Raw genomic sequence first — 111,979 nt, 5'->3', positions numbered from 1 at the left:
AAGCTTTAAGAAAATATATACATAAATCCTTAGTTTATGTATATATTTTGCAATTAATCTACATTTATATTTGATTGTTAAGTCTACATTGATAAAGCCCTATATTAATTATGTTTATCTTTTGAAATATAAAATAAATGTATAAATTGGATTTATCCTTCTAAGAAAAAATTGATGAAAAAAAAGAAAAGAAAAAGAAAGTGAAGATAAGAATTATTAAATGCATAATTATTATTTAGGTATGACAGAACGTCAACATTTATGACCATTGTTCTGATTAAGAAAACGGTGAATCTATGGTTTGAGGAACGTTGGTTGGGGCTACACCTGGAACGCGCACATGTCGGTGATTATTTTTTATTTCGGACCCACCAAAATACAATCTCATACTGTTCGCGCTTTGACATGCATGCATGTTTGACATGTTTGACGCTGATGTCTGTCCCATAATTTTTCGCTTAATTACTTTTTTATTATTTACTTTGTTCAATTAGTCTAACTTTTTTTATGTTAAAATTAATATAATTAATTTATAAATTATCATTATTACCATCATAAATTTTCCATATTTATTCATTAAAAAAAATTCTGTTGAATAAATTGTGATTTTAATTTGAATCCAATTAACAAATAACATGTTACAGGACAAAGGCATGCATGCAGAATCTCTCACTTCAAAGCTGTCATCCAATAAAGCAAATCAAATTTGGTTCCGTATGGTCCTGTTCGGAAACAGACCCACATGCTACCAAAAGTCTTTCTTCCACTTTCTATAAAGAAAAAACCAATGAATTTGTGTTTTACAATATTTAACTAAATATGTAACTGTATTCAGAATCCGCATAAGTTTCCTTTTTAGTTCTTAGATTAAAGAGAAGGTTGAGCAGTTGGAACAAAGAGAAAAAAATAAAGAAAAAAATAGTAGAAATTAAAATTATTTGGATTAAGAAAAAAATAATAGAAATTATTCGAAAGATTATAAAATAACTTCGTCGATATGGTATATTTCTCATTTATTTATGTATTTTATTATAAAAAAACGTAACTATTAAAATAATAATTAACTTTGTAAAATATGCAATTATTACCTTTTACAATGTAGAGTACTTCGCAAATCTTCATATTACTGCATAAATGTCTAAATCGTCAAATTCTTATCGGTTTGTGATTTTTTACGTTTTAAATACTAGATTTCTACATCTAATGCTCAGAAAGAAACAGGGTTTTTTTTTTAAATCGGAGAATAAAGGTGAAAAGAAAAAGAAGATGCGGAATACAATAGAAAGAAAGATATTGGCGATGACAAAAATTTCAATTTATGAGTAAAATTTGTGACATATATTAAATAGATATTTTTAATAAATATTAGTATATAATGAGTAGAAGTACTAAATCATTTATTTGTTGGTGAAAACTATATATAAATATTATAATATTTGACTTGCAGATAAACGTTATCAATCAGTATTATTAGTAAATTTTATTTTGATATCTTTATACATTCAAGTTATCAAAATAATCATAAAAGTATTGATAAAACTGATAAAACAATTATTTTTATTTAAAAAATAATTATTTAAAGGATAAAAATAGAAAATAAATTGTAGATTAAAATGAAAATTTCACTATTTTAAATTTCATTAAATTTTAAATTTGATTAATTGGTTTTTAAATTCTTTTATGTATTTTTTTTTAAAGTTTTATATAATTATATATTTAAATTTTGAGATATTTGTTTTATTAATTTAAAATTTTAGTAAACTTTAATATTTAATTTTTTTTAATAATTTGATTAGACAGAATTTAAATATGTTAAAGTTTTATATAATTTTTATTTTTTATGTTTGAGATATGTTTTATAGTTTGATTAATAAATAAAATTTTATTTTCTTTTTACTTTTTTAAGGTTTTCTCTCTAAACCTTTTATGTAAATATTTCCTATTTCAATTTTTTTGAAATAATTTGGTTATTAAGTTTTATACATATTATTTATTTATTATATACATAGGAATATTTTTTAAAAATGTAGTATTTTTATATATAAGAAAAATTATTACAATATAAATTTTGTTTATATAAAATAAAATAAATAAATTCATAATAAAAAATTGAAAAATTTGAAGTTGTATGTCTTAATTACGACTTTAAATTTTTAAATTTTTTATATTTTAAATTATTTATTTTATTTGAGATAAGAAAAGAAGTTTGTCAAATCATTATACAATTTTAATATTACGATTATCAGAAATTGTCAACAATATTTACTATTGAAGTAAAATTGAACTCAAATTAAAGTTACTAATTATATGTACGACTTTATTTAAAATTGAAGTTATCAATTATATATAAAATTTTACTCAAGGTGAAATCATTAAATATATATACAATTTTATTTAAGGTTAAATTCGTCAATCATATATATGACTTTACTTAATAATGATCATTAACTAAGTTTAATTTCGTTAAAATCGTCAAATCTAAATATAACTTCAATATTACTAAAATAGCATGCATGCATTTTATGATTTCCTAATGTTATCACGATGTAACTTAACCCTTCCAGTAATTAATTAAAAATGTAGATATGTGAATTAAAAAAAAAATTAACCTACGAAAAATTAGCCAAGTTTGTTGGGTGTTGCTTCCTGCCCCTAACCACATTTCTTCATCCATCCCATAAAAAAAAAAGGGTTGCTCCCTCCACCACCCCAAGTGCTCCTACATGTTTCCACTAATTTTCTTTTATTCCAAAAATACTTTACACCTCTTCACTATTTTCTTTTATTCCAAAAATACCCTACACCTCTCTACTGTATTTAACCATCTTTTTATTTCTCTCTCCACATTAATGAAACATTCACATGGTTTAGATTTAAATTTGTGATATATTACAAAATTTTATTTACACTTTTTCTTAAATAAGTTTGATTCAATCTTATTTTCACTATTCAATATATTTTTTTTCTTCAAATTACTTAATAAATGGTAAAATTTTGTTCTAAATTTCTAGAAAAATGTTTATATATATGTGTGTTTTTTTTTTACATTTAATATCTATAATTTTTAACATTATATTATATTTTAACTTACCGACATGTTTGACTCAAATAACTTGAATAAAGTATTTAATTTATTAGATAAATAATATAAAAATATTATTAAATACTTAAAATATAAAATAAAAGTTATTTGTTAAAGATTTAGAATTTATTTAGTTCTTTCGTCATTATAAAGTTAGTATATAATAAAAATAATAATAATATATTATTTACTATTAATATTATTATGTTTATTATTTTGTATTTGCATCTAACTTTTAAGTTTATAAAATGGAAGTGGTAGAAGCACTAATATTGAAGTTTTCTCTAAATTTTATATTTTGCAATATATTACAAGTTTAAATCTAAACCATATGAATGCTCCATTAGTGTGGAGAGAGGGAAAGATTGTTGAATATAGTGAGGAGGCGTAGGGTATTTTTGGAATAAAAGAAAATAGTAGAGAGATATAAAGTATTTTTGAAATAAAAGAAAATAATGAGAAGGTGCAAAAGCACTAGGGGTGGTGGAGGGAGCAACACCCCAAAAAAAAGCTACCGAATTTTTTTTCCTTAATGAGGAGGGTGATTACTGTAAAAAAGAATTAGGAAAATAAATTCAGGAAATGTTGGGGTGCAGAAAGAAAAAGATGGGGGTGTAAGAAGCAATTCCCAACAGGTTTCGTTGAAAAGAGGAGTTAAAACTACTGAAGTTAGATTTTAGAATTCACCCAAGAAGTTTTGAAATCAAGAAGCTGTGATTCTTGAAAGTTAATACATTTATTTTTTAAAAAAAATTAGATGAAATAACACAATTTCATTGAATTTTTTATATTAATTACAAAATGTTTTAAAAAAATTGAAGATTTGAAAACTAAAAAAATTATAAACGAATCATATCTTTATTTTATCTAAGTGATTTCTTTTCGCGTTTTGCTCATCCAAATGATATGAGATAAGTTTTACCGGAAATAAGACTTAAAATCTTCAAATTAGGTTTTGGAATAATGCAGAAAGCTTTTGAGATAGAAAAGATAGAAGATTTGCAAGTTTAAAACAAGGGTGTAAATAATGGTCATAATAAAATATTAATATATTAATATTTCATAATAAAATATCTTTTAGATTATTTTCCTCGCCTATTAATTAAATTCAACACCACATTTCCACAGGATAAGAATTTTAAAATAATTAAAAAATATAATATTTTATTAATGTGTAAGTAGTTTTATAATTAAAGTTATATGAATAACACTCGATATTTTAATTACTTAAGGATAAAAACGTTAAAAACAATATTCAAGATTACCCTCGGTTTTTCTTTTTATTTCTATTGGTTCTTTTTGTCTTCTTCCAGAATTCTTCCAGCCTTATTCAGAAAGGGCCTCAGACGGGGAACCATCTGATAACGAATGAAGTGGAACCAAAAGGCCATTTGCCAAGTTAAATTGATAAATTTAATACTTAAAAACTATCTACCAGAGCCTGAGTCGTCACCTCCAAATTGTAAGTTTGCTAGCCACCAATCATCAAAATCATATTTTCCTTAAATGCAGGGGCATCTTGAAGCTTCCAAATCCACCCAGTTATCTTGCCACCAACAACACGTACCTGAAGAAATTAATATGAATTCATAAGTACATCAGATCAAATACATAGAAATTGCACAAATAGAACGAAAAATTCGGAAGGAGGAAAAGAAAACCCTCACATTCAAGCTAGAAAGTGTCTCCACTTGTCCTGTATAAACTTCAAATATAGTTTATGCATTATTCCAGTAGTCTTTTTTCTAAATCATGTCCCCCCTGCCCTAAGTATGGCAATATCATTCGGTGGATATGAATTCCTGTTCGTTGAATTTCTTATTATTTTCTTTTTGTAATTTATGGGGTAGTTGGTGATGGTGGTTGGGAAAACAAACTAAATAAAATCATGGTTAAAATTAAAAGAGCAAATAAAACTATAGTTACCATTTCCCAGATTGAACATTTTTCTCTAGCTGTAACGATATATCTGACATGTCATGCTCGTCATTGCCATGCTGAGGGTCAAGTAAATATACCATGTTTACTATTGAAGATTCCCTGCCTGCTTTCCTTCAAGTCTTCTATTTGTCTCCAATACCCCTGAGGTTTGCCATCCGGACAATGCCTTGAGATATATGACAGGTTCAGAGCTGAAGGTAAATATAATGATATACACAAAAACAACACCAAATGCTCATAACTCAGATTGGACATACATACATACATACATATGAATGAAACTATCCAATTAAAAGGGCACTCACCAGACCAGCAAACGGAAAAGATGGATAAGATATCGATTTGACCATTTGGCTATATCAATCCTCTTGTTCCCATCATATTAGGGTAAGTCTGCCACTGGCACGAGTGGATTGCCACATATCACCTGAAACATGGATAAGCAGAAGCTAAATCCCTGCGCTATGACATTTGCTCAATCACCATCAAATAAAAGTCACATATTAAAAATGCCTTAGTATGTAAAATTAAGTAAATGTTATGCAATATCACTATGTAGTATTGTGTTAAACATTTTTTTGGATGAAAGAAATGTTATTAAAGAATAAAGGGAGAAAGCACACCCGAAGAAGGATATCTTATCCTCCAAAACTGAAAAATCACAATACCTGTAGTCTAGAGAGACAGAAGATAGCAAAAATGCAATAAAGCTCATAAAATTATAACCCCCTTGGAACCGGCTATGAACAGAATACTGCGGAATCCATAAACACAATGTATCTTATAGCTGATTGAATAGCAGAGGTCTACACTTTTAAATGTTTACATTCTGCCTTTGTATCTCATAATCATGAGAATCTGCTCCAGAGTAGGACACGCCAATCGCAAGCCATAAATTCCAAACAAATTGTTCGAACAAAAGTAATCAATTTACATTGTAAGACATAATTTTCAACCTTTTCTGAACTAGTTTTTGAAATTGGAAGAAAAATGTGAAAATAAACATAACATAAAACAGGAGTCCAAAGTTGAAATCATTCCATCAGGTATCACAGAGAACCAAACATAATCATGTAAATAATAAAAATTGATCTGGCAAAATAGTAATATTACTGTTATATTTATCAATGCACCAATCGATCTTTAACACTAAGAAAAATATACAAGATGGACAATGTAGAAATGGTTCTAACATCTAGAGAACGTGATGGTGGACATAATTAAAACCACTAATGTGGAACCAAGAATGCTTGGATTTAACAGAAAAGCACACATTAATTGCTCTAATCAACCAACAGTGAAATCACGCCTATCAAAGGGAACCTAAAGAAGTATTTATAACCCCAGGATGGTCAAAATCCTCAAACCCTAATCTAACACTATTTCACTAAAATCAATAATTTGACAAAAATAAGATATTATCCAAAAAGTATCTCAGAATAAATCATATATTCATTCGGCATCAATAACTCCAAATGGAAATACTTGCCTATGGAGCACATGCTTAAAACATCCATCTTCTAATAATACTATTATCAAATAATTGTTTAAAAAATCAAATTAGATCAAATAAAAAAAGGAAAAATAAAATTAAAAAATAAAATTTAAAGAAAAAAAAAATTATCTTAAATGACTAACCTCTAAAATGCATGACTCCTTTTTTAACTACGAAGCCAAGTTCTTGCATGCTGCTTTAGTTGTTGCTAGTCCTTCACGCATCTAGATATCAAGCATATGAAACTTCATCTTACAAATAGCTAGCGTTTTAGAATCAAACTAAACAATGACAGGCTTAACCATATACGCCCTAGCATCAACTAAGAATCAAAAAAGTTTGAGAAGTTTCCTCATCATTTTTTATTGATAACTACTGTATGTGGATGCAACCTGTGAACCAATGTGTCATAAGTAATTTCTTCTTCCAAATGTAGTCCCGTGTTAGACATATGATCACTCTGTAAAGTAACTTCTAGCTCCCTTTCCTTGCAATATCCCTTTTGCAGTGCATTGTAAGTGATGGTATCTGGAGCTATTCCATTTCTTATCATCTGATTTAAAAGTTTTGTCGCCTCTTTCACATTTCCTAATTTACAATATCCATCAATCATAATAGTGTAAGTAATTTTATTAGGTTGTATACCGTTTGAAGACATTTCCATTAATATATTCCCCACTTTGTCCATCTGACCTAACTTACAGTAACCACCAACTAGAGCAGTATAACAAAATATATTTGGAAGCAAGCCTTCATTTCTCATTTCTTCAAAAGTTTCCTTTGCTTCATCCATACAGCCAATACAGCACATTCCATGTATTAGAGAAGAATATGTGGCACAGGTAGGAGGCATGCCCCCACTTTTCATAGCATCACACAGTTCAAAAGCTTCCTTCAGCTTCCCAGCTCTACAGTAGGCTGCAATAAGTATGTTATATACAACAGAACTTAGCTCTACTTTCTCATAAACTAACTTCTTAAACAATTTCACAGCATCTTCAATCCGATCAGCCTTACAATATCCTTCCAATAAAAGTGCATGTGTATATACATTGGGAACTAGGCCATATTCTTTGGCTTCATGCAAAAGCCTATGAACATCATCTATCTTACCCATATCAGCCAACCCTTTCATTAGGAAATTGTAGGTATATGTATCTGGTTGGAATTCTTGCTGAACCATCTTTTCCTTGAGTTGGAAAGCTAGATCAATTTTACCCCATTTACAACAACCAAAAATAAGTGAGTTGTATGAGATCCTATCCAGGACGAAACCTTTCTCAATCATTTGTTTGAGTATTTCGAAAACTTTCTCCATGCCCTCTCGTTCACCAAGTCCATGGAGAAGCGCATTTGAGGTCACCGTATTGGCAGCAAGCCCTTTACTTGCCAGCATAAACCAAAGCTCAATAGCCTCCAAATGTTTTTCACATTTACAAAGTCCGCAGACCAAGAGGGTTAGCAAGCTATCACTAGCCTTGATGTTCCTCAACAACAATTCTCTAACAATTTTTAATGCTGAATCCAACCTAGATTTTTCCAATAATTGATGAATCACATACGAACACGCATCCATGTTAACAGACAAACCACTAGACAATAGGTACCCCAATACCTGCTCAGCCTGCTCCATTTGATTGCTCCGGCAAAAACCCTGTAAAAGAGTATTAAAAGTAACAGAATTAGGCTTCATGCCCTTCAATACCATCTCATCCCTAATCCTCAATGCCTCAATCATATTCCCCTTCCTGCAGTACCCATCAATCAGTGAGTTAAACACAAACTCATTGGGAGTAAAACCCATGCTATACATTTCCACCAACACTTCACTCGCCTCCTCAAACTTCTCAAACTTCATCAAACCATTGATGAGCGCACCATAGGTCACCACACTCGGATTCACCTTGCTCCTAACCATCCTATCCTTAAACCGAAACGCCTCGTCTAACCTCCCGCTTTTGGACAACCCATCAATCACATTGTTGTAAGTAACCACATTCGGCGAAACACCAAGCTCCTCCATCTTGCGGAACAAATCCACAGCGTCCCCAACCCTCCCTCCCTTGCAAAACGCGTTAATTGCCGTGGTGAACGTGAAAACATCAGGCACAACGCCCTGACAAGTGACATAAAAAACCTCATAACTCTTGTGAAGTTCATTGGCCTTCACCAATGAGCTCAACAAAAAATTGCAAGTTTTCAAACACGGGAAAATGCTCTTCTTCGAGAACATGATAAAAATATCAAAAGCGCAACGGAAGCCGAAACTCTTGTACTGAGAGCAGAGAATGTGGAGCAACAAATCCAATTCGCCGTGTCGTTTACCCGAAACCTGATTCACCTCCAGCATCGAGGAAGCTATTTCGCGGAGCCTGTTTTCGTGGTCGTGAAACGACGTCGGAACGTGGCCGTCGATCAAACGAGTGAGCAAAAACCTGGCGCGCGGCAAAAAACCGGAAGCGAGAAGCGAGCGAAGGAGGAGGCAATAGGAGCGAAAGGTGAAGTGGAACTTAAAATGGCTAGCGGCAAAACGGAAGAAGTCGAGTGTCGTTTTGGGGTTAACGGAGTGGTGAATGGGGAAGAATAAGCGATCGAATTCGTGGGGGGACAAATTGGGCAAAATGGATTTACATTTGGAAGAATCTAGAACCCTGTTGGTTAGAATAGAAGGTAGAAGGGTGAGAGGGGCGTGGTTAGAGGTTTGCGGAGGAGTGGGGTGAGGTGGCGGAGGAGTGGGGTGAGGTGGTGGCGGGGGGGTTGGTGGAGGAGGAAGGTGGCGGGGTTGGTGGCGGAGGGCGGTGGAGGTAACCCAGGTGAGGGGGCGCGTGAATATTGGGGGAGATTTAGGAGAGGAGAACCTGGTGAAGTCCATTGCTGAGTGCATGGATTTGAGGGAAGGAAATGGAAATGGATTTTAGCGCATTTGAGGTGTGGAAGCCATTGGTTTGGTGGGTGTGAAAGTGGCACGATTGAAAGAGAGAGAAGGGTTACGTTGATGGGTTGGTTCCCTCAGGTTTGGAATTGTTATTGAACTGTTCCGTGGTCAAGGAAGAAGACGCAGCAAATTCGGCTGGCCTCTGAAGCGAGGCAACACCGTGAGTGTGAGACGAAGGGGGGGTTCAAAAACGGGCCGTCTGATTCACGATAAACCAAAACCCGGCCCAATATTAGGGTTGTCTGCTTCCAACTTTTTTCTTTTTTCTTTTTTTATTATCTATTTTAGGGGTTTGGCATTCTTGCCCACTATGTCTATTTCTTTAACTCTTTTTTAAAACAAATGGTGAAGATAAATTTTACCCTATTCTAATCTCCTAAACCCCGTATGAGAAAGGAATTAAATTTGGCGAGCAAAAGTTGTATGTAGAATTGTGAACTCAGTCCAACTATGATAGGGAGGGTTGCAATTTACATTGGGGAAAGTCTTATTGTTCAAATACTTAAGAGATTATGTAATGATAGATAGGTTTGAACTTATCTTAAGAAAATTTTATCATACAATATTAATTAGGATTTTTATAATAGGAAAATAAATAAATGAAAATATATTCATGTTATATAAATATATAATTTTTTATTAAATTATATAAAAATAAATAAATATGTAATCTATAACAAATTTGCTAAACAATCTCGCAAATTCTAATACTAATTAGTAGAATCAAATAAGAAAAATGACAATAAAACATAAAAAATTAAGAATCTGAATCTTAATTTTGATATAAGCTAAAAAAGTATTAGAAAAAAAAATAGACTTATATGGTTAGGAAAAGAAAAACACAGTTAAGTATTTTAGTTTAATATTAATTTTGGTCTCTAGTTTAGTTAGATATGTTTAAAGTGATCCTCCTATTTTCTAGAAGTTTATACTTGTTCCTAGTTGGTCCTTTTTGCTTATGGAATTTTTAATAAGTTGCACGGTTATTGATTGCATGGCTAGCTCAGGTCAATTACCCTTTACCTTAATAAGAGTTTTAAAAACTCCTGGCTTCCATTTTCGGGACTCCCCTTTTTCTCTAACAAACCAGCAGCGTGGGTTCCTTGTCGCGCAAGGAGACACCCTCCTCCTTCCTCTTCTCTGTTTCTGGGTTGACATCATAGGAAACATTTCTTCTTTCCTTCTTCTTGTTCTAGTTCTGTTTGTATTAGGGTTTCAAATTTGGGTTTTATTTTTGGGATTTTTATTTCGCGACGTTGAGTTTCCTTTCTTGGATTGAGTTTCTGTTTTATTTTCTCTATAGTAGGGTAGTGCAATGGTTGAGGTTCTTCGTGATCTTGTGATTTGGAGATTTTAGGGTTGTCGTTTGGGGTTAAGGGTTGTGATTTGTAAATTTCTTGTGTCTTGTTTCTCCTCTTCATATTGTTAATGCAATTTGGGAGTTAGGATTTTCTAATTGGGGTTTTGTTTTCTGATTTCACGTTTTAGGATTATCTGCAATTGTATTATGATCTTGCACTTTTGAGGTTTTTGGAATCTGTCATCTTGCGTTTTGGGGTTCTTTAGGTTTTGTTTCTGAAATAAAGTTTTGATGGTAGATTGCTTCTAACCTAATTATAATTTCTTTTAACCTTAACTTTAATTTTTTTCATGTCAATAACTTTAACTTTTAACATTTAGAAGTCAACTGACCTAAGTTTGTCAAGCAATAAATAAGTGGAAAACTCATTCACTTTTGACTAGTGTGGACATTACACTGTTAGCGTTTTTAACGTCGTAAGAAAAAAGAACCAACTTGAACCGTTTTTACAAAAAATATGGGACCACTATGAACTTCTAAAAAATAGGAGAACCACTTTAAACACACATGACAAAACTAGGGACCAAAATTAGTATTAAGCCTAAGTATTTTAGTAAAAGGATCGTATGTCTTAACGGTAACAAATTCATATGAACCACAGAAAAAAGTTCACAATTTTAAAAGCACCCGTGAGAAAAATAAATCACACCAAAATAATCACAAAAGTTTAATGAATCAAAATATTCGTACTTTATTTTTAAGTAAAAGTTCTTCTGTAAAAATAGAATAAAAAATATTTATTTAAGAAATATTTATACAAATAGAAAAAAGTATTAGCGTTGCTCTAATACTTGATATATGAAAAATATCTAAATGTAAACTAAATTCATATGGATCAAATCAAGTTGAATTCGGTTAAGCTAAGTTAGGTTAAGTCTAGGTTAGGCTAAGACAAACAAGATCAAGTTAGGTCAAGTATGATTGAGTCCATGTCATGTTAGGTTGAGCACAGATTAAGTTTAGTCTAATTCAAACCAAGTCAAGTTGAGTTAGTACAGACCCATCTTAAATTAGACTAAGTTAAGTTGGATTCATATTGAACCAAGTTTGTTACACCTGAGAGAAATTATTGGCCAAGCCCAAGTCTAGTAGAGTCAAGGCTAAGTCAATATGAGTAGGGTCGAGTTAGGGCCAAGTCAAGTTGGATCAGGTAAGGACAATGTCAAGCTAGTTGAGTTGGGCTTAGCTCAAGCCAAGTCGGTTTCAATCCAAGTTAGACCAAATTTAAGTGAAGCCAAATTAGAACGAGTCTTTGACATGCTAAGTTGAACTGGACCCATGTTAAACCGAGTTAAGTCAAATCCAAGTCCAAATAAAGCCAAATCAAGTAATTATAAGACAAGTTCGAACCTAAGCCAAGTCGAGTCGAACTAGACCAAGGTCAAACAAGTTAGGTCAGGACAAGTTGAGTCAGACTACACTAAGGATCTCAAGCACAATGTTGATTCCTCAATCACTAATGAATGAATCCCTCCTTTAAGTGTAGGAATTTTAACTCAAGTAAAGCAATTAAATCTATTTCTAACATTTAAATGCATTAGATGACTTGGTTGGAGTTTAGATTCAAGATTAGTTTTTCAATTCAAGCCAAATCAGTTGTATAAGATGAGTAATCGATTAATCCAGATATCAAAACATATACCAAATCGTTAGCACATGAATAACATAAATGTTATATATAAATCAATAGCAATACAAAAAATTAGAGTATATTACATCCAACCTCAATACAAGAGGGTTTAACTACTCATGCTAATGATTCCTCTTACAAGCATATAGAGTGGTTGTCCCTCTCTCATACTCTCTTAAGATGATATGAATACAAAAAGAAATCCTAAGAAAAAGATCTAAAAGAGTTCACTAACATAGAATAACACTCTATTTTTTTTATATAGAAATTAAGATTGTAGCTCAACTTCATTCTTTAGTGATCAACAATAGAGGTTTTCTCATGTGTATGGTTTTCTTGTGCCTCAAGCTTCTACTTTGGTGAGCCGGCCTTAAGGTTTCCTCCTAGGAAGGTTTCCTATGGGCTTGACTCTTCCTTATAGAGATCAAGCTCTCCATATCCAGTCTCTTTATGTTTCCTTAATCAGAGGGTTTTTTCCTTGACTCAACGCCTTACTTTGATGTTTCAACTATGCAGACCATATTTAAAATTTTTCTTAACTTCCTTATTACAAAAAGTGCTACATTTTAATAAAAAAAACATATGAATTTCGTACTAAACTAATTCTCCATACAACATTCAACATTTTAAGCTAAAAGGGTTGATTTGCTCATAGATTTATCAAATTTTATACAATTTTAGTGTAAAAAAAAAGTATCAAATTAAGTAATTTAGTCATTTATCAACAAAAAAAAATTATGTCAAGTTAGTTGGAAAGTTGGGTCTAAGTTAGGAAAGGTTCAATTGGATTGGATCCAAGTTATGTAAGGTTGGGTTGAACTAAGTCCAAATTAGTCTTAGTCAAATTGGGATCAACTAAGACAAGTTGGGTTAGACTCAACATTGTGATTCAGTTTTAAATAATAAAAATTAATTAAAGATAATTTTACAGTTAATATAAAATATTTAGAGATTAATTTGTAATTTAAAATATTTTATAAACTCATGTAATTTTGAAATGTATTTAAGAATTAAGTGAAGTCATATTTTAATATTAGTTAGCCAAATCCACTTCAACCTTAACCTAATTCACTTACTTTATGTGGGTTGAGACATTTTTAACTCCTCATTTGGTGAGTAAATAAAAATAAGTTTATTTTAAAAGTGAGTTAAGGTTAATTTAGGGATGACTATAAGGCAAGATGGGATGGGTGCAACTTTGACTATACCTGTCTCCATCTTAAAATTAAAAGTCTATACTCATACTCTTTCCCATCTTCAAAGAGAATGAAATTTATATCTCATCTTTAAGCTGGTCAAGTAACAAGTATACCTTTATCCACTCTTGCATTATTCTCAATATTAATTTAATAATTTTTTAATATAAAAATAAAATTCACAATAAAAAACATAATATTATTAAAGATTCAATCAAAATTTTAAAAAAATAGTTTTAATTATTGAAATATAACAACAAGTGATAGTTAGACATTTTCATGTTACAAAAGATAAATATCAAACACAAAAAAAGAGAAAAAAATTCACATTTATTTCCTGGAAATATCTAATTCTATAAAATTAAGGTTTGTGTTTTCTAAAATATAATACACTACTTGAATGAAAACACATAAAAAAAATATATACTTGATGTTGTAATGAAAAAAAAAAGTATTTTGGAATATGAGGAGTAAAAATATTTGAAACAAAATATGGTTCTTTAAATAAAACAAAACAAAAGAATCAAATAGATTAATGATAATAAATTTTTAAGGTTACCTATTAAACTAAATATGTTTTAGTAATTTAAAATGAAGATGATGGTAAATTGTATACATACAAACTCATCCCTTTCCTCATATCCAAATTAAAAAAATTAATATTATTCATATATCAAATTAATATGAAGATTTTTCATTAAAACCAGAATGAGTTCAAACAATAGATAAAGTGTAAATTTATTTATCCTCCATAACCACCAATTATGAATAAATTGACAACCTCTAATAACTCTAATTATAAATGTTATCAATGTCTATTATATAAATATATAGTTCTATTCCGAAATTGCACAAAACCATTAGTTTCTTTGTTCTATCTATATAACTAAAATATCTTATAAAATAATTATTACCAAAAGGAATAAATATGTTAGTAACTCCGACATGAAAAAACATTATTTTAATATATTTTCAATATGTTATATGTTATCACTACTATATTATTAACTTTTAAAAATTTGTAATATTTCAATCATAAGAAGCTTTATTTTAATTTATATTAATTTTATATTTTATATTATGGTCATCATTTTATTATTTTTCAACTAACTTAAGTACATTATTTGTAAGTGATGAGTAATTTTCTGTTCAGTTTTTATTTATATATCATTAGTGTAGAATTAATTCTTCGTTAACATTAATAACTAAATTAATAATATTCAAAACTTTAATCTCATCAACAACTCAATAGAAAACGTTTCATTTCCAAAAGAATATTTGTTGTCCATGGAGCTTTGATAAAGATTTTCCTAAAGTCCATTGCTCATGGTTTTGTGAGGAAGCCAAACCTTTTTAATTCTTCAACTAATGAGATGAACAAATAATTAATCTATAAATTTGAACATCATGGTTTTATAGATTAATTAATCTATAAATTTGACATCATAATACCTCTTACATGTAATCTCTTAAATTGACTGAACAGTTTGAAAATACACAGAACTTAATAAACAGACAATCTTGACTCTATAACCGAAACACAAGCGAAAACCGTTTCGGAAGTCTCCCCTGACTTGCAGACAAAGTGTACCACGGTCATGCACAATAGATCCGGTGCCGAAACAGGGGAGAAGATGTCGCAAAGAAGAGATCGCAGTTTGCTTTTTATTTTTTCAGTAAGATTTAAAGCTTTAGTAATACTTTAATAATACTTTTTTAATAACAGTAACAAGGTTCCTATTCAATATTTATTCAGAATATTAATTCTTACATTTAAATTAAACTCTATCTTTAAAATTAATAACTGTTTTTGAGAGGTGGCAGTTTGCATTACATCAGGCTCTGGTTTTCATTCTCGCGAATAAATTCAATTTCTCATATGCATTGTATGAAGCCTATATATTCCGAATTTTAGTTCAAAGCTTCTGTCATGTCCCTGATAAAAAAAAAGCATCATTTTCTCAGCTTCTGGTGATATCAGAAGCACATGGGTTTGGTTTGCCGTTTGCTGCTATGCTAGCTAAGACGAGTATTATGAGTTTAATACACAAGCGATTTGTATTAAACAAAGAAAAAAAAAACTCGTCACACCAACTTTCATAATTTATTTCAATCTAATTTTCCTATTAGACTATAATAAGTATTAATTATTTGTCAAACTATTGTAAATTTGGTTAAGAAATAAATAAATCATGTTCCTCGTTCCAAGTCGTAACAACCTGTTTACCATCGTATGTCGTATTGTATTTTCTTCTTGTCTATAATGAAATTTGTAGATAATTAAATATAGTCCGTCATTAATATATAATATACATACTATATACTATCTAATTAGAAATGACGTAGTGTGTATTCAGCCTATCACATTGTGATGGCTAAAATAAAAAATGGAAACAAATTTGAGGCTAGAGGACACTTATACAATGTGCATTCAGTCTATCAATTGAATGGAAAAAGAGATAAATGTTGAAAGTTGAATTGAAATCCTAATGATGTAAAAATGGGTTAGAATCCATAGATTAACTTGACCTTATTCGAACTGAGTTGGCTCACCAACCCACCTAGTTTAATTTAATTATTTATTATTTTATGTTTTAATATTATTAGTTAACCTTTTATTTATTGTATTGTAAATGAAAATAAAGAAAAAAATGTTTCAAGAGAGTAAAATATTATAAATTTATCTCTAATCTTATAAATGGATAAGTGACACAAAAATTATAAATATTATAAATTTATTTATTAGTTTTTTTGGTTTGTTTTTGGATTACATTTGAGTTGTTAATTTTTTCTATTTTGAATTGTCTTTGGAGTTTAACATCATTTTAGAGTGAAATTATTTAAATTTGAATTACATAAAAATTGTAATTGTTTTGGATTTAAAAAAAAACTTGTAATTAAATGACCTAATGAGCCAACTCCTTTAACCCACTTGGGTTGGGTTAGATTCAAATTTTTTTGACTTACTAATAAATGAGTCGGATCGGATTGAGCCGGATGATCCATTTTGACAGCACTAAAAACTCCATAACAAAGAGTGAAGACATAATTGGCACAAAAATACGATAACATTATCATCCTAAAGTGGTTGGTGTCCAAGATAATGTTAGAATTCCAAATGTAAATCTAAGTCTCACATTGGATATAAATAAAAAAGTAGAACACCATATAAGATTGAATATCCCCATTAATCCATTTGTCTTAATATTTTGGGTAGAGAGTGATATCAATCTTGAACCTAGTACTTGTACTTGCAGACCCAGAATGGTAAGATCATTACTTCACATGTGGCCGAGATTTTGGTTTACTAGCTTTCATTTATTATTCACTTAAATTTTCATAATAAGTATTTTTTGGGTGTACATTTGCAATGTATTTTTATCATGGTGTGGTTCCATGTTTTAATTGTCCCTTTTCTTTTTCTTTTTTATAAAATCTTAGTTTCATGACAATAATGTCTAACATAAACTGTTAATGAAATTTTTCAATACTCCATATAAAAATATTATTATAAAGGATTCAATAAAATAAATCAATTATTCATTGTACCATCTCCATGATACATATATAAATATAAATACTCAAACTTTATTTCTGGAAGATAAATATTGAGTGACTTAAAAGATCTCCTATCTATCATGTCTCTCTTATGCCTCCCATAAATCATACTTATAGTTTTAAAAATGAGGATCCAAAATCTCGTCATAAGCATGATGAGAATAAATTCCTATATATGCAACGTCTAGTCCTTTTCATACCAAACTTCAAACTATAGAAATTTCTTTCAACTTTTACAATTAGATATGATTCTCTATTTTAAGTTTGATACTAATATATACTTATCATTTGTTCTAACTTTCTTACAAAATGCAAAAAATATAGCTTAATATAACTTGAAACATTTAGCTAGTCCAACAAAACTCGAATATCGTCCTTGATTCACATAAAAAGTTCAAACCCGTTCAAAAAACTTTATCGTCAAATAGAAGATATCACTGTCTCTATTCTAATAAAAATACATTTTTGTCCAGGAAACTACACATGCAAACAAACATATAGCTTAAGGATGCAAACTACCTTTCTTGTAAACAAGGAATATGCAAATAAAAACTTATTCTAAGCAAAATTTTATTTAAATAAATATATTCCCTTTCACCTTTATTACGGTGGTTTTAAATCTTAAAAACAACAAATAGTTTACTAAAAAATCTATAAATAAGATATGAAAAAAAAACATTCGAAAGAGATAATAATTTTTATAAAATAAAATTTGAATAATTAATTTTTCTTATTTATAAACGGTTTAGCTTAAATAATAAAATATTTAAACTTCTTATGCTTTTAATCATTTGTATTATTGTAGAAATTAATTATATTCTCGTATTCATATAATTTAGCATTTATATAACTAAGTTTACATACCATTTTATTAAATTAATATCGTTATCTCGAATTTTGTTATTTCCCATCATTATCTACTTGAAACATAAATTGTCACTAAAAATATTAATATTAATATGCATGTATTTGAATAATATTTTTGTTGTGAGAGTGTGTTTAAAATAGTAAAACTCAACTATTTTAATAACAAAACTTTTATAAACGAATTATATTATTTTAAAATCATATAATTCTTTTAAATACTTTCCTTCTAAAACTTTTTTTTTAACTGTCAGTTCATCTATTTAAAAATCAGAAACCAATACGGTAATCTTTGAAGTGAGTTTTCCACTTTCATTTGATTAGTTTCTCTAATAGAGTAAGTTAGTTTTCTATCTTTTTTCTTAGTTTTTTTCTTCTACATGTGACCTTGTTGGCTCGTATGTAGTGTTTGAATTCTCCTTGCTAGTCTTTATTGATCAATGGTTATAATGATGTGTCATGATCGTGTTTGTATTATTCATAAGGACATATAGAACTTTTTGTGCATTTGAAAGTGTTTTAGAATTTTTGAGTAGTCATTATGTCTTTCAAGTAAGGGAAGCTAATTGCATTATTTTTAAGTTACATATATATCTTTAAATTTTTTATTTGCATGATTGAGTTGTATGATAAGGTTTAATCTGCTGAATTTGGTTGTTTTGAATGTTTGTCTTGGTTGAGTTATGTTGATTGAAGAACTTAGGGTCTGATAATTGAGTAAGTTGATATGTGTTTTGACATTAAAAACTATTTTTAACTAAGGTACTAAGAAGGGGATACCAATTTGGTCATTTGAACATTTCATTTTCCCCATATCATAGAAATTAATCTACTGATATTTGATACAACGTTGAGCGGTGGCAAAATGACGATGAGCACCAATTCATTGTGTAGGTCTAGGAGTATTTTAGCTTAAGACTATTGAGTCCTATAATTGTATTGTTGAGCACAAAAAAAATGCAAATGTTTTGGTGCTGAGCGGTAACAGGACATTGCTATGTGTTAGAAAGTATCGTTGAGCGCCCACTTTTGTGAGAAGAATGACATTGAGCGTTAGTTGTTGAACACCACCTTTTGTGAAAGGCTTAACGTTGAGCAACACCTCTAAGCACCAATGTGTATACTGAAATTTTCTTTTGTTTTGGCTTGTTTGAGATAGATTCATCAGGGATTTTTATGCGTGTTTAAGAGTATTAAGGTGTTTTATTGAGCGATAATATTGTTAGGAATATGTGTGGTAAATGTTGTATCTGGTTTTTAAAGTAAAATATGAATGGATGGTTTGTAGGGCATTTCCAGGGAGGGAATACCGTTGAATGTGTATCACAAGGATGTGTCTTGAGGTAAGGGTTTTTCCATTTTGTGTAGTCGTCTTGAACTCTACTAATCATTCATACTCAGGTAGAGGTGAATGATTAGATGGTGAGAGTAGTATGAGGTCCTGTCACAAGGATTACCCTAGGGTTTTTATGATCGTGACAAGGATTAACCTTGTGCGTATCGACTTAGTAGAGTAATATTTAGTCACCACAAGTGCATGACTTCAATAGTTTGACTCAAGGGCACATATTTGAATAAATTGAGTATAGTAAGAGTTTTTAAATGTGATATACTTGTTTTATTGAATGAATGATGTGAGATAATTACTCTATGTCTATTTTATGAATACTCCATTTGCATATTAGCTTATGTTTTTTTTTGTGTTGTTTTGTCTGTATATTCTTTTGTTTGCAATAATCACCTTAATGGTGTGAGCAAATGATATAGTAGTTGGAAGTGCATGATGATGGAATGTTAAAAGAACTTTGCCTTTTTCTATTTTGATCAATATGCAATTTTTTTTTATAAAATGAATGTTTTTCTATTTTAGAAAATCTATAATTCAATTAAGCTTTTAATTTGTTTACATTTGTTTCTTACAATTTAATTAATGAAATAATTTTTGCAATAACATGAATCAAAGTAGAGTTTGTAGTCTTTACATTTAGATGCAAAATTGAAATTTATCCCTGTATCAAACTTTGATAGAAAATTGTTTTCTAAACTTTAAAACTAAATCAATATAGTCTTTTTAATCAATGACATTTTTTATATATTAAACATGTTTATATTTGACACATTTAAATTTAAAAAGTGAATCTCAAAATGTCGTTGGTCATGTAAAAAATTTAAAATCGTTAAAATAATTGTATCTGTTCATATTTAAAGTTTGAGATATGAAAGTTTAAAATATAAACGAATTATAATTTCGCAATAGAGTAAAATCATATTTAATTTATAAAAATGCTATATATAATAAAATTGAATAAAAAATTAAAAAATTATTAAATTAGGGAATAAAATATCTCTATTTTAAAATGGGACCAGATTGTTATAAAATGATATTTGTATAGAGATATAATAATAAAAAAATTAATTTTCTCAGTGAAAAACTACTTTAAGTTTACATACGTAATATAGTAAAACTAATTTGCATAATGTATATTTATTCTCTTTAAGTAGAATTTTCTACCGAACAAAAAAAAATTAAGTAGCTGTTCCCACCTACTTATAAATATTATTACACACGATCCAAGTAGAAATTAACTTAATTTGACCAAAAAAAATTCTGTTTCCACAAATTAATTTTTTAATCTTTCAGGTTTATTTGTTTTTTTTATCAAGACATCTTAAAATATTTCCGTTTGATGAAATTCATCCTTGAGTCGTTCATTAACATTAATTACAGCTGACTCAGTACTTTATAATAGTTTGTTAGGTGTGATCATGATCAAAATTAATATTGCAAAATTGACAATCAATTTAAATTATAGATATTAATTTATTTATTTATTATCATATTATTTTAATCAATTTTAAAGGCTAGAGATTAAGTGAGGAAGCAAAATTGAATTGAATTGAATTTAAATTATGTTGTTTTTAATAATTAATAATACAAAGACAAGTCAAATGGCATAAAACGATGAAAGTGGGTGACACGAGATGGGAAAAGAGACGAACAGCCCCTTGTCCTGGGTGGGGGATATTTAAAATTTCTCCTCTGGCAATTGCAATCTCACTTTTCCTCGTATATGTATATAAGGAGCACATCACGCATTTAACATGAGACCACGCAAGGATAGTGAGAGGCGCAGATTCGCTTCGGAATCGCGAAACTCAGCAGCAGGCTCCGAATCGCCGCGTCGAAGGCCGCGACTGTTCGCTCTGATGGCGGGCCAATCACGGAAATGGATGATCCTAGTTGCAACGATTTGGATTCAGGCCTTCACCGGCACCAATTTCGATTTCTCGCAGTACTCCTCGTCGCTCAAATCCGCGCTCAACATCTCGCAGGTGCAATTGAACTACCTCGCCACCGCCAACGACATGGGGAAGGTTTTCGGCTGGTCATCTGGCATCGCGCTCATGCACCTTCCCCTATCGGTCGTCTTGTTCATCGCTGCTACCATGGGATTCTTCGGCTACGGCCTCCAGTGGCTCCTCCTCACCGGAGTCGTCGATTTGCCTTATTTTATGGTAACTTTATTCTCTCACTTTTGCCTTTTTTTTATTCTTTCAGTGAGGTCCAATTTATTTATTTATTTATGGAGTGAGCAGTCATTACCTTAATTATTATTTATTTCTGACTTCTCACAATAGTATTCATGGTTAGCTGGCTAATGGCTAGGTTACGTAACTAATATACCCTGGCAGTGTTGGTTTTGTTTTGAAGCCACCGAGGACAGAAAAACAAAATATAAGATTAATACCCTTTTAACCATATTTCTTTTACGCATTCTGTGTTAGTTAAGAGTTATATCCTGTTGATGTATATCAGAAGTCATTCTCTTTAGTATGTTTTCATAAAAATCAGTAATAAATTTGTCTACATACATATTAATGACGTAACGTTGATATTTAAATAATTATTAATATGATTTTATAGTATTTAAGTATAATAACCCTTTAGTACCATTCAATTATAATTTTATTGCTTAAGCTTTTTTTTGGTTGTATTCTACTATTAAGTTTTTAATTTTCGCTTGTTTTATTGTTTACATTTTTTTTGTTTTTATGTGTCGGCGTTGGTAACAAAATGACATGACCAAAGATGCGTGATATAAATATTTATAATGAATATATGTATATAATTATAGATAAGTACGTTATCCATGATATGCATATGAATTATGAATATTCGTTCTCTATGTTTAATGATTTTGTTTGGATGTTTCTTTTTTAAATTAAGTCACTAAAGTGAAGTTGATGAATAAAACATCAATAAAAATGTTCAAAGTTTGATTTTATAAATTTGTATTCATATTTATGAAATTAAACTTTATTTTCTTTAAATTTATACTTTGTAGGGCCGATTTAGATTTATTTTTTAGAAAAATTAATTTCATTTGTATTAATATTTTAAAATGCCCTTTTATGTGGAATGTATTTTAAAATGAATTTTTATTTTCATTTTTAAAAAAGTTAAAATTTATTTAAAGTTTAATCCTTTTTATAAATATTCATTATATATACTGCTACAAAATAATTTATAAATATTTTTCAAGAGAATAGTCGATCCGAAATAATATGATATTTTTTATACGAACGAACACTGAATAACTATCATCCGTATCATTGTCCCACTATTTTAAATAAAATTATCGTAAAAATGAATTATTTTATAGATACATACACTTTCCTACACAATAAACATATTGATATAATATGTGAAAATTGATAAATACAATGATCGATAAGATGTATGGGAAAATATTTTCACGGATAAAATTCTCAAAAAATGATAACTAAAATGACAGAATTTGTAATAAGTCTAATGTTTATTATAAAATTATAATTAGATAATTTGTGATATAAGTAAAAAAAATATTTTTTCCTCTTTTTATAAATGACATAGCTAGATTTAATTTTAAAAGTAATTAATGGAAACTTAATACTTTTAGCTTACATATGGTTTTATTACATGATAGAGTAAAACTCTATTAACTTCTAAATTTCTAATATCTAAATATAAGTTTTGTTTTCAAAATGGTTTAATAAATATCATCATTACGTGTTTACTTTTACTCGTTTTGAAGACGATATTATTGTAATTAACAAGATATATTTTGATTTTCTTCTTATTTTAATGTAATTCATAGGTTAAAATATAGTTACTTGATATACTCTTTATATAAACACTGTCAGAGAATCAAATTGCCTTGTTTCTCGGAACAGATCTTCTCTGTTGCACTAAACACTATTTTTTTTATCAGCATCCACTAAACACTATTGACACTTCTTTCTTGAAAATTAGTATATTTTATTTCTTTTTTCAATGATTGAGGGATTATGTTAATGGTATTTTGATTCTGGTGAAATGACACCCTCAAAATTACGAAATTTTCTTTTTTTCTTTTTCAACGATTGAGTGATTATGTTATTGGTATTTTGATTCTGGTTAAATGATACCCTCTGAAAGGTTTATTAGATGAATTGAAATATAAAAGAGTAAATATTATCAAAATTTTGATCTGAAGCTAGCAAGTTATTGTTGAATGGAATGTTGTATCTTGGGCAGATATATCTGAAACTGATATCAGGTTTTATTGTTTGAAGGGATTATATTATAATAGTTACCATATTAATATCATACAGTTTGCGGTTTTCGTTGCTTGTAGTCCTATCTCAATTATATTCATAGTTCTATGAGCATAATAAAATAGTTCTTTTAAACAACAGAGCAGCCATGTTCTATCGTTCAAATTCTGCACAATTTTTATATCAGTAATGTATGTGTAATTTTCCTTAGTAATTAAAGGTTTCTGCTTCACCACTTACATTTGAAAAAAATACCTAGTTAAAACATCTAACTGATTGATGTGATGAATGTTCTTGATTATGGACATACCTGTAGTCCTAAAAGATCTCTACAAGTTTACTGCTTTCGATAGCTGCAATGATTTGGCGCAACATACGAGGCGCATAAGTACGATTGTGATTGTATTTCTGCAATCAACCAGAAAAAACCCGATTGGTGACGAATATATTTGGATCTACATTTCTTATTTCTGATAGTTCAATTAAGGTCCAATCCAATGTTTTCAAATTTTTAAATGGATTGATGGATATATGTCTTCAAAATGCTCTTTCTGTTGATTGCAAAATGTATTGGCGAAATGAGAACCAGACCCCTTTCATGGCAAGCATTTGACAGAATATAAAAGAAAAAAAATTGCATGAGATTTTATGATTGAATTCACGTTTGCTTATTCACCATTCTGAGATCTAAGCTTGAACATGTTGCATGTGGCGAGGTGATAATTCAATTGTAGCATGGCTCTTTGCCTATTAATCATTAATCTCACATGGCATTCCTTATAAAACTATAAATAGTCGATTAGTTAACTGATTTAAAGCTGGAAGTATCTGAGTCTCATACTATATAAAAAATACTTCCATAATTTCTCTGCACGATGTGCTGTATTCCAAATAATAAGATGCCGTAGTTTAAAAGAACACATGTAAACGGTGCGATTCAGTAATTTTGTGATTACATATGGTAACTAAACCGAGGCTGATAAGCTCTTAAACATCACTGCATTGTAATATGCAGAAAATTTACTCATTGATAGTTGATTACCCTTTAATTTTTATTGGCAGGTCTTTCTTTTGTGCCTTTTAGGTGGCTGTAGCATCTGTTGGTTCAACACAGTATGTTTTGTTCTTTGCATTAGGAATTTCCCAGTTAACCGAGCTCTTGCCCTATCGCTCACTGTGAGTTTCAATGGCGTCAGTGCAGCACTATATACCCTTGCTGCCAATTCTATTGACCCTTCCTCCAGTGCACTCTATCTGCTTTTGAATGCTCTTGTTCCCCTTCTTATTTGTATAGCAGCACTTGTTCCTATTCTTCGCCAACCGACTTTAGACCCTCTCCCTCCTGATGCAGTAAACCGGGACTCAGTTATATTTCTAATATTGAACATCCTAGCCCTTTTAACTGGTCTTTATCTTCTCCTGTTTGGCTCTTCCACTTCTGGTGTGGCTTCTGCTCGGTTATGTTTTGGTGGAGCTATTCTCCTCCTCATCTTCCCATTTTGTATTCCAGGCATAGTATATGCTCGGGCATGGTTTCGGAATACCATCCATTCCAGCTTTCGGATGGAAAGCTCCAGCTTCATTCTTGTTCATGATGATGATCTTGAGATGCATAAAGAACTCCATAGCCGTCACAGTAGTCTTGTTAGCAATGGAGACACTTACAACCTGCTAAGTGACAATGGATACATGTATGGCAGTCAGAACGCAAAAGAGAGTGATGTATGTTGCGAGAGGGTAATTGGCCAGGATCAATTAGCAATGCTAGGAGAAGAGCACCCAGCTGCAGTAATTGTTCGAAGATTGGATTTTTGGCTATACTATATTACATACTTCTGTGGAGGTACACTTGGTCTAGTCTATAGCAATAATCTTGGACAGATTGCTCAATCTCTGGGCCAGAGCTCAAATACTTCTACGCTTGTCACGCTCTATGCATCTTTTTCCTTTTTTGGACGCTTGCTTTCAGCTGGACCAGACTATATTCGGAAGTAAGTATTCTCTTCAATCTGCTAATATACTATACTTCTGGAGCTTTCTATAGCAAAAAATAACTTCTTTTGTCTTTATCTTGAATTGAAAGTGAATCTTAGAAATAAAATGGTAGCAAATATGATGATTGTGTCTTCTGCATTGCAGTAAGCTCTACTTTGCAAGGACTGGTTGGCTTTCACTTGCACTTATACCAACCCCAGTTGCGTTCTTCCTCCTTGCTGCATCAGACAGTCTTCTGGTACTGCAGACAGGCACCGCACTGATTGGATTGAGCTCTGGTTTTATATTCGCAGCTGCCGTGTCAGTTACGTCTGAGCTGTTTGGACCTAATAGTGTGGGTGTCAACCACAACATCCTCATAACAAATATACCTATTGGCTCTCTTCTCTATGGCTTTCTCGCTGCACTAGTTTATGATGCTAATGCACACACAATACCAGGAAACTTGATAATGTCTGACAAAGTAGTGTGCATGGGAAGGGAGTGCTACTTCTGGACATTTGTCTGGTGGGGATGCATATCTGTCCTTGGACTAGCATCAAGCATCCTATTATTCTTAAGAACCAAGCATGCATATGAACATTTTGAGAAACACCGTATATCAACACAATCAGTTGTGTCTTAATTTTTGTTATTGATGGGCCATGAGATCTTGGTGTGGTTCACTTGTACAGTAGCGGAAACTTCATTGTATTAGGATGATTTTGCATTTAGAGGTTGAGATTAGAGAAGCAAAGCTATAGCTATTCTTGAGGAACAAGTGTATGTATTGTCTCCGAAGAGAGTTGTAGATTTAGAACGAAGAGAATAAAGATTTTGTTTAACTCTTTCACAGTACACCAAAATGAGAAGACGGGGAGAAGTAGTCTGTGAGGAACTATGCATCAATGAAACAGGATGACATTTGGCGCAGCCAGAATTTTTGCCTGTTTTGCAGCCATGATTTAGCTCACAGTAAGCAAATAACTCCTCTGCTTTGAACAAAGTTTTATGCTCAGCCTGACAGTTAGCTGTCGAAGCAGGAGCTATGCTTTAGCCGAGTTTGATGCATTTTAGATCCAAAGAGGCTGCTCCCATACACTTTTTGATCACTTTGAAATTGAGCTCTTTCAACAAATTAGACAAGACATTTTAAAAACTATAGTTATTTAATACTTTAAACTCTTATTTCCAATGAATATGTGGCTCAAGTGCCCAAGTTTCTTTAAAGCGTTTGTTTTCTTTTTCTTCAGTTTTTCCATTTCCAGAGAAAAAACAGACATCAGAGAGTTCAATTTTGTATTTGGGAATCACAAGAAGCAAGCTTCATCTGAATGTATGACCTTGAGCGAGACTCTTTTCCTTTTTCCCAGGATATGTTATGAATTCTGACTTTATATCACTCGCTAAGGTGGAGGCAGATTTTGACTTTTAAATTCTGATTACTTGTCAAGCTATACTTCCTGACAGATATTTTGTGATCCCACTCGTGATCTTTATCATGTTCTAAGTCATTGGTGTGTTCTGTGTTGAGATAAAAGAGACGAAGTGTCTGTTTATTTTTAATTATCGATGAATTATCTTCCGTATATCCACATATAACAAGACTCAATGTGCCGGTCGATCAGTAGATATTTTGTTACGAAAACCATAATGTACGAAAGTAATTCAAGATTTTATAATAATTTGAATATAATTTTATCATACTGAATAGAAGAAAAATAATGTAAGAAAGGAAGTTGTAAAAAGAGTGTCTTGCCTAACCTAAGCTTCAAGGATAGGAACAGAAGGTGTGATTTTTTATACACAAGAATAACCTCTCATATGCTAATGCCATCTTTCTTGCTGTAAACATTTTGGCAGCATATTCTCGGCATGCCTTGCCCCTCTTTGCTAGCCTCTGCGGTCCTTCCTTTACCACTGCTTCCAGTGCCTCCAACAGGGACTCCACATTAGGGGAAAACATGTAGCCATATTCATCATCAACCACAATAGTCCCTTTAATGCTTGGAAATCTTGATGCCAAAAGAGGTTTCCCACTCATCATTGCCTCCATCAATGTAAGGTCAAGCCCTTGTGGTCTGAGTGTGGGATTGACAAAAATGTCAATTGCATTGTAGAACGCTCTTAACATGGAAGGACTCATCGATCCCAGAACAAGAACCTGGCTTCCGAAATCCCTGTACCTGTTTTCCCATGGTCCAGAACCAGCTACAATCAAGTACACGTCAGAGTACTTGGTTATAAGCCTCGAGTAAGCTTCATGAAGCAGAGGATGGCCTTTGTCCTTCACTAATCTTCCAGCAACACCAAGTACCAAACTTGCATTCCTTGGAATGCCAATTTTTCTTCTGAATTCCCTTCCCAATTCTACATCTTCTCTAAAGTCATCCTCATCAACACCATTTAGAATCACGTGAACTCTTCTGTTAGGAATTTGGTACACATCCCTGAGCATCTCACCACAGCTATCACTAATAGCAACATGATGCGCATAATTCCTGAAGAACCTTATCTCCTTCAGCACCTTTGGCACAACACCCTGTATGCTGTTGTTGAAAAAAGGGGACATAGGCTCATCTGGCTGGCGAGCCAAGTCCTGGAAAATACTCGATTGCAAGCTCTCAAGGGCTATGCCATGCCAAGACACAGCAAGGTTTGACATGTTGCGAGCTAGCCAATGTGGGAGTGCCACGCTTTCCGAGTGCACAACATCAAACGGTTCTCTCCCGTTTTCTTCCACAAATTGCTCCCATGCCTTGTTATAGCGCCACCTCCCAGGCTCACCTTCATGGAAATGAATGTAAGGGGAAGAAGGTGCACCTTTTTCAGAGGATGAGATTGAAGTGCTTTCATCTTGGGGTGGAGACGTAAAGACATGAACTTGATGGCCAAGGCGTGCTAAAGCAGTGTGAAGGGTGTGAGCATGGCGTTCCATGCCACCAGGGGTTGTGCCAATAGGCCACTTCCTGGAGAAGACAGCAATTTTGAGAGCAAAGGGTGGTGTGTTGCGCTCAGAAAATGAGAGACGGTTCCATGCAAATTCAGCCAACTGAAGATCACCCGACCAAGTTTTAGTTTGGGAGGAAGAAAGTGTAGTGCATATGGAGGTGGTGGTTGGGGTATGGAGGAGGAAAAGAACTGGTATAGTGAAGAGGACAACGAAGAAAAGAGTGGTGCAAAAGTAAAAGTTTGAAGGTGAATTGGGTTTTCTGGACTTGGTGGTGAGGGCCATTTCCTCAGGGTGTTCTGAGGATATGGGCATAGAAATGGTATAGTTAGTTTGTTTGGAATTATTTGAATTTTGATGTGTGTGGTGAATGTGAAGGGAAAGGGAGGAGGAGGAGTATGATGGGGGCCATTGGGGAGGTAGACACGCACTGAAGCAAGTGGGTGGAGTTTGAGTTTTCTAAGAGTGCGTTCCTCACGCCTTTCTTTGAGGCTTTGAAGTGGATTCATGTGATCTCTATTTCGTAAGTATTTGAAAAGTATGAAACTGTATTTAAAAAGCACGCACAATTAGGCATTCTCCAACATCTCCACATAGACTTCACATTAAGAATCATTTATATCCTGAATTCCTTCTTAAGTTTTCTTCTTCTTTTTGTTTATGGAGACAGAAACTCAATTCCCCCTATTTTTTTTCTTAAATCACTTTTATTTTTAAGAACTTCCCTCCGTTACATAACTTTCTTAATATAGTCAAATATTTGTAAATTAATGTTATTTATATAATTATTTCACTTTTTTTTTACTTTATTCCTTGTACGCAAAGTCTAAATGAAGATCATAATTTCATGTGTCCATTTCCTTTGTTACTTCAGAAATATGGAGAGTAATGATATATAAATTCTTTGAAAATTTGAAAATTATGTTGATCTTCCAATTAGGCAATGACCCTCCAGAATTGACCATAATATTTATTGTAAATGCTACTCTGCCATGATGGACAAACCAACACGTAAACCATTTATTCATTTTTAAGAGAAGATGATGGACATTACCTAACATACATGAACATTAACAAACATTTTTTTTAACTTCTGTATGCAAATTACCAAAATGGGTAATTTAAAAAAATTCAACTTTTGAGCAAATCCTGCCCTATAAACATAACTTCAATGTTAAATTTTATAGATATCGGGAGTTTGAAAGTCGATTTTTATTTTAAATTTTCAAACTATGAAATTATGTGTAATATGTACAATGCGTAAACCTATTCCTATGGAAGTTGTGAGAGAAGAGTATAATTTTTTTTTTCAAATCACAACTCGTATACACAATATGCAAGATTTTAGTGTAAAATCCGTTTACTTGAAGTCATATGGAGAGAAGATAATTTTTTATTATTTCTTTTTTAAATTAGATGTCGTGTATGACTTGCACGACTTCCATGTTTGAACTGAATTATTATAGACGAGTTTTAATTTGTAATTTTGCAATTTTGAAGTTGTTCTTTTAGCCGACAACTTCCAAATCCATGCTTATTGAATGATAACTCATGAAGACAACTTCTGTTATTACTGAATTAGACGTTGTTTTTCACATGTTTTATGCACTATCCACTTATGGAGGAAAATAATTATTATTTATCAATTTGTTAGTAAGGTATATCTTGCATAGAAATGTATTTATTATCTTTCTATTAGTGCCTCTCTGGCTACTCTTGATAATCTCCTAACTAGATTAATGTGAGGCTAAGCCTTTCAATATAATATTTATTTTTCTTGTAATGGTACCTATTTATGAGATCTTCTAAGTCATTATATATATATATATATATATATATATATATATATATATATATATTCTTTCTTTTATTTCAACAAAACTTCCCATATCTTATTATATACCTTGAGTTAGCATGGTCAAACAAGCATTGCAAAATAAATTTTCAAATTGAAAATCATGACCTAAAGTCACGACTTCAATACTGCAAAATCACAAATTCGGAGTGTATAGTGATCATGAGTTTAGTTTAAAATAATTTACATAAAAGTCTTGCGACCTAAACAAGACTTCTATATTAAAAAATAAATTGAAAATCATTCTCTATCCACACAATTTCGATTAAACAAATTTTAAGCAAAAATTGTGTTTCATTCACGACTTTTAATTTAAAAAACATTGAAAGTTGTTCTCCCCTTTCAAGACTTTAGTAAATAACTACTTACCATGAAGTCGGGCATTTGGTACACGACTTTTGACTTCAGAAATTTGAATTTGAAGTTGTCAGGCCTCGAAAAACGTGCGTCCACGTGGCGTCCACGTGGCAGCAGGAGAGCACGCCACCTCAGCAGTACACATGGCCGACAACAGTGCCCGACACCCACTGACGAACGCCAGCTGTCGCACGCCCAACTGAGTCAGAGCACAGTGGGAACGTGCGTCCGGCGTAGTGGAGAACAGTGTGTCAGCCAGACTTAACGTGCGTCCGCGGTGGTGGAAGACGCGTGGCAACAGGGCAGTGGTCGACCGTCCGGCGTGGGCTGTCAGAGGTGTAGTGGAGTGCGCAGGCAGAATGCAGACGTGCGCTGGCGGGATGGAGTGCGCTGGTGGAGTGCGAACGTGCGCTGGCAAGTGGGAATTCTGAACTTATTCCCCACTTCCCCTGCATGTCCCTCTCTTCTGCATTTCTGAGAAACCTAAGTTCTCTCCTCCTTCTCTCTACACTCTCTGCCCTTCTCTCTCTAAGGAACCACCACTGCACCTCCTCCGATCAGTATCTCCGGCGCAGCTGAAGGACGCTCGGCGTAGGACTCCAGAAGGACGTTCGGTTCGTGAAAACTGAACCGGTAAGTCCTTTCCTTCCTCTCTGACGTTCGTTTTCATACATGCAAGTTGTACGTTCGTCTTTTTCTCAGAATGGGTAGTTCTGATTTTTAGTTTTTGGCGTTCGTTCGTATAGTGAATTAACGAGCGTCGGCGAGTAGAGTCTCAGTGGAGAGCGTCTGTGTGCGTCTGTGAACGTTCGTTCATTTCCGGGTAAGGGAAGCTTATTTAATTTAACTGGTTTGATGTATGCTATGTGAACGTTCGTTATTTTACTGCATGAAAGTAATGCATGATGTATGAATGATGGTATGAACGTTCGTTATTTTGATTTTATGAAGCTGTTATGCTTGATTTATGTTGAACGTTCGTTTTTATGGAATGAGAATGATATATGATTGAGTTACATATTATGCATGAGCTGTTGGATAAAATGAAATATATGAAATTTGAGAGTTTGGGTTGATATGACCGAATGAGATGATATGATTTTATGAGAAATGAACCTTCCATGAGACGTTGTATATTCGTTCTGGACGGTCATTGACCGTTTGGTTTTCCTTAGAAATATGGTTGGAATGTTGATTCTGTCATTTGACTAAATCTGTGGTTGAGGACGAACGTCCTCACTGTTTGAGCGATCAGTTTAGCACTGTTGAATCCTGTACGTTTGATAAACTTCTTTCTTTTTGTACTTGTATATATATATATATATATATATATATATATATATATATATATATATATATATATATATATGTAGCAGTGCATATTCCCGTTCGTATTACTCCTCCAAACTTCTCTTAGTTTATTTTCAAGATTTATCAATCTGAGTTACTGAACGTTCGGTCTTACACCTGACGTTCGTCCAGAATAGCGTTCGGTCTTACACCGGACGATCGTACTGGGAAGCGTTTGGTCTTACACTGAACGTACGTTCAAAGGGACGTTCGGTCTTATATCGAGCGTCCGTTATAAATGAGGCTCGGCCTTACAATGGGCGTCCGCCCGAAATAGTGCTCGGTCTCCAACTGAGCGTTCGTTCTAATAGTGCCCGGTCTCACACTGAACGTTCGTCCTAATGGTGCTCGGTTTTGAGCTGAGCGTTCGTCCTAATAGTGCTCGGTTTTGAGCTGAGCGTTCGTCCTAATAGTGCTCGGTCTCCAACTGAGCGTTCGTCCTAATAGTGCTCGGTATTATTTTGAGCGCTCGTTCTCTTTTCCCACCAAATAGCGTTCGTCCAATGAACAGTACCATACGTGGCCATTTCCTGAACGTAACTGTTTCTCTGCCGTTCGTACTTTAATACGAACGAGCGTTCTTTTGATCTCGCTGACAGCGTTCGTCCTCGGTCTTATTGGGGACAGAACGTTCGTTTTGTTGGTTTCTCTACGAATGATGAAAATGATTATGTATTAATGAATAGTACATGATGAACAGTAAACGATGAATGATAAATGATGAATAGTAAATGATGAAGAGATGAATGGAAAGTTGTGACTTTTAAAAGAGCGTTCCAAGGAGGAACGACTCAGAACTTGATTATCAAGATTTGTAATGTATGAATGTGGTAAGCTTAGCCGGTCGTTCATCCTGATGTTCCGTGAGTACTCGTCCTCACGTAGAGGGGGTAGATCATGTGTGGGGACGGCAGGAGGTCCTAGTCCTGGTGATTATTTGGACAGATAGGACTAACCTCGGGTGGCAGCTGATGAGAGTTCCAGTTACTACATCACCCAGGTGCACGAACACCGAAGCTACACAGAGTTCATACAGTCCGGACAGTCAGTCGTGTTGAGTTTTATTTAGTGAGTACGTTAAAGTGGGTTGTTATGTAATGAATGTGTATGTTGAGATATGCATGTATGTTGAATTGTTTACCTGAAATTGTATGTTGATGCATGAGTTAAATTATGTAAGCTTACCCTTTCGTTTTCCTTGTGTTGTCCATTGTTCTTGTACGTCCGTCTTGTCATTGCAATGATCATCCGTGTGGATGTGAGCAGAGGGAGACGAGCGTTTGGAAGAGTTGCTGGAAGAAGAGAATCTGGTGGAAGTGGAAGTGAAGACCGAGCAGTGAGACCGCTCGGCCAGTAGTGTAATTTGTTGAACTAAGTGGTCGTTCGACCACCTCTTGTTTTCGTTTAAGTTTAATTCGGCCGTTCGGTAATTGTTTCTGTGAATCGTTCGGTCAGCTTTCTTGTACGTTCGGTTTTATTCAATTGTAACTCTTGTATGGACGTGCGGTTCTGTGCGCTCGTCCTTAAATTTGGATTTGTACTCAAGGACGTTCGTCCTTGCACGTTCGTTCGTTTGAAAGTTTTAAAATTTTCAAATTTCTAGTGGAAAACTGTTTGAAATATTATTAAATGTGATTTTCTAAATTTATAGTTTTGGCTGTATTTTTCGGATGTCACAGAAGTTCACAACTTCAGTAAAATACAATGTTAAAATCATGTTAGTTGAACATAACTTATCTTATACTTTGTAATTCTTTTAAATATGCCCATTTTAGTAATTTGCATAAAAAAGTATACTATTTAAGTAAAAAACAACCACTAACAAACAATATGTTTCTTTTTTTTTCTTATTTCTTTACACATACACATATTAGTTATAGTTTGGTTTATCAATATTACATATAAATTATTTTAAAATAGGATTTAAAGAAAGTGAAAGTTTAATCATCTTTCTTAGGAAACCAAACAATAGTATAAAAAGAAGGAAGATGAAGAATGGTTTGAAGCTGACGATGAGCATGTAGATTTTGACTTGAATCTCTTTGTGGCGTGTTTGATTGACTTGCAGCCGTACGTGATCTGAAAGCAAAAGTTTAGCCTATTCCCAAACATGTTATTGCAGTAAAACTAATCTATACTTTTACTACGTAATATCGAGTGTCACAATAATTGTCGTTAATATGTTTGTTTTTTCAATTGTGAAACTTTCTAGAGTGTTACTCTCTTCACCACCACACTTCCTACACCTTCCTATTTCTTTTTTGTCCTTGTAAAATATTTAATTCGTGGTGGTTAAAACGTATTTACCTTCATCAACATCCACCCACTCTATTAATGCACCCTCACACCCAAGCATTCCCACAGAAATCAGATTTCTCTTGCTTCTTCTCCCCTTTAACTATGCTATTGTGGTGGTCGAAGTGGTCCAGTGGTGGTCGAAGTGGTCCAGTGGTGGTGCCAAACAGAAGGTTCTCAAGTGTGAATACAAATTCATCCTTAAACGGATATGTGGTATCCGTAGAACACTTAAACAGATCTCAGAATCCGTCGACGGATATCAACATCTGTTAAAGGGTAAACGGATGTCAATATCCATGAACGGATTTCGAAATCCATTTAAGTGTTTTACGAATACCCATATTTGTTGTCGCCTTTCGTGTTTCTCTTCTTGTTCATTTAACATAGAACAGAGACATATAACAACACCCATCACACGCACAACACCCAACATACAGACAACACATGTTCACAAATAACCTTGACAAAAATGGGAAATTGGGGAAAAAGGAAGATGAGAAATTGGGGAAAGAGGAAGATGAGAATAAGAGAGAAAGAGAGAAAGTAAGAGTGTAGGGGTGTGAGGGTGGTGTGCGGCTGAGTGAATAAGAGAGTAAAGAATTAGGATTTTAAGAAAAAGTTGAAAAAGGTAAAGGGTGTTGGGGTGGGGGTGTGGTGTGCGGCTGATTGAATAAGAAAATAAAAATTAGGGTTTTAAGAAAAAGTTAAAAAATGTAAAGGGTGTGAAGGTGGAGGTGTGGTGTGTGACTGAATGAATAATAAGAGAATAAAAAATTAGAATTTTAAAAAAGAGTTACAAAAGATAAAGGGTAAAAGTAAAAGTGGCGTTTTTAGAATTAAAAATAAATTGAGAAGATATACGAAGGAGTGTGTGATGGTGGAGGAAGTAATTCTCAACTTTCTAAATCGTTCAACACAACCAAATATTAAAGACTGTTACTCCCTCCACCACCACATAATGCTCCCTGTACCTCTCCAACTTTTCTTATTTCCAAAACTAACCTTATGTAAATATTTATTTTTTATTTTTACCTATTTTAATTTAAAATCCAGTTCCCATTCTCATTCCTTTTTTAGTGCCACAGTACCCCCACACCCCCACATCCTCACATAACCTTCATTTTTCCCTTTCACTGTATTCTTCTTCCTCTCTTAGCTCTCTTGCTTATTTCAGTTAGTATTGCCACTTCATAATTCCTTTATCGCTCGATTTAACCTCAAAATTCTGTAGGTGAAAAGTATGAGAAAGAGGTCAAAAGAAACGCTGCAGAAAATGGTTTGAAGTGCTGAAGAGTACCATATTTTATTTGAGCACTAGATACAGCATGGGAAGGAAATTACAAAGTAAAAGGCAGCAAAATTTCAACATATTTGAAGTCAATAAAGAGAATCCTTCTGATTGGCCTGCTGCTGCAATAATTCTTCTATAGCTCTTCTGATCTCTGCTTCCTTCTCCAACCTTTCTTGCTGAAACATATTGCGATACAGAAAGAGGATCAAGAAAGTAAAAAGAAAACATTAGAGTTGCACAAGTCCCCGAACTTTGGCACAAAAAATATAATGCGTTTTTCATTACAATGCAAAATACAAACTCGGTACTGCATATAGGAGAAAATAATGTATATGCGAGATGAAATCCTAAAATAAAATCAAAACTTAGTTAGGTGTGAAATTATAATTGTAATAATGATTTATTTGATGATATCTAGGGTTTTCTTTGGCTGAAGAGTAAAATTGGAGGAGGGAATTGAGAGAAAGACGAAGAAAATGAACTTGATGGAGCGCGATCCAGACATGGACTTTGTCCATGGACTGCCAGAACACGAAAGCACCCAACGTATTGCGAAATACGATGCCACTCTAACCATATTTCTTCTTCTCTGTTACGATTTAGTTACAGCTTTTCGAGATATTCACGTCCGTAATTTTTATGCTTCAACTGATATAGATATCCAACGGATGTTGATATCCATTCAATGACATCCATTTAAGAATATAACAGATACTAACATCTATTTTGGTGTATAAATTATAAAATTAAAAATTTTAATCACAAAACATTAAATATTATAGAAAGACAAAAAAGGAACAGAGAGGTACATGAAGCATTCTGTGGTGGTGAAGGGAGTAACACCCAATATTAAATGTTGCATGCAATTGCTTCTCCATCCCTATTAATTTTCTAAAATAATCATTTTATCCATGTAAACATGTCTTTCAAATTATTCATTCTGGTACAGCCTTTTTGTGACGTCCCAAAATATATAGAAAAGACATACATATAATAAAGACGTCATCATGCATAATATAGGAAAACAGTCAAGAGTAATTAGGATTACAGTCATCCTTAGAATAGTGTGAAATTGAAAACTAGAGTATTAGAGTTTCTCCCGAAAATTACAGAGAATTTAAAACTTTAAATGCACTAAAGTTCTTCAAAATAATATGAGTTCATGGAAATAAAAGCTAGCAAATCTAAGCTGCAGCACTGCCGTCTCCATCAAGAGCTGTTTCTAAAGTATCCTCCTCGCCATCTGCTCCCACCCAAGTGGATGATCATCGCAAAAGGAAACACATACAACATGCACAAATACAAGCAAGCAAGGGTGAGCTAGATATAAAAAGCATGTTATTCAACCTCACACGACATGCAAAAGTCACTCAAACATGGTAAAATGACGTCACAAGACTTGTTACTTTAGAAACCGACTCGTCCGGACTAGAATGACTGCCGAGCTATGGCGGATTATGCACTCGTGGTGGCCTCTACTTCTTTGCAAAGTCATTGCCAATGGGTTTCACCCTACCACACTCACGAGGTTAGACCGTTATCACTCACCTTGGGCCATACTAGAAGCACCCAAGACTAGGACCTCCTGCTACTCCTCACCACATGAATCAATCCTCTCTACTTGAGAATGAAAGACCATTGGAGCGTCAGGAAAACCTCCAAGACTGAGCTACCATGCAATTCATTCTAAACATTACTAGGGCACCACCATGAATTTTCTCCTGAAAGATCATGGAATTACGTCCAACACTATAGGGCACCACCATGTGACCTCCCTTTGAGATCCATGGAATTACGTTCATCAACCATACTAGTACAAGCACATATTTTTAACCACCAAACATGTTTCACATACTGATAAGCTGTCGTTGAAGCTATCAAATTAATACTACTTTTCAAGGCAACTTCAGTATTGCCAAGTAGTATTCAAGAAAGTAGACAAGGTTGAAGTAACCCTGAGTCGTCTCCCAACGAACACAGAATTGCTTTTGAGTATCTGTGACTCTTACGAATGCTATGCAATGCTTATGAATAAAAGTAATGGTTGAAGAGTGTTTAAAGAATAAGAAACTTAAAAACAGTTACGATGAAATAGGCTAATTTCACTGCTTTTCCAAGATAGATTCATCATCGGTTATTCACGGATAATTGTTCAATTGATTATTGTTTAAGTTTCAAATTAATTAAAGTACATTCTTAATTAATTTGAGGGCGATCATGCATTTAACCAAAGTAAATTCTCAATCAAATGCAAAATCTTTCTAGATTATTCACAATAAATTCAACCAAAGTACATTCTCAATCAAATTCTATTGTGTTTAATCATGTCTATTCTTAAATATCCTAACCAAATTAAAAGCTAATCAATCAAAGTAAATTCTCAATTGATTATAGTTGAAATTATTACTAATCAATCAAAGTACATTCTCAATTGATAGTAAAAACCATTTAATCATATGAAAGTTCCTAAATTAAATCAAAGTAGATTCTCAATTTAAACCTAGAAACCCTAAAACTCATATAATCAATATGCATGTAGATTCAAACATATTATGATGCAAAAATCTTTGCTTTTAACAAGATAGAGAGATGAAAGACATAGAGAAAGAACAACTTAAATTAATAATCAAAATAAACAATTGCATTAACTAAACGTAACCTCAGAATCCATCATGGAATTACAGCAGAATAGCCTTAGATGCTTAGCTCTCCATGAATGGAGTTGAATACAAGATGAAAGAAAAGTGAGAGGAGTATGAGAGAATGAATTGAAGTGAAGTCCCCTGGGTCTCTTTAAATAGGCTTGATTGGGCTTGGACTCTGAATATTCAGTTGATAGAATCTTTTATCTTATATCTTTCAAATAATTAAAAGATTTAAATAATTATAACATTATTTGGAAGATATTTTCTGTTGATATTCCCAAATTAAATTAATTCAACAACTGAATATTATTTTTTATCTTTTCCGACTTTCCAAAATTGCACAAATACCCTGAAATTGTCTCTATCTGCACTTTAACCCCTTCTGAATTTCCCAAAATTGCAGGAAAACCCCTCAGTTGACCACTCTTTGACCAGATTCAAACATCATTGACCATTTTTGACTCAAGACTACGCGCCAATGAATGACCGCCACGTGTCAATCTCCTTCTCCACCCAAAATTAGGGTTTCAGATATTTGGGGAAAAGGGCTTCCCCCTCCGCCTTTGCCTGCGCCGCGAATGGGTTTTCGCTGTTTGGATTTTCTGAGTGCAGGTGGTGGCCGTTTTGGATGTGCGCAAGGTGACCTCGGAGAGATCGCGTTTCTAAGTGGCGCGATGGGGAAGGAAGGTTGTGGGTGACGCGGTGGAGGAGTTGCGCGTGGTGCGCGCGAAGAATGACGCGCTGTAATGGCCGTTCTTGCGGCAGCTTTGGGTGGCGACTTGCGGTTTTGATGATGGTGTGCCAGCGGATGAAAAAGATGAACGGTGGTGATTGTTGATGGTGGCTGTCCGGCGAGAAAGGAGGACGATTTGGTGGTGGCGGCATGGAGAAGATGAAGATGGTCGAGATGCGAAACCGTGGTGGTGATGGCGAGACCGAGGCGGTGCTGTGGAGATGGTGAAAAGGTGGCGCGATTGCGGAGCGACAAGGTGTTGGCACGAATGGAGGAGGGCGGCTGTGCGTGACGGAGGTCTTGTGGCGATGATGCTTGTTGATGGCGTCCATGGCGGAATCGCGATTTGGTTTCGGGAAGGGAGAAGATGAACGGAGGTCGCGGCGTGGTGGTGATGGCGGCACGTTAGTGGCGTTGGGCTTGCGGCGGCGGCACGGCAGTGGCTGTCCAGTGACGGAGCGGCGCGGCGGTGGTAGCGGCTAGGGTTCTGTTGGAGAAGGTGGAAGATGATGCTCATGGGTTAGGGCTGAGGTGGCGAAATGTGGTTGGCTAGATCTGTGTGAGAAGGATTTGGACACGTGGCAAGATCTGGTGGAGTCTAACTTAGGAGGGGTGTGTATAGGAAACTTAGGGAGGTGTAGTAGAAATGACTTAGTGTTTGGGCTTGGTCTTTGGCCTGTTTCAGAAATAGGAGTGTATGTAGGAATTTTAGGGGGTGCAAGGGTAAAAGTTGCCTGCTTGGCCCATATGTACATTATTTTCCAAATAAAATCTGATTTTGGGCCTTGAATTGCCATTTGGACCAATAGAACTTATAATTTCAGCTGCACAAATAAACGTAAGAACATCCAAAAATATTTTATGCGCTAAAACTCACTTTTTACGTCTCTTTAATTCCCAAACCCAACAATTTCAATCATCACAAATTCACTTATCCTATCAAAAATTTGAATTTTAAAGCATAAATGTGGGCATAAATATGCACTCATCACATACTCACATACTTTTAATGTAATCACATTATCACATCATACTATGCATTGCAATCATCCCACATACTTAATTCAACCCAAAAAAAGAGTAAAAGAGGCTGGAACCGAACACTATGAACTTTGGCCGAGCACTTAGGACTTTGGCCGAACGGTATGACTTTGGCCGAGCATTGAGAGCTTTGGCCGAACGCTATTTAGACCACGTACCACTAAGACCGAGCAGTATCAAGACCGAGCACCATTAAGACCGAACGCTACCAAATCAACACATGACCGAACGATACCAAATCAACACCTGACCGAGCGGTACCAAATCAACACCTGACCGAATGGTACCAAATCAACACCTGACCGAACGATACCAAATCAACACCTGACCGAACGGTACCAAATCAACACCTGACCGAACGGTACCAAATCAACACCTGACCGAACGGTAACAACTCAACACCTGACCAAACGGTACCAAATCAACACCTGACCAAACGATACCAAATCAACACCTGACCGAACGGTACCAAATCAACACCTGACCGAACGGTAACAAATCAACACCTAACCGAACGGTACCAAATCAACACCTAACCAAACGGTACCAAATCAACACCTGACCGAACGGTAACAACTCAACACCTGACCGAATGGTACCAAATCAACACCTGACCGAACGGTACCAAATCAACACATGACCGAACGGTACCAAATCAACACCTGACCGAACGGTACCAAATCTAAAGTGATTAGGAACTAAATCCTACTCTAAAACATCAAATTTCTCAACTTAAGAACCCAAATTCAATTCTACCACTTTGCACAAGTTTTTGACCAATTTAGTAGCTCAAACAAGTCACAATACAGTGCCTAAGACTGCCCCATCAGTCCAATTTCGCATTAGGCCCCAATTGCATAAAAACCACTACCTCACTTCCTCTCAAGTGACCCAAAACACTACCAAATCCTTTTAACTTTCACCATACAGCTGCTACCTCAGATTTTTCTCATCTAACATCCTCCATTGCAGTCACACAACACGTTTAAATCAGCTCATAGCCCGAAAATCATCAGCACATAGTTCATCATTCAAGAGGCACTAAATTTCAACATGCATCAACTAATTTCTAACGAAATCAATGGCACAACACAGAGTTCATTGCACACACACATATATATATATATATATATATATATATATATATATATATATATATATATATATATATATATATATATATATATATATATATATATATATATATATATATATATATATATACATACATATATTAAGCTACCAAACAACAAAAATCTAACTTTCCTTACCTCTATTTCAAACTTCTCTTGCTCCGAATTTGTTTCTCCGAAAACCCTCAAGAGCCTCTACTCTTCTTGTAACTAAAAATTTATTCCTAACTCTTTCTTCTCTATTTCTCAAGGTTTCTCACTTGATTCTTCCTCTCTTTGTGCAAAATAGCCTCCCCTCTCATGGCTATTTATAGTCCAAAAGTTTTTACTATTCAACAATTTTTTAATATTATTTATTATTTTAATATTATTTATTATTTTAATATCTTAATCACCACTTACATAATGGATTCTTCAATAATGCCTTAAAACATGGAGTGTTTTATCCACTATCAATATTTTAATTTTTTTTTACAAAAAGGTAGAAAAGAGTTTGAACCCATGTTCTTGAAATCACCACAATTTTCTACCAATTAAGCTACCAAAATTTCTTATTTAGGTTTTCACATTTTATTTTTACATAAACTTATCATATTTTCCATTCACAAAGAAATTTATTACTACTAGTAATGAAATTGTTACTATTAAGATAAATATTTTTCATAAATCTTACACTTTTCATAATAGAATTTTCGGATTGAATTTTTTCAGACTAATATTTCCGAAACAAAATTTTCTGGAATAAAATTTGAGGAATAAAATTTTTAAATCAAACAATCAAGAAAAGTTGTCAATAAAGAGCACCAACCACTTGGACTTTTAATGGCCTTTTACAAATTAAAATAAAACCAAACAGAAAAACACAAGGCTAATACAAGCCTATTACAAATCAAATTGAATCAAAAACAATTACAAAACAATCAATCCTATGCTACGGTCATGGTCATCCTTTCTGCAGAAAGATCGACGTTCCCACTTCTTGTGTAAGAATTCTCGTGCTCAATTTGTTGTACTGGATAGCCAATCCTACAATACAGATTACAAAGTGTGGATCAGTGTATATGCCCTTAGTTAAATAGACTGCACAAGGTGATACATATGGCGTGGCTTTGGTCATTCTAGCTTCTAGCCAATCCTACAATATAGATTACAAAGTGTGGATCGGTGTATATGCCCTTAGTTAAACAGACTGCAAAAGGTGATATATATGACATCAAGCACTTCCCTTTCTCGGTCATGTACAATTGGTGCAGGTGAAAGATCCTAGTTGCTCTCAATTAATTGCTTCAAACTGATACTGCACAGATAAATCCATCCACAATGAGCAGGACATCACTATCAATTTCAAGCTAAGATAAAGAAACATAAATGTGATTTAAAAATAAACTTACCTGAAGAACATAAATGTTTATTCCACTTCTCATTCCTGTTTTATTCTTTCTAACACAATGGTTCTTCTCAATAACCCAATCCTAAGATCAAGAATTGATAACTAAGTCATAAAATTCAAGGCTCACTACTAACTCAAATTTAGACACGTAATAAAATTCAACCCACTTTTGTTTCCTTTTTATTCATTGCTTCTCACCGCACCTGCAGCCAAATCCAATAGAATTTCTAAATTGCAAGAAGTTTAGACACGTAATATAATGAAATAGAAGTGCAAGAAAATAAATTAGAAGTCTAAACTACAATAACCTAAAGTAATAAACTCAAGATTTGCAAGAAAATGCATAAAGTAAAATAAATAAATTAGGAAAGGGGGCGAGGAGAAGAGAAAAATAAATTAGAAGTGTGAAAGAAGAGATAAATTGTAAGGCAAAGATAAAAATAAAGGGTGTTTATGGATTTGAATGTAAATTATGGTTTGTTAATTATTCTACGCACCTTGGGTTTTTCTTTTACTCGCTTACCATTTCTCTTTGTTTAGTCTTCAATGAGAGAGAACAGTAGAACCATCAAGATGTAAAATTTATACAACCAAGAGGGTAAAGAGAAAAAGAAACAGTTAATAAATTCTTGAAAAAAATAATAACCAGAAAAAGATATAGTCAAAGTTTCTTTGAATTTATTTTCAGGGAATTAACAAAAACCAATCTTTAAAATATAGCTCTTAACTTCAGTCTCAAGAAATCTGAAAACGAATAATTATATAAACAATTCATTAAATAAAATATAGTTGTACCTTATCAATTGTGAAACCATAACTTGCATCTCTCCACCGATTTCCAGTCACTTGCTGGTTGATCTATTCTTACAGCAATAATAATAGTCACCGAACTTCTATTTAAAATCTCTATTTACATTCTTCAACTAAAAGATCTCTATCACATTCGAAGGAATCTCTATTAAATTAGTTCCGTAAACTTACTGGGCCAAAGGGATTTAGCCCTATGCACAATCCTAATATTACCCTAAAATATCTTGAATTTTCTATGGAATTTGAGCATATAAAACTCCCTCATGTTTGTTTGTGCAACTGAGATGTTCTGTTACAGTAATTTGGAACTGGAAAATACCTGGAAGTCCCATGTCCCTCCTTTAATCATGAACAACTACTGTCATCATACGCAAGTTACTTTCAGTGGAACTACCAAGAAAGAAGGAGCAACACAAACAACAATTCCTGCCCTGATAATTCCATCATAAAGTGGTATACGCAAAAGTCAACTAAGTTCTCTTAAGAAGACATTTCACTATTGCTTCATCAATAAGCTCAAGAGTATTTTCACATTTCCTTTCTTCATAGTTTGCATCAACAAAAATATCATATATCTCTTTTTCTGCATCAAAGCCTTGAGTTCTCATCTCAAATAGCTTCTTAGCCTCCACAAATTTCTTTTTCTTACAGAAAGCCTTTACAAGAGCATTATAGGAAGCAGCAGTTAGACTAAATTTCTTTCATATTTCTACCTTTACAACGCCCTTTAATCAAAATATTGTAGGAATTATTGTCAGGTATCACTCCTTGAGCATACATCCTCTTATAAATCTTTGTTGTAGCACACATGTTATTTCTAATACAGTACTGCTCCAAGAGAAAATTGAATGTTGTGGCATTTGGCCTTATACCTTTTTCCAAAATCCATTTAATTTACCTTTCACCATCTTCAACCATCCCTGACATGCAAAACCCATTCATTAGCACACTGATGAGAGTTGTATACACCACTTTATCAGGAAAAATCCTCTGGTTTATCATCTCCCTCAGGACTTGTGAAGCCTCAACTATTCTACAAGTCTTACATAGAAGGGAAATTACGCTATTGTATGTGTATTGATTTGGCTTACACACCTTCCCCTACAACTCTTCCAGAAGCTTCAAGACATTTTCTATCTATTCAACCTAACAGTATCCATTAATTATAACACTATAACTTACAACATCAGGAAAGCTCCCCCTGAACTCCATTTGTAAGAGCATATTATGCACTTCTTTTAACCTACCCAAATGACAAAGTGAATGGAGAATAATATAATATGACATGGTGTTCCAACAAACACCCACTTCTGGATACTCTCTGAACACCTTAATTGCCACCTTTTTCCCATCAAAACTGTTAGATAGCCTAGCTAGAAACAAATCACAAGAATCTACAGAAACAAGAACACATAATTTACTAATTTATCAAAACAGTTTCCGAGCCTATAGAAGCCACCCTGCTTCAACAAGAACTTGGAAGAACACATCAAACACAAAGGGATGTGCACCCCAGTCCTTGTAACCATAAATCAACCTCTCAGTAAATTGAGCAAACGAGTTACTAACATCCAAATCAGGATTTTCCCAGAACTCAAAATATTCAGCCTATGAGCCAATCTCAAGTACTTAGAAGCCATAACAATCTGAACAACGGACTTCCAAACAAGGGTCCCATCGCAGGCACATCTAGTTAAAGAAATCCAACACCAGTTTATAATCATCCTTCTTGTTCAAAAGAATGCACAACCAACTCATATTTACAAAATAAATAATATGAAGTCAAATCATAATCCGGAATCCTTCCACTTTGGCCCAACAAACCATCAAAAGATACACAAAGAATTCAGCAACTGTCCGAATAACAAGGGGCAACACAAAATTTTCTATTGTGAACAAAGAAAGTCAAAGTGCACTTTATTTATGATGGAACAACTAAAAAATATACTCCCATGGAATTTGCACAGAGAATCAAGAAAATTTCGAGAATTCCAGGAGGGACAACTCAAAATAAAACGTTATTGAACTTGCACTGGGAACCAAAAAAATCAAAGTGTTATTTGACCGTTCCATTTAGGGTGTATGCCCACCTCAAGTTATAGGGTTTTGAAAATTGAAGTCACACCATCAGATTAGTTTAATAGTATCCATAAGATAATATATTTATAGGTTGTCAAATCAATATAAGGCTCAAAAACATATTTGTAAACAATAACTCACATAAGCATCCAAAATTTCCTTAAGAGATACCAAAATTGGTGACCAAGCACAATCCCTGAAAGCCTATTATAATAAAATACGACAAATTTTCAAACAGATGTAAAATTACAAAAAAAAAAAAAAATAGGCATATCACTGAAAAGAATTATAGCAAAACGAGTCAATGTTACCTGGCTTAAAGATGGTACAACAATGTTACCAAGGGAACTGCAAATACAAGGAGGATGGAATAACAATGAAGCGACATCATCAATAAGGCCGCAGCAGAATAGTAAACAAGTAAATTTTCAACAGACTAGTGGTGTAAACAGTTAAAAATAAACCAAAATAAACAGTTAAAAAGTCAATTTGTTAAAATGATTAATCCTGAATTTCTAGCAAATGTAATAAACATTTATCATATCTCAGGCACTAAATTGACACTAGCAAACATAATATAAAGATCATACTTTTAAAGAGAAAGATAAAGGTGTATTAAAAACTAACTTGCATGAAGAACAAAATTGTTTATTCCATTTTTTTTTCCTTTTTGATTCTTCTCACCACAATAATTCTTCTCAGTAATCCATTTCTAAGATCAAGAATTCATAATTAATTCATATAATTGGAGCACACTATTTTCACAGATTTAAAATTGGAGGATTATTCTCATCTTAGTTTTATAATATGCATAAAACAATATATTTGTAGGTTATCAAATCAATACAAGGCTCAAAATATATTTCTAAGCAATAACTCACATAAGCATCCGTAATTTGTATTGTGAATAAATGAAATCTTAAGAGATACCAAAATTGGTGACCTGTCTCAATCCCTAAATGCCTATTGTAATAAAATACGACAAATTTTCAAACTGATGTAAAATTACAAAAAATAGGCACGTCACTGAAAACAATAGTGCCAAAAGCAGTCAATGTTACCTGGCTTAAAGATGATACAACAATGACAAGAAGGCTACACCAAGTGAACTTCAAATACAAGGAGGATGGAACAGCAATGGGGCAACATCATCAAGAAGGTCGTAGCAAAACAATAAAGAACTAAAATTTCAACAGACTATGGTTGTAAATCGTTCAAAAGCCAAGTAATTAGAATGAATAATCTTCAATTTCTAGCACAGGCATTAAATTGACTCGCGCAATATAATATAAAGATCAAAAAGTTAGAGAGAAACATATATGTTTTTAAACTAACTTTCATGAAGAACACACTTGTTTGTTCCACTTCTCTTTCCTTTTCTATTCTTCTCACCCTTTACTGGCTATTTATCCGAGTAACATCTATCCTTAGACAGGTAAACAACCAACAACAAACTTTGTAGCTCCGGGTTGGTGGTTACAAACAGTACAATCCCGTTCAAAACTCATCCCTCGAACAGTGTTAACCCTATAAAACAATCAGCTTAAAGTAATCCCTCAAACATTCTTAACATGGCCAAACAGAATCATCAAATATTTAAATTGACAAATACTTGCCTTTGCCTTGACATTTGTCATCTGAGAATTACAACTACTACGAAAATATTTCTCTAAGCACGTACCCTTATGCTCTTCATACAAGGAGAATACTGATAGAAAAATAATCTCACTATAGAAATAAGGTAGAAAAAGTTACCAGCAGACCATATGGATATACAAATTTATCTATGCTCCCATGATACCAAATTCTAAGAAACCAGGTAGAACACAAATGCTAGAAAACAAACACAAATAACCGAGCATTGTTATTCAAATGCTTTTACAACTAAAATTTTCTAGGAGTTTATTTTCTCCTAGCACTAAATTATAATTTGTTTTAATGGATACAAGGAAGTCATAAAACTAATACAGAGATATGAAAGTGCAATAAAAAATGAATCTTTATAATGTTTTTCAGCCCTCCAACCAGTATCAGTGTGATAATCAGATAAGTCACTGAAACTAATGATATAAATTACAACTCGATATATGCTCTTTAGTGGTTTGTCACATTTGGCCTCACTATTTTTTCTTGATAACAATCTTCCCTCATCTCTTCTCCCTCTTTCACTATTTATACGATTCTGTCATGCAAACTGAGGGCTACTAATCCGTTTATATAAGTAACTATTCTGTTACAATTTTCTTAATACCCTTCCAACCCCCTCCCTCCTTTAATAGATTCAAGCAAACTAACATATTTTTTTCGCACCATGTAATCTTTTCAGATTTCAATAGATATTAATGACTTATTTACATCAGCAGTAATGCTTTTTCATGAAAACAAGTCTTAGCACTTCATGATTATTAACTATTACTTTGAAGGAATTACAGATTTGAGCAGATGAGTACCTCAACTCTGAAGTAAATCATCAATTTTTCATCATTCATCACAACCCCCTACAACAGGTCTTAAAAGATGGGAAAGCTACAACAACAATATACAAAGCTGTGCAAGAATTACATTTATTTAATATATCTATTTACCTTCTATTAAAAAATCTCTATCACATTCAAAGAAATCTCTATTGCATTGGTTCCGTAAACTAATTGAGGCAAAGGGATTTAGGCCTATGCACAATCACAATATTACCCTCGAAAATCTTGATGTTTCCTATGGAATTTGATGATGTAAAACTCCCTCGTGTTTGTGTGCGCTACTGTGATGTTCTGTTTCAATATTTTGGAATGGGAAAATACCTGGAACTCCTGTGTTACTCCTCTAATCATGAGAGTAACTGGTTTCATCATATGCAAGCTACTTTCAGTGGAACAACCAAGAAAGAAGGAGCAATACAAACAACAATTATTGCCCTGATAATTCCATCATCATAAAGTGGCATGTGCAAAAGAAAACTAAGTTCTCTTAACAAGACATTTCTCTATTGCTTCATCACAAAGCTCAAGAGTATTTTCCCAGTTCCCATCTTCATAGTTTACATAAAAAATTATATCATATATCTCTTTTTATGCAACAAAACCTTGAGTTCTCATCTCATCAAATAGCTTCTTAGCCTGCACAATACTTTTTCCTCTTACAGAAACCCTTTATAAGACCATTGATTAGTAATGGTGTCAGGATAAAACCATGCCAGATCCATTTCTTCCATAATTTTTATTTCTTGCTCTATATTTCCTACCTTACAAAGACCATTGATTAGTGCATTATATGTGAAACATTTGGTTGAAGGCCCTTCTCAGACATTTCAAGAAGCTCACTTGTTATATCTACCTCACCATGTTTACACAGGCCATCAACCAATGTTGTACAAGTTATAACATTAGGAGTCAAACCCTTCTCAACCATCTGGTTGTGAACAGAGAATGCATCTTTCATTTCTCCGACCTTGCAATACCCATCTATAAGGGTAGTATAAGCAACTTCATCTGGTTCCAACCCTTTTCTAAATATTTCACTAAATAGTTAGCATGCTCCCACAACCTTTCCAGCTTCACAAAGCCCATTAATCATGGAAGTATAAGTCACGAAATCAAGAACTATTTTCTTATGTCTCATTTCATCAAATAGATTGCATTCAGCTGAAACATTCCCAGACTTGTCGAACCCACTTATGAGAGTTGTAAACACAACTTTATCAGGAAAAATCCTGACTTATCATCTCCCTCAGAACTGTCTCCGCTTCAACTACTCTACCTGTCTTACAAAGAAGGGAAATTATGCTTGTGTATGTGTATTGATTTGGCTTACACCCCTTTCCCTTCAACTTTTCCAGGAGCTTCAAGACCTTTCCTATCTGTTCAACCTGACAGTATCCATTGATTATAACACTATAACTTACAACATCAGGAAAGCTCCCCACAAACTCCATTCGTAAGAGCAGATTATGCATTTCTTTTAACCTACCCAATTGACAAAGTGAATGGAAAATAATATTATATGACATGGTGTTCCAACAAACATCCACTTTTGGATACTCTCTCAACATATTAACTGCCATCTTTTTCCCATCAAAACTGTTAAATAGCCTAGCTAGAAACCAATTACAAGAATCTACAGAAACAACAACGTCGTTCTTTACCAATTTATCAAACAGAATTTATGAGCCTCTAGAAGCCACCCTGCTTCATCAAGAACTTGGAACAACACATCAAACACAAAGTGATGTGCACCCCAGACTTTGACCTCTTAGTAAATTGAGTAAACGAGTTACTAACATCCAAACTAGGCTTTTCCCATAACTCAAAAACCAGTCTGTGAGTCGCTCTAATGTCCTTAGAAAACACCAGTCTGAACAACAATGCAAAGGGCTTCCAAAGAAGGCTTCGTCCTCATGCACATCCAGTTGAAGAAAGCCAACACCAGTTTATAACCATCATTGATGTTCATAAGAATGCACGCCAACTCATATTTATAAAATAAATATATATGAAGTCAAATTATAATCCGCAATCCTTCCAATTTGGCCCAACAAACAATCAAAAGATATACAAATAATTCATCAAATGTCTGAGAATAGGGGCAACTCAAAATTTCTTATTGTGAACAAAGAAAGTCAAACTACACTTTGACAACTCTATTTATGATGGGACAACTAAAAATATATCCATATTGAATTTGCAAAGTGAATCAAGAAAATTAAAGCGCAATTTGAGAATTTCGTGTGGGAAAATTCAAAATATCCCCTTATGGAAATTGCACTGTGAACAAAAAAAATCAATGTGTTATCCAATAGTTCCCTTTAGGGTGAATGGCCACCTCAAGTTATAGGGCTTTCAAAATTGCAACCACACCATCAACTTATACGAAGCTTATATGTAAGTTGTTGCTTATAATACAAGATGAATGCTTTATTTTGTGCATGACTATTTCTTAACGCAGTGAGAGATTACAAGTGGAATATTGGTTATGTAACATGGGTATGCATCCACATTAAGAATTAGGTAACCAAATTTGAAATATTTAATCATAGTCAAGATAGTGGATGAGTATATCTGAATTAACACTTTGAATCGTTTTATGAGATGAAAATTTTTAATATAAAGCACACATTTAATCCATCAATTCCACAAGAAATGAGTCTCACAAACCATCATACTATGCTCAAAAGCAATCTTTGTTATCCATAAATTCAATATAAAGCCCACATTCTCATCCATCAATTCCACACAAAATGAGCCTCACAAACTGTCATATTGTGCTCTTAAGCAATATTTGTTATTCATAAATTCAATATAAAACCCACATTATTTTTCATATTTCCACACGAAATGAGCTTCACAACCTGTCATACTATGCTCAAAAGCAATTTTTGTTATCCATAAATTCAATATAAAGCCCACAGTTTAATCCACCAATTTCAAACAAAATGAATCTCACAAACCGTCATATTATGCTCAAAAGTAATTTTTTTAGCCATAAATTCAATATACTGGCCATATTGTAATTCATTTATTCCACAAGAAATTAGTTTCACAAATCGTCATAATATGCTAAAAAGCAATCTTTGTTAACCATAAATTCAATATGAAGCTCACATTTTAATCCATCAATTCGACACGAAATGAGCCTAAAAAACCGTTATACTATGGTCAAAGACTATCTTTGTTATCCATAAATTCAATATAAAACTCACATTTTAATCCATCAATTCTACACAAAATGACCCTCACAAAACGTCATGTTATGCTCAAAAGCTCTTTTTGTTATCCATAAATTCAATATAAAGCTCACATTCTAATCCATCAATTCCACTTGAAATAATATCTCAAACCCTCACATAATGCTTATAAGCAATTTTTGTTATTTATAAATTCAATATAAAACTCACACACTAAACCATTAATTTCACACGAAATTAGGCTCACAAATTGTTATATTATCCTCATAAAGAATTTTTATTATCCATAAATTCAATATAAATCTCACATTGTAATTCATCAATTCCACACAAAATGAGCCTCACAAACTGTCATATTATGCCCAAAAGCAATTTTTGTTATCCATAAATTCAATATAAAGTCAATACTGTAAACCATCAATTATACACGGCCTAAAAAATCGTCATATTATGCTCAAAAATAATTTTTCTTATCCACATATTCAATATGAAGCCCACATTATAATCATCAACTCCAGAAAAAATGAGTCTCATAAATCGTTGTAATATGCTTAAAAAGCAATCTTTATTATCTATTAAGTCAATATAAAGCCCACATTCTAATGCATCAATTCTACACAAAATGAACCTCACAAACCGTCACACTATGCTCAAAAGCAATCTTTGATATCTATAAATTCAATATAAAACCCACATTTTAATCTATCAATTACACACGAAATGAGCCTCACAAACCGTCATACTATGCCCAAGAGCAATCTTTGTTATCCATAAATTCAATATAAAACCCACATTGTCATCCATCAATTCCACACGAAATGATCCTCACAAACCGTCATATTATGATCAAAACCAATTTTTCTTATCCATAATTTCAATATGAAGCTCACATTGTAATTCATCAATTTCACAAGAAATGAGCCTCATAATCCGTCCTCAAAAGCAATCTTTGTTACCCATAAATTCAATATAAAGCCCACATTCTAATCCATAAATCCCACACGAAATGAGTCTTACAAACCGTCATATTTTTGTTATCCATAAATTCACTATAAAGCCCACATCATAATCCACTAATTCCACACAAAATGAGCCTCATAAATGTTATATTATGATCAAAAGCAATTTTTCTTATCAATAAATTCAGTATGAAGCCCACATTGTAATCCATCAATACCACAAGAAACGAGTCTCAAAAACTATCATACTATGCTCAAAGAACTATGTTATCCATAAATTCAATATGAAGTCTACATTTTAATCCATTAATTCCACACGAAATGAGTCTCACAAAGCATAAGATTACGCTCATAAGCAATCTTTATTATCCATTAAATCAATATAAAGCCCACATTGTAATCCACATATTCCACACAAAATGAACCTCACAAATCGCCACATAATGCTCAAAATCAATATTTGTTATATGCAAATTCAATATAAAGTCCACATTGTATTCCATCAATTTCACATGAAATGAACCTCACAAATCGTCATACTTTGCTCAAATGCAATCTTTGTTATCCAAAAATTTAATATAAAGCCAACATTCTAATTTATCAATTCCAAACGAAATGAGCCTCAGAAACAGTCATACTGTGCTTAAGAGCTATCTTTGTTCAATAGAAAGTCCACATTATAATCCACTAATTTCACACGAAATGAGCTTCATAACTGTTATATTGTTTAAAAATAATTTTTCTTATCCATAAATTCAATATGAAGCCGACTTTGTAATCAATAAATTCCACAAGAAATGAGACTCACAAACTTCCATACTATGTTCAAAAGCAATCTTTATTATCCATTAATTCAATATGAAACCCATCTTTTAATCCATTAATTCCACATGAAATGAGCATCACAAAGGGTAACATTACGCTCATAAAAAAATTTTATCAATAATTTCAACACAACCCACATTGCAATCCATCAATTCCACATGAAATGAGTCTCACAGACCATCACACTATGCTAAATACGGTCTTTGAAATCCATAAATTCAATTTAAAATGCACATTGTAATTTATATTTCCAAACGAAATAAGCCTCACAAACCGTCACATTATGCTCAAAAGCAATATTTAGTATCCATATAAGGCTTAAATTGTAATCCATCAATTCCACACGAATTGAGCCTCACAAAACATCATATTATGCGCAAAAGCATTCATTGTTATTCAATATCCAACATAAAACTCACATTCTAATTCATCAATTACACACGAAATGAGTGTCACAACCCATCATACTATGCTTAAAACCAATCTTTATTATCCATAAATTCAATATAAATCATACATAATATTCCATCAATTCCATACAAAATGAGCCTCACAAACCTTTAGCTCAAGAGCAATTTTTGTTATCCATAAATTCAATATAAATCTCACATTCTAATTTATCAATTCCACACAAATTGAGTATCACAAACCATCATATTATGTTCATAAGCAACTTTTATTATCCATAAATTCAATATGAAGCCCTATTTTAATCCATCAATTGCACATGAAATAAGCCTAAAAAATCGTTACATTATGCTAAATAAAATCTTTCTTATTCATAAATTAAATATAAAACGCATATTGTAATTCATATTTTCAAATGAATTGAGTCTCACAAACCGTCACACTATGCTCAAAAGCAATATTTGTAATCCATCAATTCCACACAAAATGAGTCTCACGAACCGTCATACTATGTTCAAAAGCATTCATTGTTATTCAATATTCAACATAAAGATCACATTCTAATTCATCAATTCCACACGAAAAGAGTGTAACGACCCGTCATACTATGCTTAAAACAAATCTTTATTATCCAGAAATGCAATATAAATTATACATTATATTCCATTAATTCCACACAAAATGACTCTCACAAAGCGTTAACTCAAGAGATATCTTTGTTATCCATAAATTAATATGAAGCTCACATTCTAATCTATTAATTCTACACTAAATGAACCTCAAAACTCGTCATATTATGATCAAAAAACAATTTTTCTTATCCATAAATTCAATATGAAACCCACATTCTAATCCATCAATTCCACAAGAAATGAGCTTCATAAACCGTCACACCATGCTCAAAAGAAATTTTTATTATCCATATAATTGGAGGCACACTATTTTTTGAACATCCATTTAATTAGTCTTTCACCATCTTCCAACATCTCTGAGATGCAAAACCCATTCATTAGCACATTGAATGTAACATTTGTAGGCTGAAGTCTTTTACCAAGCATAACCACAGCATTTCATGGGCCCTGGCCATTTCACCCATCTTACAACAAGTGTCCATCAGTGTAGTATATGTAATAGTGTCAGGATAAAACCATGCCAGATCCATTTCTTCCATAATTTTTATTTCTTGCTCTATATTTCCTACCTTACAAAGACCATTGATTAGTGCATTATATGTGCAAACATTTGGTTGAAGGCCCTTCTCAGACATTTCAAGAAGCTCATTTGCTATATCTACCTCACGACGTTTACACAGGCCATCAACCAATGTTGTACAAGTTATAACATTAGGAATCAAACCCTTCTCAACCATCTGGTTGTGAAGAGAGAATGCATCTTTCATTTCTCCGGCCATGCAATACCCATCTATAAGGGCAGTATAAGCAACTTCATCTGGTTCCAACCCTTTTCTAAATATTTCACTAAATAGTAGGCATGCTCCCACAACCTTTCTAGCTTCACAAAGCCCGTTAATCATGGAAGTATAAGTCACGAAATCAGGAACTATTTTCTTATGTCTCATTTCATCAAATAGATAGTATTCAGCTGAAACATTCCCAGACTTGTCAAACCTACTTATGAGAGTTGTAAACACAACTTTATCAGGAAAAATCCTCTGGCTTATCATCTCCCTCGAAACTTTCTTCGCTTCAACTACTCTACCTATCTTACAAAGAAGGGAAATTATGCTTGTGTATGTGTATTGATTTGGCTTACACCCCTTTCCCTTCAACTTTTCCAGGAGCTTCAAGACCTTTCCTATCTGTTCAACCTGACAGTATCCATTGATTATAACACTATAACTTACAACATCAGGAAAGCTCCCCACAAACTCCATTCGTAAGAGCAGATTATACATTTCTTTTAACCTACCCAATTGACAACGTGAATGGAAAATAATATTATATGACATGGTGTTCCAACAAACACCCACTTTTGGATACTCTCTCAACATATTAATTGCCATCTTTTTCCCATCAAAATTGTTGAATAGCCTAGCTAGAAACAAATTAGAAGAATCTACAAAAACAACAACATCGTTATTTACCAATTTATCAAACAGAATTTCTGAGCCTCTAGAAGCCACCCTGCTTCATCAAGAACTTGGAACAACACATCAAAGACAAAGTGATGTGCACCCCAGACTTTGACCTCTTAGTAAATTCAGTAAACGAGTTACTAACATCCAAACTTGGCTTTTCCCATAACTCAAAAACAAGTCTATGAGTCGTTCTAAAGTCCTTAGAAACACACCAATCTGAACAACAATGCAAAGGGCTTCCAACGAAGGCTTCGTCCTCATGCACATCCAGTTGAAGAAATCCAACACCAGTTTATAACCATCATTGGTGTTCATAAGAATGCACGCCAACTCATTTATAAAATGAATATATATGAAGTCAAATTATAATCCGCAATCCTTCCAATTTGGCCTAACAAACAATCAAAATATATACAAATAATTCATCAAATGTCCAAATAAGGGCAACTCAAAATTTCTTACTGTGAACAAAGAAAGTCAAATTACACTTTGACAACCCTATTTATGATGGGACAACTAAAAATTTATCTATATGGAATTTGCAAAGTAAATCAAGAAAATTAAAGTGCAATTTGAGAATTTCAAGTGGGACAACGCAAAATATCCCCTAATGGAACTTGCACTGTGAACAAGAAAATCAATGTGTTATCCAATAGTTCCCTTTAGGGTGAATGCCCACCTCAAGTTATAGGGCTTTCAAAATTGCAACCAATCCATCAACTCATACGAACCTTATATGTAAGTTGTTGCTTATAATACAAGATGAATACTTTATTCTCTGCATGGCTATTTCTTAACACAAAAATGATAGTGAGGGATTACAACTAGGATATTGGTTATGTAACATGGCTATGCATCACATTAAGGAATAGCTAACATAATTTGAATTATTTAATCATAGTCAAAATAGTGGATGACTATATCTGATTTAAAACTTTGAATCGTTTTATGACATGAAATTTTTTAATATAAAGCCCACATTGTAATCCATCAATCCAACAAGAAATGAATCTCACAAACCGGCACACTATGCATAAAAGCAATATTTGTTATCCATAAATTCAATATAAAGCCCACATTCTAATCCATCAATTCCACTCAAAATGAGTCTCACAAACTGTCATATTATGCTCAAAAGCAATACTTGCTATTCATAAATTCAATATAAAAGCCACATTGTAATCAATGAATTCCAAATGAAATGAGCATCACAAATCGTCATATTATGCTCAAAATCAATCTTTGTTATCCATAAATTCAATATAAAGCCCACATTTTAATTCATCATTTCCACACGAAATGAGCTCACAAACCGTCATATTACACTCAAAAGCGATCTTTATTATCCATAAATTCAATATAAAACCCACATTTTAATCCATCAATTCCACATAAAATGAGCCTTAGAAATTGTCATACTATGCTCAAAAGTAATCTTTGTTTTTCATAAATTCAATATAAAACCCACATTGTAATCCATCAATTCCACAAGAAATGAGTCTCACAAACCGGCACACTATGCTCAAAAGCAATATTTGTTATCCATAAATTCAATATAAAGCCCACATTCTAATCCATCAATTCCACACAAAATGAGTCTTACAAACTGTCATATTATGCTCAAAAACAATATTTGTTATTCATAAATTCAATATAAAACCCACATTGTAGTCCATCAATTCCAAACGAAATGAGCCTCTAAATCTTCATACTATGATCAAAATTAGTTTTTGTTATCCATAAATTCAATATAAAGCCCACATTTTAATTCATCAATTCCACACGAAATGAGCTCACAAACGGTCATATTATGCTCAAAAGCAATCTATATTATCCATAAATTTAATATAAAACCCACATTTTAATCCATCAAATCCACACGAAATGAGCTATAGAAATTATCATACTATGCTCAAAAGCAATCTTTGTTTTTCATAAATTCAATATAAAGCCACATTGTAATTCATCAATTCCATACGAAGCTTATATGTAAGTTGTTGCTTATAATACAAGATGAATGCTTTATTCTGTGTATGGCTATTTCTTAAGGCAAAAGGATAGTAAGAGATTACAAGTTGAATATTGGTTGTGTAACATGAGTATATCCACATTGAGAATTAGGCAACATAAACTGAATTATATAATCACACTCAAGATAGTGGATGAGTATATTTGATTTAAAACATTGAATTGTTTTATGAGATGAAAATTTTTAATATAAAGCCCACATTGTAATCCACCAATCACACAAGAAAAGAGTCTCACAAACCGACATACTATGCTCAAAAGCAATATTTGTTATCCATAAATTCAATATAAAGCCCACATTCTAATCCTTCAATTCCACACAAAATGAGTCTCGTAAACTGTCATATTATGCTCAAAAGATATATTTGTTATTCATAAATTCAATATAAAACCCACATTGTATTTCATCAATTCCAAATGAAATGAGCCTCACAAATCGTCATACCATGCTCAAAAACAATCTTTGTTATCCATAAATTCAATATAAAAACCACATTTTAATTCATCAATTCCACACGTAATGAGCTCACAAACCGCCATATTATGCTCAAAAGCAATCTATATTATCCGTAAATTTAATATAAAGCCCACATTTTAATCTATCAATTCCACGCAAAATGAGCTATAAAAATTATCATACTATGCTCAAAACCAATCTTTGTTTTTCATAAATTCAATATAAAGCCCACATAGTAATTCATCAATTCCATACGAAGCTTATATGTAAGTTGTTGCTTATAATACAAGATGAATGCTTTATTCTGTATGTGACTATTTCTTAAGGCAAAATGATAGTGAGAGATTACAAGTGGAATATTGGTGGGGTAACATGAGTATATCTACATTGAGAATTTAGCAACATAATTTGAATTATTTAATCATACTCAAGATAGTGGATGAGTATATATGATTTAACACTTTGAATCGTTTTATGAGAAGAAAATTTTTAATATAAAGCCCACATTGTAATCCATCAATCCCACTAGAAATGAGTCTCACAAACCGACATACTATGCTCAAAAGCAATATTTGTTATCCATAAATTCAATATAAAGCCCACTTTCTAATCCTTCAATTCCACACAAAATGAGTCTCGTAAACTGTCATATTATGCTCAAAAGATATATTTGTTATTCATAAATTCAATATAAAACCCACATTGTATTTCATCAATTCCAAATGAAATGAGTCTCACAAATCGTCATACCATGCTCAAAAACAATCTTTGTTATCCATAAATTCAATATAAAAACCACATTTTAATTCATCAATTCCACACGTAATGAGCTCACAAACCGCCATATTATGCTCAAAAGCAATCTATATTATCCGTAAATTTAATATAAAGCCCACATTTTAATCTATCAATTCCACGCAAAATGAGCTATAAAAATTATCATACTATGCTCAAAAGCAATCTTTGTTTTTCATAAATTCAATATAAAGCCCACATAGTAATTCATCAATTCCATACGAAGCTTATATGTAAGTTGTTGCTTATAATACAAGATGAATGCTTTATTCTGTATGTGACTATTTCTTAAGGCAAAATGATAGTGAGAGATTACAAGTGGAATATTGGTGGGGTAACATGAGTATATCTACATTGAGAATTTAGCAACATAATTTGAATTATTTAATCATACTCAAGATAGTGGATGAGTATATATGATTTAACACTTTGAATCGTTTTATGAGAAGAAAATTTTTAATATAAAGCCCACATTGTAATCCATCAATCCCACTAGAAATGAGTCTCACAAACCGGCATACTATGCTCAAAAGCAATATTTGTTATCCATAAATTCAATATAAAGCCCACTTTCTAATCCATCAATTTCACAAAAAATGAGTCTTGTAAACTGTCATATTATGCTCAAAAGCAATATTTGTTATTCATAAATTCAATATAAAACCCATATTTTATTTCATCAATTCCAAACGAAGTGAGCCTCACAAATCGTCATATCATGCTCAAAAGCAATCTTTGTTATCCATAAATTCAATATAAAACCCACATTTTAATTCATCAATTCCACACGTAATGAGCTCACAAACCGTCATATTATGCTCAAAAGCAATATTTATTATCCGTAAATTCAATATAAAACTCACATTTTAATCCATCAATTCCACACGAAATGAGATAAAAAAATTATCATACTATGCTCAAAAGCAATCTTTGTTTTTCATAAATTCAATATAAAGCCGACATTGTAATCCATCAATTCCATACGAAGCTTATATGTAAGTTGTTGCTTATAATACAAGATGAATGCTTTATTCTGTGTGTGGCTATTTCTTAAGGCAAAATGATAGTGAGAGATTACAAGTGGAATATTGGTTGTGTAACATGAGTATATCCACAATGTGAATTAGTTAACAGAATTTGAATTATTTAATCATAGTCAAGATAGTGGATGAGTATATCTGATTTAGCACTTTGAATCGTTTTATTAGATGAAAATTTTTAATATAAAGCCCACATTATAATCCATCAATCCCACAAGAAATGAGTCTCACAAACCGGCATACTATGCTCAACAACAATATTTGTTATCCATAAATTCAATATAAAGCCCACATTCTAATCCATCAATTTCACACAAAATGAGTCTCAACAACTGTCATATTATGCTCAAAAGCAATATTTGTTATTCATAAATTCAATATAAAACCCACATTGTATTTCATCAATTCCAAACGAAATGAGCCTCACAAATTGTCATATCATGCTCAAAAGCAATCTTTGTTATCCATAAATTCAATATAAAACCCACACTTTAATTCATCAATTCCACACGTAATGAGCTCACAAACCGTCATATTATGCTCAAAAGCAATATTTATTATTCATAAATTCAATATAAAACCCACATTTTAGTCCATCAATTCCACACGAAATGAGCTATAAAAATTATCATACTATGCTCAAAAGCAATCTTTGTTTTTCATAAATTCAATATAAAGCCGACACTGTAATCCATCAATTCCATACGAAGCTTATATGTAAGTTGTTGCTTGAAATACAAGATGAATGCTTTATTCTGTGTGTGGCTATTTCTTAAGGCAAAATGATAGTGAGAGATTACAAGTGGAATATTGGTTATATAACATGAGTATATCCACAATGTGAATTAGGTAACAAAATTTGAATTATTTAATCATAGTCAAGATAGTGGATGAGTATAACTGATTTAGCACTTTGAATCGTTTTATTAGATGAAAATTTTTAATATAAAGCCCACATTATAATCCATCAATCCCACAAGAAATGAGTCTCACAAACCGGCATACTATGCTACAAAGAAATATTTGTTATCCATAAATTCCATATAAAGTCCAGATTCTAATCCATCAATTTCACACAAAATAAGTCTCACAAACTGTCATATTATGCTCAAAAGCAATATTTGTTATTCATAAATTCAATATAATACCCACATTGTAATCCATCAATTCCAAACGAAATTAGCCTCACAAATCGTCATACCATGCTCAAAAGCAATCTTTGTTATCCATAAATTCAATATAAAACCGACATTTTAATCCATCAATTCCACACGAAATGAGCTAAAGAAATTATCATACCATGCTCAAAAGCCATCTTTGTTTTTCATAAATTCAATATAAAGCTCACATTGTAATTCATCAATTCCATACGAAGCTTATATGTAAGTTGTTGCTTATAATACAAGATGAATGCTTTATTCTCTATGTGGCTATTTCTTTAGGCAAAATGATAGTGAGAGATTTCAAGTTGAATATTTGTTGTGTAACATGAGTATATCCACATTGAGAATTAGGCAACAGAATTTGAATTATTTAATCATAGTCAAGATAGTGGATGAGTATATCTGATTTTACACTTTGAATCGTTTTATGAGATGAAAAATTTTAATATAAAGCTCACATTGTAATCCATCAATCCCACAAGAAATGAGTCTCACAAACCGGCATACTATGCTCAAAAGCAATATTTGTTATCCATAAATTCAATATAAAGCCCACATTCTAATCCATCAATTCCACACAAAATGAGTCTCACAAATCGTCATACCATGCTCAAAAGCAATCTTTGTTATCCATAAATTCAAATATAAAGCACACATTTTAATTCATCAATTCCACACGTAATGAGCTCACAAACCGTCATATTATACTCAAAAGCAATATTTATTATCCGTAAATTCAATATAAAGCTCATATTTTAATCCATCAATTCCACACGTAATGAGCTCACAAACCGTCATATTTTGCTCAAAAAGCAATATTTATTATCCGTAAATTTTATATAAAGCCCACATTTTAATCCATCAATTCCACACGAAATGAGCTATAGAAATTGTCATACTATGCTCAAAAGCAATCTTTGTTTTTCATAAATTCAATATAAAGCCGACATTGTAATCCATCAATTCCATACGAAGCTTATATGTAAGTTGTTGCTTATAATACAAGATGAATGCTTTATTCTATGGGTGGCTCTTTCTTAAGGCAAAATGATAGTGAGAGATTACAAGTGGAATATTGGTTGGGTAACATGAGTATATCCACAATGTGAATTAGTTAACAGAATTTGAATTATTTAATCATAGTCAAGATAGTGGATGAGTATATCTGATTTAGCACTTTGAATCGTTTTATTAGATGAAAATTTTTAATATAAAGCCCACATTATAATCCATCAATCCCACAAGAAATGAGTCTCACAAACCGGCATACTATGCTCAACAACAATATTTGTTATCCATAAATTCAATATAAAGCACACATTTTAATTTATCAATTCCACACGTAATGAGCTCACAAACCGTCATATTATACTCAAAAGCAATATTTATTATCCGTAAAATCAATATAAAGCTCATATTTTAATCCATCAATTCCACACGAAATGAGCTCACAAACCGTCATATTTTGCTCAAAAGCAATATTTATTATCCGTAAATTTTATATAAAGCCCACATTTTAATCCATCAATTCCACACGAAATGAGCTATAGAAATTGTCATACTATGCTCAAAAGCAATCTTTGTTTTTCATAAATTCAATATAAAACCGACATTGTAATCCATCAATTCCATATGAAGCTTATATGTAAGTTGTTGCTTATAATACAAGATGAATGCTTTATTCTATGGGTGGCTCTTTCTTAAGGCAAAATGATAGTGAGAGATTACAAGTGGAATATTGGTTGTGTAACATGAGTATATCCACAATGTGAATTAGGTAACAGAATTTGAATTATTTAATCATAGTCAAGGTAGTAGATGAGTATATCTGATTTAACACTTTGAATCGTTTTATGAGATGAAAATTGTTAGTATAAAACCCACATTGTAATCCATAAATCCCACAAGAAATGAGTCCCACAAACCGGCATACTATGCTCAAAGGCAATATTTGTTATCCATAAATTCAATATAGAGCCCACTTTCTAATCCATCAATTCGACACAAAATAAGTCTCACAAGTCGTCATATCATGCTCAAAAGCAATCCTTGGTATCCATAAATTCAATATAAAGCCCACATTTTAATTCATCAATTCCACACAAAATGAGCGCACAAACCGTTATATTATGCTCAAAAGCAATCTATATTATCCGTAAATTCAATATAAAGCCCACATTTTAATTCATCAATTCCGCATGAAATGAGCTATAGAAATTGTTATACTATGCTCAAAAGCAACCTTTGTTTTTCATAAATTCAATATAAAGCCAACATTGTAATCCATCAATTCCATACGAAGCTTATATGTAAGTTGTTGATTATAATACAAGATGAATGCTTTATTCTGTGTGTGGCTATTTCTTAAGGCAAAATGATAGTGAGAGATTTCAAGTGGAATATTGGTTGCGTAACATGAGTATATTCACAATGTGAATTAGGCAACAGAATTTGAATTATTTAATTATAGTCAAGATAGTGGATGAGTATATCTGATTTAACACTTTGAATCGTTTTATGAGATGAAAAATTTTAATATAAAGCCCACATTGAATCCATCAATCCCACAAGAAATGAGTCTCACAAACTGGCATACTATGCTCAAAAGCAATATTTGTTATCCATAAATTCAATATAAAGCGCACATTCTAATCCATAAATTTCACATTAAATGAGTCTCACAAATCGTGATATTATGCTCAAAAGCAATCTTTGTTACCCATCAATTCAATATAAAGCTCCTGTGATAATTAAAAAAAAATCATCTCACATAAAGATTCAATGTGTTGACTCAAATATACTCATCCAGTATATTGACTACGATTAAATAATTCAAATCATGCTCCCTATTTCTCAATATGGATGCACACACATGTTAGACAACCAATATTTCACTTGTAATCTCTTAATATATTTTGGGTTCAAGAAATAGTCACACAGAATAAAGCATTCAACTTGAAAATGTTTTATAAGAAACAACTTGAATGTAAGCATCTGAAATTTGTACTCTGAATAAAAGGAATCTTCTAGGGTTTCAAAATTGGAACCACAATATTAACTCATAAATTTAGAATTGGAGGGCAATTCTCATCTCAATTTTATAGTGTGCAATTCTCATCTCAATTTTATAGTGTGCAGAATACAATATATTTGTAGGTTGTCAAATCAATACAAGGTTCAAAAACATATTTGTAGGCAACAACTCATATAAGCATCTGAAATTTGCATTGGGAATAAAAAAGGATGCTAAAATCGGTGAGCAAGCTCAATCACTAAAAGCCTATTGAAATCAAATAGAACAAATTTTCTATCTGATGTAAAATTTAAAAAAGAAAAAAGGCACGTCGTTAAAAAGAAGTGTGGCAAGAGGAGTCAATGTTACCTGGCTTGCAGATAGTACAACAACATGAAGAAGGCTACAACAACGGGACTTCAAATACAGGGAGGTTGGAACTGCAAAGAGGCGACATCATCAAGAAGGCCATAACATAACAATAAACAACTAAAGTTTTAACATGCAAATGGTGTAAAAAGTTAAAATTAACCAAAATACACAGTTAAAAGTCAATTCATTAGAATGATTAATCCTGAATTTCTAGCACAAGTAAGAAACATTTATCGTATCTCAGGCATTAAATTGACAAAAGCAATGTAATGTAAAGATCAAACCATCAAAGTAGATTTTCTTTATGAAAATCATATTTAAGCTACGTACGTATATTTAAGAAAAGCAAATAAAAACACTACATCCAAATATAACATAACCCAAGCAAGTTTATAGATTCTAACTAATATCTACAAATTAGAAACCCAACCAAAATATATCCTAGATTATTTATATATAGAATTAAAGTGACTTAATATTATATCATTGTATCACAATCAGAATTAAACCACATTTTACTGTTACTTTACATTATATAATATAATTAAACAATTACTAAAAAATAAAGAGAAAAACCTTAAAATAAATTACTCAACAGTGGTAAAAAGTTTAAGACTTTTGTTAATCATCAATGATGGAGAAAAACAATAAGACTTTTGCTAATCATCAATAATGGAGAAAAACATATTTTTTTAATCATCAATTATGACTATGCAGAGAAGACATTAACCTCCAACAGTAACTGGGCCTGTTATTGCTAGTGCCTTCTTTCGTTTCCAAGTTTTGGAGGCCACCAAGGCTTCCCAGGAGCTTTTCCCCTTAAAAAAATATTTAGTCAGATTTAGAGCAGAATGCTATTTGAATTCAAAAGGGGTTTCATAACATCACAATATTTTCAGCAAGGTAAAATAGCATGAAGAAGATTGATACCCGACTTAAATCGTGGTCAATGTCAACAGCAACACGGTGACTCCTAGTAATTTGTTCACCCTGTTGATGAAGGGTGACTAGTGTTTTGGTGCATCCTCTCTTATATTCTCTGCAATCTTCAAACAATTGTTGACTGAATTTGTGGTTTTTTCAGCCTTGTAAACAACATAACTCTCCAGTTCTTGAACATATTGATTCTCTAATCTGCCTGAATCGCGGAAATTATTTATTATACCTGTTCCGGTTGCCTGATTGAAAAGCATACGATGTAAATGATGATTTCTTAGTGGCTTCAATGTCATCATTAAAGGGGGTTTTCCCTGCAAAGAGAATCAAATGCTATTCAATCACTGTATATGTTCCTCAACAAGCAAAAGAAACCCAAATATAAAATTCTTAAATCACTTATCAAAAAAGCACTAATTTTTTCAAGAAACCTTATTTATAACTTGACTAAAACTACATGTTAATGATAGAGCAAAAAAATCGGACCAAAGTGATTAAGTGTAAAGAACCATACTGAAAAATGAAATCAACAACCCCTAACAATGACAGGGAAACGGATTTAAAGGATAAAAAAGGTACACAAATTCCCAACAAAAATAAATAACATTTTCTTTTTCAGAACCCTGTGTAAAAAGATCAAGAAACACGAGATTTTCGAGAATAAAGACACAAGAACGAAAAACAGAAGACCTAGATGGATAAAAAGGCTTATCCAAGCAGCAGAATCATCAAAAAAACTTGTACAAGAGAAAGCAAGATGGTACCAGAGAGAGGGAAAATTGTGCTCAGAAAGACTCGTGAAGAACGAATTTGAGAGGTCTAAACAAGGGAGGAAGAAGAGGGTTTTTATAAGCAGTTGGTTTTTTTATGTAGCGGGAGAGAAAAAAAGTTTCAAGTTTTAATTTTATTTTCTAATAATTAATTTTAAAAATGTATGCAAAATTGGTAAGTAATTTTTTTAGATTACATACCAATTTTAAATGCTTACATACGAATTTTACATTAGGAAAGATAAATAAAAATTCACATATAATCTATTTTTAAAAATTCGTATAGAGTACCTATTACTTATGGATCAAAATTTGAATGTAAATATTAGTAGGTAAAATGCATTTTTCTTGTAGTGTACACCTTACTATCTTCTTGTTTTTTGGTTTATCAATAATCTCTCAAGTTAATTCTTTAAGTAGTGCATCCATCTCTTTCATGACTTAATTCTAGTGTTCAAATTTCATGGCCTTCTAAATTGTTGTAAGAATTTATGTGACATCAATGATAACAATAAAGCTTTTGTGCTTATGAGAGAGATTGTTAGTGTAAGCATAAAGAGAAATACCACATCCAGCACATTATCTTTTTTCCTTTTCCAATCTAATGGGTAAATACTTAGTAATACCCCTTCCCCACTGCAGGGATCTCACCTCTATATTAAACAGTTTTTCTTGTTCTAGAGTCGAAGTAGGTTGTTTTCTCCTCTCATATTTTTTTGCCAAAAAAATTGTCTTCTTCCTTACTATGAACTATGATAGCTTCATTGATAGGATCTTGGACATCTTACAAAGACATACATGATAATGACAAGAAAAAGAATTCATTCACTTAAATCTCAGCTAACCTTACGATCTACTATAGTCTACCTTGTCCACTTTAGTTGCCCGAAAATCACATGATAAAACTAACCTTGGTTCCTTTCCTTAGTAACTACACTTTAATGGTTGTAAAAGTTGGTTTTTAAGCGTATTAAAACGTGCACCCATAACGCTTATACTTGAAATAAAAGGTTGAAAAGAAAACCCTTCCCTGAAGTATCACCACCCACGGCCAAAGAGTCCCCACCCCCAAAGTTGAAACAAAGAATTAGATATAACCATGCAGGGATTTACGTTTCTAAAAGAAGGAAAACGTTAGACCCTTCTCTCTCTACTCAAAAAAAACAGCCAAGAGAAATAAGGAATAATAAAACACAACTCTCCCCTCTTCCCATATTTACGTGCTCTACTCATGCACAAAAACATAAAATAAACAACCAACCACTCACATGCACCAATGACCAACAAAGTTTTCTCTCACCAAACCATGCAAAGTGCAAACTATAAAAGAACCAATCCTTCTCTATCATTCTCCCATTCAACAACAAAAAAAAATGTAACGAAGGGGGATCAAACTATCTCCCCTGCAGCGTTCACGCTCCAAAAGAGAGGACAAAATCTTCTCACAGATTTTTCTCTCTTCAAAACTTAAGCAAAAACAATTTATGACATGTTGCTCCATTAGAGACGTGTCATTAAACATCTAGACAATGAATAATTTAAGTCAAGTTATAATATTAATGTTTTAAAATCTTAGTTATAAAATATTCATATTATCAAGTGAGTACCCAAAAATAGCCCAAGCACTGCGAATTGGAGCTTACCAAACAGGGTTCCAAAAACTGGACAGTGTTTGCTTAGGAGAATATCAAGCAACCCTGAGGCCCATCTCTTTTGTTGGCTCATTACACTTATGATATCCTGAGGTGAGCAACCCATAATGGGTATAAGTTCTGGCGAACACGTTTCTGATCTCCATCCTTGTGTGGATTTTCAGACCTGTAAGTGCATCTTCTAATGTTGATTCATACATCCAACCCACCTAAAATTAACACTCATAACAAAAAATGTAAACTTTTTCAACAACAAATTAGCTTTTTTTTCTTGTTTTGATAAATATACTTGTTTTTCATCAAACAAAAAATATCATATTCTAATATTATGTTAAAAAGTAAATTTTAAATTTAATTTAATTTTATAAAATTGACTTGAGATTTCATCTAATAAAATCATCTTATCTTTAATTAAGACTAGTCTTTTTAAAAGCTTACCTGTTTACCCCAAGCAGTGCCGTACTCATATTCAGAACTGTCAACTTCTTTCGCTGCCTCAACAAATTGTAAGACCCATTTTTCTCATTTTTCATTCTCTTATTTGTATGTGAACCTTCTCTTTCTCTATGTTTTCGCTCTAGTTTCTTCCTGCTTTCATCAACCTGAACTTCATCTTTTTCAAAAATTGGTGATGCTTCGCAGTAGCCTAATCATCTCTCAAGTTGATTTGTATGATTTGTACTTTTTTATACATGTGCATGATGAATAAAGATGTTGGACTAAGTGAGTTTTATTGTTGAGACGTTTAAATTTAGAATTTAAGAATTCCTGATATATATAAATATATAAATATATATATATATATATATATATATATATATATTATATTTATGTGTGTGGTGGGGTGGGATTACTCTTTTTGTCTCTTTAAGTATTTTAAAAAATTATGTTTTATCTCTATTAAATCGTATACCTACTTAGTTAGGTAACCTAAAACATAGTTTCAGTTCTTTTACGTTTTATCTTTATTTATTTACTTAACATTCATACGTTTAATTTTTCTTAATGTGGAGTTAATGAAATTAAACGATACCTTCTTTTTTTTCTGAGCGTCTTCTTGTCTCAGTTACTTTAAATATAATAAAAAGTGTAATAAATTCAATTCGTACAAATCATGATTTGGTGGGATTTATATGCTTTCATCAGATGTAATTTTGTAGTTAAATAGTAAAATCTTAAGAAAATTGTAAATTTATAGGTAAAAATAATATGTAATAGAAAATTATGAGAGCAGATAAAAAGTCAGAGGATAACATTGATGATAATATATTTTAGCATGGATATAAAGAGGGTGAACTCACGAGGTACAATCAGCAGGCTTAAAGGACACAGTAGAAGCCTCGAGATCATATCCAACCCAGAAATTGAGTTGAGCTATGTTTCCAAAGAAACCGACTTCACTGGGAAGCATTGACAAACACACCACATGATCAGTCACCCAAAAGAATGTATTAATCGGCTTCAACTTCACATCCCCTCCCTTAAAATGTGCTGTGATAATGGGAAATATGATTTTCTCTGGTTCACCGATGTCATAACAATGTTTTAAAACACCATGTGGGTCAACCACCCTCGGATACCTTATTGTCTTGTCCAAAGCAGCTACCAAACCATTATAAAGTGCTGGTGGCAGAAAAGTGAATGTTGTTCCAGAATCAACCGCCATATTTCCCTCCATCACATCCTTTTCAAATTCAATCCTCTTTTTCCCTACACTTAAAGTCTCCAATGTGATTCTGTATTTGGAAGAATCTGTTGCTAAAGGAGTTCTAACCACTTCAGCACCGGAAACCACAGCATCTTCACCCAAAACAATCTTGCTGGTGTTCTTGATACTGGGAGTCAGACAATAAGATAATTTTCTGATACCAAGTTGAGAAAGTAGTGAAAGTTTGCCACGACCAAGACCAATGAGGCCTGACGCAAACGACGGGAATGTGCCAGCACTGTCGTGTGCACACCCAAATACAGTTTTCGAAGTAGTGACAGGGTTTTCGTTGCCTATGGTTATGGTTTCGGTGGCAAGGTTTCCCGCAGTGTGAGAATTATCAAAATAATCATAATAATACTGACATGTGCCCTTACTACATCCTGGAGATTCTACATATCTAGAGCTGCAAAATGAAGATTTGCATGGTAATGTGTGGTATGATTTGGACTTGCTAGGATCAAAGATAGGAGGGGTTTGCTTGTAACATCGTATGCATGGCCGACACTGTGTCCATATCAGGTCACTGCCTGTGTCGGCTATGCCGACAACCTCAAATGGTGGAGTTCCAATGGAATATTTCATGAAGTAGATTCCGCCGTAGGTTTGCAAAGGGGTTTTTGTACGGTTGGCATGTTTGAAAGAGTTGACGCGGTCCAATGAGTGGTGCAAAGCATTGCGCAAGCGATGAGCGTGGGTGAGTGAAGGGTCGTAGACGGGTGACAAAGGAGAATCACGGTGAATGAGTTCAAGAGTGGTGGCTTCGGAGAAGATCAACGAATTAAATATTCCTAAGAGACTTAGGGCAAAGCAAAGGGAATATTGTGAGTTAGGGCTGATGGACATCTTATTATCTCCACAATGAATTCAAATGAAATGGTATCTTTTCACTCAATTTATAAGAGATTAGGACATTAATCACTATAGTAATTTCCTTAATCCTGTCACAGAGTTATTAATTATAAGAGTGATGGTAAGATGATATATAAAATGATCCTTAAAGAAAGTAAATTTTTATTTTCTACAAATAAGAAGAGAATGAAAAATAATAAAGAATAATATCAAATAAATTATGTGAAACTGTATTTCTTCAAAAATCAATCAATCTAGTTTCTTATTATTTAGTTTTGAATGAAAGTGTATTTTTAAATTCGTTTTACAAAATATTAGGACATTAATTGTAATTTCCTTAATTCTGTCACAGAGTTATTAATTATAAGAGTAATGGTAAGATGATATATATATATATATATATATATATATATATATATATATATATATATATATAATGGTAACATGATCTTCAAAAAGTATATATATATATATATATATATATATATATATATAATGGTAACACGATCTTCAAAAAGTAAATTTTTATATTTTCTACAAATAAGAAGAAAATAAAAAATAATAAAGAATAATATCAAATAAAGTATGTGAAAGTGTATTTCTTCAAAATCAATCAATCTAGATTCTTATTATTTAGTTTTCACACCTGAAAGTGTATTTTTAAATTCGTTTTACAAAATGTATTTGAGTAAATATATTTTAGAAAATAAAAGGTAATCAACTTTTCAATAGGTATGAGACAGTTGAAATTAGTTTAGATTTTTTAAAATTGGTTTATTCTCTCATAATTTAGATTTCTTGATTTGTTTACTGGAAGTGTTGTTTGTCATTATGAGTTTGGTTTGTTCTCATATGTTTACAGGGTTTTTTATTATTATTATTCACATTTGTATAAATTTATATGTGATTAATGATTTTGAAGTGAAATCATCATAAGATAATAAAGTTTTGTAGTGATACATATTATTTTATACATATAGTTGAAATTTATAATCCATTAATTATGAAAATTTTATATTAAAATATGTGACAAACTTATCTTTCAGAAGAAAATAAAGTAATAAATCATTTAATATTTTTCCTGTATAGATGTTAAAAATTAAGTTTTTATTTTTAATTATTTATGAATTAAAATTTAGTATATAGTATTCTTTAATTAAGCTCATATCACTACCATAAAATTTTTATTAGTATATATTATTGATACGTGTATTAAAAATTATGTTCAAGAAAGTAATTAATTGTAATATTTAATTATATCATCAAAACAAATTTCAGATATAATTAATAATTATTAAGTGTAATAAATATCTATTTATTTTTGTAGATACATAATTTATAAAAAAAAGCTACATTCTACTCGTCAATGTTTTCATTAAAAATACATTTTTTATTAGCAATAAATTTCAGGATAATAATTTCTTAAATATATAACTAAATTGAAAATAATTATTTTAAATGATATTATATACGAACATGTGCATGTATAAACGAACATATAGATAGAGGTGCGAGAGCAACGTATTAAAAAAATTGAAGTTTATTAATTTTTTAAAAACATTTATTAATTTGCACCAATCCTTCTAGAGAATGTCTTGTGTGAAAAACTATCAATACTTTGTTAACTTATCAACGATGACCCAAATTATTGTTGGAACCCTTTTTTAGTCTTAAAAGATGAGTAACAAAATTCATAGTGTTTTGGATAACTTAAATTTGAAGCAGTTCATCCCTAATGTTTTAGATCAGATAAATAATTTGCCATTCATATATATTATTATCACATTAGTTTCCTCAAGATATGTAAATCAAAGTTTTGTCCAAGTAATTTTCTCCAGTAACTTCTATCAATCATACGTCAAAAACTTTATTATCTTTATTAATGTATAAAAAAATATTATATTACAATTTAGAGAGAAAAAGTAAAGTATCATTTGAAATATTTTTAAACTTAAATATTTGTTTTCTTTTTATAGTTTTTTAAAAATATTTTTTAATTTTATCAACTTTATTTTATTAACATGTTCAAAATTAATAAATATTTTGGTTGTTATGAAATTTTATTATGTGTAATTATATATTATTTTATATAGTTATTTCACTTTTATGTTTTAGTGTTTTAATTTAAACTTTATATAATTATAAATTATTTTTAAACACTATCAATTATTTTTAAATATTTTATATTAAATATATATTTTTGATATTAAATATTTGACAATATTATATATTTTTTATGATTTATTTATAAAAGTTAGTTAAATAATAATGAAACACTAAAAAAAGGAGTATGCATATACGAATATACTTGTCAGAAGACGAGTATGAGAAAAAAGTTGTATGCCTCTTTACGTATAAGAATGAAAGTTTGACTTTAGGAACAGAGATAAAATAATGAAATTGCTTGAGGAAGAATACTTGATACCAACTTGCAAATGTATATTTCCTGGTGTTTTATTAATCAGACAAACAAATAATATTCAAAAAAATAGATATATTTATCAGAAATCAAGAGGTGAATTTCCTAAAATAAAGGTTTTATTCCCCTTAAATCAATTTTTGGATTCGTTAATTAACGTTAATATATATTGCAAAAATGTATAATTAAAGAAGTATTTATTAAATTTACAAAGTTAATGTATTGTATTTATTATTGTTAAAATTGTATTCCTACGTTGTCAAAATATATATATATATATATATATATATATATATATATATATATATATATATATATATATATATATATATGCAAACTAACATTAATTATTATTTTTTAAAATAAAGAAATAATTGTATAATAAAGAAGAAATAATATTTTACTATTCTATATGTTATTATAGGGTTAGACCCGGTCAGGCATGACTGGGTGCTAAGGCAAATGGTACAGACAGCCGCATTACGAAGTAGGATTTTGTAGTCGTTCGATCAAGATAACAACGACTACTGATAAATGTTAAGGTTTGCATTAATGATCATTAAGAGGTAAATTAATTAGTCAGATTCTTATAAACTTTATAAATAGATGATTAATTTCGAGGTAAACTCACTTTTTTCATAATTGAATTATCATAGACCTACCAGAAAGATTTTGACTTGAACGTCGAAGTGTATTTAAGTCATGTTACACACGGATCGGTCATACAGAACAAGGAGCAGGTGGACGTTCAGCGGAGACAAGAACTACACAAGCGTCATCCTCATCCATTCTAGCAGAAACACTATCAAAATATATTAATGTGTTTTTCAAACTAATATATTCTAATTTTCTGTTTTTCTGTTCAAATTTTTCCAAGTAGTTTTTATTGTAGATATTTTATTTTGACTTAAATATTATTCTTTGTTTTTGTCTTTTAAGATAAATTATATATTTTTAGACTTTATATAAATCATATAAATTATTTATGAGATTAAATGATAAAAATAAAATATCTCTTTAATAAAATAAAAATAAAAATTATGAGATTAAATAATAGATAATAAATAATGATTAAATAATCAAATATTGAACAATTTATATTCTTATATTAAAAACCTAAATGATTTGGAACCAATAACTACTAAGAAAGTCAAACAGAAAAATCAAAGATTATAGATAAAAATTAGATTGCGAGTAATAATTCAAAATTATAATTATAGAGATTAAATAAAATATGTTCAATAAAATGTTATATTTCTTTATATATTTATATATAATACAATTTTTAATCTATACATAAAATGTATAGATAATAATAATATTGACACATATTTATAGATAATAGAAAAAAGTATTAAGTATTCATATTTTATAGTTACAAAACTTGAACTTTCTCTGGTTCATAATTTAAGAATAATTGGAGATGAGGAAGAAATGGAAAAACCATAATTGGAGATGAAGGAGTAATGGAAAAACCATAATTGGAGATGAAGGAGTAATGGAAAAACCATCCATATAGTTTTCAAACAGTTAACTAAAGTTCACTTAACTGAATTATAAAATAGTATATTTAATTTTTAATAAAAATGAATTAATTTTTTTATGTATAATATAATCCATGTAACTATAAGTATAGATTAATTATTTTTATCCGATCCTAGGTATGAGATATAAATAAAGATGTGCACATCTCTCATACATTATCTTACCACGTATATGTTTTCATTTTAATTACTAAAACATATTTTATTTAAGGTTTAATAGCTTATTTTATACCTAGTTTTGGTGAATTGTGTCAATTAGGTCAATTTTTTAAAAAAATGTCAATTACATCTTTACTTGAAAAAATTTGTTTTATTTAAGTTCTTTCCGTTAAATACTCAGGGTTCAAATCTATAGTTTGTCGGTCTTTTTCTTCTGCACCTCTCAATAAAGTGATACAAAAGGTAAAAAAATGTTTTTATATTGTATTTTGTTTTGGAATTACTACTTTATTATTTTTTTATTGTATTATTTTTTCGGATTGTAAAATATTCTTAGGTCTCTCGTGTCCAACAAACAACCTAAAAAGTTGTTTTCAAAGGTTTTCATAGATGAATAATTACCTTATTTAATACGATACACATGAAAAAGTGACAGAAAAATTAATTTAAAAATATATTTTTAGTTGTATAGTATAAAAAAAACTTAACTTTAGTAGCTGTTAATCGATAAATTAGTTTTAATTTTCTTAAATGAGAATTTAATATGTTTAATTCTGTAAACGATTTGACTGCAAAATGTATAAGTTAACTAATTGAGTACGTTTTCAAATAGGAAAATATTTCATGTATCTCTACATCTCACCCATTGGAGAAAGAAAGTAACATATGTTAAAAAAGATAAAAATTGTATAAATTTATGAGTGATAAGGGAGAGATTGAAAAGACTAGGGATGTACAAAAATAGTTTATAAAATAAAGATGTTTATACGTATATATTTCGTAAAATATTAAAGAAGTAAATCAGGAATTTGAACGACAGTCAAAACATAATTTTCTTGATAAGGTAATATTTTTGTTGAATTCAGAATGAGATGATTGCGAAACAGCGTCACATAGCCATTAACAGGCAAAGAGATTGAAGACATTAACAGGCAAAGAGATTGAAGACTGGAAAAGAGTCAAAGTGAAGTAGATAATTAAGATGATAATGACAAAAAGAAGAAGACAAAGAAAAAGAAAAGGGACTCGATTAAACGACGTGGTTGAAGACATCAGCGGTGGTACCCCGTAAGTGGCAGGCTGGGGGAAGTTTTGCATCAGAAGCTTGCAGATGAACTTCACACTATTTCCTCATTTCAGACAGCGAATTATGAGAAGAACCAAACATACACAACGCTTTTCCTCCGCTTAGTTTCAGCTCATTCACTTTCTTCCTCATGCCTACACCTTCTTTATCCACCATCACTCTTCTCACCACCTCCGCCACCTGTTCCCTTCCCACAACTCATGCGCCCTCCTCCGCCATGCGCACCGCCACCCTGAGCTCCTCCAACAGCATGAAAGCATTCATCTTCTGCTCAGCGTAAAGCGGCCACGCCACCATGGGAACGCCGTTCTCCACGCTCTCCAAAACGAAATTCCAACCGCAGTGCGTCACGAAACCCCCTGTCGCAGGATGTTCCAGGATCTTGGCCTGCGGGGCTCACATGGGAACCACGACCCCCACCCCCTCCGTTCTTTTCAGAAACCCTTCCGGCAAGTAACTCATTGCAAAGTCACTGCCACTCGCATCACCTTCGCAAGGTGGCCGCACCACCCAAACAAACCTCTGCTGGCTCAGCTCTAACCCCAACGCCACCTCCCTCATTTGGTTCCCCGACATTGTCCCACCGCTCCCAAACGACACGTAGACCACCGACTCAGTTGGTTGCTCGTCCATCCATTGCAAAACGCCACCCTTCTTTCCATCCTCTGGTTTCTTCTCCACCCTTCTCACTAACGGTCCAACCGCGTACACCTCTTCCTTTCTCTCCCTTTGTAAACCGTCCCAAAATCCCATCCTCTGTCAGCGCCTTCGTCGTAGCGGGTTCCAGATCTTGCCACGTGTTCATCAAAATTCCATAAAAAAATACAATAAAAGAATAATAAAGTAGTAATTCCAAGAAAAGAAAAGAAAATATAGAAATAATTTTTTACTTGTGTGTATCACTTTATCGAAAGTTGCAGAGTAAAAATGACTGACAAACTGCTCTCCATAAAAAAGCAAAGAGAGAGAAACAAAATTTAACACTGTTTGAAATGAACTTGATTAATGCAATTTTTACTAAGTGATGATTTAATTGAAGGAGAGATCTAATTGATACAACTCACCAAAAATTAGAAACAAAATAAGATATTAAATCTTTATTTAATAAGTAATTTAAAAAATTTATATTAACTTTTATTTATTTTACAACTTATCTCAAAGTTGAATATTTAATATTTTCTATATTTATTTGACTTTTACTTAAATATCATTTTTTATATTTATATAATTATAAAATTTTAATATTTAATATTACAGTGAAAAAAGTAAATATGTCATTAAATATTTAATGATATCAAGTTTTTACTATGATTTTTTTTGTTTATAAAAAATATTTAATTAATATTTCTATATAAAAAGTTATTTATATCTATCCAGTATCGATGAAAAAAAATTATTTAATAAATTTAATTTTACTTAAGAGAGATAGATGCGATAGTCAAATAAAAAAATAAAAAATCTCATTTCATCTTGTGTAAAAAAACTCAAATTGTTCCATAATATCATAATTTTAAGACAAATAAGTATATAATTCAATAATAAACTGGTCTTTAAAATTATATTTTTATAACAATTTTTTTATAAATTTAAAAGTAGATAAAGAATGATTCAAAATTTGAAATAAAAACATTTTGTTAGTATTTCACAAATTTAAAAATAAAATTCTTAATTTTTTTTATCATATGTGGAATGATACCGTGTGAAAGTTTAATATGATAAATGGATTTGGAAAGAACTTAACATTTAATTATTTATATTATTTTTCTTCTTTTACACTTGAAAATACATCTTGGAAATACATCTTTAGCGTAAATATATTTTTTTATTGTATTGTATGACAATTTGATCAGTCACAAATCAGATGATGAACCTTTTGAACTCGTAAGCGAATCATCATAAAAACCGGATAGTTAGAGAAGTGAATCGTTTAGTGATTTAGGATAATTAATCTTAATGTTGACGAACTTAAATATAAAGTGTGATCATCCATAACTGTAATTAGATTGATGTTAATTAAAATTTCATTTTATAATTTATAATTATAGGTTTGAGGTAATGAGACAGGTGATCTGAATTGATTGCACCATTAATACTTGAGTTAACAACGTCGATTTGACTTTGGTATCAGAACAACTTCTGTAAGTAGTTATCTTATGAATGTTTTGGATGATCGGTTACTTGACATTAGACTGTTGATCTCGATTCTACACCCCGAAACATTTATATTATTTCCTCAATAAAATTGTGGACACACTGTTTGCCACACGCATACAATGCTACAATCAAACTATCCATCTCTTTAACCCTAGTCATTCCAAATCATACCAGACAATACCATGCCTACCTACACTTTGTAGCTAAGCATTAGGTTTACAAAATACACAATGTCCTACTAAGAGAACATGTGGTCGGCCTAAGTGGTTGGCCTGGGTGGTCGGTTTGGTGGTCAGCCTAGGTAGTCGGTCTGGTGGTCGGCCTAGGTAGTCGGCCTGATGGTTGACCTAGTGGTGCCAAATCCTTATGGAGTACGACCGTTGGGTACACGAGCCCCCCAAGCCTAAGCATGATATAATGTGTGAAGGGGTTTTTAAGCCACTTCTAATAGGGATGGATTTTCAGTTGGCACTTTATCTTTGTGTTGTTGTACGTTGATTAACTTGGGTTTTGTTGATGATTGTAGTACCCCATGTAATTGAGGCCAAGGATTGGCTAAGAAGGTGTGGCTAATATGAGCACTATAAGGTCATGGTTGGCCGAACACTTGATGAGGCTAAGGTTGGTCGAGTATTAGATGAGGCCATGGTTGGCGTAGTACTTGTGAGGCTTGGCTGAGATCTTTGTGAGGTCTGACCGAGCACTTTGTGAGGCTGAGGATGGTCAAGTACTTGCGAGGCCATGAATGGTTGAGCGCTTGATGAGGCCATGGTTAGACAAGCACTTGATGAGGTCATGGTTGACCGAGTACCAGTGAGGTCATGATTGGTCGAGTACTTGTGAGACCATGGTTGGTCGAGTACTTGTGAGATCATGGCTAACCAAGCACTTGATGAGGTCATGGTTGACCGAGCACTTGATGAGGTCATGGTGGGGCGAGTACATGTGAGGTCATGGTTGATCGAGTACCTATAAGGCAATGGTTGACCGAGTACTTGTGAGACCATGGCAGGCCAAGCACTTGATGAGGTTGTGGTTGACCGATCACTTGTTGAGGCCAAGGTTGGCCGAGAAATTGGGACCTAAAGAGGCCTAGTTGTTGAAAGTGGAGCATAAGTTCACAAAGAACATTTCTCTTTGACTGTTGGAGGTGAAACAAGAAATCACGAAGAACGTTCCCTACCGACTTGTTGAAGATGCGACATGAGTTCACGAAGAACATTCGATGCTAACCTGTTGAAGGTGTGATAGAAGTTCACGAAGAATGTTCCCCACCGACATGTTGAAGGTGCAATAGGAGTTCACGAAGAACATTTTCGCTCCACCTGGTTAAGGTGCGACCAGAGTTCACGAAGAACGTTTTCTGCCGACCTGTTCCCTTTGACCGAAATTGGTCGATCAGTATGCAGTGTCATGTGACCTACTTAGAAAGGAAAAATCAATCCATATTGGATGGTCAGAAATATCAAAGCCGAAAGGTCAACACAAAATGAGAGTGAGTAGTGTAGCATTGGAGCAGGTTTTGCCTACAAGCTGAATGGTGAAGCTTGAGAGATCGAACTGTCTATGCTTACGCTTGGACAAAGATGGTTTGCACTAGAATGAAAGTCGGGCCGTTGAGATTGAAGACGAATGAGATTAACATGTTGGGTAGTCATTTTACCTTGTGTCGCACATCTGACTACGTGTGATTGCAATGAGATGCTCACTTGGGTCCTACAGTGGGTGCCAAAATGTTTCGGGGTGAAGGGGTCTTATGTCTAATTTGAGGTTGGAGATGGTTGAGGTACATTTAACAGACCAGGCAGGACATGCAAAAGGCTGACCAAGTATTATAGCAAACAATGTAGGACGTGTATTTGTAGGTAGTGAATGCATTCTCTAGGGTGAGGAAGGATGTGATATGTTTAGCAATGGTTCGAGAGGACCAAGATGTCTTAGGAAACTTGGCTCAGACTAGTGTTGTCAATATGGGTAACCTGACCCGACACACCTAGGTTGGTCACTTAGTGAGCCAACCTAACCTAGTCCACTTATTAGCGAGTCGAAAAAATTTAAACCCGACCCGACCTACCACGGGTTGGTGGGTTTAACGGGTTGGCTCACTGACTCACTTAATTACAATTTTTTTTTTCAAATAGGCTTAATACCATTGTTGTTCCCTATTTTCATTAACTTTGTTCGATGTGGGACTCATTTTTTCGAATGTTCAATGTAGTCCCTTATATCGTTATTTATGTTCAATTTGGTCCTTTCGCCGACAATGTTTAAATCATTAACAACTAAATGTCCAGATGACCAATCAGTGAATGACATGATAGTTATTGGTTGATGTGGACATTTAAACACATAATGATGTGGATTTATGTTTTTTGGAAGTGATTTTATGATATTAGGGTTCTTATTTTTCAAGTGTGAAGATATTGTTTTCGTCAATTGGAGTTTAGTGGGTTCTATATTAAGGTTTTTCAGGTGTGAATGTTTGATCGTGGTTTGGTAGGGAAATCTCAAAGAAATCGAACATCGGGTGACTTTATCATTCAAATCGGAAACATTAATCTTTGCCTAAGTGAGGTTTGGTTCCTAATATATGCTTGGTTTGTTATCTGTCGCATTGTGTTGGCTATTGTTTGTTTTTACATTTTGTTGGGGTGATGTTTTGAACAATTGTGTAAAATGTTTTCGATGTGAGTGTGTAACGCATTGGTCTGTAACATTTGATAATTGCTTGTCTGTGGGTGATTGTTGGTTTTGTGTTTTTGGGTTTCGTTTCTCATACCTTTTACTTGTTACTTTCACCGTTTACAGTGGTCCCATGCCCATAAAAGTCTAAAGAGTGGAGAAGGTAGCCATGTAGGTAAGGATGAGGATAAAGTGGAGGTGAAAGGTTTGGATGAAGTGAAGATGCACGATATGGATGACATACAATTGCATGGGGAGGAGGAAGTAGGGAAGGAGGAAGTAGAGGTGGAGGATATGGATAAACAACAGGTGCAGGGGGTAGAGGAAGTAGAGGTGGAGGATATGGATAAACAACAGGTGCATGGGGAGGATGATGTTAAACTTCAAAGACAATTAAAAAAAAGTATTTTACAATCCATATGTAACCCAAAAGCAAGCATAAAAAACGAACAAATAAGTTTACCAAATTGATTATTTTTGTGTCACTTATCCATTTATAATATAAGAGTCTTGAATGGATAAATCTATATTTTTCTCTCTTGAAACACCTTTTTCTTTATCCTCATCTACAACATAATAAATAAATGTTAAATAATAGTATTGAAACATTAAGTAATAAATACTTAAATTAAATTAGGTGGGTTTGTGAGCATACCCGACTCACCACAGGTTCAACCCGGGTGAGTTAGGTTTTAAGTGGGCCGGGTTGAAAAATTGGTCCGTATAAAAAAAGACATTTTTTCAAACCCAACCCGGTTTGAACCCGTGGTGGGACGGGTTGACCCGTGAATTTTAACCCATTTTGATTACACTAGTTTTTTTGGCAATTATACACCCATATACTATATTTTATCCCTTTTTGTCAGACAATCTAATAATAGGTGTTGACAAGCTTACATTGTCCCTAGATTCAGGTCTAAATAACATTGTATTTTGTATTGGAAAAACGGTGCTAGTAGACCCACCTAAGAAAAATGAGAAAAAATCAATCCATAGATTAAAGATGGGAAAATTCAAATGAGGAAAAGAAAATCAACAATAACCATATTTTAATTCATTAAAAACCAAAAGTGTCTACCTGGAAGATTTCTATTAGAATTTTGCATTTGAGGAATAACTACAGAATTTTTTATCATGGATGCTGCATTGGAAAATGGTGACGATCTTGCATTCAAATTGTCAAAAACATTCTACAAGTCTATCAAATAACACCAACTCATTTGTGCGAAAATTTTAAAAAGAAACGAAAACAACAAAAAGACTGAAAGAGTGGCGAGAATAACCTTGTTTGCTGAAGAACGGACAAAGAGTGTCAAAACTTCATTCCAAAAGGTCGTCCGCGTTTATTAGAATTGGTTGCGAAAGACATATTGTAACATCCCAAAAATACAACAATAAACCATATAATAGAATTAATTACATTTAATAATATATCAATTCAGTCTTACACTAAACAACGTACGCTCAAAGCCGAACGGCCTTATACAAGGTTCCCAACTAAACTACACAAGATAAGAGAAAACATGACCGAACGGTTTACAAAAAAGAAACCAAATACCGAACGGTCAAATAACAAGAAAGGAAAGGAAGTGACCGAACAGTCACCTCATGCTAAACTACTACCTATTAACCGAACGTCCTACTGTTCGGCCTTTCCTTCAACTTCTACGAGGTTCGCATCCTCCAAATTTTCTTCTTCCAGCGCATCCTCCAACAGCGCTTCCGCTTCTGCTCACATCCACACGGATGATCATTGCAACGACAATACGGACGTACCAAACAAGACACGACAGAAAAAAAATACAGGGTAAGCTTATATAATTTAATTTCATAAAAGAACATATATTTCAAACAATCCAAACACACAAGAGAACTTCAATATACGAATCATACAAAGCCTATTACTAGACTGACTGTCCGGACGATATGAAATCTGTGTAGCTACAGGCGTTCGTGCACCCGGGTGATGTAGTAACTGGGATACACTCAACAGCTGTCGCCCGAGGTTAGTCCTATTCATCCAAAGTACCCCTAAGGACGGGACCTCCTGCCGTTCCCACACATGACCTACCCTCCTCTACGTGAAGACGAGTACTCACGGAACATCAGGATGAACAACCAGCTTAGCATGCCCACAGTCATACTTTACCAATTCAAATATCCATACATGAGTCGTTCCTCCCCGGAACGCTCGTTCATAAACCACAACCTTTCCATATCACATTTTCTTCATCTTTCACTAATACATATCTCATTTAATCACCTCGTATAAAGATTTATGAATATTGCAAATAACGAACGTTCAACCGAACTTAAACTGGGCCGAACGCATAGAGCGATATCGAGAGACCTTCAACTGTGAGAATGGATTTAGACCAAGGGTTGACATCGAATTTTAAGAATGATAGCGAGTGTAATAATATATAGGTTTAATAGGTTCGGAGGTCCTTATATTTGTGGGTTCGTTTCAATTGGGTCCTCCAATTTTGAAAGTGATCAATTTGGTCCCTAATTTAACAAAATTGAGTCAATAATACCCTTTCCGTTAAATATAATGGACGGCGTTAACTTTTTAAACATGTGGCATGTTGAGGCATCCTTTTATTTACAGGTGGCACAGTTTTATTTGAAGGATGCTTCAACATACCACATGTTTAAAAAGTTAATGACGTCCATTGCATTTAACGGAAAGGGTATTATTGACTCAATTTTGTTAAATTAGGGACCAAATTGATCACTTTCAAAATTGGAGGACCCAATTGAAACGAACCTACAAATATAGGGACCTCCGAACCTATTAAACCTAATATATATTCCAAGAGACAAACGGGACGAACGTCGATTTCCACGTTGAGCCAGTTAGAAGAATCGACTCTTGAGGACTCTATCTGAACATCAAAAGACCAGCTGAAGAACGATGGCTCCAGAGTGAAACCAATGAATAATAATATTTCAAGGCACGAAGAATAATACTTAGGATTTCTCTCGTTAGAAGAAAACGAACGTTTGTGAATACTTAGTTTAGTTGAATTTAGTATCAAAATCTAAGTGACAGTCAAAGACTAGACACCATAGCGAGCTAACCCTAGAGGCTTGAACGAACGCTCATATAAAGAATTTAACTTAAGGAGATAGAACGAGTGTCGGGTGTGAGACCAAACACTTGCTTAGGACAACACTTGGTATAAAACTAGGTGCTACTAACGAATATGAAAGAAGATGGATAATTATGTCAAGACACTATTTAAAGTATTATTTAAGGATACTCAAATATTTCATGGCAGGATATCAAGATAGAACTATGCTTGGCCGAACGCTCAAGCACAAAAGTTCGAAGTGTAGACGCTCGTCCTCCACTAGGATTCTTCCCAAATGAAAGAATCCAATTCTAATCAAACTCACTCAGAAAACCGAACGGTCAAAGACTGTTCAGAAACGAACGTACACTATCTTAAGGAAACTCATATTCAGAATTTAAATTCACTTCTTAATAGGTAAATTCATAACTTTACACATTCACAGTATCATCAAATTTTCATACTTCATATGTTTCAAACATAGCAATCCTCATACAACATATCCATTCAGTCATTTCAACGAACGCGCATACATCATATAATCATGCAAATTAAATTAAATAAGCTTCCCTTACCTCTAGTGTGAACGGACGTCCTACGGACTGCAACTCGGTTTGCAAAAACTAAGATTCCTTCTACCCTCAACGCTCAACTACTCTTCGAACCAAAATCAAATAACAAACCAAAAGGATTCAGAATTAAACTAAGGACTCATGAAACCAGAACTTGGTTTGCATGTTTACAAGAACGATCGATTAAAGAAGAGGAAACTTACCAGTTTCAGAACTCGGAAATGATCGGTTCAAAATGAAGCTTATGACGCCGGGAACACTTCTACGGTTTCTGAAATATGATCGGAGGAGTAAATAGATGAGTTTTGGTAGAGAGAATGGAAAGCTTTTAGAGAGAAGTAGGAGAAGATGAAAGGATCAAAGTTTTGGGGAAGAAATGGTGCATGCAGTGTGAGTGCAACGAGGTTTTCAAAAATTTAGTTTTGCTTCCCACTTTAGAACGAACGTCCGCTCACTCGCTGACACCTGCCTTCCACTATCTGATTTTCAAATCTTCGACGCTTGACACCTGGCGTCCGCGCAGAGGGTTTTGGGTGCGTTTTAAATGATTCTGACGGGGTTTTGGGTGTGTTTTCCGAAGTCTGACACATATTGATCCACAAGGAAGACAATTAATTGTACGCATTCATTTTTGTTCAATACCCTCCGCTTAGCATAAATTTTACTTTTAATTTAATATTTTTTACACTTCCATCATTTGTCCATCACTCTTCACTTACTATATATTTTTATTTATTTTTATTTTAAAAAAGAAATAAAAATATATAAAAATAATAATTTATTCAATTTCATTACAAGATGTAACAGCAGGAGATATCTTAGTGGATTGCGATACATTAGAAGGTAGGAACACGTGTGTATCACATTGAATTGATGGATCATGGAAAGTGTTCTCGAAAACTTAATTAGTTGAAATTTGTGATCCAATGAGAGCATAATTCCCTGACTAAGTTGTTGTAGAAGATCCAAAATCTACTTTACTACTAAGAGATGGTAACAATGTGTTTATACCTAAAAATGAAAATAAAGTAAAAATACAATTGATGACATATGAAAACATAGTGTATACCTTTTACAAAAGCATAAACAATTATATACCTTGCACTTGATTTTTCCTTGGTGGGCTACCATGTGGTATTTTTGCAACTATACACTCATATACTTTATCTTTTCCCTTTTTGTCAAACACTTTAATAATAGGTGATGACAAGCTTACATTGTCCCTGGATTCAGGTCTAAATAACATTGTATTTTGCATGGAAAACAATGCTAGTAGACCCAACTTAAAAAAATGAGAAAAATTAAATCCAAAAATCAAAGATGGGAAGCATTTAAATGAGAAAAAGAAAATCAACAATAACCATATTTTAATATTTGAAAAGTATGATGGGTCGACCGATCCGGACGAACATCTCCGTTCCTTAGTGAACACCATGGCCTTCTATTCATCGAGTGATCCCGTGTGGTGCTGAGTGCTCTCTTTATCGGTGAAGGGGGAAGTGCTACCATGGTACAACACCCTACCCCAAAAATGGTAGACTGTTTCACAACCGTTCGATCTCTTTTTGAACATAGAACCATTCATCCCTTTGTTGAGGGTCAAGCGTTCGGAGGTGGCCATGGCAGACCTTGATCTGCGCACCAGCACCAATGACCATATGGAACCTCAAGGTGAGGTCAAACCATTCACCCTCGACAAGTTGGAAGGCCAAACCACTTCCATAGGAGGCAACATAAAAGAGCAAGAGGAGAAGGCTTTAGAGGAGGTGCTCAAAGTTAATGCTAAATCATTCACATGGACAATGACGAATATGTCGGGCATCCATCCTAGCGTAATGTCTCACAAGCTGGCCTTGTTCAAAGAAGCACATCTGATCGCACAAAAGAAAAGAAGGTTAGGAGAAGCAAAGAAACAAGCGGTAGATGCGGAGGTGAAGAAGCTACTAAAGGCAATTTCGTTCGAGAGATAACCTATACCACATGGCTCGCCAATGTAGTTATGGTGAAGAAAGCGAACAATCAGTGGAAAATGTGCACTGACTTCACTGACTTAAATAAAGTATGCTTGAAAGATGCATATCCTCTTTCAACCATAGATGGTCTGGTGGACGACGCGTCAGGATATGAAATGCTAAGCTTCCTCGACGCTTACTCCAATTATAACCAAATCCCAATGTAACCTCCAGATCAAGAGAAAACGACTTTCATCATGAGCAGGGGAACTTCTGCTACGAAGTGATGTCGTTCGGTCTAAAGAACACATGAGCTACTTACCAAAGGTTGATGGACAGAGAGTCTTTCGGCCACAGATTGAGAGGTGCATGGATGTGTATGTCGACAACATGGTGGTTCGAAGCTAATCGACTGAACAATAGTCTGGGACCTAAAGGAAGTCTTCGGACAAGTGCAGAAGTATAAGATGCGACTTAACCTGCAAAGTGAACGTTCGGGGTGCCCATAGGAAAGCTTCTTGGCTTCATGTTAACGGATTGAGGTATTGAAGCCAACCATGACAAATGCAAAATCGTCATGGATATACGGAGCCCTCAAAACTTGAAGGAGGTTCAACAATTGGTGAGAAGGCTAACTTCTTTGTCACGTTTTATCCTGAGGTTGGCCAAACGCATCAAGCCCATACTAAAGATTATGAAGAAGAGCATGACGAAAAAGTGGGACAACTAGTGCGTAGCATCAAACTTATATACTTTATAAGCAAGGTATTGCAGTGTCTGAAACACACTACACCTATATTGGCACTGGCACTATTAACAATTGCGCGTCGTTTATAGTTATATTCACTAGCACTATTAATAGTCGCGCATCGTTTATAGCCATATTTTCAGAGACACCAGGTGGTCATCCATACCGACCAACCTTTCGCGAAGATTATCAGGAAACCCGACCTAGCGAAGGGGATTGTAGCATAGTCGATAGAGTTATCAGAGTTTGGTCTTTGCTTCGAGCCGCGTGGATCGGTACATGTCCAACACTTGGTCGACTTCGCGACGAAGCTATCGCCTACAAAAGAAGACCCTCCATAACCTTAGCTATTATACGTTGACGGCTCGTCGGATAAGAAAGGAGGTGAAGCCGGAGTATTCTTCAAAGGACCGCACGACCTAATCATTTAGCAATCTCTAATATTCAAGTTCAAAATTAACAATAATTAGGTCGAGTATGAGACACTTATTGCCAACCTCGCTTTGGACAAAGACCTAATGGCATCAGCTCTATAATTCTTTAACAAGGCGAGCGTAAAACATATACATAGGGAAGAAAACTTGAGAGCAGACCCCTATCAAAACTAGCGCACGACAAGGAAAAGGGAAAACTATCTTCTGCGATCAAGCAGATCATGACGAAACCCACCATCGAAACCTTATCGTTCACGACAATCACTAATCAAGCAGACTCAAGGAAGGAAATATGTGATCTCATGAAGAAACGAGAAGAGGGAGAAAGGATAAGCCCAACTAACACTAAGAGGATCACTCGGTATGTTATTATCGATGACGAACTCTACAAACAGGGCTTCTCTACCCCTCTACTAAAGTGTATCTCAGGGGAAGAGGCAAACTACATTCTAAGGGAACTCCACAACGAAATTTGCGGTCTTCACATAAGGACCCTTCAAGCCCGCACTCTGAGTCGGGTACTACTAGTCAACGCTTGAACAAGACTGCAATATGTTTGTCAAGAGATGTCAGAGCTATCAAGAACATGGTAATAACATTGGTGTTCCTCCCATATAGCTGCACGGTACCGTCTCCCTCTGGTCGTTTGCATAATAGGGAATGAACATTATGGAACCTCTCATGGTCGATCGTGTGCAAAAGAAGTTCCTCCTTTTTGTCATTGACTACTACATTAAATAAGTGAAACTCGAACCACTCACTACAATAATCGCTCAACAGGTCCAAAGGTTCGTATAGAAGATCATTTGTAGTTTCGATCTCCCCCGCACGATTGTCACATATAAGGGACGACAATTCATCGACAAGAAGTTAGCAGAATTTTATCAAAACTTGGGGATTAAACATATCACAAATTTCGTAGAACACCACAGACAAACGACAAGGCCGAGGCGAACAACAAAACTCTCATGGCCGAGTTAAGACGACTCTTCGGTAAAGCGAAAGAGGCATTTTGATGTATCTCCAAAATGTAATTGTTTGTAATGAGAACAAAAAAGACAATGTTTCAATCGTAATAAACAATGACTATAGCTTTAAAATCAACTTCAACACTTTTCATGTACCTCCAAAATGAAATTGTCTGTGGTGAGAAAGAAAAATGCAATGTTATAAAGCAAGTATAAAGGTTGAGGTGGACCAACCTACCCTGAAGTAGGGACATATTAGTCCGGCTCGAAGATTGAGAAGGACTAACATTTTGATCTATATTTTATAATTTTTTTTAGATTGGATATCCACTTTTAAATATGAAAAATATACATTTCCAATTTTAATTTTCTATCTAAATTTTTGGATGGGTCGGGAGATCGAGAGGTCGATGTAGACCGACACAAGTCAAAGGTCGAGAGGAAATCGAAGGTCGAGAGAACAAGCTAGGATCAAGGTTATTGTGGCCAAAGTTTGAAATGGATTGACACGGGGGTATAGGTTGAGATAGAATGACACATATCGAAAGTCAACACAAATAAGCTTGAGCCGAAGAAACTTAGGCTGAAATTCGATTAAAGTCAACCCAAATCAAATGTCAAAATAGGCGAAGTAGAAGGTCGAGACATTGCTCAATTTGTTTCTTTTTTCTTCATTCCTATAGCGCGAATCATTATACAAATCATCATAGAAAATTTTATTTTTTGTGAAGAAATCGATTTTTGTTTCCATCAGTTTTTCAAAAGTTGATAAATTTTGTGGATACGTAAAAGATCTTTTTTCTCTTAAGATGTCTAGAATTTGAATGAGATTGTGAACTAAAATTTAATCTCGACTAAAATCTAATATTTCTATTTATGTTCATTGGATTAATAATTGAAGAAAATAACAAGGCCAATGCAGACAATAAATGCCTAAATTAATTATAAATGTTAGTCCAAAGGGAAATTTGATATAAAGGAATGAAAAGCGATGATGACCCATTACATTACCGAATGAATATTTGATATAAGGCATGAAAAGCATTGATGGCCCATTACATTAACTAATTTTCAAGCAGGGTATAGTTTTCCATCATTTTGAACCCAATGATGTTTGTGGTTTTCACATTTTTCACACTTTCTTCGGCTTGTACAGTCTAAGTAAAATTTTATTAATTAATGGACAAATTAAGCATGTGCTTATAAAGAAATTGTGTTAAAAGTTAGATGTACAAATCTATGTGTTTATGTTTGTATATAGTTATATTCAACTTCAACACCTTTCGTAACTAAGCCTTGAGTGTTGTTGGACTCTTATAAGGGAATTGTCTTAATTTCTTCTGTGACTACCTGTACCTTTTCTCATAACTTTTGGTCAAGGAATTAAATGGAAAATTACATTGATGGATTGAGATAATGGGTGTAGAGAGATTAGGGTTTAAGGTTTAAAGGCTTATGCTTCATGTTTTTCTTGGTTATGGGTTTTGTTTTTGTTTTAGGTTTATGGTTTATCTAGTTTCATGTTTTTAAGGTGGGGGCTTCTTTTTTCCCCTCCCTAATTTTCTTTTCACACTCCTATAAAAGTTGTATTTCAAAAACACCCCTCATTAAGAAAATAATAAAATTCTTACACCTTATTTTTAACACTTTTTGGATTAGATATTATGGAAGCTATTTTCGAATGCAAAAAATATCATTCAAAAAATTTAGCGATTTTTTCAAGGCTAGCACCGTCCTGTCTTGACCTTTAAATATATTCTAGCCAATATCGACCTTTTCTTTGATCGAGTCTGTTTTAACCTATCTCAATTTTCAACTCCACCTATTTCGACATTTGATCTAGGTCAACTTCTCCCAACTTTTAACCCAAGCTTCTTCAACCCAAACTTATTTGTCTTTTCTTTCAACCTAGATTATTGTCTCGATCAATCCATTTCAAACTTTGGTTCTTATAAGCCTTTGTTAACCTTGGCCTATCAAATATACTCATCCACTATATTGCACTTTTACAAATATATTTATGATAGGACAACTCAAAATATATCCATATGAAATTTGCACAATGAAACAAGAAAATCAAAGTGCAATTTGAGAATTCCATTTGGGACAACTCAAAATATACCATTATAAAACTTGCACTGTGAACCAAAACAATCAAAGTACATTTCGACAGTTACTTTTAAGGTGTATGCCCACCTCAAATTATAAGGCTTTCAAAATTGCTACTATACCACCAACTCAAATTTATAGAATGAATAAAACAATATATTTGTAAACTGTAAAATTCATACAAAACTTAAAAGCCATTTTTGTTATCCTAAATTTAATATAAAGCCTAACTATAATCGACCAATTCCACAAAATAAGGCTCCATTATTTTCTGTGATAATTAAAAATTGTCATCACAAAAAACAATTCGAAGTGTTAACTCATATATACTAATCCACTATCTTCCAATTCGAGAAATCTATTTATGATGGGTAAACTCAAAATATACCATATGAAATTTGAACAATAAAACAAGAAAAAACAAAGTGCAAGAATTCCATGTGATACAACTCAAGATATTGTTGCCTTACAGAATTTGTGTTGTGAACAAAAAAACAAAAACATTGTTCGACAGTTCCATTTAGGGTGTATGCCTACCTTAAGTTATAAGGCTTTCAAAATTGCAACCACACATTGAGTAAATAAAACAACATTTCAACATAATATCAAATTCATACGAAACTCAAAAGCAATATTTATTACCCATAATTCAATATAAAGCACAATTGTAACCCATCAATTCCACACTAAACTCACAAACTGTCATTGTTTCCTACGATAATTAAAAAATTTCATCGTAAAAAATGATTCAAAGTTTTAACTCAGATATACTCATTCACTACCTTGACTATGATTAAATATGTCAAACTATGCTCCCTAAGTCTCAATATGAATGCACACAAATGTTACACAACTATAATTTCACATGCATCCTCTTAAAATATCTTTTGGGCTCAAGAAATAGCCACATAGAATAAAGCATTCATCTTGCAACTGCATTATAAACAATTCAAATGTAAGCATCTAAAATTTGCACTCTGAATAAAATGAATTTTATATGGCTTTCAAAATTTGAAACACAATATTAACTCAGATTTAAAATTGGAGGGACACTTTAATCTCTAATCAAAGACAATTAAAAGACTAACTCCTAATTTTGGACTCTAATGTGACAAGGTTTAGAGTTTAATTCCTTTTACCTAGATCACTCCTCAACGTGGAATCAAACATCAATAATATAAAATTCTACTCACTAAACAGTGAGGCACGTAGCTTTGGCTAACAAGACATACACACATCAATCTAGCTATGCCAAATTTAAATCAAACAATCAAGAAAAGTTGTCAAGAGTTGAAAGAGCACCAAGGACTTCCAAACCACTTGGACTTTTAATGGCCTTTTACAGATTAAAATAAAACCAAACAGAAAAACACAAGGCTAACAAAAGCCTATTACAAATCAAATCGAATCAAAACAATTACAAAACAATCAATCCTATGCTACGGTTCTAGTCATCCTTTCTGTAGAAAGATCCATGTTCCCACTTCTTGTGTAAGAATTCTCGTGCTCAATTTGTTGCTGCTGGATAGCTTTGGTCATTCTAGCTTCTGGCCAATCGTACAATACAGATTATAAAGTGTGGATCAGTGTATATGCCCTTAGTTAAACAGACTGCAAAAGGTGATATATATGACATCAAGCACTTCCCTTTATTGCCTCAATTAATCTTGTACAATTGGTGCAGGTAAAAGATCCTAGTTGCTCTCAATTAATTGCCTCAAACTGATACTGCACAGATAAATCCATCCACAATCAGCAGAACATCACTATCAATTTCAAGCTTAGATAAAGAAACATAAATGTGCTTTAAAAATAAACTTACCTGAAGAACATAAATGTTTATTCCACTTGTTTTATTCTTTCCAACACAATGGTTCTTCTCAATAACCCAATCCTAAGACCAAGAACTGATAACTAAGTCATACAATTCAAGGCACACTACTAACTCAAATTTAGACACGTAATAAAATTGTGAGGGAAAGATAAAAATAAAGAAGGGTATTTATGGATTTGAACGTAAGTTATGGTTTGTTAATTATTCTACGCACCTTGGTTTTTCCTTTATTCGCTTACCACTTCTCTTTGTTTAGTCTTCCAGCAATGAGAGAGAATAATAGACCCATTAAGATGTAAGTGGCTGATCTTGCCTTTTAACAAAAAATTTTGAAGTTTATACAACCAAGAGGGTAAAGAGAAAAAGAAACAATTAATAAATTCTTGAAAAAGAATAATAACCAGAAAAAGATATACTCAAAGTTTCTTTGAATTTAATTCCCGGGAATTAACAAAAACCAATCTTGAAAATATAGCTCTTAACTTCAGTCTCAAGAATTATGAAAATGAATAATTATATAAACAATTCATTAAATAAAATATACTTGTACCTTATCAATTGTGAAAGCATAACTAGCATCTCTCCACCGATTTCCAGTCACTTGCTGGTTGATCTATTCTTACAGCAATGATAGTAGTGTGTGAGAGTGAGTGAAGATGAAAGGGAGGAAAACAGAGAGAATGGACCGTGTAAGAATCCCAAGAATATCAAGAGAGAAATGAAAATAGTTGAGGATGAAATGAACAAGAAATCTTTTATAGTGAACAGAGTAATGGATGTCTTTCGATAGGCTACAGGTGTTAAAAATAAATTTTACATAAAACTGGTTAAATAGGTTTAAATAATATTTAAAAGGAAAATAAGTAACATATAATTGAGGATGTAAAACTCCCTCATGTTTGTTTGTGCTACTCAGATGTTTAGTTATAGTAATTTGGAATTGGAAAACTCCCTCCTCTAATCATGAGAGCAACTGCTGTCATCATATGCAAGTTACTTTCAGTGGAACTACCAAGAAAGAAGGAACAACACAAACAACAATTACTGCCCTGATAATTCCATCATAAAGTGGTATACGCAAAAGTCAACTAAGTTCTCTTAAGAAGACATTTCACTATTGCTTCATCACAAAGCTCAACAGTATTTTCCCATTTCCTTTCTTCATAGTTTGCATCAACATAAATATCATATATCTCTTTTTTTGCAACAAAGCCTTGAGTTCTCATCTCAAATAGCTTCTTAGCCTCCACAAATATCTTTTTCTTACAGAAAGCTTTTATAAGAGCATTATAGGAAGTAGCAGTTAGACTAAATCCCGTTTCAACCATTTCTTTATGCAAAAACCATGCATCTTTCATATTTCTACCTTTACAACGCCCTTTAATCAAAATATTATAGGAATTATTGTCAGGTATCACTCCTTGAGCATACATCTTCTTATAAATCTCTGTTATAACACACATGTTATTTCTAATATAGTATTGCTTCAAGAGAAAATTGAATGTTGTGGCATTTGGCCTTGTACCTTTTTTGAAAATCCATTTAGCTACCCTTTCACCATCTTCAACCATCCCTGACAAGCAAAACCCAATCATTAGCACATTGAATGCAACAATTGTAGGCTGAAGTTTTAAATCAAGCATAACCCACAACATTTAGAGTGCCTTGGCCATTTCATTCATCTTACAATAAGCGTCCGTGAGTGTAGTATATGTAATAGGGTCAGGATAAAACCTTGCCAGATCCATTTCTTACATAATTTTTATGGCTTGGTCTATATTTCCTACCTTACAAAGACCATTGATTAGTGCATTATATGTGCAGACATTTGGTGGAAGGCCCTTCTCAGACATTTAAAGAAGTTCATTTGCTATATCTACCTCACCACGTTTACACAAGAAATCAACCAATGTTGTACAAGTGACAACATTAGGAGTCAAACACTTCTCAACCATTTGGTTGTGAAGAGAGAATGCATCTTTCATTTCTCCAGCCTTGCAATACCCATGTATAAGAGCAGTATAAGTAACTTCATCTGATTCCAACCTTTTTCTAAACATTTCACTAAACGTTGTAGTGCCTCCACAACCTTTCCAGCTTCACCGAGCCCATTAATCACGGAAGTATAAGTCACAAAATCAAGAACTATTTTCTTATGTCTCATTTCATCAAACTATTTCTATTCAGGTGAAACATTCCCAGACTTGCCGAACCCACTGATGAGAGTTATATACACAACTTTATCAGGAAAAATCCTCTGGTTTATCATCTCCCTCAGGACTTGCTCTGCTTCAACTACCCTGCCAGTCTTAGAAAGAAGGGAAATTACGCTATTGTATGTGTATTGATTTAGCTTACACCCTTTTCCCTACAACTCTTCCATGGCTTTAAGACATGGTATTCCAACAAACATCCACTTCTGGATCCTTTCTGAACACCTTAATTGCCATCTTTTTCCCATCAAAACTGTTAGATAGCCTAGCTAGAAACAAATCACAAGAATCTGCAGAAACAAGAACACGTAATTTACTAATTTATAAACAGTTTCTGAGCCTATAGAAGCCACCCTGCTTCAACAAGAACTTGGAACAACACATCAAACACAAAGGGATGTGCACCCGTCCTTGTAATTGTAAATCAACCTCTTAGTAAATTGAGCAAACGAGTTACCAACATCCAATTGAGGCTTTTCCCAGAACTCAAAAACCAGCCTGTGAGCCGGTCTCAAGTACGTAGAAACCATAACAATCTGAAAAACAATGCAAAGGACTTCCAAACAAGAGTCCCATCGTAGGCACATCTAGTTAAAGAAATCCAACACCAGTTTATAATCCTCCTTGATGTTCATAAGAATGCACAACCAACTCATTTTTACAAAATGAATAAATATGAAGTCAAATCATAATCTGGAATCCTTCTACTTTAGCCCAACAAACCATCAAAAGATACACAAAGCATTCATCAACTGCCCGAATAACAAGGGGCAACACAAAATTTTCTATTGTGAACATAGAAAGTCAAAGTGCAATTTGACAACTCTATTTATGATGGAACAACTAAAAAATACCATATGGGATTTGCACAGTGAAATAAGGAAATCAAAGTGCAATTCGATAACTCCAGGAGAGACAATTCAAAATAAAAACTTATCGAATTTACACTGTGAACCAAAAAAATCAAAGTATTGTTCGACTGTTCCATTTAGGATGTATGCCTACCTCAGGTTATAGTGGTTTCAAAATTGCAGTCACACCATCATCAGCTCAGATTTATAGAATGAATAAAACAATATATCTGCAAGCTGTCAAATTCATACAAAATAAAACGAATAAAAGGCAATCAAATCAACAGAGTCAAAGGCCCACCAACACAAATATCGATGACTCTTTACAAAAAGATGAGTCAGAGTGGGTGAAAAAAATGTCGAGTGTGGAAAAGAAAGAGAAAAATAAGGAGAAAAATGCTCACCCAACACGGCTTCGAGAACGGATGGCCGACACCCAACAAAAAATCATAGCTGTAATGGCCAAGCTTATTTAAAATAGAAGAAATACTTTTTATGGGTATCAAATTAAAAGAAATACTTTTGTAGTCAAAGACCCAACAACACAAATGTCGATGATTCCTATCTCTTAAAGCTCAAGAGGAAAGCAAGAAGAATTAAATCGAAAAAAATAATCTCTTACAAGATTAAAAAGTACAGAAACCATAAGGTAATTACACAAACTCAAGACTCGATGAAGATAGAAATCAGCATTGCTTGTTCAGTGCTTGAAAAAGAATGGGCACAAACATCTGATATATATATATTTGTCATCTAAATACATTTCACATGATATATTGGTTGTCTTCTTTGCAAAGACCAAGAATGTCTTACTAGAAAACCAAGTTACGCAATCCATACATTCAAGAATGAAAAACTAATAGATAACTCCACTAATATAACATGTACAAGTGATTGTCACAAACCCCCACATTCCAATAACACGTCATTAATAATCCACCAAACAAGTTTAGTCAGCGACAATCAACCCAATATAACGATTGATCCAATATTCAAACCGACAGAGAAATTCCAAACGAAGTCTCTGCTTGTTGCAAACAAATAAATGCAAATAGTGCAAGCCCTGATATATTTTTATAAAACTGAAAAGCGTTATGGGACTCAATCCTCACACGAATAACCACGACAACTACAATTAACAGAGCACAAGAACGGAATGATCGGATAGAAATAGCATAACTATGAAAAACCAAAATTAATAGGGAAAACATATAAAGTAAGAAAGAAAGATTATTTTGAACATAACATGGCTCTATAGCTGAGAAAATTTTACGAGTCTGTAAAAGAACAAATTAAAATAGAAGGAAACGAAACTCTTTACAATAAGATGACTCAATTGCAGAAAGGAAAGTATAAGTGTGAACAAAAAGAGAGAACAGGAGGGAAAAGTGCTTATCCGCAACAATTTCAAGAAGGGAATGGCTGACACAGACGTGATGAAATTTTTTTTCAATTAGAAGAGGTACTTTTGTGGGTATCAAATAAAACCAATAAAAGGCAATCAAATCAACAGAGTCAAAGGCCCACCAACACAAATATTGATGACTCTTTACAAAAAGATGAATCAGAGTGGGTGTATCTTTTTTTCACATGTTTTATCCTTTGTATTTTTATATTTTTATAAATATATAACTTTTTAAACTTATAAATAATTGATCTTATTAAAAGTTAATTATAAACTTAACCATATTTATTATTATTTTTTTCTAAATCTCTTTCAATAAACAATAGACAAACATGGCACAGGTTTAAAACTAATATTTAATAAAAACATCTAACTGTCAAAATTCAATTGAAAAGTTGAAAAGTTTTAAATTTTTTTGATAACTTGATGTCAAAATTTAATAGAAACTTAATCAATAGTTTTCAAATTTATGAAGGATTCAAAACATAATTATGAATAATTTAATAATAATTATTTATTTTTTAACAATAAAACATTACATTAAAGTAGAGTTCCGAAGAAATATTCATTAAAAATTTTAAGTTAATTTTTCACATCCATTTTTTTATTAATATTTTTTTATTAAAATACATATGAATTCTATTTTCCTTATTATTTATTTAGACAAAAATAAATAAAACTTGAACTTCTCGAAAATAATTAAATTTGACTTGATTTTGATAGTTGAGACTTTTATAGGCAATATACATATTCTCCCATTCTCATACCACCTCCTAGTATTCTTCCTCAGCCTCATAAATATCTCAATTTAAATTTATTATAACACCTTTATAATTTAGTGGATAATCTAAAATACCTATATTAACTTTTATTTATTGCCTAACTTATCTCAAAGTGATTTTTTTACTCTTTTCTATAATTATTATTTGATATTTGTATAATTATAATTTATTTTTTTATATTTAATATTCACAAGAAAAAATGAATATCTCTTTAACATTGGATATTTGATAATATCAATTTTTTTTCCATTTATGATGGGGATGGACAAATTATTTTTGTAAATTTATTTTTAGTTCAGAGATAGTATAAGATAATCAAACCCAAAGAAAATAGAAAATCTTATTTCATCTTAGTGTAAAAAAACTAAAATTATTCCATAACCATAATTTTAAGACAAATTAGTATCTAATTTAATATTATATTGATCCTTAAAATTATGATTTTGTAAATTTAAAAGTAGATACATATATAAAGAGATATTCTTTACATTATTTTCTCAGCCAAAATGTGCCTTAATTTTAAAAAGTCAGAGTTACCAAATTAAAATCAAATAACACCCTTTTGAGATTCCAGTTATGGATTTCTCACACTCCTTGTCTTTATAAATTGAGCAGCAAGAGAAGTAGAATTTACTTTGCCAAAGATGGCTATCAGCCCCAAATCAAAAGCCCTTTGCTTTGCCCTAAGTCTCTTAGGAACCCTTGATTTCATAATCTTCTCTCAAGCCACTACTGATTTTCTCATTCACCGGGATTCCCCTTTATCTCCCTTCTACGACCCTTCAATCACCCACTTTGATCGCTTGCACAATGCTTTCCAACGCTCATTCAAACGCATCAACCATCTCAAAGCTGCTGCTGATAGCCTTAACCATGGCAGCAACCTACAGGCCCCTATGAAACCTGGTGGTGGAGAGTATCTCATGAAGATTTTCATCGGAACACCACCTGTTGAAGTAATTGGCATTGCTGACACAGGTAGTGACCTCATATGGACACAATGTTTGCCATGCAGACAATGCTACAATCAAACTATCCCTCTCTTTAACCCTAGTCGTTCCAAATCATACCAGACAATACCATGCCTACCTACACTTTGTAGCCAAATACTAGGTTTACCAAGAACACAATGTCCTGATAAGAAAACATGTGGTTACAGTTGTGCTTATGCAGATGGTTCTCATACTGCGGGAAACCTTGCTTTTGAAACAGTAACCATAGGCATCAGCAACCCAATTTCTCTTCCAAATGTTACATTTGGTTGTGCTCACGATACTGGTGGCATATTTGATGCGTCAGGATCAGGCATAATTGGCCTTGGTGGTGGCAACCTTTCACTGATTTCTCAATTGGGTCCCTATTCATCTGGTGGGAAGAAATTCTCCTATTGTCTGATTCCCAATACAGTGATGAATGAGAACTCCACCAGCAAGATTAATTTTGGAAACGGTTCTTTGGTTTCTGGTCCTGGAGTCGTTACAACTCCTCTTAATAATCTTGGTGGCTTTTCAGTCACGTTGGAAGCCTTGAGTGTAGGGAAAGAGAGGATTGAATTTGCACCCAAGGGTAATGTTACCAAAGGAAATATGTTGATTGATACTGGAACGACTTATACTCTTTTGCCATCTGATGTTTATAATGGTTTGGTACATGCTTTAAGCAAAGTAATTAGGGCTAAAAGGGTGCGTGACCCTACCGGTACTTTTGACCATTGTTATGAAAGCAGTGACAAAAATATGAAACTCCCCATTATCACAGCACATTTTGAAGGAGGAGATGTGAATTTGCCGGCAGTGAATACATTCTCTATGGTGAAGAAGGATGTGATATGTTTAGCAATGGTTACACAGTACCAATTATCTCTCTTAGGAAACTTGGCTCAGACCAATTTCTTAATAGGATATGACCTTGAGTCTCGCACTTTCTCCATTAAACCTACTGATTGTAGCAAGTTATAATTATGAAACACTAATTTATGTTTCTTCAATCAGAAATAAATCATAATGAATACTATTATTACAGAACTAACGGTTGCTTTTATGTGCTGGGTTGTTTCAAGTTTTTTTTAATGAGCATTTATTGAAACTAATTTGTATTTATTTTTATAATTAATTTTTTATTTATTATGGCTTAAACTATTGTTACATTAAAGTTTTTTTTATAACTTTTAATGCATGTGATTTTTCTATATAATCTTATAATAAAACATTAGTTTTAAGCAGTATAAGAAAATATGTTAAAATATAAATGAAAATAATTAAAGGAATTAGATGAGTTATAAGTGATTTCAAGGGTTTGTTTGGCAAAGTTAGCTAATAAGCTAGTAGATGATAAGTTTCTAGTTTATATGGTTTAGGTTGATAATCAAAGTTATTGACAATGGTTGGTAAACTAAACTGATATAGAATAGGATAAATAACTACATATTAATTTTTATTAATAAATGAAATTTGGGTTTTTTTAGACGAAAAGATTATTAAACTTTAAGTATTGATGCTTACTTTTTACAAGTTATATCTGAACAAGTAATTTTATTTAGATGAATTGTGAAATAAATATCGATGAAAATTAAATTTTATTTATTTTTGAAATAAAAAAATTATTTCTCAATTTGAACCATTCTTAGATTTAATTTATTTTTACAATTTTAATTTTGTATAACTTTAATTTATAATATTGAGTATCTTTTTAATTTGGATTATATAAAAATTAAAAAGTATATAAAATTAGAAAAAAAAGAACAATAAAGATAATGCAATAAAATCAAAAGATAGTAATAAAAAAAATTAAATATATTTATAGTCTCAAAACTTAAATATGAAACTAAAATTTGTCACTGTCCTAAACTTTGATATATTTTTTATTTTTAAACTTTAAAAATAAATTGGTATAGTTCTCTTGAACCAACATTGCTATTTATTTTTTACCTATTAAATAATGTTTTCGATTGATTAAATTGAAATATATCAATGTAAACAATTTAAATGTTAGTATGAAATATTATTTAATATGTCAATAAAGATTTTGTTTCAAATATTAAAATAAAGATCAATTTTAATTTTGTATTAATGTGGACGAAATACAAATATATTTAATCTTTTAAGCCTAATTTATAAGTTACAAACTTCTAAAATAAAAATATATTTCAAAATATTTATTAAATATTTTATATTGGTCAAACTAACTAATAAATTTGTATAATAATAAGCTAATAACTAATTTATTAATTTTAACAAATGCACTAAAGTAATTTATAATTTGTAAGCTAATCAAATTAATTATGTAGCTTGTAGTTTATAAACCAGTTAAAGTAGTTTATAAATTAAAAATGTAAAATAGTTATTTCAAGTTATTTATAAATAATTTCGTATTGGTCAAACTAGGTATAAGTTATTCAAATAATAACGGATTTGTTAATCTTGTATAAGACGCTCAAAATAATTTGTGATTGATAAAGTAGTTAAAGTATTTTCTAGCTGAAAAGCTAACTAAAGTAGCTTGTAACTATAAGTTTATAAAATAAGTTACTTATTACTTAATCAAGCACGTATTGATCGATAGATCAAAGTATTTTTGTAGTGAAATAAGTTATTAACTAACTTATTCGTAGTTGTAATTCATATTAAATGAGAAACTTGCTAATTTTATTATATATACATTATATTTTATTTAATAAATTAAATGTGAATTTAATTTATCTATTATATTAATGTTGGTTTTTATTTTAGAGCAAAATATTTTATTTTTCTACAATTTTTAATTTTGATTCAATTTTTTCATTTGAATCTTTTTAATTAATTAAATTATTTTTATAGTACTTGAAATTAATATGTTAAGTTTAAGATTTACTTGAATTAAAATAAAAAATAAACATATATCAAATTAAGTATTAAACTTAAATTATGAAAGTTTTAAGAAAGAAAGTAAATATATTTATCTTAAAATGAACGTTATATATCAAGTAATAAATTAATATTGATTAACATAACTTCTATTAATTAGTACCCATATTAAAAATAATATGTTTTATACCGTTTCTAGTTTTGATTGAGAAAGAAAATCCTCATCTACACAAATATATGTTTCATGAAGATACGTTAAAGGATACTTAATTTTTTTTTAAATGGATACTTATTTTTTTAAAAAAAATAAATACTTAATTTTTTTATTTATTTAAATAGATGTTTATGTTTACAATAAATGATACTCATTTTTTACAGTAAATGGTATTATTTTCTCTTAGTTATTTAAAAGTAATATATTGACTAATTCTTGATAGTAAACTGATATTCCTTTTCTCTAGTTATTTAAAAATAATATATTGACTAAATTATGCAACTAAAATTTTGAATATAAAAAATAATTTTTTTATGAGAATAGCATAAGCATTTCATTGTTACAAAATTAAAAATTGTCTTGTAAAAAATATATTTTAAAATATTATTTTAACATAAATAAATAATTAATTATAAATCTATGATCAAATTTATTATTATTTACGAATGATTTGAATATAAATGTAAACATAAAGAAAATTAAAAAATATATAATTATTTTTCAAACAAAACATTTTACATTAACACTTAAACATGGTTTACACGACTAAATAATGTTATAAAGAAGTTATAGATTGTGTAACAGAGAGTCATACAAATTCTAAACATGACTACTATTAATAATTATGGTAATCATTTTCATCTTGAAGATTATATTGTGGTTGATGTTGTTGATTTTGACTAATCTCTTGACCATCAGTACTTGATTGATTTTTCAATTTGTATATAAAACTAGGAAGAAAAGTTTGCATTGCAATAGACATGACAATTTATTGAACGATTCTTTATGAACATAATCTTAAAAAACAACAAAATAAATAAATAAACACCATAAATTAATACAGATTTTAGAATAAAAAAAATTCAAATTTGTTCAACGAGTTTCGAAAACCGTTAAAGGACTCAACGATTTTCAAAAAATGTTGAAGGCCTTAACGGGTTTTGATAATCGTTGATTCCTTCAACGTATTTCGAAAATTGTTAAAGGTCTCAATGATTTTCGAAATCTGTTGAAGGCTTCCACGGTTTTTAAAATCCGTTGAAGACATCAATGATTTTCAATAGGCCTCAATGATTTTCTACTCCCTAGCTTTTCCAGATCAATGCACAAGCCAAACCAATATATATAACTATACAAATGTAATCAAAACCATAATAGTATATTAGCTTTCCTTCCTTTAAGAGAGTGTCTGCTATATAAGGATATTGTAGTGTTTGTGGTCCAATAAATATTGTGATGGTGGAATGCCACGAAGAGAAAAAAAAAGAACTAAGAGGTAGAAAAAGAACAAATGAGAGAAAAAAAAAGAGAAAACGTGGAGAGTTTTAAAGTTAAAAATAAAAATAAAAATACTCTAAATTAAAAGTATAAATCTATTAACAAAATTCGTTTATTTGTGAAGCGAATTCTAAACTTTGTTTTTTAAAAACATCTCAAAAGACATTGAATGTAATAAAAATTGTGTTATATATATAAATATAGCTTACCGTGTATCATATCTGAAATTAAAAACGTAATATGTGTCATTAATGAAAAACAAAATCGAGTGATAATTCTTTTCTTTGGAGAGAAGACATTGAAAAGATAATATGGTCGTTCAAATATTACATTATGCTTTAGGAACTTGCTATAGGTAATACAATAAGTCCATTGCTCATGCATTGTAAGATGCTCGAAGACACTTAAGCATATGGAAGCATTTGAATAAGAAAGTGACAAAACCAATTATATTTTCTAAAAGTATATATCACTTAAGTAATGAGATCACTCAAACGAGAAATACCTTCAGAAATATAAATATATATATATATATTATTTCATTGAGATGTGATTGATGATTCTGACATTTTGATTGCAAGTGGTTTAAATGAAACTTGTGTATTCGCCTTCACAGGGAGATTTGATTGATATATGTGTTATGTACATAAAGTGATATATTTTTTTTTAATGAGTTCCTCTTGAGGGTGCTTATGCTGTTATGTTCTGATTAGGATAATCATACTTTGACAAAAAAAATTTTGACAACATCTTAACATCATTTACGTGTTCTGTTATTGGTACAAAATTACTCTACAATCAATAATAATAATCATAAACACTAACATGGACGAATCACAAAATAACACGTAAATGATGTTAAAATATTGTAAAAAAATATTGTCAAAGTATCATTATCCTATGGATTAAAATAGTATCCAAAGTTACTTCCATTTTGTTTTTCTTTTATCTTTGCCTAAAATAAAGAATAAAAATATTTTTTAACACGTTCCTACCTGCTTTCAATGACTATTCTATTACTAACATTCATGACAACAAATAAATGTGTTGGTGCCAAATATAACTTTTGTAAAATAATTTAAACTTACCTTTACAATAAATTTTTAATTTTATTCTATATTAAAATTAAAAATACATGAAATGATAGAAAAAATACAGTACACTATGCAATTGAAAAACAACACAAGATGTTTTAACTAAAATTTGTCAAATATATATAAAGTTGGACTTAATTTATACTCATTAACAAGATATAAAATAATCTTTCAAATTGTCCAAACAAATAATTTAAAATTTAATTCAATTAATTTTTACAAATATTTAAAATAAACAATTCAATGTGCATGCAAATAAAATGACTAAAAAATAAATACAAAATATCAATCAAACATACACATATTTTAAAGTAATCATGTCTTATCATGTGATAACATAACCAACAAGTATGAAATTATCATAATTTATTCTCACTAATTATAGCAAGAAAAAACATTTAATTTTTAAATTATGGTGTGTTTTATTTGCTATTACCATTTATAGGTAATATTATTTTAATGAAATATATTTTTTATTGGCCATACCATTTTAAAGAAATTTATTATTTTTAAACGTAGTTAATTTAAAATATAAATAAGTTACTTTGTTTTATAAATATCTAATCTAAGTAAGTAATGACATTTCTAAAATATTAACAAAACAATAGGAAACAATTTATGTTAAACTCATTAAAATATCAATGTTTAACAATATTTTTTTATATTAATATATTATTAATCTTTCCTTTCACTTTCACTTTCATCATAATGAAGCTCCTCCAATACGCCCTTCTTTATTGCTGTTCTGAAAATTTTGGAACTCGGTTAGGATTTGCCAAAATTATGATAACGTTTTCAAATCGAGAAATTAAGCATTAATTGGAAACAATAATAGGCATATTTTGCTTGAATTATTAAACTAATGTTTATCTTAACAAAAGCTTTACAAAAAGAATGAGGTGACAGTGAAGTGGTCGTAATGTTCAAGGATGATCAAATAAAGAGTAAACAGTAGATTATAAATTGAGAAAAATCCAACGGTGTAAATACGCTTTCTCACGGTGAGAACCTTGATAGAGTATCCGAGGGTAGCCTCTACCACCCAGTCGGAAACGAAACAATGGCAGTGTTGCTACAAACTCGTTACGCTCTCACTATATGTTCGCCGCGTTACCCTTATCACTTCCCAAATCCTTATTATCATAATCCCTTTCTTATAATCCCCGCCACATCCACCAAATTCCTATCCTCATTCCATGCACCACCAATTGCATTCTCCGCTCACCCAACTCCCTCACGCGGTTCGCCGCCCTCACCCACTGCCTCCGCTTTCCACCGCGAGCCACCTCCACAAACGCCACCTATCAAGGCTGTGGCGGGCCTGGCTGCCTCCGCCGTGCTTTTTCTCTGCATCGGCGTTCGCTTGTGTTTGGCCTCTTCGCCGCCGTCGCCTCTACCTGCCGGTCCTCCCGTCGTTCAAGAGGACCAAAATGTTCAAGGTTTCTAAGAAGCTCGATACTCTCTATTCTCTGATATGTTATTCTTTGATTCGGTGGTTAGTTACTGCTTTCTCGGGTTTTCTTAGCTTTCTCTCTAATCTCGTAAATGTTGAATGCTTTTTTTTTCAGTTTTTTCCTAATAATTGTGGAAAATGTCCCCTTATAGTGTGATTTGGTTTTTATATTTTTTTTAGATATTCATGATGGCAACAAAAGAAAAATATAGAGGATAACTCATTTGGTTGCTTGATCTTAGCTGGAATTGTAGCTTTTTAGCCAAACCTGGATATCTACGAGCTTTTAGTTAAAGGTTAATCCTTTGAGGCTCGGAAGTTTATTGCAGAAGTTGCTTTTTCCCAACATATGTTCTACTATACCCATGGATTCAAAATTGAGCCCTGGATTACATGTTTAAGGGACGTTTTATCGGCCAACCGTACCGAACTGGAGCTTGGTGTTGAAATAATGTATATATATATACTTTAATATGGAACTATTTCACTTTCTTATCTGCCATCCATACCGCACTGCCGTTCCATGTTGGTAGGGAAAATTGAGCTTGAATAAGGTACAATTTCACAGAAACATAAACACGGGATTTCTTATCATTTGATTGTGTATACAAAACTTTTGACATGGACTACCTGAATAAGTTTTATTGTTTGATTTTGATAAAGCATACAAAAGTTGTTTACAGGAAGGGGAAAAATTCAATTATTTCTTTAAAACACATAAGCTACCTCAGGATGGACACTAGGAACACGGAGTATGAATGAAAATTGAACAAAAGATGGGAATGATTTTTTGGTGTTTTGTTTCTTTAAGTTCTTCTGTTCTTGCTGCTACATTTTCATACTGAGATTCTATTATTTATTTTACATTTTAAAATTTGTATTAGCTTCTTCCATTAAAAGGAAGTTGATTTTACAAAATTTGTTATGGTTTTCCTTAATTCTATCTGTATTAAACTCAAATAGCACTTGCTACCTATCAGTTGTCCTGACTGTTTTGGCATAGGTTGAGAAGAGTCATAATGATAACCTCTTACGTTGGTTATGGGTACATTCTCACATAATTATCCTCTTTCTTGGTGTGTGATGTTTCTGCTGGAGGATGAACTCCTGTGGTTTAATTGATAGAAAATCAACCTCTCTAAATGGGTTGGTTGATGTTGTGATTTGTGGTTTAATTTTCACAGATGATCATGATGGAAGAAAACAAGATGACAAAGACACTGTTGTAGATAAAGAATTAGAAGAAGCTTTTAATACCTGGAAATCTAAATCATTTGCATTGACTGTTCCCCTGAAAGTTGTTGCTCTACGTAGTTCTATACCTCCTTCATGGATCAAGGTTTGTGACACATATTCCTAGTTTTCTGTTTAACCTGTTATAGTATTTATTACACTTTATTTTTTCTCCTTGCTGGTTCTTGGGAATTGCCTTTCTTTATTCTTTCCCATCTGAATGTGTATTGTTTCCTCAAAAGTTCTCTGAAATCCTAATATCATGTCTTATTACGAACTCTCTTCTAGTATCAATTAACATATTATTTGGTGAGAACATTGTAGTCAGAGTTGTGTTCCAACTCGTAGAATCAATCCTAGGTTTTCTGTAGCGGGTTAGTTCATGTTCAGAATAGCTGCTTAGCAAAATAAGTAGACTCACCATGTTGAATTGTAAAAGCAGTGGAATTGGAGAGTATTCTGAGTTTGTGTGGATCATGTTTTGTGTGCCAACCTTTTTGCGCTGTGCCAAGTTCCTTTCCTTTTTCTTTGTTTTGTACTTTGTAAACCTAAGCCCAAAATACCCAAGCCCCGAAACCAACTTGTTTGTAAGCGCAACACTAATAACAGAGGAAAACACCTTTGCTGACCTGTCATCATTGCATCTTCTTCAACCTCTGGCACAAAATCTGCCTCCTTTCATACCGAACCCCAAAAATGTTGAATGAACCACTACAACTAGAGCTCTCCTCTGCCATCCTTTGTTAGAATTCTAAGTATGAGTCTAAGTCTCACATTGAGTAAAAATGAAAAGGTGGAGCACCATATAAGATTGAAGATCAATTAACTCATTACCTTAAGGTTTGGGTAGAGAGTGGTATCAATCTGGTTGGACTCAAGTTTCATTGATGTTGTATCTCCCAGTGAACCTCCTCCTCCATAAACTAAACATCCTTGAGGTTGTTAGAATCATTGTTTGGTTCATCTGCATCTTCTACTACATCGTTTATGTGGTTGAATGGTTCTCTTTCAGTGGAAGAAATGAGATCTCTTGAGTGATTATGATTTCAAGTGTTGTGTTTTTGTACTAGGAGTAGTTAACTTGGCACTACTACAATATTTTAAGTTTCTTTGTTTGTCATTCATGACTTGTGAGTTGGGTTTTCTATTGTACGGGGTTTAGTCATTGACTTTCATATGCTTATTGATCTATGATTATAACTTTACGCTTAATTAACTATTTGGTGTGTTACATGTGTTTTTTCTTACGTTATGTTATCACATATACATACATACATAAATTTTTATTTGAGTTTTATATGTACAGTAGAATTTGTGTTTCCGTTTTCATGATTTATGATTTTGTATCCCCTTTCTGAGTCTGGATAGATTCTTGAGTTTAACTACATTGGGTGAATATACGCAATTTCATATTGTAGGTCCTTTGAATCTACCATGTTATTTTAAGCAAGTTATAGGTTTTCGATTAATTTAATCTATATCTGCTTTAACTTATTTAATAGTATGTCATGTTAATTTTTCTTTATTTTTAGGACTTTATAAATTGTCAAGGGAGGAGAATGAAGTTTAACGTCAAGTATTATGCAAGTCTTGAGAGCATCTTTTCTGACCTAACAATTCCCTTTACTAAAGGAAAAATTGGGCCAGCATCTGCTTTGGCAGCAGATATTGTTGGTATTGGCGATTCATGGCTCAAATATGCTATTAAACAAGCTATAATTGAGCCAATAAGAGATGTAGAAGATCAGGAGTGGTTTAAAAGCTTAAATGACAAGTGGAAGGTAACACTATATTTTGTATCTTTCTTCACCTTCGAGCTTGTCTCTCAAGATTTGGTCTTATGCTTTTTTATCACCAAAACATTGATTTCTTGAACTTATTTCATCTTAAATTTGATGTTTTTGCATACTTCATCGAGCATGTATGAAATATGAATATCTTTATTTTAAAAGTCATATAGTTGCAAACCAAGATATCGCACTTGTCTGAATGCTTTGTGTACACTTGGTAATGTGACATATTTGTAGTATGCTCATTTATGTCTGCATACTTCTATGTTTGTGCTAAACTGACATAATTTGTATCACAGTAGATTATTTATGAGTTTCTTTCATAGCAGAGAGAGCACCTATATACCTTATTTTGAGATAGAGACTGTAGGGGTACGTGTAAAATGTAGTTATTTACTATATAAGGGATAACAGTATAGGCACAGCCCAAAAGAGTGGAGTAAGGAAATTGTAGGAAAAAAGGATGCAAAACACTACCACAGAGGAGCGTTGTTGGGAATGAGATTAAATGGGATTGTGGGGAAAGAAAAGGGAAGTTTGGACAGTAAGGGATTGTTATGGTTATGAAGAGGTCATGTCTTTTGCAAGGGATTAGTCCTGTGACAGTTGTTACCTTCGCTAATTGAGCCAACTGTTCCTTTCTTCCATTTGAATTCAATGAAATTCAGTGGTCTTTCGATCTTATAATAATATGTTTCTTCTATTTAACAGGGTGGAGTAAAAGATCTTGACCAAAAAATTCTAACCTAGACTATAAAAGGGGGACAAGGCTTTGTTGTTGCTATGAAATTTTTTTATTTCATATTTTCAAGATAAAAAAATAATTTTGGGGCAAAAGGTGGAAGCCTGAATGGATCAGCTATCACAGGTAAAAATAGTGAAACGGAGTACAGGTAGTCTTGGACAGAGAAGTATCACTATTATCTGTAGTGCTATAATATTGACACAGCTATTTGTTCTTGAACCTCGGAAGGGTAGCCATTGTATTTTGTAATAGGTACCTGGATATTTATCAAAATGAGCTCTTATGCAGTGCAGAGACATCACTACACTGATTTTGTAATTACTAACATAAATATATCACCTCAACCCATTACTTGTCCTTTTGGGAATGTATCTTAGATTGTCATGATAGCAAGAACCTGGTCTATACATCTCCTTGATTCACGTTGATTATCCCTGAGGTTAATTCTACCTACACAAAATTTGTTGGTTACTATTCTATTGGAGTGTTTCTTGGTTGTCATCAAAGTGTATTATATATCTTCTTGATTTTTAGTGCATTTGCCTAGGTATACAATGTTAAGTTAGTTGTTTTCCTTTTGGGTTGTATCTTGATAGCATACGTTACACTCTCTAACAAAGTTCCAGGTATACCTACGCAGGAACTCTGAGGGAGAAATAGATCCTAAAGGTGATACATGGGCTGCTCCATATCGATGGGGCTGCATGGTAATAGCATACAAGACAAATAAATTTCAAGAGCATAAGTTGGCTCCTGTAGAGGTACGTTGTTTTTAGTGGCTAGTGTGAAATGCTTGTAGAGTGTTACGTGAGTATATAAAATGAAATGACAGGACTGGGCGGATCTTTGGCGGCCTGATCTAGCTGGAAGGATTTCAATGATTGATTCTCCTAGAGAAGTTGTTGGTGCAGTTTTGAAGTATATGGGGACTTCCTATAATACAATTGACATCAATGCTGAAGTCAATGGTGGGAGAGACGCTGTTAAACATAATTTGGCTTTGCTCGCGAAACAGGTATTGTTACTGAGTGATCTCTCTACTGATGCTGTTGTTTTCTTGTTGGAACAGCGGTGGAAAACTTTACAAAACAATACATGACACATAATACTTTTCTTTTTTCTTTTTCAAACAATAATTTAAGTTTCTATCCTTTTTATACATATCTGTAGGTTCGACTGTTTGATAGTTCAAACTATCTAAAAGCTTTTGGAGTTGGAGACGTTTGGGTAGCTGTTGGATGGAGTAGTGATATTATTCCTGCTGCTAAACGCCTGTCTAATGTTGCTGTTGTTGTTCCAAAGTCTGGAGCGAGTTTATGGGCAGATCTTTGGGTATTTCTCTTACTGTATCTTGCATTTTAGGTTTCATATCTGATAGATTCATGGTTTTAAGAAATTATGTGCAATGGAAAACTGTTAGTGGCACCCTCGCAGTACTGCCGAAGGAGATTGTTGACTTTTTTCTGCCACCGTTTTTTACCCTTGTTTTTATTTTCCCAGGCAATTCCGGCTGCATCTAGGATTGAAACAAGTCGGATTGGTGGACGTGTGAGAGGGCCGTCACCATTAATCCATCAGTGGATTGAGTTTTGTCTGCAATCTGCCAGAGCTCTCCCCTTTAAGCAAGAGGTGATCCCAGGTGCCTCTCCCTCAAATCTTCAAGGTCATTCGGCCAATGTGCCCATCGAGTTAACCAATGGTAGACCAAAGCTAAAGGGTAACCTAGTTGATGGAGCTCCTCCACCAGACATCTTAGAAAGGTGTGAGTTTCTAGAGCCATTATCTAATTCGACATTGTCAGATTACCATTGGTTGATTACCTCCATCCAGGAACCTAGCCATGGATTGATACACAAAATGTATCATAATATCATATCACTGGCTAAATTTTCTGGGTGGTTTAATTCAAAACTTACTTGAATAATGTTACTGAGCTGTGTGGTACATGTCAAGGATCCGTGGCTGATAATTTGAATGACCAGAAATTTAATAAAATTTACTGATTACAAACAAGGTTAAGAGGCTGTCCTTCAAACCCAACAATGCCGTAGCTACATGGGAGAAACGCTGATGCTCTCCTCCACATTGTTCGTAAGCAACGGATTTTGTGTAAAGTTCATCTGATTATAGATTATTCATGTACAAGTGCATGAGTTTATTCATTTTTTAAAACCTAATGTCTTTTTGAAGAGAATTGTTAGCACTAAGCAACTGCTGTACTTGAGTGGGCACGACCACATAAACGCTTAATATTATATTAACGTCAATAACATTAACATATTATGTATTGAAACAAATAAATCTAATAATAATTTCGGGATGATTTTAGACAAATCTGGTCCCTGAAATGTTAAATAAAAAGGTGAATGAATGTAATGCCTTAAAAATAGAAAACATGTAACATCCCAAAATATAGTAATTACCATAGTTTAGAAATAATTACATTTAACAGTAAAACATGCAGTCTTTACATTTAACAGAGATCAAGGTTCAAAAGCCGAACGGCTTGGATATAGAATAACGAGCGCAACACCGAAACAGAAAAGTAAATTAGAACGAACGGTTTTACAAAAGAATTAACCGAACGTTCAAATAAGCTAACATTTACAGCCTAACATCTACGAGCGCTCTAATCAAAACGAAAGACGGACGTTCTACTGCTTCGCTTTCACTTCCACTTCCACCAAGTTCTCTTCCTCGATCACCTCCTCAAGGGTGGCCTCGCCTTCTGCTCACATCCACACGGATGATCATTGTAAGACAGGACGAACGTACATAGACAGCAGGACAACACAAGGAAAACGAAAGGGTAAGCTTATAATATTTAATTCATACATTCAACATATACGTTCAACATTCCAACTCACACATACAACATACAATTTAATACAATGTAACATAGAAATATATATATATAAGACCGACCGTCCGGACTGTATGAACCGTGTAGCTACAGGCGTCCTTGCACCCGAGTGGTGTAGTAACTGGGATACACTCAACAGCTGCCACTCGAGGTTAGTCCGTTCTTACGTCGTCCATGTTA

General features: G+C 32.7%; 8 protein-coding genes and 3 pseudogenes across 16 annotated transcripts; 3 read left to right on the top strand and 8 right to left on the bottom strand.

Moving 5' to 3' along the window:
* Positions 1–4,218: 4,218 nt before the first annotated feature.
* On the bottom strand, positions 4,219–9,694 carry LOC108321174 (pentatricopeptide repeat-containing protein At4g19440, chloroplastic). 8 transcript variants are annotated; one of them, XM_052872070.1, is made up of 5 exons: positions 6,911–9,694; positions 6,662–6,742; positions 5,329–5,450; positions 5,009–5,214; positions 4,219–4,649 (listed from the first exon to the last, which is right to left on the bottom strand). In XM_052872070.1, the coding sequence occupies exons 1-2, from the start codon at positions 9,400–9,402 to the stop codon at positions 6,727–6,729; spliced, it is 2,508 nt and encodes an 835-aa protein (XP_052728030.1). In that variant the 5' UTR covers positions 9,403–9,694; the 3' UTR covers positions 4,219–4,649; positions 5,009–5,214; positions 5,329–5,450; positions 6,662–6,726. The 8 variants fall into 8 exon arrangements, with proteins under 8 accessions (XP_052728030.1, XP_052728025.1, XP_052728024.1 ...); XM_052872065.1 differs by adding an exon at positions 4,750–4,884 and having other exon boundaries at positions 6,662–9,692; XM_052872064.1 differs by having other exon boundaries at positions 6,662–9,692.
* An 11,266-nt stretch (positions 9,695–20,960) lies between these two features.
* Positions 20,961–26,976, top strand: LOC108321216 (protein NUCLEAR FUSION DEFECTIVE 4). The gene is made up of 3 exons (XM_017552933.2): positions 20,961–21,577; positions 24,701–25,629; positions 25,778–26,976. The coding sequence occupies exons 1-3, from the start codon at positions 21,164–21,166 to the stop codon at positions 26,256–26,258; spliced, it is 1,824 nt and encodes a 607-aa protein (XP_017408422.1). The 5' UTR covers positions 20,961–21,163; the 3' UTR covers positions 26,259–26,976.
* Positions 26,977–26,991: 15 nt separating this feature from the next.
* On the bottom strand, positions 26,992–29,271 carry LOC108335253 (uncharacterized). The gene has a single exon (XM_017571236.2). The coding sequence runs from the start codon at positions 28,875–28,877 to the stop codon at positions 27,384–27,386; it is 1,494 nt and encodes a 497-aa protein (XP_017426725.1). The 5' UTR covers positions 28,878–29,271; the 3' UTR covers positions 26,992–27,383.
* A 12,755-nt stretch (positions 29,272–42,026) lies between these two features.
* LOC108342309 (pentatricopeptide repeat-containing protein At1g05670, mitochondrial-like) lies at positions 42,027–55,874 on the bottom strand (annotated as a pseudogene).
* LOC108328320 (pentatricopeptide repeat-containing protein At1g05670, mitochondrial-like) lies at positions 43,936–49,472 on the bottom strand. The gene is made up of 9 exons (XM_052881020.1): positions 49,352–49,472; positions 49,085–49,233; positions 48,875–48,988; positions 48,682–48,782; positions 45,856–45,892; positions 45,686–45,748; positions 44,977–45,073; positions 44,774–44,859; positions 43,936–44,121 (listed from the first exon to the last, which is right to left on the bottom strand). The coding sequence occupies exons 1-9, from the start codon at positions 49,470–49,472 to the stop codon at positions 43,936–43,938; spliced, it is 954 nt and encodes a 317-aa protein (XP_052736980.1).
* Positions 55,875–55,915: 41 nt separating the features above from the next.
* Positions 55,916–66,132, bottom strand: LOC108342298 (uncharacterized). Of its 2 annotated transcripts, XR_008246617.1 has the most exons (6): positions 66,080–66,132; positions 65,545–65,629; positions 65,310–65,425; positions 65,110–65,197; positions 64,377–64,447; positions 55,916–63,735 (listed from the first exon to the last, which is right to left on the bottom strand). XR_008246617.1 is itself a non-coding variant. In XM_017580061.2 (5 exons), the coding sequence occupies exons 2-5, from the start codon at positions 65,612–65,614 to the stop codon at positions 64,302–64,304; spliced, it is 420 nt and encodes a 139-aa protein (XP_017435550.2). In that variant the 5' UTR covers positions 65,615–65,629; positions 66,080–66,132; the 3' UTR covers positions 63,745–64,301. The 2 variants fall into 2 exon arrangements, 1 of the variants encoding a protein (XP_017435550.2); XM_017580061.2 differs by lacking the exon at positions 55,916–63,735 and having other exon boundaries at positions 63,745–64,447.
* Positions 66,133–67,772: 1,640 nt separating this feature from the next.
* On the bottom strand, positions 67,773–70,291 carry LOC108328338 (aspartic proteinase CDR1). Its single transcript, XM_017562200.2, has 3 exons — positions 69,046–70,291; positions 68,176–68,228; positions 67,773–67,946 (listed from the first exon to the last, which is right to left on the bottom strand). Exons 1-3 carry the CDS (start codon positions 70,289–70,291, stop codon positions 67,773–67,775), a joined length of 1,473 nt encoding a protein of 490 aa, XP_017417689.2.
* A 5,069-nt stretch (positions 70,292–75,360) lies between these two features.
* Positions 75,361–76,356, bottom strand: LOC108328348 (anthocyanidin 3-O-glucosyltransferase 5-like; annotated as a pseudogene).
* A 15,092-nt stretch (positions 76,357–91,448) lies between these two features.
* LOC108328358 (pentatricopeptide repeat-containing protein At1g05670, mitochondrial-like) lies at positions 91,449–96,571 on the bottom strand (annotated as a pseudogene).
* A 1,360-nt stretch (positions 96,572–97,931) lies between these two features.
* On the top strand, positions 97,932–99,245 carry LOC108339148 (aspartic proteinase CDR1-like). Its single transcript, XM_017576293.2, has one exon. It carries the CDS (start codon positions 97,932–97,934, stop codon positions 99,243–99,245), a length of 1,314 nt encoding a protein of 437 aa, XP_017431782.1.
* A 5,438-nt stretch (positions 99,246–104,683) lies between these two features.
* Positions 104,684–111,214, top strand: LOC108323528 (uncharacterized). Its single transcript, XM_052872063.1, has 7 exons — positions 104,684–105,154; positions 106,353–106,507; positions 107,934–108,182; positions 109,563–109,697; positions 109,769–109,951; positions 110,107–110,268; positions 110,437–111,214. The coding sequence occupies exons 1-7, from the start codon at positions 104,776–104,778 to the stop codon at positions 110,854–110,856; spliced, it is 1,683 nt and encodes a 560-aa protein (XP_052728023.1). The 5' UTR covers positions 104,684–104,775; the 3' UTR covers positions 110,857–111,214.
* Positions 111,215–111,979: the final 765 nt, after the last annotated feature.

Source organism: Vigna angularis, chromosome 1 (assembly GCF_016808095.1).
Source record: "Vigna angularis cultivar LongXiaoDou No.4 chromosome 1, ASM1680809v1, whole genome shotgun sequence".
NCBI lineage: Eukaryota > Viridiplantae > Streptophyta > Magnoliopsida > Fabales > Fabaceae > Vigna > Vigna angularis.
The sequence above is the reverse complement of the archived record's forward strand: the minus strand, read 5'-3'. Positions and strand labels throughout refer to the sequence as shown.

Bases quoted from the DNA above. Each gene is read 5' to 3' on its own strand.
- LOC108321174 (XM_052872065.1), bottom strand. From the start codon at position 9,402: ATGCACTCAGCAATGGACTTCACCAGGTTCTCCTCTCCTAAATCTCCC.
- LOC108321216 (XM_017552933.2), top strand. From the start codon at position 21,164: ATGAGACCACGCAAGGATAGTGAGAGGCGCAGATTCGCTTCGGAATCG. The intron at 21,578-24,700 runs GTAACTTTATTC...TTTTATTGGCAG, and splicing joins TCGATTTGCCTTATTTTATG to GTCTTTCTTTTGTGCCTTTT. The intron at 25,630-25,777 runs GTAAGTATTCTC...TCTGCATTGCAG, and splicing joins GGACCAGACTATATTCGGAA to TAAGCTCTACTTTGCAAGGA.
- LOC108335253 (XM_017571236.2), bottom strand. From the start codon at position 28,877: ATGCCCATATCCTCAGAACACCCTGAGGAAATGGCCCTCACCACCAAG.
- LOC108328320 (XM_052881020.1), bottom strand. From the start codon at position 49,472: ATGGAGTTTGTGGGGAGCTTTCCTGATGTTGTAAGTTATAGTGTTATA. The intron at 49,234-49,351 runs GTAAGCCAAATC...TTCCTGATAAAG, and splicing joins AAAGTTGAAGGGAAAGGGGT to TTGTGTTTACAACTCTCATA. The intron at 45,893-48,681 runs GTAAGAGGAAAA...TTGTATTTGCAG, and splicing joins TGGTCTTATAAAGGGTTTCT to TTCCCTTGGTAACATTGTTG.
- LOC108342298 (XM_017580061.2), bottom strand. From the start codon at position 65,614: ATGATGACATTGAAGCCACTAAGAAATCATCATTTACATCGTATGCTT. The intron at 65,198-65,309 runs GTATCAATCTTC...TATTTTTTTAAG, and splicing joins TTGACCACGATTTAAGTCGG to GGGAAAAGCTCCTGGGAAGC. The intron at 64,448-65,109 runs GTTAATGTCTTC...GCCTCTTTGCAG, and splicing joins AGGCCCAGTTACTGTTGGAG to TTCCAACCTCCCTGTATTTG.
- LOC108328338 (XM_017562200.2), bottom strand. From the start codon at position 70,291: ATGTCCATCAGCCCTAACTCACAATATTCCCTTTGCTTTGCCCTAAGT. The intron at 68,229-69,045 runs GTACCTCGTGAG...TTGTTGAGGCAG, and splicing joins GTCCTTTAAGCCTGCTGATT to CGAAAGAAGTTGACAGTTCT. The intron at 67,947-68,175 runs GTAAGCTTTTAA...TGTTAATTTTAG, and splicing joins GCACTGCTTGGGGTAAACAG to GTGGGTTGGATGTATGAATC.
- LOC108339148 (XM_017576293.2), top strand. From the start codon at position 97,932: ATGGCTATCAGCCCCAAATCAAAAGCCCTTTGCTTTGCCCTAAGTCTC.
- LOC108323528 (XM_052872063.1), top strand. From the start codon at position 104,776: ATGGCAGTGTTGCTACAAACTCGTTACGCTCTCACTATATGTTCGCCG. The intron at 109,698-109,768 runs GTACGTTGTTTT...ATGAAATGACAG, and splicing joins ATAAGTTGGCTCCTGTAGAG to GACTGGGCGGATCTTTGGCG. The intron at 110,269-110,436 runs GTATTTCTCTTA...TTATTTTCCCAG, and splicing joins GTTTATGGGCAGATCTTTGG to GCAATTCCGGCTGCATCTAG.